This window comes from Anticarsia gemmatalis, chromosome 15 (assembly GCF_050436995.1).
Source record: "Anticarsia gemmatalis isolate Benzon Research Colony breed Stoneville strain chromosome 15, ilAntGemm2 primary, whole genome shotgun sequence".
Lineage (NCBI taxonomy): Eukaryota > Metazoa > Arthropoda > Insecta > Lepidoptera > Erebidae > Anticarsia > Anticarsia gemmatalis.
In genome coordinates this window covers 1,535,752-1,672,407 of record NC_134759.1, presented here as the reverse complement: position 1 = coordinate 1,672,407, position 136,656 = coordinate 1,535,752, and the positions used below count along the sequence as shown (strand labels likewise).

General features: G+C 34.3%; 1 protein-coding gene across 1 annotated transcript; it reads right to left on the bottom strand.

Annotated features, from left to right (window-relative positions):
• Positions 1-15,011: 15,011 nt before the first annotated feature.
• LOC142978832 (adipokinetic hormone/corazonin-related peptide receptor variant I-like) lies at positions 15,012-131,103 on the bottom strand. Its single transcript, XM_076123422.1, has 8 exons — positions 130,795-131,103; positions 74,802-74,923; positions 68,157-68,262; positions 56,145-56,349; positions 47,770-47,926; positions 43,459-43,649; positions 33,242-33,309; positions 15,012-15,145 (listed from the first exon to the last, which is right to left on the bottom strand). The coding sequence occupies exons 1-8, from the start codon at positions 131,101-131,103 to the stop codon at positions 15,041-15,043; spliced, it is 1,263 nt and encodes a 420-aa protein (XP_075979537.1). The 3' UTR covers positions 15,012-15,040.
• Between the last annotated feature and the right edge of the window lie 5,553 nt (positions 131,104-136,656).

Sequence of the window (136,656 nt, the reverse complement as noted above, 5' to 3'; positions counted from 1 at the left end):
TCAAAATTTATAACATTATCGAAATATTAAAATGTTTAGATAATAACATGACGTCACAAACGCCTCGGTAACCTACAAACCTAACCTACAGTAACTATTCGAAAACCTTTTCATATTTATCGTATATCGAAAACTACATACGACAAAGTTGGTAATACAAACAAACTTTGTATACCAGTAGCGATATGACATCGATTTTACTGAAAAGGGTTGTTTGGGGTGTTCAAGGACTTTCGAAATAGGTATTGGTTTAGATAAACTGGACCGTAACTAAGCTGTGAATGGATTATAAATGTTTGCTGTTAGTATATGTGTTGTTGGGCTTTTTTGTTGTTTTTTATAGTACAGTGGTATTTAAACGAGATGTATTATATTTGATTAATGTGTTGTAAATAAATATAAATGTAAGAAGGCTCCCATGTTACATAGAAACACCTATTACGAGAACTACGCACAAGTTTTATTTGTGGGGGAGCATTGATATGTATTATGTGCCCATGGCTTATGCTACTTTTAAATGATAAAACTTAATATCATCGTAACGTTATATAGCACAAGTTTCCAAAGCCGATACTATCACAAGCATTTGTCATTTAAAACTACAAAAAAAAACTTATATATAAGTTTAAATAGCGTTAGTTACTCGATACTCGGAAATCGTCTCTCTGGGCGTAATACGAAACATTTTAGTTAATAGAGCCACACATAAAGTAGTTTATTAGTTTATGTATGTGTCGGTCAGGGTTTATATAACTGTTCTAATTGCTTACTATTAGGTTAAGGGGACGCTTTTAGTGTGTTAGTTTTGTTCAATAATTTGATTAGGTGATAATTGTTATAACTTTTAGGAAGTTGAAAGACTTATATTTTCGTTCCTATAACTCGTTTCGTAAAACAACTATAGTAGTTTTTGTTTTAGTAAGGTTGGTAAGCCGTAGAAATAACTTGTCGTAAAATAACATGTATTATTTTAACAATTATATTTATATTTTTTTATTCCTGCGCTGGAATTCCGCTCAAATTGGGAATGCCATCAAAGTGAGCAAAAAATCTTTATAGATTAGATGATGTTAGATGATCTTTAAAATTGGTATAAGGTAAAAGCTGCGCCTTTACTTACTTCTATATTACTTTTAAAAATTTTAGTGAGTGACTATTAGTACCATTTTTTTTCAATATGAAAAATTGTTTTTATTAAATTAACTCGTTAAAACCCACGAAAATCTAGATAAAAAATTTAGATATAAAAACTACAAATAATCTGGACTGAAACATTTTTTTCGTAGTTCAGACATTTTTAATTAAAGTTGATTGCTAAAAGCTATAAGGCTTTCTTGTTTCAAAACGGTGCAATTTTCTTCAAATCCAAACATTGCTTAAGGCTATACAAAAAGGAAAAATAAAACGAGATTCCCTTTTTTCGAAAGCCACAAAAGGGCTTTGCTTTTATCTGTTTGGGCAGGGAAAATTAACAAACGGAGAGTGAAAAAATCAATTATTACCCCAAGCCCTTTGTATAGAAAATATTTATTTTATAAGCCCTTTATCTTTAATTTCTCTTTTAAGTAGCAATACTTAGAAGTTCTCTTTCGTTAATGCTGGCACGTTTTTTTGTTAGTACAGATTTCGTAACTCTTAATTCTAGATTAGAAATATAATTACCCGAGTTATAATTTACAAAGAGTACTATTTTTAGTTTTCTTCTAATTATTTCGAACTACAGTTTAATTGAATGCTAAAATATTTGATGAAAAAGGTAAGGGTGCTTTAAAATTTAGAATATTTATTTTAGATTTTGAACTTAAGCCACTTGTACTCATAATACATATAAGAGCTATTAGGCTTAGTTAATCGACAAATTGTGTATAAAAACTGATGAACGCTAGCGAATTCTACAAGAACTATTTTTTTTGGAATTTAAAATGTGAAATGCTGGTTACTCAACAGTTGATACCTTTTTATTTGTTCTATGTTCTCATCCGAGTAAAGGATACTGTGCTACAACACAGCTCATGTAATCAGTGGACTTTTTAGAAGATTTTTGGAAGGTTCCACACTAGGCGTGGTCACCACGGCCTGTGCAAACTGCGCTGGAACGTCAGACATTCTAAGGTAAAATGTGTGTTTGTATTAATTCCCGTTTCCTACATACGGAAATCTTCGAAAATCTTCGGTGGAGGTACAGCCTAACAGCGTTTGTCACCGAGAACAAGATTATTTCGCGCCGAGTTTAATATGACGTGACGGCAATCATTTGTCCACCGCCGCCGTCGCCGTCGCCGTCACACCGTACAAACTAAACCAGCGAAATCGGTCCGGTCCGGCGGCGGTGGACAAACGCCCTTAAGGTCCGAAGGCAGAAAACACATCCGTGCTTATTAGTATTTTGGTAGTGAACGTGATTGGACGGCTCTAATACGTAATGTTGGTCATTTTGGCGAAGACACGTACCAAGGTCTTCCCGCTGTTCACAAAATGAGAGTTATAGAACACGTGCGATATTAAGAAATGAATAAATAAGATGAAAATGTAGGAAAACGGGAAGAAATTATTACATAAAAAATGGAAACCACGATTTAATGTATTTTGAGTCGCTGGTTTCCTTTCCGTGTTTTTTCATGTACAAAATATATTATGTTATAGTAAACTAGCTGACCCGCGCAACTTCGCTTGCGTCCAATAAGAGAGAAGGGGTGAATTTTTTCCCCGTTTTTGTAACATTTATTACTGCACTACTATTCTGCTCCTTTTGGTCGTAGCGTGATGATATATAGCCTATGTCCTTTCTCGGGTATCAAAATATCTCCATACCAAATTTCATGCAAATTGGTTCAGTAGTTTAGGCGCGATTGAGTAGCAGACAGACAGACAGAGTTACTTTCTCATTTATAATAATAGTATTGATGTTTAATACACGTGTTACTTCAAACTTATTGACTCCTTCGAATGTTTATTATAAAGAACAATGTCGTTCAAGTAACTACTAGTGTTAACTCAAAGAAAACCATACCACTCGAGTTTAATCAGGCCAAAGTTTGCTTAACCCAGTGATAATAAACCATTGGTCAGCGCAACTGGATATAAACTGCTAAAATTTACAGGCATAATGTAACGTTGCTGCACAATTTCCGTAAAACATGTAGTTCACTAACAGTATGGTACATAATGCAGGTGTGCATAACATTTTCCGACCCATTTCCGTTTCAACTTTAAACTTTTACAAAAGACTTAAGTTGTAGCAACTAATCGGTTAGTACGATTACTTTATAGTAAGAAGTAGCGTTTCTTGGGAGTAGTTCGTAATGACGTCACTCGAAGCTTTTCAGTCCAGGAAGTCAAGTGTTGTGCAACACTTGCTTGTTAAAGAGTTCTTGAGTATATAGGGAGAAAGTAGTGTTTGCTAACGATTTGATGCTATTTATAAGATTTCCCGTGTTGACTGCACGTTTTGTCGTATTGAGTAACGTGGACACACCTTAGGTCGTATTTTTTGAGGATATCTTTCCAGCAATATTTTTGACGATTTGACAGATGTTTCATATTCTACATACATTTGTACATAGTAAAAACCCTTTTTCCCATTTGACGATTAAAAGAGTAGCCAGGAATCTCGTGCCAGCTCTTCTCTTTGGCCCTACCTTCCGAACTGGCGGTAAATTCACTCTCTGTATCATTAAGTGCCTTTACACACACGCTCTTTCGCAAAGGCACCTATTGACTATCATAAGTGTCAGCATTTGACCTAAACGAATAAATTATCTGATTTTGATATGATATGATTATGATAGATCCGGTAACATGTGCATACTTATTTACCTACCGCAAAAACTTCAAATAATAATACACGAAACCGCGATTTGATATCGAATTGGATGTTAATGTGACATTTCACAGTTGCAATATGATTTGCTTTGTACTGACAATGCGACTTGATTACCTCAATTTAGTATTTGCAGTATATTGTACTACGTTTAATAGATAAATTATGTATGAATTTTGTTTGCGTACACGCACTAATCTCAGGAACTATTGGTTCGAACTGATTTTTGTGTTAAATAGTTCATTTAATGAGAAAGACTGTAGGCTCTAATTATAAGGTCCCGCTATGAATGATAAGAGTCGAGCTGAAAACTAAAGTCAATGCGGACGTAGTCGCAGGCGGCTGTTAGTCTTAATATATAAATATAACTCAAAAGTGACTGATTGACATAGTGATCTATGAACGCACAGCCCAAACCACTGGACGGATCGACCTGAAATTTAGCATGCATGTAAATGTTATGACGTAGGCATTCACTATAAAAGGATTTTGATCAATTCTACCCCCAAAGGGATGAAAGTTTTTATGAAAATTCTGTCCTAAGTTACAGCCACGTGGGTGAAGTTGCGGGCAAAAGGTACACATAAAAGCGATCAATATCCTACATTAAATCAAAATTAATGGAGGCATTGTTTTCATAATGAATATAGAAGAGCGACTACTTAATAAATTACTAAAGGGTTCCTAATTGGTTAATTGAGTGTGCGTCAAAGTTGATTTTCATTAGCTTAGAGGAAATTTATACAGCGTTCGTGATAACGTTTGGTGAAAGGTTATTGTTGTCTATGAATATATTGGAAAATGTATACTTATTGGCTTTGTTTTCTTTCATTGATTGCTTTTCGAGAAAGAGAGAGTAGTTAGTAGATTTACCTCCGTTTTCTGAGGTACATGTAACGGTAGTTTATCTATTTAATAGCGTTAAATCTCATATAAAAAAACGCAATCCATACTAATAGTCTAAGATCCGACCGCGTGATTTATACGTTCACATGTTTGATTGATGAAATATAATTTTTATCGATATTTATAACTAAACCAATGCAGATCCGCAAAGGTGGCCATCCAAATTTGGCCGCAATTAATTTTAATTAAAATCTAATTAATTATTTATTGTTGAACAATTACGTTCACTTGTTATTGTTAAAAAATATATTTCATTAGAAAGAAATATACCTGAGATACCGAGAAAGGTCAAGGTGCCATCCCTCACTTGGCCGCAACCTAATGTCAGCCAGGTGTAAACGGGTATAATTTCGTTAAATATATACGTTCATAATGTATTATCATGTTATACATACCAAATTGAAGATTAATTCTTTCCCTACATGATGAGATATAGGTGCCTATGCAAAAATGCCCGCAAATAGTGACTGCCAACGATTATAAAAGCGAGAGAAACTTAAGATAAACACCGCATGTCGAATAAAGATAGAGCATGCCAGCTGCTTGTCGTTTTCATGCTACTGCGCATGCGTCCATAGATAAGACTAAATACCGTACTGAATATTGCAATCACGTGTTTTTGACAGTCTTATGCGCCACGTTGTGTTTTTTCAAGTCCAAAATTATAAAACTTTGTTATAATATTAATATTGATATATTTCATTCTTAACGTAATTAAAACGTAAGAATAAAATGAAGAAGTGTTTTATGTTGTGTTATGAAAAGCAAGAAGTGCTTAACTTTAGTGAAGTATCATTTAAAAAGTGTTTTTTAATGATATTGTTTGTTATTTGTGATTTAATTGAACAATCTTCAGAAGATACAAACGATAAAGATTCTGACGTTTCAACATAAATATGAGAGTGACAGTTCTGATGATTCAAGTGACGATAGTACGTAAATGAATTTTTTTTCGTTACAAGTACTCCGATATGTATTGATAATTATCTAACTGTAAAATCTTTTTTTCTCATTTTTGTAATTTTTATCATTAAATAATAATAAAGAAGTGATTGTATTTTTTATCATTTTTTATAATAAAAAAAAAGTTGCATTTTTACGCGAGCTACTAGTTGAGCACCTTATTTATGGACGCATGCGCAGTAGCATGAAAACGACAAGCAGCTGGCATGCTCTATCTTTATTCGACATGCGGTGTTTATCTTAAGTTTCTCTCGCTTTTATAATCGTTGGCAGTCACTATTTGCGGGCATTTTTGCATAGGCACCTATATCTCATCATGTAGGGAAAGAATTAATCTTCAATTTGGTATGTATAACATGATAATACATTATGAACGTATATATTTAACGAAATTATACCCGTTTACACCTGGCTGACATTAGGTTGCGGCCAAGTGAGGGATGGCACCTTGACCTTTCTCGGTATCTCAGGTATATTTCTTTCTAATGAAATATATTTTTTAACAATAACAAGTGAACGTAATTGTTCAGCAATAAATAATTAATTAGATTTTAATTAAAATTAATTGCGGCCAAATTTGGATGGCCACCTTTGCGGATCTGCATTGGTTTAGTTATAAATATCGATAAAAATTATATTTCATCAATCAAACATGTGAATGTATAAATCACGCGGTCGGATCTCGTACTATAATATTATAAATTCGAAAGTAACTGTGTCTGTCTGTCTGTTACTCAATCACGCCTAAACTACTAAACCAATTTGCATTAAAATTTGGTATGGAGATATTTTGATACCTGAGAACGGACATAGAAATGGACATTTTACCCCGGGAAAATGACGCATTCCCATGGGAAAATTTAGGTGGCGGACGAAGTCGCGGGTAAAAGCTAGTTGAATATATAAATTTCCGCTAAATGTACTCAGAAACCGGGCATTAGTCTTGTGAATACCGGTCAGGTTTAAAGGTTAGATCCGAAATTTATTGGATACTAGCGGACTGGCCCGATTTCGTCCAGGGGGGCTATCACGTATCTCAACTGACATTTACTTGAAAGCCACTACGCTGTACATTGTTTTCTCTCTTAGAATAGAGTGATTAACACATTACGTTAAAGCAGCAATGTACTGAATAGTGACCATAAATTTGACGTATACTAGCTGTCAAATGAGATACGTGATAAACCCTCAGGTATAGTACGATTTCATCACGTTGATTCCATTCCCGTAGGAATTTTGATCCCATCGATCCCAAACAATCCTTGTCCCGACAGTAACAGACATATTAAGAAATTAATTATTCAATTAAGTTTAGTTGACGGGCTGACTGCTAAGCGTCTTCTTCTTGTGGCGCGAGTTTCGATGCCTACCCACACTTAGTCTTCATAATTTTTTTGTATAAATATACGAAATTGTAAAATTGTAATCGCGTTGAAGACACTTTTGTATAAGTTAGTCAAATTTATATTGTTAAGTATTCTTCAAATAAAATAATAATTCTTACTTACATGAGCAGTAATAATATCTTCATTAGTTACACGATTCCTCACACATATATCTATCCTCTAGCCTCTCGTTAGATACGAGTACATAACGAGCGTGTGTAAAGACAGGGTAACGTGAGTGATGCGTGGATTCTATGGCTGACTATTAGGTATGGCTGGCTGTATTGCAAGAATATGTTGCATAACTATGAGAGTATTTGTATGTATGTATTGTCTTTAACATTTGTTGAACTACTTTAGAGATTTTTTACACTCGGTACTATAGAATAGCAAGCTGACATTTAAAATCAGTTTACAAGTTTAATTCCCTTGGAATGTGATATAGCTTAGTAGTGAGCTATGTATGCAAGGTTCACGGCTGCATACAAAATTTCTTGATAGCAACTCGGTTGTTATATATAGTTATACGAAAGGTATATTCTCAGTTGTCTCCCATAACGCTGTCCCCCGGGGTGACAACTGGGAATAAAAGAAGGAAGGAAATTCCCAGTTGTCACCCCGGGGTGACAGCGTAAAGGGGACAACTGGGAATATTCACTCCTCCGTATCTATCTCTCTCTTATCATAAGTTTGACACTAATTTGTTTTTTTTTAAATACCTTTATTTATATATCACTTTATAAAATACATACAAAATTTTCCAAACTGTGAACCAGTTTGTTGGTGATATTGAGTTGAAAACGTAGTTTCTTCGGTATATGCTAGAGGCACGGATAATATCATTGCGCTATTTAAAACAACACATGAGTTTTTCATTCACTTTATTTTGTACCATTTTCCATAAAATATGATAAACATTTATAACATATTTGGATTGTATGAAAAAGCCTTAAAATTAATAGATTACATTAAAAAAACTACACTTAAGAATATTTACTGGATATGAATTAAATAAATACACAGTATTACACACAGTGCCCTTCAGTAAATAGTTTATTCTATAAAATTAGGACGCATATGCATTGAGAGCTTATAATTTGCAGCACACACTCATATTATTTTGGTAACTATTTGACTAGAGTATGTTTCGACTAATTTGATAAAAAAGAGCGGCTCTTCCTTACGTTTTTATTTCATTCGGACAAGCAACAAGTCTGTTAAGATTTCATTATTATAGACATAGTTTGAAAAAAGTGAAAGAAGTGATTCAAATTTCTATGTAACATTTCTTCAACTTATAGTACACAGTGACTTGTTTCCTTTCATGTAATTGCGTCCTAACTTTCATTCGGAGTAGTTGTTTAAAAACAAAGATAAATATTTTCCATCGATTTGAGTTGACCAAATTATCTTACAAATATTTAAGTTAACATTAATATTACATTAAAATATCAAACTACCACTGCGGAATCGGCGTTATTCAGTCTTTTTCATTTCATTTCATTAATTGTTCATATACATTTAAACACTTGAAATAACACGGGATTCCCAAAACACCATCGTAATATAATTTACATTTAGATTTGTTAAGAGAGATGCAATTTTAAATAATAGCACATTAAGAGACTCACTTTTAAGCAATTAAGACAGAATTGACATTTAAAATATGCTTAAACATTAGTGCCTGCGGCTTCCGCTAGGGGCGCTGATCAGATTTTAAACAATATTTCTCGATAGCTGCTCGATAGTAGTAGAAAATCGAAGACCCGTCGTTATTATATATTATTATTATGTATAATATAAAATTCAAGAACTGTATTTTATGTCAAATAAATAGTGTGTGCATTTCGAAGACACAAAAATGTGAAATGCACATAAGAAAACATAATAACATGCCTGTTTTAAATTAAACAATAGCAGTTAAAATTGCTTATACTGTGCCTCGATTCTCTTCTACTATCGACTAACGACAACCGGCTAGCTATCGGCTTTTGACATTTAGAATGTACTGCCAAAATGTTTCCTACGACACCCGCCAGAGGCGCTGATCAGATTTACATACAAAATTTCTCGATGACAGGTCGGTTGTCGGTATTCTATAGTAGTAAAGAATCGAGCTACTGATAACGTAGTTACGGAAGCGAAAACTTAATGACATAAATAAAAAAACGTTTCGGAATTATATAAGTATGTATGTACAAGAATCGAATTTTCCGTGGATTAATGGTTAACAAAAACATCTTTGGGAAACCATACACGACAGAATCACTATTGAAATATTCGCGCCCATCAGTATATTAGTAAAAAATATTTGCCGACCTAAACTGCCGATATAAACCGACTTCAAAAAAAGGAGGAGGTTGTCAATCCGCCGCGATTTTACAGCGAAGATTCTTTCTTAGTCTAAAAACATTATTCGTGGAACAATTTTGCCGTTCTCCAACGATAATGTTTAAAGATTCTTTGCACGTAGGTGTCGGAAGCGTTTTCCTTGATGTTATAGCAACGCATTATAATAATATGCTTCATTTAGTGTTGATTCAAGTGAAACAAACGTGTAGTCGTGCGCTACCCACGTGATTTCACTCCGGGTCGTCTTAGGTCATGTTCCTACTATGTCGTAACGGTTAGTTATAAATTTGTCGTTCGATAACTATTGCGTACGTTTTTATATATATGTTAGCTTTTATTATAGCTAAGTTATTGGTTATATCGCACAGAGAGTTTTAGCAACTAACAGTACACAAATTACAACCTGCGACCATGGATGTGATTAATATTTGTTTTGAATTGAACCCATGATCTCGGCACGAGATGAGGTGTAGAAACAAGATGGTCTCCACCACAACGCTATGGAGGTGATCTTAGTAAGTATGCCAATTGCTATCATGGCTATACAGTAGTAACCACTAGATTTACCTTCATATTTATTTTGCTTGTCGTTCTCTTTGCCGTAAATATGTATGAGAACAAGAAAATATCAACTGTATGACCATTAATTATACCATCCTGTAGCATAATTATTTACCACTATCGACAATCGACTAGCTATGGAGACAATTTATATGAAAGTATCATCAGCTCCTCTCGCAGGCGTCGTAAGAACTACTTTTGCAGTACATTTTAAATGTCAAACTCCCGATAGTATCAACTGTAGAGAATCATGCTACTGTTCCCATTTACAATTCAATTCATCATCTCAGATGATACACTATACAAATACACAAGTCGCGATATTTTAAACCGTCTAACAAACTGTCGCCACGACAAAGTGAAAACAGGCTTAGACCGTGGGCGTGTACGTGACTGAGACATGTTGAAGAGTAATGGAGATGTCACAGGTTTTGTTCAAGAATATGTCGGGCTTAGAGAATAGAACGCTGACAGACGTTCTAGGCAAGATTGTATGTAGGAGTTTAATATTGATATGTATAATAGTGGGACGATCAAATGACTCACCCCAGCTTTCTGAGGTACATTTAGCGGTAGTTTATCTATTCAATACCGTTTAAGCTTATATAAAAATGACTGTTTGGATACATAAACTACCGCTAAGTGTGCCTCAGTAACTGGGCACGTATAGGGCCGTAATGTTGTAGGGTAGTAATGTTGTAGTGTAGTGATGTCTATTAAAAATCAAAACAAACTTGCTGTATTTTTATAAATTAATTCTTACTTGATTGATGTTAGGAAAACCAGGATATACATTTTTATAGCAGTCTTCTCCCACTCAAATATAAAAAAATAAAATTAATTAATAGGATTTTTAGCTCAGCATGACTTCATAACTATCCAGAGTTCTTGATTATATCTGAAAATTGCTATTATTTTCTGTTAGAAATTGGCATAAGTTTGCATTGCAAGATTTCTAATTGGGAAACCACGTAGTTCTGAATCAGGCAATACAGATTATTAACAGTAGACTGGGTACGGGTAAAACCTTGACCTAAAATGTTCATATGTGTGTTCCTCGACCTTAAACCCATCGAGGTATTACGTATCAGAATAATCTGTGGCGTAGTGTATCTGAATACTGATCATAGAGGTCTCGCGTTCAATTCCTCAGTCAAGCAAAGAACTTTTACCCCCCGGCTTCTAAGATACATTTAACGGTAGTCTATCTAGTCAATAGCGTCAAAACTCATACAAAAACAACGCTATTGAATACATAAACTACCGCTAAATGTACTCAGAAACCGGGGGTTAGTCTTTTATTTTATACTAGCTGACCCGGCAAACGTTGTTTTGCCATAAAAATTAAATAAAAAAACATAGTCCAGCGGACAAAATTGTGAATCTAAACCATTCTCAGATCCCCTTGAACACACACAAAAAATTTCATCAAAATCGGTCCAGTCGAAGAGAAGTTCAGTGACAATCACACTTACAGAAGAATTATATATATAAAGATTATTAAGATATTTTTTTAACCCGCAAACGAGGGAGAGGCCTTGAGTCCACTACGCTGGCCAAGTGCGGGTTGGGGACTGCATGCCCTCAATAAATGTATGTGTAATATATTTAATTCAGAATATTTCTCAATAATAACCAAGACTGAAAACGTGCCTCCTATTACATGGGACTATGATTGTTAATGGTGAAACGTGGAAACGTGGGTTTATTTCATTCACCTCTGCCTACGCCATCGGGTATAATAGGCGTGATATAATGTATGTGCGTATGTACGTTTGTATGTATAATAATAATGAACCTCTCTCAGTTGAGTGAGTGAAGTAAATTGATCGTTTAATCGAAGTGCATCTCGCGTAATATCCGTGTACATTTACCAGTATGTTATAATGCTCAGTTTGATGTTATTATTGAACAGGATATTGCATTTAATGGTAATACGATAGAAGATAAAATGTATTTTGTTTTAAATTATAAATTTATGTGTTAGTTTATTGGCTTAAAAAATAATGAATGAAATGCAAAATATCGCACTCGGCCAGCGTGGTGGACTCAAAGCCTAACCCCTCCTCCGTTCGGGAGAAGACCCTTGTCCAGAAATGGGACAGTTATGAGACAGTTATGAGATATCAGATATTATCCAGAGTTAGGAAGTTTAAGTCGTAGACCACCGTGCCTCAGAGAGCATGTTAAGCCTGTCCTAGGTCTGACCTCTCACTGCTAGTATCGGTTGAACCGTCTCACCGGACAATCAGATTAAGAAAATAGAGAGTGTACCTATGCATTGTGCACACTTGGACACTAAACAAAGAATTGCACAGTTGGCTGGTTTCAATGCAACTATTCGAATATACAGTCGAATATCTGCTAGGAGGACATTAAAATCCCAAGTATATAATATAGACTAGAAATATGAGCATGAGTATTGATACTATGCATATTGTATAGTGTTCATATTTCTAGTCTAGCTCACATAACCGAGACCTATTACACAATATGTTCAATAAGCCTTTGTTTGTGCATCGGCTTTCCTCACACGACTTAAGGCAGTGCCACATGTGTTGCGTAAAGCGAGCATTAAGTTAAGCCGATTAGTTGACATTTGCGATGGCTGACAGATGTTCTTTTGGTTAGGAAATATGTAGGAGAATATAGACTTTATGTGGACAATTCAAGGTTGGATTTTGATAAACAATGTTTGTTAATAAATTGGTTTGATGTAGGTCAATTCTGTGTTTAGTCTTTGTGTTATATAAGTGTTTGAAGGAATTGAAGTATGGATTTTTCTGTTATGAGTTTTGAAACTTTTTGATTTCTAGTGTTGACATAATAATATAACATTATTTGACAGATTCCGGCAGCATTTTGGGAATTGACGAAAAGAAAGAACTTTCTTAGATTTTTTCTTTCGACTTCTTGATTTCTTTTCTGCTTTGCTAGATTGCTACATTACTTTAAGCAGTAGCGTATTTGTAAGATCTCGATTATTGGATTATGTGAAATAAAGTCAGGCTCAAATAATAGGGTGAAATTAATTTTGTAGGTATCGCTTCTAAAAGGAAACATTTTGTACCAACAGTATATGCTATTTCGTCACAGGCAATAGACTTCTTTAGACCATAAATTGAGTATCATATCTAAAAATGGTATCTTTATCAAACATCTCGATATTAGTGCCTCGATTCTCTACTACTATCGACTACCGACAACCGAACTGTCATCGAGAAATTTTGTATGACAATCTGATCAGCGCCTCTGGCGGGTGATGTAGGAAACATTTTGGCAGTACATTCTAAATGTCAAAATTCGATAACTAGCCGGTTGTCGGTACTCGATAGTTGTACAGAATCGAGGTACAGGTTTCCGCTGTCAGATTTTCGTTGTCAATTTATTTCTATCAAACAAAGCTTTTTGTGAACGTATGTCTTGTAGGAGGTATTTCTTTTGCTTGTCCGATATAAGCAGCTTTGTTTCATCAATGTTCGAGAGATATTGCACTGCATTGCACAAAAGAGAATAGGTTATTGATTTCAGTTTTGGCGTATTTTTGAAATAATCATGTGAGAAGAAAAAGTGGGAGGTTTGAATTAGAAGAATAATATTTTTAAGTTGGTGGTAGACTTGAAATTTATTGATTGTTTGATTGATGAATTGATAGGATTGAAAACATTTTAATATTCGCTTGAATACAATTTATAATAACCGCATGAAAAGGAGAGACTAGCGCAAAATATCGTCGAATAAATAATGTAACTGAAAATGACTATCTCGTATAGAATATTTCTTATATTAGCTTTGAATCTAGGCGTGTTGTTATGTTTTGAACAGTTTTCAAAGAATTATAGATTTTTTAAATTTAATTTTGAAAGAATAATATAATTTGCAAAAGAAGACACCTATGTTACCATTTTCGTGCACATTAAAGTCTAACATCATCCTTTCATCAGCGATAAGTACAATTAGGCATAATAATACAGTACTACACTCTTCCCTGTAATATTTCGTAGCACGTAGTACTCGTAGCATTTATAACATTCGTAGCTTTCGTAGCACATTTTTACAATAATGTTTTATTACAATTTATTTACAGATTTTTTAAATAAGGCTGCGGTTACGCTGAAACATAATACCACGACATATATGATCTATAAAGAAAAGGTTAGGTCTTACTAAAATACTTTCATCAGTTATTTATTTTTACCAGTACAAAGTAGTAAGCAAATAAATACATAAATAAAGATTCAATAACATATTCAGTAGGTAATTCTCTGAAACCTCGGTTCGGTATAATGGCGGTCTTTTTGTGCGCCAGACAGAAATGACCACTTTCGTTGTAATCTACGATGAATAGCCGCGTCAATTTCTGATAATTCGTTCCGTCGATAACAGATAGCCAGTTAGTGATAGATAGGGAGGGTGAAGGTAAAAAGTCTCTGTATTCAATAGTGATCGTTGAAATTGGTAAATTAAGCTGGCTAGTAATTAGCGTAAGATTTATGTCACCACCCAGTGCTTTTCTTGCTGTCTGCAACTGTTAATTTCATACGCTTAATACATAAACGCTATTGCGGAGGCTTTCCGAGCTATCATATAAAATAGTCGTGAGCCAGGTACTTTTTGTACTTGGCTTCCATTTAAGACGGTGTATCTAACCTCTGCTCTCCATACTATACCCACTAAACTATGTTAGTTGATTAATATTTCAAAGCAAGTCGTCGTGAATACAATCTGCCCAGCATTCATCGATTGTAGTACATTGAACAATGATCTAAGCAAAACAAACAGTTTAAAATTCAATCAGAATCTCTCCAGTCCATTGTGTTGTTGCAGCAAAATGTTTAAAATTCTACAGTACTCACTTAAACCTTATATCACTCCATTTCATAGTTTCCTCAATCACATAGATTAGCTGTCACTATCAATTGACAAAGTTCGTTGCAATATTTCACAATTATTTCACAATTGTCTTTCACACAGTAACGATTTTTTCTCTATAATACTCGTGTAGCACGCGGCATCGCTCGTGTTTGGCGCAGAAGAGCCTGGGAGGTGGATGTCAGGCGGGACCGCGAGGCTTCTTGGGGACTTCTAAACGTTCAGGTACTGCTGTGAGAGACGTCTCAGCGAAGCGAACGCCGAGTCGGGGGCGAACTCGACCGTCCTGGGGACAAATGAGAAGAATTATATAAAGATTAAGGATTAGTAGATGTTTTTTTGTGTTATCTGTGAATTATCATACAAATTCTATTTCTTTCACTACTTATGAAACTACAAGACTGCTTCGTGACATTAAATCATGTGTCATTTCAGTAAAATGTACCAACAACGGGTATTAGGAAATAATAGTCCCAAAGACGGAAGTTATTAGTATGTGTGCTACTTTTATTTTCTTTTTTCGTTTGTACATATAAAATTATTATTTAAAGTTTTTATGTTAAGATTACAATAAATAAAAAAATAATATAAGTGTTAATAATATAACTTTACATTTTATGCTTTGTATTGGCATTCCATTAGTTAGTAATTTTGGAAATTAGATTGATTAAATATTCAACATTAATTTTTAGTCGTTTTGAAAAAGTAAAGCAATTTTTATTTTGATTTATCATTCTAAGTACAGTTCCAAAACTGTTTACCATGCGCAAAACGCTTGGTACCTCTCAATTTTTCTTATAATCGTATACAAAACAGAATTCACCGAACTCTTTTGTCTGAAACGTAAACAAGCGGAATTCTTGAGAACAATGTTGAAGGAAAACTCCCATTGTTTATGTTTTGCACAAAGCCTCTCGGATTACCGCAACTCAAATACTGGTGAATGCACTCGTATTACGCAGGATTTAGGAACATTTCAAGATATATAGGAACGTACAAACAATAGCTCTACTCTAATGTTCACTGAAAATCAACGAACAGTATTTGAGGCGCAGTTTCGTAAACCAACGAAGTTTGGCGTTTTTGACTGTACATTACTTTTTCATACACGTTGTAATAAATAAGTATACTTTATATTGATGTACCATAGTTTAAATATTATTTATGTGCTAATAGTTTTAATCAAAATATAATCCCAGTTATACCCGAGAGTATAGGCAAAGATAAATGTAGTACACCAGTGTATATTATAGTGATTAACACGTTACGTTAAAGTAGCAATGTAATTACATTAGTTGTCAACTGAGATACGTGATAAGCCCGCTGCAGTTGGAAATAACCAACCGTGTCATAAATTTAGATAAGTAAATAGAATTCTGTGTTTGTCTCATTCTGTGCATAAAAGACACATAATATCTCACCGGGCCTGTTTAAAGGCTTTTAAAATAATACACGAACAAGTTCTTAACAATACCAAGTAAATGACTTTGAAACAAACCTAAAATTAATGTCGCATAAAAACTTTGCTATCGTAAAGATTTTATGAATTATTCTGACACGTATTTGTTATTTATGGCTAACTAACTTTTGCACGTGACCCATACTGTGCTGGTTTAATAATTAAAATAATATATATATTTTTTATTTATTACATATCTCTTTACAAACATACAAACGTCATTTTATTAAAAACGTTTAACGTACAGTCAACTTGGGTAACTTTGAATCATTTGGGTAACATTGAACGTGGGAATTTGAAATAGTTTCGATTATTTTTTCATATGAAATCAACACAATGTTACCCAAATGATTCAAAGTTACCCAAGTTGACTGTAGTTTAACTTATTTATTATATAATGTAGAGAAAAAAAAGCATAATTAAATAGACACTAAGTAAGAAGAAGGAAGCAAAATCTTCGAGTATTTCTATATAACTAATAAAATGTGATAATCAAATCCAAGATGCTCGGCAAACTAGTATAAGCCCTTATTCGATTTGACCTCTTTTTGTATTTTTAGTGCTTATATAAAAACAAACGCCAAAAAATTACAGTTAATTAAATTAATTTTCTGAATAAAAAAAACAGGTTTTTCGTTTTAAAATAATTTAACAAAATAACACTAATAGTCTCGATATCTCCCTAATTAGGAGGTACATGAAACTAATGCCGTGTAATAGGCTAATTATAATTATTAACAAGCCACTGATTGTTCAAATTAGGTTAATTACTTAGTGTATGCAAGGCAGTGCCTATGTTAATTAACTTTTGAAACGCGGCCCTGACGGAAAATGACTTTGTAAATGTGAATAATGGCACTATCACAAACTAAATTAAAATGGATCAGAAAATTGATCAGCGCCCCTAGCGTATTCCGGGAGTACTAACGAACTTTAAACGTAAAATTGTGTTTATGAAATATTATGCATGTCACCACACATAGTATCGTAAATACGCAATTAGCCGAAAAGCTATAAAAAAAATTATGAAAAATTTACCAGCGCCCTCCGCGTATTCTGGCAAAATATATTTTTTTCTTTATTTCGTAAACTTTGCACAAAGTATTTGAAATCCATACTAACATTATAAATGCGAAAGTAACTCTGTCTGTCTGTCTGCCTGTTACTCAATCACGCCTAAACTACTTAATCAATTTGCATGAAATTTGGTATGGAGATATTTTGATACCAGAGAAAGGACATAGGCTACTTGTTACCCTGGGAAAATAACGCATTCCCATGGTAAAATCCAGGTTGCGGACAAAGTCGCGGGTAAAAGCTAGTAGTCATATAATTTTTCGACCGTATCGGAAAGCCTATTTTTGACAAGTCATTTCAAATATCGCATTCAATACTGCGTGTAGAAAACCGCGCTACAGTACAAGGTAGGTATAGGTCATTTATCAATGTATGTTGGTACCTACTAAACAACTCCAAAAAGGGCCTAACTGTTTACCTCGCAGGTAAACCGTCTGTTACAAATAGCCTCCTCATTGTGGTCATAAATTAACCAGCCTCTCGTAATATTCCGTTTATCGGTTCCCGTTATTGCATTAACAGATGTCGGCACAAAGAGTTACAAGGTTTCTCAAGTGTTTATATAAAAGTCACTGATATTTTCTATTGTGAAAACAATGTTTCTGTGGCGCATTCGGAACCATTTACGACTGCTAAACACGAGATTTGAGTTCGATCCCCGTATTGGGTAAAGTGCTATTGGCCCATTTTTTTATGTTATACAATTTCTCAATAGTAGTCCGGGGTTTGGTAACATGCCCGGTTAATGGCTCTAAGCTCGCTCCATGGAACTAACGTTGTCAGTTGCAAACGTGTGAGTATTTCATACACCAGTTCTGCCTTCACCTTCAAGTGTAAAATGCGTAATATTACGTATGTTGTAGCATTAATAGCTGTTGTTATAAAGAGTTACAAGGTTTCTTAAGTGTTTATAAAAGAGCGTAGTCAGACTCCGTCCTTGTTTGAAGCTGCTCTCAAAGTTTAGTGCTAAGCTCTTGCAAGGACTACTTTGTTGCGCTGGAGGTTTAGTGTCATATTTTATAAGACATGGTCAGCGGTTTTAACGGTTTTAAGTTAATCTGTAATCTTAGTTTGAAGTACAAAAATAATCAGAAGTCTTGCAGACGCAAGTTTGTGATAAAAACGAGTAAAAAATAAAGGAATATTTTTGGACTAAAGTGCGACAGTGGGACATTAAAATGTAAATAAATAGTATCGAAAACTTTAATTGCTTTCAAACTTTTGCGTTGCATGTTTTTATCAATATATATTTTATTTAATTCCCCTGTCTTAAATATACCAAAGCGAAGAGTCACTCACTCACTGACTCATTCATCACGAAATCTCAAAAATACAAGTGCTAGGAATTACAAATTTCGCAAATGGAATTTTTTAGGACGTAGGTGCTCAGTAAAGCTGGGTTTTACGGAATTCAACCTCTAGAGATTTGTTTTTGGAGTTCATTGTTTGTAATAAACAACACAACCTGGATTAACACATAGGATAGGTAAGGTACCTAATTTTTACCCAGGGAAATCTTTTCACGCGGACGAAGCTGCTAGCAGTAACTAGTTCTATTACATAAAAACGAAACTGTGTATCTGTCTTTTACGCTTTCACAGCATGGCAAATGGCCTGATTCAGTTGTTTAATGATAGAAGCTTAAGTTCTCGCCAAGAATTTATGCTTCATTTTAGCACAAACCGCACGTGGGCGAGCAACAACTACTGACAAAGAAAGGTTCATTAATAATAATTAACCTTTGAATACATAAGTTATTTTATTATTATTATTATTTATTATAAGTAAAGTTCTTTGCCCCGACACTATGATATTTTGGTAGACGGAAAATTTGGGAACAAAATTTCCTTTCCAACTTTAAAAAAATATTAGACAATAGTTGATGCAAACATGCGTTTATTCACATAAATGCGACCAGCAGTGCAATTTTCTATTACTGTCGACAACCGGTTAGCTAGCAAAAAATTTGTATAAAAATCTAATCAGCGCTTTAACGGGAGCCGTAGGAACTATTTTTGCAGTACATTTCAAATATCAAACTCTCAATACCTACTCGATAGTATAATCGCGTCACAGGACCAGAGTAATTTTCGGTGAGGCGCTAAGCAATATATGGTAAAGTGCATTTTTCGTCACTTTTTGTAAAGGATTTGAGAGAAAAAAGAAAATTGCTGCTAAATCATGTCCTCACAGCTATCAACTGCGTTTATAGCAAAACTTACGAACAAGCAGAATAAATAACTTTGATAAAGTTAGTAAATAATTTGTAGTGCGGTTGAAGCAACTCAAAAAAGATAGTAAATTATAAAGTTTCTACGTTCACGAATATTTAACGAAGGTTCAAACTTTGGTGGTTTGAACAAGAAAAATTAATGGCTTTGTAACAAATTGTTATCCTTATATATATAATTCTTCTGTAAGTGTGTATGTCACTGAACTTCTCTTAAACGACTGGACCGATTTTAATGATTTTTTTTGTGTGCGTTCAAGGGAATCTGAGAATGGTTTAGATTATTAAAAAAGTTTAAAATTTTCAAATTAAAGACGTTTAGACAGAACAACGTCTGTCGGGTCCGCTAGTAATAATATAAAGCTGAAGAGTGTTTATGTTTGGTTATTAATGTTACACGGAAATATTCGATGAAGGTTCAAGCGTAATTATTTAGATTTTTGATAGACGTTCCGACACAAATACCACCGGCTGTAGCTGCAACCGGATTGACAGTCTTTCTCATACGGATTGAATGTGCTTATTTCTGGAACTAATGTATGAAAGCGACAGTCACGAGGTACAGTATAATAACTGAGTAGTTGCAGTAAAGTAATTTTGTACCTGTATGGACAGTAAGTAATTGAAGATTGACAAATTTTGCGACAGTTGATCAGTGTCACCAGCCATTATGCAAAGTCTTCTTCAAGACATTTCCCAAAATTAAATGTCAAAATGCTCGCTATTCAGTAGTAATGACTGCAAAAAATTATTGATATGTATTTTTATGAATATGCAAGTGAAACTACAGAACATAGCTAGTATTAAGGTAAGTGAAGAAATATGACACTCAATTGTAAAGTTTCGAAGTTGTGGTCTCATTTAGTTAATAATTATAACTCGGTGTTTCGTTTGATGTTATGATGCGGTCACAGTCGAGATCTTATCAATGTGAATTTAATATTATATTATAGTGTATTGAACTAGCTTTAAAATGAAGTGTAGCAAGTGTATTTCTGTATATATTATTAAGCCTTATTTAAGTACTAGCTGACCCGCGCAACTTCGCTTGCGTCACCTAAGAGAATGGGGTCAAAATTTTCCCCGTTTTTGTAACATTTTTCGTTGCAACTCCGCTCCTAACGACCGTAGCGTGATGTTATATAGCCTATAGCCTTCCTCGTTAAATGGGCTATCTAACACTGAAAGAATTTTTCAAATCGGACCAGTAGTTCCTGAGATTAGCGCGTTCAAACAAACAAACAAACAAACTCTTCAGCTTTATTATATTAGTATAGATTTGTAAATACACACTCTGTAAACACACGTATAAACGATGTGCAAGGGGAAAGGAAAGACCACGCGCCGCACTCATCTGTCAAGCCCGCGAAGAAAATCGCGAGCGAAGACCGCGCTGCTTTGCCGCGCGTAATCCTGTACGCTCTTAAGAACGTGCGATAGTGTGTGTGTAAAGCTGGCTATTAGCAAAAATAATATGTTACGTAGGATTTCAAAGTAATAATATGTATTACTGGAGATTAAATAAAACAGTTTTATTTAGTCTAAATCCGATATATATTTATAACTACTACTATACGTGAATATATGAATAGGAAAACGTTTATTCTTACATTTTTTTATACCAGCTATTGAACATCATTATTGCGCAACGGCTTAGCAAAAGCAATCGGTATAGGATTACCGTTCACTGTTTAACACTGGCTCCCAAACTTTTCATATACAATTTTTCCGCACCCATTCCTTATTTCGTGAAATAACCTTTACTTATAAAGCAAATAATGAACATGAAAATGAAAAAAATAATGCTTAAAGGTGAAACCCTATGGTCTGTCATCCGTCTGTCTGTCTGTGTGTCTGTCCGTTTGTCGCCAGACTGTGCGCGAGACCGTCTCGTACATGACCGGTTTTTAATACGCTTTTGTATTAAACAAAAAATGCTCTTTATGTACCTTATTTATTAGTGGCTTAATTGTACAACGGCGTGTGTAGCTGTCGAATTATTTAAGTTTCTAGTTTCACCCACAAAACCAAAGTTAAGACAGAAAAGTAAAACAGAAAGTAACTAAAGTTTGAGAGCCACAGTTCTAGACGTTTCATTCAAGTCTCTGAAATTAAAGTACGGATTCATTCACCACTATCCACCCACGTTGAAACTTACACTCGAATATATCGAGTTATACTCGAACGATTTTAATCAAGATTATACCAGTATTTGAGTTACGTGTTCCTGAAATATGAATGGTTTTCCAGAAGTGTATTGGATATCGGTTTTCGTAAGGCTTTTGAGGTTTAAGGAAGTTGGTTTTATTATGTAACTCGTCTTTTAAGGCTGTATTTCAGTAATGATTTTCGTTCCTTAGCACAATAATATACATTAAAAAAAATAGTTTTAGATCAAACTGTGTGTTAACTGCATCCTTAGTTGGTAGTCTTAAAACTGACTTTTTCAAGGAGGTTGCTCCAAAACCTTCTAAAGTATGTACATATATTATGAAGAATTTTGAAGCAACCATCACTTTAACTCTCTTACGGCCGTTCGGCCACAAATGGATAAACAGACAAACTTGTTGATTATAAGGTTAAATCTAAAACACTAGATTAACTATGCAAAACTAAGTCTAAAAGACTACTTAATGTTAAGTCACAGACTAGAACAAAAGACTTTCCATTTGTAACACACCTAACCTATTCCATCCTCTTCTATTGCATAACATACAACTTTATATAACTCCATACAACTTACATACATAGTTTACAGTAACAACTTCATAACTGCAACCCTGCATGTTTCAAAGTCAAAGGTATATTGTTTGAGTTGCGTAGCAGCCGTAGCGGCTACGGTGCTACGGTGCTACGACGTAGCTTCAGTGGCAGTATTTATTGACTTGAGTCCCTTTGATCCGGTCGTAGTTTGTGTTTGTTCAATAATATTGGTTTTTGGTGTTTTTATATAACAGTTTATTTTACATTGTATATATTTTAAATTCATTGTCAGGGTTTCGTACCCAAAGTGTAAAACCCTGTAACTGAGACTACGCTGTATGTCTTTGCGCCTGTCAGGGGCTGTTTCTTATGAACCGTGATAGATATATAGTTATATAGATATAGGTGAAACTTTCACGGATGATATATTTCTGTTCTCGCTATAACAACAAATACAAAAAGAAACTAAATGAAATCACATTTATAAGGAGGCTCTCATTTTATCAATAACGGTATGGAAGTTTTTGTATTGTTTAGTTGTTAACCTATAAAAGGGTATTTTCATACTCAATGTGCTTAAAATTTATAATTATCATTATAGATGGCACATAATTCAATATTGAAACATTGAAATTTAATTATTCGTCCACTCTAACATAACGGCTACAGAAACACGATTGACTTGTAAATTGGTCTTAAGTTTGAAAAGAGCTTCTAGCGTAATTGTCAAAAGAAATGATTTAGTTAATACGTTCAAATGTCAAACAGAACAAAACTTAATTTATTACAATTATAATTAGATTTACTTATAGATTATGATTTCTATGCCTTTTTTATATTTTGACTGCCTCGGTGGCGCAGTGGTTTAGGTCACCACGCTGCAACCATTGCACCGGGTGATCGTGGGTTCGATTACCACACGGGACAATTATTTGTGCGATCCACAAATAATTGTTCCGGTCTGGTTGTGCTTTGTGTCCGTTGCTTGTATGTTTGTAAAAGTCGCCGCGGCACAAGAGCAATTCTTAGTGCGGGAGTTGTCTTTTTAAAAAATAAGAAAAAAATATTACGACTACCTTTGTGACGTGATTTCACGTATATCTAGCTGCTGATCTTGAGGTCTTGGGTTTGAATCCTGGATCAGGCGAAGTACTATTGGCCTTCTCACATGGGACTAACATTGTTAATGGCAAAATGTATATAAGTATTGTACACACCTCTGCCTACTTTATTCATAACATACCCTATGTAATCTATATATTTATAATGCGTTCTATGATTGTTACTCTATTATTCTGTCGATAAAAATCATGTGTAAAAGTGAAAAGAATTTGAGTACTATTTTTTCGCTATTTCATGCTACAATAGTTAGGCATAGTTTTCCTTTGAAACCTTTTGACTGTACACCAAAATATTTCACACCCACATATATTTTTCCGCTCTTTCAAATGTTTCACGCAAAAAATACAAAAAATGCTATTATTCCTAAATTTCTTTAAAATCCTACTCGTACTAACATTATAAATGCGAAAGTTTGTGAGTATGTATGTATACCATGTATGGATGTTTGTTACTCTTTCACGGAAATACTACTGAATCGATTACAATTGGTATTTAAGGTTGGTATGTAAGTAGCTGAAGATCCAAAATAACACATAGGCTACTTTTTATCCCGGAGTTTCCGAGGGATCGGGATATATACGCGGACGAAGTCGCGGGTGGCGTCTAGTATAAAATAATTCAGAAGCAAAAAATACATCAAAACATTCTTTATTTCCGAAAATAAATTGTATAAATCCATATTTCTTTTAATAACAGGTCCGCGAGGGAAGTCGCTGTAAATCTCTGAACATTATTTATGAAGCAGTCCTTCGGTTCAAAGTAATCTAGGTGTACATAAATATTACTGACGGTCCCTAAGGCTTAATGGCCAACTGCTGTATTTTTCAGTGTGTTTTTCGTGTTAATAGGGACAACTGGTGAGTATTTTAATTTTATTGCGTCTGAAAAGTGAACAGTATAGTGTCTAGGGTACAAATTAAGGTCAAAGCAAATGTTTTGGAAAGGGATTGTCACCGTATAAACTCCATTCAGTATTAATCCGATCATCATAAGGCTCTACCTCCTTTCCTTCCAAGCTGTTGACATATTTAGTAATTGTAACAACTATCATAAGTGTCAATATTTGACCCAAGGTGGATAACCCAAATAAGGCCTATGTTCTAGTAAGGCCTATTTTTTACGTTTCTCGTGTTCGGTTTCGAGTGGCCGACAATATGTTATTATGCAGAAGTGTGCGACTACATTAACTAACGCACACACTTACTTGCAGAATCAAAATCATTTAGGTCAAATGCTGACACTTATGATAGTCAATGATACAGAAAGTGAATATACCACCAGTTCGGAAGGTAGGGCCAATGAGAAGAGCTGGCAAAAAACTCCTGGCCACTCTTTTTAATCGCCGAATGGTTTTAACAATATTTCTATTAGGTATAAACAATTGATAATGTAGGGAGCTGCTACCAACTCTACCGAACACACATAGGTCATAAGAAAGTAAATCAATATATTAAAGTGGTAGTAAACAAGACGTCAAGTGTATTGGAAGCATGATGGGAGCATCAGGCTTTCATGGGAGCTTGTTCACGTACGTATACGCGTATTTGTTTTGAGTCGATGCTAGTATAAAGCAATTCATCGTATTGGTGATATTTTCGTTCCCGGTTGTTTATTAATATCCATTGAAATTTTCATCAAAATAGTTAAAACCACGAAATCATATCAAACGGACAGAGACATTTTATAATTAAAATAGCGTAAATTAAAAATAAGCATCTCATTATGAATAAAATTAATGAAAACCCCAAATATTTTACGTAATAATGCATCGGACTGCGGTTTCTCTCGGACTATTTATATTACATGGTTTCGGGTATCGCGGATTCGATTTCCGTTTATTTATGTTAATAGTTGATTGGCACGCCTACGTTGCTTCATTATAGAATAATGAATCTGTATAATAAATTAATGTTTCACACATCTACATATACAGGGTGTCCCAAAACTCAACGATAATTCGTGACAGGATGAAAGGCCAAGTCATACCGGTTCTAGGAAAAATAAAAAAAAAATTCCATATCACTTAGTTCAGCAATAATAGACACTTTTCAAAAAAGTTGAAATTCCACACCCTTGGTCGCATTTTCAAGTCCTGTGATCACCAATGTCACAATTTCGCTGTGCTTTTTTGAATTTCGTGATCTTCATTAAATATGCTATTAATCGTAAAACAAATTAATGCACAAAACATTGTTAATTTAATAAAAAAAGTTAAGTTTTAGTGAGTCATGGTTCACAAAAATATCGTTAGTTAACTTTGACGCTTCATATTGAAAAAAAAATGTACTACACTACCCTTGGCAAGTTATTTCAAAAGTTGGCGCATTTAATCAAGATTTCAAAACGGTGCAACACTTGTCACTTTTCTTGCCATTAAAAATGTTATTTTTATTTGAACGACGAGTATCCTCGAAAATGGATCGAACGCAGTGGTACAATTGTATGGCGTCCTCGTTCCCGCGATCTAAATCCAGTAGATATTTTTTACTGGGAATGCGTAAAAGAAAAAGTCTATTCGAAATCAATACAAAATCTATCAAAACTTCGCCAGAAAATTGACACAGCGTCAGAGGTAATAAATGCAAGGAATTTTGCTTGACTGGTGCAAAGGTCTTTTGTAAGGCGTTGCAGAGCCTGTATTCGTGCCAGAGGAAAACAATTCGGAATTACTTTAGTTTAAGGAGAATAATAAATAAGAACGATGGTTCGTTCATTCTTTTTTTTTATTACCATTACCTATTATGTATATTACATTAAATATTGGTTATGGACTGACTCAATTAGATCTTTACTAAAAATAATTGCTTTCCTCTGGCACGAATACAGGCTCTGCAACGCCTTACAAAAGACCTTTGCACCAGTCAAGCAAAATTCCTTGCATTTATTACCTCTGACGCTGTGTCAATTTTCTGGCGAAGTTTTGATAGATTTTGTATTGATTTCGAATAGACTTTTTCTTTTACGCATTCCCAGTAAAAAATATCTACTGGATTTAGATCGCGGGAACGAGGACGCCATACAATTGTACCACTGCGTTCGATCCATTTTCGAGGATACTCGTCGTTCAAATAAAAATAACATTTTTAATGGCAAGAAAAGTGACAAGTGTTGCACCGTTTTGAAATCTTGATTAAATGCGCCAACTTTTGAAATAACTTGCCAAGGGTAGTGTAGTACATTTTTTTTTCAATATGAAGCGTCAAAGTTAACTAACGATATTTTTGTGAACCATGACTCACTAAAACTTAACTTTTTTTATTAAATTAACAATGTTTTGTGCATTAATTTGTTTTACGATTAATAGCATATTTAATGAAGATCACGAAATTCAAAAAAGCACAGCGAAATTGTGACATTGGTGATCACAGGACTTGAAAATGCGACCAAGGGTGTGGAATTTCAACTTTTTTGAAAAGTGTCTATTATTGCTGAACTAAGTGATATGGAATTTTTTTTTTATTTTTCCTAGAACCGGTATGACTTGGCCTTTCATCCTGTCTCGGATTATCGTTGAGTTATGGGACACCCTGTATATGGATGTTAAAGAAAGTGGTTTTAGTTACCACTTATAACTTAACAACGACTGAATGGGTTCAGCTAAAATATGGTGGGGAGCTTAGAACCGGGAGACGGACATAGGATACATAGATGCTAAGCGCATAATTCAAGAATGGCTCAACCAGTCCGTCTTATTGTTTTGTTAAATTGTATTAAAGACACGGGAAAGGTTCTTATGGAGAGAAGAAAGCAAAAAATTACGTGATCGGAGCTTCGCGGGACAGGTAGTTTATTAAAAAATCACGCCACGTTTTTAATTATCTTTGTGACAAATTTCACGAAAATCGGTCCCGTGGTTTCGGCAGGGAACTAAACAGACGAACTTAAACATAATATTCGTTACCCTTTCATGCATAAATCTCTATCACAGAAATTTAAATGAAACCTGTACTGACAAAAAGTATTATTTTTAAACCTGAGAAATATTTCCATTTAGACCAAATTGCAGGCAGAAACTAGAAGTAAGTATATGCGTTTTTAACACACTTACAAAGCAGACATACCAATAGTCAAAAGCTAATCAAAATAAAACCATCCCACACCCATGGAATAGAAGTAAAAATAAACATATCAAGCAAAAGTCCTTGAATAATAAAGACAAGTGAAATGTTCCTAAGGCATCCATTAAGGAATTTTCCAAAAGAAGATACGCTTAAATAAATTTGTTTTCCTGGAATACTGACTTGTATGGGTGCTTGGTTATTTTTGGTATTTGACTTATGTATGTGGGTGGATGAGTGCGTATGATGGTTAAGTATTTAGGCATATGTTTATTGAAATTTGAAATGTGTGTGCAATGTAGAATGCCATTGTTAATATCACAGATAAAAACAGGGTTTTAAATCGCTACATAGTTTAGAGCAAAGCCCGCGTCTGTACCTACATATGTCTATATGTACATACGTATTTTTCCAATTATGCAACGGTTTTAATGCGGTGTTTTATAGAGTTTAGTTTGTATATTCATATGTAAAGGTTGCAAAGGTTTTTTTCCCTAAAATAACTGTTTAAACTGGGCGAAGCCGGGGGGCGAGCCACTAGTAATAATATAAATACGGGTTCACGTTAATTTACGTTTTTTGTTATATAATAAACATACAACGAGAAAGTATGATAAAAAGGTAACAAATGGTTTTCTACGGAATCGGCTTTTTCTCAAAAGAAAAGGATAATTGCCTCTTTCTCTTCATATTAGATTTATAAAGTGGCACACAATCATTTTATTCTTCTAAATACATACAAGCAATACATGAAGTACTTGGAGGCTTTAAGATTCCTTACTCAAACTGAAACACAATGAGGTCACGGTAAAACTTAAAAAAATGAGTTGTTTTATCAGAGTTTACTAAAGCTTAGTTTGTAAAATATTTGAAACTTTTTGTCAAAGCTAAAATCAGAGTTAAACCATCGTTTAAAGACGATCCTTTTTAAATATCCTGTATATAGTGCAGTCAATTAAGCTTAAATTAGGTGAGAATCTCGGAATTCGAGATACCCAGCTGTAAGTCTGTAAATACTTGTATATTGACACCCTAAAAGTTGTCTCAAAACCTACATATGGTAGGGTGTACGCAACTATAAAATTTCAAGGTCCAAAGTCCCAAAAACCGGTTTTTTGAGCTTTTTTTGTAAATATCTCATTTCCTATGGAATTTTTGCATTCGTATTCATTACCAATATTGTACAGTATAAAATTCTCTACAAATTTTGTCTGAATTTTTTTTTTTACGGTGAACCGTTTTCGAGATAGAGGGGGGAGAGCGCGCGGTCACAGGATCATTTCAAGTCAACCGGTGCCTCCGGTCGAAGATGCGCCATATATATTATAGTTGATGAACTATCGATAAATCAATGATAAATAAATATTTGACAATTTCTATTAACTATTACATTATTTTTTATCATTTTTTTCATAACCTATCCACTTTTTATTCAGTATTAATTAACTTATCAACACTTACCTGCCCATGTAATTGCAGAATTTTTCATGAAAATATAGGCACTATATTTGAATTTTAACCTAATTAATATTAATAACTTCTTACATGATGAAAAAAAAACAAATAAATCAGTATTATTGAAAAGATATAGATTTAATATAATTATGAAGAAAATGATGACACCAATGACTTTTCGAAGTTATGTGTGTATTAGAAATAATTGTCACATGCTCCAACGGTGAAGGAAAACATCGTGAGGAAACCTTGCTTGAATAAAATTAGTTAAATACATTTATTGAGGGCATGCAAAGTCCCCAACCCGCACTTGGCCAGCGTGGTGGACTCAAGGCCTAACCCCTCCCTCATTACGGGAGAAGACCCTTGCTCAGCAGTGGGACAGTAATGGGTTAAATTTATTTATTATTATAATCATTGATTTATCGATAGTTCATCAACTATATATGGCGCATCTTCGACCGGAGGCACCGGTTGACTTGAAATGATCCTGTGACCGCGCGCTCTCCGCCCTCTATCTCGGAAACGGTTCACCGTAAAAAAAAAATTCAAACAAAATTTGTAGAGAATTTTATACTGTACAATATTGGTAATGAATACGAATGCAAAAATTCCATAGGAAATGAGATATTTACAAAAAAAGCTCAAAAAACCGGTTTTTGGGACTTTGGACCTTGAAATTTTATAGTTGCGTACACCCTACCATATGTAGGTTTTGAGACAACTTTTAGGGTGTCAATATACAAGTATTTACAGACTTACAGCTGGGTATCTCGAATTCCGAGGTGAACTTACTATAATGACTGGACTAATACTCCACGATTCATAAATAAGTCTCAATTTGTTAACTCCTGAAAATCCATCTATAAACAGATGGTATTATAAGGAAAAGTTTTAACTGTAGTTTTAAGTGTCAACTGAATCAAATTATATTTGGACAGAGAACAGACGCGGCTCGGGAACTGACACAGATTTGTTCAGAATTATAAACACGTTTGTGAAGATATTATTTCGTTTGTTTTGTGCAGCCAAGAGCATTATTTAACGTTAATTTAGTTTAGTTAGTGGTCGAATTAGTGTCAAAGTTGTTCAAGCAAAGATACAAACAAAAATTGTTCCGTGTGAGAATCGACCTTACTTCCTCCCGATGCAATGGTATCGGCCTGGCGACCGTAACCACTGCTCCGCGGAGGCAGTAAAAAAATAGTATTACTACAAATCAATTATGCCTGAGTGAATTTTGAATAGCTGTCTTACCCCCGCGATTCCACTAGCTTACAAAATGTCTTTCAGAAATATTCTTAAATCTACTAATTTTAAACTTAACAAAAACGGGTTCAACTATTTAGTCATAACGTAACAGACAGACAAATTCTCGAATCTATAATATTAATATATTTTATTATTAAACAGTTTTGGAACGAGCTCGAACCCATATGTGACTGGTTTTGTGGATTAAAGCCTCATCTCTTACATACGGAGATGAGTTACGTGCCCCGCATATAGAATTGTAATACTACGTGTATGTACATAATAGCGAATAATATGTAGATAATTAAGATCATTAGACTTGTTGTCTTGTCTTTTTCTTTTCCAATTGTTCTACTGTACTATTGTAGTATTCTTTACAGATTCGAAATTCTGTAGCTTTTTTGCTCTTTATTATTATTATCAGCCCATATTGTCCCACTGCAGGGCAAAGGCCTCCCTTCCCTCTTTCCATCTCTCTGTTTAAAGCTATTTGGTGCCAATCTTTAGTATGAGAGTCCAACTCATCTCGCCATCTCTTTCTTTCCTCCTTTATTTTTATATCTATAGATATGTGAGTTCCAGTTACTTTTACATGTTTGAAGTACCTTATATTGACTAATTCTGTGGTGTAGGCGATAGTGTATTTAACTGTTGATCATGAGGTCTTGGAATTATTCCCGGGTTGGACGTAATGCTATTGGTCTTTACTTTTTTATATTAAACTAGGTTTCAATAATTCTATTCCTTAGTTTATATTTGGTATACGGCAATAGGCTTGCCCCATATTACATGAAACTAACACTGTATATGGTGAAACGTTGATGTGTTTTATACATTTTATGCCTATACGTTTGTATATAACAAGCTTGATAATACGCATAATAATATGCGTTTCTAAGTATATTTATTTTCTAAGTATATTTATATCTAAGGCGCCCATAGCCAGTTGTGCTCACCGGTCGGTAAACGATCTGTGGGTTAAGCAATCCTTGGCGCGGTCACTCAATAGATGGGTGACCGCATAGTGGTATTTCAACTGGTCATCTCTGTGCTTCGGAGGGCACGTTAAAAGTCGGTATCGGTCGTTAAGCCATGTCAAGGCCTTCGGGCGGCTTGAACAACTTTATTTGACACTAGGTTGACCAGTAACCATACAATAAGAAGAAGTATATTTATATTCATGTTCGTGACTATACGAGGTAAACATTATAAGAATTACTCGCATAATAATGAAATAATTATGTAGTCTGTGTTTATGTAAATTTTATGTGAGTATCGTTATAAATTATTGTGTTTTCATGACCTTAATGTGGTCAACCTTTTATCTACAGAAATTATAACCCGGTTTAATGTGCACATTATGTGTGTCGCATAATATAATAAACATATGACCCAAAATTTATGTTGTGAGAAGGCTACTGAATACATTTTTGTAACTTAAAAATATTATAATTAAACAAATCTATATTGTCTTACCATTTTTTTTAAATGGTGGCATTTAGGGGTTTGAAAAACAGATGTTGGCCAATTCTCAGATCTACTCAATATGCTCACAAAGTTTCATGAGAATCGGTCAAGCCGTTTCGGAGGAGTACGGTAACGAAAACTGTGACGCGAGAATTTTATACATTAGATGGTAACATTGTAGAGTTTGTTTTGAACATGTTTATCTCAGAAACTAGTCGTGCGAATTGAAAAATTATTTTACTGTTGGATAGCCTGTTTATTGAGGAAAGCTATAGGCTATAAAACATCACACTATGGCCTAAAAGAGCAGGGTGTAAGTAAAAAATGTTAGAAAACGGGGAAAATTAGTCTTATGTGACGCAGCCAGAGTTGCGCGGGTAAGCTAACTTTAAATTTTAATAAAGATAATCTCAAATACACTAATTAATTTTAACAATTTCCCTGTCCCCATACAACACATTTTGTGATAGCCCCACGTCCACTGGTTTTATGTTTTTTGTTTTGGTTTTTCCAGCCAAAAATCACGAAATTTTCATTTATTTCCTTGATGGGTAAAGGTTTTGCCACACGTCCACGACACATTTTAAAAAATATAGCGCTGCGTTCATATCATAAAATCTGCCCAAAAGTGCATAGGGAAATGAGTCACATGTGACTCATGAACTTATTTCAATACGCTCCAGTGAGTCATATAAGACTCACTGGACAGGGAAGTTGTTAAACTAAATTAAAATTAAACTTTAATACAACGGATTATGTATTATTTATTATAAACTCATCTACTGAACGAATAACCAACACCCCAGAGAGTTCCGTAATGAGATTTTCATGTTCAAAGTACTAAATGATAAAGGTCTTTTCATAGCAGACGTTTTTTTTTATTGCGCTTGTATACTCCGAGGTATAAGCAGTAATGTTATTTTTCATTATTTACACAAACATACATACATATTATTGTATAAAGCTACGCTTTCTTGACATAATGGTCGGCAGAGACCAGAGACCGCCCCTGGGTCCGATCTGTACAATTTTCCCTTGATTCATTCACATCTATACATCTTGTTATACAGGGCACAGTCATTAATTGCGTATATTATTGTTAGATTTTGGTTTCATGCACTGATCAATAGCGCGAATCACTAAAGCCGGTACTGTCGAGTATCGAAAGTTTGACATTTAAAATGTACTGCTAAAATAGTTTATACGACGCCCGTCAGAGGCGCTAATCAGATTTTCTACAACAGTTCTCGATAACTAGTCGGTTGTCGGTAGTCAATAGTAGTAAAAAATCGAGCTACAAATTTTGACACATTGCTTCTTATAACTAGCCAAGTATTGACAGACTTTGGAGGTAAAGAAATCAGTTACTAATCGGCAGTGGTTGAACCATTTTAACTTTAGAAACAGTCATCGTAATCAAAGTTTCCAAGTTGAATGAGCTACTAAAACGTACATTTTAAATGAGATTAAAATACTCGCTTGTATTATTTACTTGGCGGAACGTATTGGTACAACAGCCGGCGTGAAAACTGCCTTAAATAATAAAACATAATACTTTACCTTCAAAGTTTTCATCAGAGGCTTTTCCAAGTTCATGTTCTTTTTTGTTGAACTGGATCCGGAGTTACCTGCGAAAGAATAAGGTTTCAGTATTAAATAACAAACAATACGATGTGGCAAACATAAATCTATTCTAATATTATAAAGTTGAAGAGTTTGTTTGTTTGAATGCGCTAATCTCAAGAACTACTGTTGCGAATTGAAAAAATATTTTACTGTTGGATAGCCTATTTTTCGAGGAAGGCTATATAACATCACGCTAAGACCAACAGGAACAGAGTACTAGTAAAAAATGTTACAAAAACGGGGAAAAATATGACCCATTCTATCTTATATGACGCAAGCGAAGTTGCGCGGGTCAGCAAGTGCAGAATATAAGGCTGTTATACCCGGCGGTGGAGGCAGAGGAGTATGAAATACATCTACGTATTACTATTTACAAATTAAGTCCCATGTAATAAAATGCGCATGCAAAGGCTGGGGCATATTACGTCACTAATCGTGGATAGGTTATATATATATCCTACAAATATTATAAATGCGATAGTTTGTGATGTGAGTAGAGATTAAATACTACTGAACCGATTACGATGGGTATATAGGTAGCTGAAGGCCCAAAATAACACATAGGCCAATTTTTATCCCGTATTTTTAAGGTATCGGGATTTACATAACGGAACAACGAGACGTAACAAGGAATAACGAAAATTTCCACGCGAAAAGTGGCGGGCGGCCTCTAGTCTATATATCAGCCTAAACCTTCGGGTAAGACAGAGCGTGGAGTGTGTAAAATAGCTTAAAATCTACTTTTACTGTAACATTACTCAACTACTTAAAAAGATCAAAGTAAAGGCACTAGTCACAATGTTTATGGGTGCCAACAGTCTCTGTCAAATGTGTTCACGTTCGCGACAGACACGCTAAAAGGTTCTCGCTTTTAACCAAGCTTAGAGAAGTGCATTTTTTCTACTTTACTATAATTTCTTTGGATTTTATTAACCTTTTCTTTAGAAAGTAATTTATTGTAGTATAATTCATTCATTATTATAGTTCAGGTATTAGGTCCTATATGCCAGTAACGTATTTTTTATAGATGCAATTTATAATACCATGTTTTGTTACTTTCAATCAATTTTGAAACTGTTTATGAATGAAAAGGACAAGATATTGTATAACTAATCAGATCTTACACGACGGTAATTAGTCAGACAAAAAGATCCACAGACCTCTGTGGCTTTGCCTAAGTTATCTTTAGTTTTTTTGTACTTATACTGTTTTTATACTGTTTCCAAAGTACGGGCGCGTTCCCACTATGTCGTAACGATTAATTTATCGTTGGACGACTGTCGTCTCTAGCTCTTCCCATTAAACCGATTGTTTGTCGTCAGAAAATTTTATCGTTTAGTGACTGTCGTATCCTGCCCTCCCCATTGTCACGATAATCTGTCGTCACTGCAAAAAATGTCGTAGACAGTAAGTCGTGTCGTTCTATATGTGAACACCTCCATTTAAACATGCCACGACACTTAAAACTACACGATTATCTGACGTCACAACATAGTGGGAACGCGCCCCATCGATACACACTACATAAACACAAGCTTTTATAATTAGAAGCATCGATAAAAAGTTGTAAAAAGTGATGTTAAAAATAAATAAAGCCATTCGTTGTACTCAAACTATTTGTTACACCAAATAGTGTAAAAAAACTTTTTAGTTTATTCATTGTTAGAACATAATACGACGTTGATTTAGCAACACAGTTCCGCGAAAATAGTTTCCATACAAAATTGAATACATTCATTAATTCGACATCGCACGTTCGTTAAAAAATATTTTATTACAAAGCTCTGTTCGAACACCAATTATCTAATGCCGTGTTTGTTATTCATTTGTTTTATATTTTTTGTACCGGTCGCATATTTGAAGTATTTTTCTTTCAGCATCAATTTTTTTAGCGCTTTGGATATATTTCGCTCTGTACATCAGCTTTTAAATTAACTGCATTTCTCATTAACTACATTAGGATGAAAACGAATTAAATTTGGGTAATCTATTCAAAGGAATAGCGAATATAAAATCATGTTATGTAATAACATTCTTTGATTAAACATGCAACGCGAATGTTTAAAATATGTTACGTAATAATATTAATTTTCTATTTATATTGAAAAGTCGTCAACACGCGTCAATCAAAACCCATGGCTAATTTCGAAGGGAGACATTATTTTATTATTTGTTAATCTTTATTTAGGATTTGATTCATAAAGCCATCATTTACAAATAAACAAAAGAGAATTTGACTATTTTTAACACATTACTTTTATAAGTTAAAACAATTAAATTTGAAACACGTTGATGTCATATTCGGACTCAAATGTGTTCAACAGTACTTAAATGAACACAACAGCAATTCAACAATTTCGTAGAATTACTAAATTTGTATTCACATCACGACATGTTTCAAACTATGCGATATGCAGTCTTTGTTATGAAACCAGTAGCGCGATTGTCTACAGTCAGTATAAACTAATAACGAGAATTTGACATTTGAAATGTACTGAAAAATTGGTTCCTATGTCGCCCGCAAGAGGCGCTGGTCAGATTTTCATATAAAATTTTGTGTATTGTGTGTGAGTAGTCCAATGGTATTTATTTTTATTATACTTCTAAAAACCCCTTAAGGAAGTGAAAAGTCGCTTGGTTCCCACAACAATACTATTATATAATAAACATACAACGCAAAATTTTCAGTAACTCTACACGGAAGCCGCTGAATAGATATCACAAAAATTTCGCATACAGATAGTTTATAACCTGGATTACTACAAAGGATATTTATCATTTGATATCTAACTACCTGAACGAAACCGCAGCCAAATGCTGGTACTAAATTATACGGTGAAATCGGCTTAAACTATTGTGTTTCGAACACGCGGACCTGCAATGAATTACGGAGAACAGTGACTATTTATGTTACAATAACCTAATTTTGGAAATTAGGTTTAGAGTTTAATTTATTTTGCCAAGCACTTCTATAAAGTACAAAGTATAATATTTTGTTTTTGCAAGTCATTGACTCAAAATAATAATATTACCGCACGTGAAATGCACCATGGATTAACAACAGTATAATTGTTATGTACCTTACCATAAAGGGTTTTCATTGCGTTTAATGGTCGGTAAAGAATTTTTGGGTTCAGCAAACTTAGTGCGGATATTCTACTGATGGGCTTTATGCATAACTTTGATACTAGGTTGATCACTCACCATACAGGTTAACATTGCAGGTTGGCAACGATTTTCTTATACACGAAATAAATATTTCAATTTACATAAGCAAGCAACTCTAATCGCCTTTTCTATCCACGTGTCTGCTTGATTACTGTCCCACAGCTGGGCAAAATGTTCCTCCCGAACAACCTAGTGTCAAAGTTGTTCAAGCCGCCCGAAGGCCTTTGACGTGGCTTAACGACTGTTATCTTAATTGATAACATCCGAAAGGACTTTTTACGTGCCCTCCGAAGCACGGAGTCGCCCTGATCAAATACCACTATGCGGTCACCCATCTATAGGATGACCGCGCCAAGGTTTGCTTAGCCCACAGATCGTTTACCGACCGGTGAGCGTAACCGGCTACGGGCGCCTCCAACTAACCACTTTCCATTGATTTATATATTTTGTTTCTATACATTTCTTTACAAATAAATTATTTATAGTTTTAGTAGGTATTCTAAATCCCAGTGCCACAAGCTGTATCGTTTGAAGTGTTCATTTGTCCAATAGTCTGTTGTGAAATGTCATTTGTTTGAGATTTAGCAGTCTCTTTGTAGCTCGGGCTTTAAATATTTGCTTTGAGTTAAGACCTCAGCTAATGTTCATTGGGAAGGCACTTGTACATTTCAGTTGCTGAGTACATTATTCTTGTCTAAATTTAGCATAGTTAAAGAACAATGGCAAGTCTCCATACAAAGTTTTACCTGACATCGTTTTGGAGCGTCTATGAATGAAAAAATGTTAAAACTATAGAGTTTCTTTAACTTAAACAGAATCATTAAGATTTTTGGTTTGAGAGGGCCACAAGAAAAAAATATGATCAATTTTAAATTTTGAGGTTATATCATGAAAAAACTTATGTAAATTGCTGTTCTACATTATTTATGTCTAAAAAACAGATTTAGATTACGTGAGAGCAAAGACAATGCATTATTTTACAATTTTGTATAAAAATCTGATGTATATGCAGCAAACAAATGGTAAGTAATGTTAAAAATAGATAGGTACTATACCTACTTTACTAACGTCGATAGTCCATGAGAAAGCACAAGTAGTCGTGAGGGGCAGAGAATTGAGTCCGGGGGCAATGCAAGTCAAAACTGAAGATAAACCAAGAAAGCAATCCTAACACCAGTAGCAAGCAAAGCTAACTAACAAGTTCACAACAAAGTAAACAACTAGTGCTGCTGATAATCAATCATCAATTAATCGATTATTGAAATAATCCAATTAATTATTTTTTAAACGATATTATTAAGATTAAAAACCAAAAAAACTACTGTTATATTGCGACTTACTATTAAAAATATTTTTGATTAAGGAAGTTTTTGTGGATGCTGTAATGATAACGTCAGTGATTACTGTAATGCTATTTGAGGTTTTATTTTATATATTATTATTGCAAACAAATCAAATATGCTAATAAAATTGCTTAAAATAATAAGCTATTATAAATGGATTATTCTTTTCATATTATATATTTGTCATAATCGATCAATCGATTGTGAAAATAATTGATTATCAACATCACTCTAAACAACGGAAGGAAAAAAAAATTTTTTTTAGTGCTGCCATTACACTTTCATCTAATAATACCTGACTATTAATCACAACATTAATAATAAAATATGTAACTAAAACACCTATCAATTATATTTGTTATTTTTTTTTAGCAAAACCTATGTGATTTGTTTTTAACGTTCACTTAATAATCGTTTTTTGATATTTAAAAACAAAATAATAATTTTGAAACATTTTGTAAGTGGTAATACTGACTAAAAGATTATGTCCACTGGATGTGGACGTATTCAAGTAAAAGTTTATTTTGTAAATAATTTAAGCTAGGCTTTTACCGAAAAAGTTAATTTCATCATAAAAAAGGGCTAAATTAATTACTAACTTTTGCACGTGTCCCATTTGTAGACGCTTCATATAACACTTAGGTAAAAACTTGCCATTGTTCTTTGTCTGGTTGTTACATTTATATTTGTGACAAGTTTATGGTATCGCTCGTGTTTTGAAGAAAATAGATTCCAGGTCCAATATTTTGGTTTTTCACAAATTTATTTATTGAAATGAGCCAACGGCGCAGGCCTTTGCTTTGAAGTGTCCAAGTTGTGCATATTACACAGGTAAAGTCTATTCTTCCACACTAATAGTGCGGTGGGACGGATAACCAACACGACCATGTGAGATCAGATTCTGTACCGCTTCCTAACTCCAAGCAATCTTTGAGAATTTCTTAGCAAAATAACTCGACTTTCTGACTTTTTCGACTGATCCAGGATTCAAACCCGAGATCTCTGCGCGGCTTCTACCGCCCACGTTGCGGAGGCAGACAAACAGTAGCGCAATTCTCTACAGTGGGTACTGTCGAATATCGAGAGTTTGACATTTGAAATCTACTGACAAAATAGTTCTTACGGAGCCCGGTAGAGGCGCTAAACAGATGTTTGTAAAATATCGATAGCTAACCGGTTGTCGGTAGTCGATAGTATTAGAGAATTGAGCTCCTGAAGTTATAAAAGTATAGAAATGAATAATATTATAAATATACAGCAATGCATTTGACTCGCAATTTATTTTCTCGCACATTTTCAGTGAGTTAATATAATACGGTTCAAGGAAAATTGTGTAGCGAAACAGAATAGAAGTCATCGAACAACGCTTCAAGTTATAAGTGGAGCGTTACCTACTTTCAGAGTGTTATTCCGTGTTCCGATACTAAAATAAAATAGCTTTTGTGTACAAGTATTTCTTTATAATATTGTTTAGAATATTTTGTAGTTCATTTTATTTTTTACTTCACGCTTTTGATATAAGAAAGTTTAAGCAGAGGTGTACGGAGTTATCAGTCCAAATATGGACATTACCAAGCTCCGGGTTATTATTGAAAGAGACTATTGACATTCCCGTGTAATTTAGAGAACCTAAATTGATATACTTTTTGATAATTACTGTTACAAATATTCTTTTTTTTTAAAGACTACTCGCGCACATAGAATTGTTCCTGTGCCGCGGGGACTTTTATAAACATAAAAAATACTGACTCAAAGCACAACCAGACCCGAAACAATTATTTGTGGATCACACAGATACGTGCCGGAAACGAACCCACCAACCTCACAACGCAATGGTAATGGCGTGGCGACCTAAACCACTGCGCCACGGAGGCAGTGGAATTCAGAGATTAAAATCAAAACGAAAGGAATCGTAAAACCCTACAGTCAGCTTTCATAATATTTAGTATTGGTATAATAGCTACATTAAGGAAGGATTAAACTACACTGTTTGAGAGCGAAGTAATCACTATTAAAGCGAACGAAATTGCACGGCACAAATATTTATAACATTGGGTCAAACATTCTACTGAACCTTAATCCGTTAATCTCAATACTATTCAATTAATTCAAATCAAATAAACCCGAATCGATTTTAGTTTAAATTACATCGATTTAAATCGGTTCCACTCAAAGCAATTCAATTTGCTAAATAATTAAGCCATTTTCCCTTTAGGTACGGCTATCACGAGCCACTTGCGACTTAGTTATTGAAACGCTATCTACTACTTTTGGATGAAAAATTGGTCAATACCGATATTTTTTTTTTAACCTATACTCTTCCATATATACCTATAAATGGTAAAAGTATTTCTTTATAACACAAAAAAAATAAACACTCGATGAAAATATTAAAGGTATTCAAGGTTCAAAAATCTAAGATTCCTGTTTATTTTTTCTAATGCGTTCATAGTAGTCAATCTACGTCCTATGTATTCGGAATGAGAAGCAATTTTGAATAATTAATTACTCCACATGAAGCTACTGTCCATATTTTTTAATCAACACGTATTTATAAAACTCTTCCGTTACGAAACTACTGAGGATAGGAAGTTGAACTGTGATATGAAGATTCCTTAAGAAGTGTGGAGGAGCACTAAGAGAGGATTTTCGGAAATTCTCCCCAAATGGCAGTAAAAAGGGGGATTTACTTTTATCTAAAAGGACGTAAACGGAAAGTCCGAACGAAGTCGCGGGCGCCCGCTAGTTACTTATATGTTCTTAACAAGGCTTGATTAACCATCCCATTTAACTTAATTAATAACTAATAGGATAGATTAATGTGTCCTTGGACACAATCATCTATGGACTGTTCGCATCTGACTATCATCGCATCAATTTTATGCTAACAACTCTACAAAAAGGCCTTAATATTGCCTATAAAGTATACATACGTCCAAGGTCCGCCCTTCTCCATAATAAATGAGGGGTAGCAACCTGTTTCCACAAAAACACGATGATACATCGTAAGTATAAATCACACTAACTTAAATTGACTTTTTCCCTCAACTTTCACCGAAACTCTCAAGCTGACGGAAAAGGGATTTTATAATAACTAGTACTTGAAAAAATGCCAGTACATTTTTGAACTTGAAAACGTGGAGTGTGTTTGAAAATACTTGAAAAACTATTACATTTGCTACAAGAAAAGTTGCTGAACATTTTTACTTTAAAAGCGCTTACAAGTTCATGCCACTTACAGAAATCTTCGTGTATTCGTAAGAAATACTGGTGCAAGTAGTTATCGGCAATTTTCGTGTTGACCCTTTTGCTATTTTATATTCTTACTAGCTGACCCAGCAAACGTTGTTTTGCCATAAAAATTAAATAAAAAAAAACATTGTCCAGCGGAAAAAAATTTGAATCTAAACCATTCTCAGATCCCCTTGAACACACACAAAAAATTTCATCGTAATCAGTCCAGTCGTTTAAGAGAAGTTCAGTGACATACACACTTACAGAAGAATTATATATATAAAGATTATGCGAATTATAACTGTAACGATTGTAAAAAATATGTAGGAAATAGCAATTACTTAACAATTTTATTTTTTCTTTTTATTTAACTATACGGCCATGATTATGTGTATCGTGAACACACAATTTGGGGGTCTTATTTGTGATCACGACTGGTTAATCTCAGACGAAACGTCGGGCGACAAATAAGGTATATTAAGTCTTTATACATCAATTTCGTATAATATATTTTTTGCTAATGAAAGCAAAAATCATTTGCAATATGTTTTAATTTATTTTATTTTACTGATTTAAAGTTAATAGATATTTTATTTTTAAAAACCTACATATTATTTGCTGTAAAATTCTACTAATCTCCATTTAGCTATTTAACCCTTAACTGTAGTCGTGGGTCCAGTGGACCCATATTCAATCTTCAAACGCGTGTAAAAAATAAGGCTCGTGCCTTAGCGACTCCCACTTCTAGGTACCTTCCGCCAGCACGCCGGTGCGCGCAGGGGAGAACGGACGCGTTTCGCTCGCAACTGCTAAGGTGAGTTTTGATGAGCTCGTGGGTCCATGGGACCCACGACTATAGAAACGTAACTTTTTAGTTGTTACTCATTCATTTTACTATTTTATTTTTTTCGGTTATTTGTGATGTCAGACCAAAGAGATATGTCTACAAATATAGATAATATAATAGAGCAGTGGTTGAACACAGAATCGAATTATGATGAAGATGAAACTAGTGGAAATTCACCCATATGTCGAAATAATGCTCCAACGACTGTTTTGTTTAGAGTATTGGACATGAGTGCGGTGAATGCTTTTATCATCCAGCAAAGTCATGAAAGAGCTGCAAAGATGACAAGGATGTTTTCGAAAGGACTCGCAAAAATTTTGTGTGAGCTTACATGTAAGAAAAATGCTATACCTAACCAAAAACTTCCCACACAACTGAGGACAATTTGCTACAGCTCTCAATCTAAAACCAGCACCAACTTCGTCATCTGCAGATAAAGAAAGCCTGAAATTGGAGAGAAATAAAGGGAACAGGTGTTCTATCTGTCCACCCAACAAGAGAGCGAAGAGCCTACACTTATGTCCTAAGTGTAAACTACCTATTTGTATGACTTGTGCAAAGAATGTATGCAATTCATGCTTATAATTTGTTCTTCAGTTTGATATGTCAATTTCTTTTAGGAAGAAGATTTTTAGTTTTTATGATAACTTTTTTTAAATTTGTTATTTTTTGTACACGAAAAAAGTTGTATTTAGTTTTTTTATGTTACGTTTATATTTTTTACGATTTTTTAAAAAATATATGTTTTTAGGTTAATTGAATAACAACTGATTGTAAAAAAGAGCCATTTAAGGAGGGAATTAAAGTTCCTATTGTTGATTTTCTTTAAGATTCTGATTCTTAAAGTTTCAATGTAGAGTTTAATAAATATAAATGCGTAAAATATAAAATATTTTTTGTTTTATTACATCAAAAGTAGAATATGGGTCCCCTGGACCCACGACTATAGAAGTGTGATTATTTTTCACGACTTCAGTTAAGGGTTAATCATACAAAAGCATCTCATTATAAAATGAACATTGCAGAATTTGGTGCTAATTAGGCATACTAATTAATAATGTATTCTACGCTACGAGCAATCTAGTCAAATGAAAACCGTGGGTATATTTGCATATGTTTTAATTTATTATTGATGGTTATATATTTTTTTTAAATATAAATTAAAATATACATAAGATTTTTGCTGCCATAAATGTTTGACATCGTCGATGTCAGTCGATCAGTTTTTGTTTTTGTTTACTTTTTAGGGGTGGGGTTCATTACCAGGCCCTCAAAAAAAATGTTAAGAAATATGATTCCGAAAATATACAATTTGTTTCATTTTTTAACCCTTCTCCCGCACCATGGATTGTTCTGGAGTCGCTGGGACTTTTGTAAACATGCAAACAACGGTCACAAAGTACAACCACAAATATTTGTATAGTAATCAAACTGATGACCTCGCGACGCAATGGTAGTGGCGTGGCGCCACACCAAATTAATATAACTACACACTGAAAGACAACTATACATTTAAATTAATATAACTGACTAGAGCATTTCATCGAAATCCATCTCACCTATAGTATCAGAAGCAGCAGAAGAAGTGCAGCAGGTCTTCTTGAGAAGTCTTCGGATGACACCCTTCAGGTCCAGGGTGTAGGAGCCGTAGACCAGGGGGTTCATGCACGAGTTGGAGACAGCCATCACGAAGAGCAGGTCTTGGACTTTCGGAGACACTCGGGACGCTGATTGACGGTCTATCATGTACCTGAAAGGAGGAATAAGGTTTAAATCACGTTTTATTATTAGGTCGGGGAAATTATTTCTCTACACAAAAAAACTCGATATTTGGGTACCTCACGAGCTCACTCAAAAGAAACCTAATGAACCGTGTACTCATTTGTGATTCTTGAAGCCAAAGAGAATTTATTACAAGTTCATACATGCTGTATAGCGAAAAGACTTTTTCCCCGACCTAATATAATGGAATCAATTTGGAAGTACGAATTTAATAATGTTCTCCTAGCCGATAATCTGCTATGGTAACCAATTTCATTAAAAATGGCCAACACTGCAGGACTTTGTTTATAGTATACACCAGAGTGCACAATACACATGCACTCGCTATTCCTCCACTCTCATAGCCTCGTAAGACCGACGGCTTTGCGTACTTTCCGATGCATGGAAGTTTACGACCTCAACTTCCTAACTCCGGGCAATCTATAAGAAATTATAAACAGGAAAACTCAGAAAAGGGTTTCTGTCCCGACCCAGGACTCGATTCCTAGACCTCTTGCGCAGCAGTCGCTTATACTACCGACCGCGCCACAGAGGCCATGACCTTATAATAACATATATTGAAATGAATAATTAAATAAACTTATCACAGTATTTAGAAGAAATCTTTTTTTTTTCGATTTATATAAACTAAAATTACAGAGAACTAAGTTAAAGGTCGTTACCTAACCATGTGGTAAGTTGAATGACATAACTGTAGACCACGTTAGCAATTTAGCATGATATTAAAACAATAGTTTCACCGCGTTTCATACAGTATTATAATTACTAACCAACACGTGTCACTTGCGGTAAGCCGTAACGGATTACTGTCTCAGCTGTTGTCAAGTTAGTACCTACATACGTACGGCTTGTAATCAACGCGGGTTCCATACGGACTCTATACAACAAATAATCTTCAGATATAATATTATAGAAGCGACTTTAATTGTTGACGACCAGTGACGAAGCTGTAGCTCGATTCTCTACCACTATCGACTGTCTACAATCTGCTAGCTACCGAAAAGTTTTGTATGTCAATCGGCTCAGCGCCTCTAACAGGTATTGTAGAAAGTATTTTTGCATTTCATTATTAATGACAAACTCTCGAAGCTTGGTAGTACCGACTATACAGAATCGTGATACTGCTGTTGTTAAATTAGTATGTAATAATTATAATTAAAGCGGGTTCCATAATATATCGATTCTAAAGATACATAACAAACAATCTTCAGAGATTTAAATTCTTGACGACCAACAAATAAAAGTAGATTTTAATGTACAAGTTTAGCAAAAGTTAGTTTTAAATGTTAAAAAACTGTAGCGCAATTCTCTGACCTATCGACTACCAGAAGTTTTATTATGAAAATCTGGTTAGCGCTTAGTAACTTTTTTGTAGTAGATTTAAAATGTCAAACTCTCGATTCTATAGTACTGACTGTAAATTTTCTATCCCAATGTTTTATAGTTGAACTTATATTAAATATACTATCTTAATTTGTATGCCTATATTCGTAGCGTAAACCAACCTTTGAATTGATCTCTGGAGAGGTTTTTATTTTGTTTATGCTCTAAGAGGAAAACTTGAACCGTAAGTTTTCGATTAAAAAAGTATATTGTTTGAAACTACTTTGTCAAGAAGCCAAAGAAAGTCATAAAGCGCGGCAAAAACGTAAACAAAAATAAATAATTTCTTCAAAGCAAAGTTTATTGATGGCTGCTCTGGGAGCTTGGAAAACCTTCAATTTAAATAGAAAAGATTTCAGATGAAAGTTAGATATAAAGTTTGTGACAGTTTTTATAGCTATGAAGCGTAAAACGACGATGCAAACTTATCAAGTACTAGCTGACCCGCGCAACTTCGCTTGCGTCACATAACAGAGAATGGGTCATAACTTTCTACTCTCCCAATAGTGGTAGCGTGATGATATTTAGCCTATAGCCTTCCTCGATAAATTGGGCTATCTAACACTGAATTAATTTCTCAAATCGGACCAGTAGTTCCTAAGATTAGCGCGTTCAAACAAACAAACAATCTCTTCATCTTTATAATATTAGTATAGATATCACGCCTGTTATACCCGATGGTGTAGGCAGCGGTGTACGTAATACCCCTGAGTTTCGACATGATAGGAAGCGAGCCTATGCTAGTCGAGTATGTTACCAATCTCCGGACTACTATTGAGATCTAGTATAGAGACAAATATAAATTAGAAAAATACCAATACTTTGTCCTGTAACGTTACAATATAGTGAAAAATATCGCTCACCATAAATTAATATGAAATAATAAGTTCCTTTTTACCCAGCTTACAGTTCTCTATCGTCGGAACTGTTGAAAATCGTGAATTTGACATTTTAAATGCATTGCCAAAATAGTTCTTACGGAGCCTTTCGTGTAAAATTTTTCGATAGCTAGTCCGTGGTCGGTAGTCGATAGTAGTACAAACTTGTTCCATTAATGTAATTTTATGTTTGAGTTTTATATCAAAATCAAATATATAGTATGATGATCCAATGAAAAGTCTGTTTTCTGGTTTTTTATAAAGATGTCTATCAAGTAATAAGTTTAGTAGAAGTGTATTATGATGGAAGATTCTAGAAGTTTTCCACTAAGAACACTGGAAAGTTTGCGAAACTTGAGACTGCTTGGAGTTACACAATTCACTTCTTAGTATAGTGGTTAGCATTATTCCTTAATGGATATGATTTTAATTCTAAATGGAAACTTTACACAAAATTTTACAAAAATTAAAAAAACGTATTAACTAATTTGATTTAGAACATTAATTTCCATGATATTATCCAGTCACTATGTAATTAATAAGCCAAGCTAATATTTTATCACCAAAGAAATAATTGAGAATACAAAATAAACCAAAAAATATGTATTGTATAAGGTTTTCCTTCTAGAAAACGAATTGCATAGAGGTAGGTAGAGACCTAAAGAACGTCACTTGGTACGATCCTTGCAAACTTCTCTTGCATCATTCACATCCATACATCTTGTCATACAGGACCATCGGCTATTTGGTGAATCTTGTAGTCTTTGTAATTATTTTTGCCGTGCACATTCTACGTAAAGAATAACATTACCTATATTCCTGTTATTATTACAGCTTAGACAAAGAAAGTAATATATTATTTTCTCAATTACATCGTGAGTATTACAGAATACTATCTTACTAAGGCCTATAATTTATCCTTCTTGACATGAAACTAATTATAATTGCTAAGGTAATTTCCTCATATGATACGAATATGGGTGTGTTACGGAAAAGGCTCGTTGTGTTATGTATTAGATAATTTAAGGCGAAGAAAAAACAAGTAACTACTTGATACATTATAGTATTATGCTATTCATTTTTTTCTTAAATTCTAGGTGAAAATGGAAAATTTTAGGTCGGGGAAAATGTTTTTTCGCATTATAGTATGTATGAACTTGTAATAAAATCTTTTCTCTACACAAAAAGGCTCGATATTTGGGTACTCAACGAGCTCACTAAAAGAATCCCAATGAACCGTGTACTCATTTGTGATTCTTGAAGCCAAAGAGATTTTATTACAAATGCATACATACTATAATGCGAAAAGACTTTTTCCCCGACCTAATATCTTTAACGCCTCTAGCGGGTGTCGCAGAAACTATTTTGGCGGCACATTATAAATGTCAAACTCTCGATACTTGACAGTACCGACTGTTAATTCGCTACTGTGCCTCGATTCTCTACTACTATCGACTACCGACAACCGAACTGTCATCGAGAAATTTTGTATGAAAATCTGATCAGCGCACCTGGCGGGTGTCGTAGGAAACATTTTGGCAGTACATTCGAAATGTCAAAATTTCAATAGCTAGCCGGTTGTCGGTAGTCGATAGTGGTAGAGAATCGAGGTACTGGTATAAAGATAGAATAGTAAATGGCTTTTTACACGTTCATTTTGTACATACATAGCATCTAGTACATCCTACAAATAAAAGAGATACTTACCACATAGTAATAGTGACGTACGGTAGCCAGCACAGCGCGAATACAGACACGATAGCACGGTCATTAAAATTTGTAAATAGCATCTAGTATAATAGGTCCTACAATAAAAGAGAAACTCACCACATAGTAATAGTGACATAAGGTAGCCAGCACAGCGCGAACACGGACACGATAGTGACGGTCATGCGCAGTGTCCGACGTCGGGCGCGCTCCAACACGCGTCGGTCCGAGCGGCGCAGGCGCACCGGGCCCATGCTGTTGCGGTGCATGCACTTCTCTGAAACAAGGAGAAAAATATATTTAGATAATGTTGCAGATCAGTGATAGCCGAGTGGTATAAGTTGGTCGCAGGCAAACCCGAGGCAACACGCCAATGACTTTTCGAAGTTATGAGTGCATTAGAAATTATTATTATTATATAACGGTGAAGGAAAACATCGTGAGGAAACCTTGCATGCCTAAAAATTTGTTTATTACGGGCATGTAAAGTCCCAGCCCGCACTTGGCCAGCGTGGTGGACCCAAGGTCAAACCCCTCCCTCATAATGGGAGAAACTCTTGCCCAGCAGTGGGACTATGGCAAAATTATTAATTTATTTATGTTGTATATCGAAATATAAAGCCCATAGAGCAGCAACAGCGACACAGGAGTAATACTTAATGCGAGAGTTATCTTTTTTTTTTAAAACCTGTCACTAAACTAACGTTGCAGTGTTTTCAATAGTGGTTGTTGAATGTAATGACGAGTGCGTGCATTTAAAACGATTTTTAAATAGTTTTTAAACTTTACTATGACTTTAATCATTGGGGAACTGACCTCGTTCGAAAGTAAAAATAAGTTAAGTAGTAATAAGTTGTCAATCAAAATGGCTATAAGGCTTAGTTTCTCGAAACAATTGAACGTTCAGCCTGAATTTTAATGTATTCCGAGAATTCACTCTCATTACGTGATAAAAAAGATTTTTCAGTGGCCCAGATTCAATTTCCTTTCACAATAGCTTTGTATCTTTAGGTATTATTGTCAAGCTTTTCGGAGAATTGTTTACTTTTTGAGGCTTTTAGTAAATTTAGGAAACTAATAAAATATGGGCCGCTTTCCTCAACTTAAAGACTATTTATATAAATATCACTTGTAGCCATAATTTATTTTAAGAAATCGATGAACAAAAATACTACGTCTTATCTTACCGTCCTTTAATCACGAAGATGCTAGACTAAAATACCACTACGAGATCACCCATCTACATAATATAGATGCCAAAGGTTGCTTACCACTGAACGTTTAAAGTGAACTTAAGACTCTCCATGCCATTTAAGCTAAATATACATGTATGTTACTATTATAAATGCAAAAGTTGGGATGTTTGAAAGGATGTTTTCAAATCAATCACGCCAAAACTACTAAACGGATTTTAATTATAATTGGCACACAGATACTTTACTACCTGTATTAGTATACAGCATGTTATTTATACCAAGAAACCGTTTAACGGTCAAAGTCGCGGGCTAAACTAGTTCCTAATACTAATGTAGTACAGGCCTGTTACTCCAACGGTCACTACCCACGTCCAATACACGCAGGACACGACGACGTACATCAATTACCGCGTCACAAGGAACAAGCAACTCCACTTAGCGAAGTACCAGTGAGACACTCTGGACACGAGATAAGTTATTTATATGTATATTAAGCAGGCTTTAAATAAGGATATAAATAAATAATATATTTCAACAGATTTTTCAGTCGAAAACTGATTGATCACAGACTATAAAATACTTGAATATAGTTTGATGAAATTAATTCTATAGGTATCTATACTTAATATTATAAAGCTGATGAGTTTGTTTGTTTGTTTGTTTGAACGCGCTAATCTCAGGAAATACTGGTCCGATTTGAAAAATTCTTTCACTGTTAGATAGTCCATTTATCGAGGAAGGCTTATAGGCTATATCACGCTACGACCAATAGGAGCAGAGTACCGGTAAAAAATGTTATAAAAACGGGGAAAATGTTGACCCATTCTCTTTTACGTGACGCAAGCGAAGTTGCGCGGGTCAGCTAGTAGTTAATAACCCGGATTGACATAGTAGAAAGTTTATATTCTCGTAAATATTTTAACGTGACGAATTGCAAATGCGAAAATTTGTCTAAATGGGCAATCCATTGGTGTTTGTTACTTTTCAAAGCTAATCTACCGAATGGTATAAGACATAATTGACTTAGGCACAGTTTATCGTCACACACGTCCACGTTCCTGGATTAACACAGACAAAACTTTGTACTCCAGAGAACCTTTTCTCGCGGAAAGAGAGTCGTAAAAACAAGATGTTACAAGAAGACGATGTTAAACAGTCATCCGATTTGTTATCTGTACCTCGATTCTCTACCACTATCGACTACCGACAACCGGCTAGGTATCGACATTTGACATTTAGAATGTACTGCTAAAATGTTTCCTACGACACCCGTCAGAGGCGCTGATCAGATTTTCATACAAAATTTCTCGATGACAGGTCGGTTGTCGGTAGTCGATAGTACTAGAGAATCGAGCTACTGCTACACTCAGTTCCGTGAAAATGCACACGCATGGTTAGATGTAACCTTTTAGTAGTTGTAGCAAAGTTGTCATACCTCGAAATCACATGGTTCCATGGTTTGTAATTAAGACGTAGTCATATTTCCTTGCATAGAACTGAGTTTGTTAGTTAGACGTGTCGCAGTAATTTGCAAACTACGTCTATGTCTGTAGTTTAATTTATTGCTCTGTAGGTTTCTGCACTCAATTGAGAAAACTGGAGAGTGGTTTAAAACCTTCCTTATTAACTAGTACCAGGAATTGGATATCATATGCGGTTGCTATGATATTTTAGCTTGCATTTAACTATAAATGTTTTAGAGAGGCCAATATATACTAATATTATAAAGCTGAAGAGTTTGTTTGTTTGGTCGTTTGTTTGAACGCGTTAATCTCAGGAACTACAGGTCCGATTTGAAAAATTATTTCAGTGTCAGCTTGCACATTTATCAAGGAAGCCTATAGCTTATAGGCTTCCTTGATAACGCATTAATATATCATCACGCTACGACCAATAGGAGCCGAGTACCAGTGAAAAATGTTACAAAATCGGGGAAAATTTATGTGACGCAAGCGAAGTTGCGCAGGTAAGCTAGTTAACTATATCTACGTTTAATTTCATCAAAATCCAGTCAGCAGCTTTAGCAAGACAGCGTAACAGACATACATACATCAATCTTCAAACTTTCGAATTTCTAAGTAGGCAGAAGGATGCAATACATAATCCCATACAACGGAAAGAGATGAATATATTACTGTTGTTTACGTCCAAGTTTTGTTATTCTGACAGCAAGTAAAGCCTCTGGGGAACTTTCAAGTTTATAAGTATTATAAATGCTTTGTACTTTTTGTGAAATATGTTCTGTTTATAAGAAACTAGCTGACCCGCGCAACTTCGCTTGCGTCACATAAAAGAGAATGTATCAAAATGTTCCCCGTTTTTGTAACATTTTTCACCGCTGCTCTGCTCCTTTAGGTTGTAGCGTGATAATATATAGCCTATAGCCTTCCTCGATAAATGGACTATCTAACACCGAAAGAATTTTTCAAATCGGACCAGTAGTTCCTCAGATTAGTAGCGTTCAAACAAACAAACAATCTCTTCAGCTTTATAATATTAGTATAGATATCTACGTTTAATTACATCAAAATCCAGTCAGCAGCTTTAGCAAGACAGCGTAACAGACATACATACATCAATCTTCAAACTTTCGAATTTCTAGGTAGGAAGAAGGATGCAATACATAATCCCATACAACGGAAAGAGATGAATATATTACTGTTGTTTACGTCCAAGTTTTGTTATTCTGACAGCAAGTAAAGCCTCTGGGGAACTTTCAAGTTTATAAGTATTATAAATGCTTCATAAGTTTTGTAAAATATGTTCGGTTTAATGGAAATTAATGGATTTAATTCTGCTTTTCTGGAATGAAACAGCCTTTGAGATATTTGGGACTAGTCGACTGAATCTTTATCTACTGAACTATGTAATAGGTTCATTCAACTACAAGTTTTGTGTATTGAAAACCAAAAGGTATGGTCGTTTATTTTAAAAACTATAGAGATTTGATTGGCTTATTATGGATTTGACCCATAAAATATGTACTCAAGAGGCCCTATCAAAGTTTTCTGTACGAAGAAATCGGTATGACTCAATAGTACAAATTTCTAAGATTTTCAATTTGAATTTGGTAGTGTGGTCTATACTACTCAGCTATGGCTATGAAATTAAAAAAACGTTATTAAATATCTACGTTTGTATTTCGGGTCCAAGTTACTTGTGTTATATTTATTTAGTAACGTGGAATATGTTTTTCAGAATACCACGAATCGTGATCCTCTCCGTACTCTCATAATTATCGATCCTCAGTTTTAAAAATAACTAAGCACGACGTGCTGAAATCGTTAAGCAAATTCGATTTACAACGAACGAACACTTTTCCTATCCAATATCGAGAACTCGATTACTTTTACGTTACAAATGTTTATAAAATAAATCGAATTTTATCGTACCATAAATATTTTTAAATCTCGATTCAAATACTGGCCATTTCATTTTTCATATAGAATCCACCGATACCTTTTTATTTTTAACGAGTTCTCTTTTTAAATCTCGGGAGAACAGATTCAGTTTTTTTAATCTGGCTGCTATAGTAAGTTTTTTATTTGAAAGTAATTTAAATATTAATAACTAGCTGACCCGCGCAACTTCGCTTGCGTCACCTAAGAGTATGGGTCAAAATTTTCCCCGTTTTTGTAACATTTTTCGTTGCTACTCCGCTCCTAATGACCGTAGCGTGATGTTATATAGCCTATAGCCTTCCTCGATAAATGGGCTATCTAACACTGAAAGAATTTTTCAAATCGGACCCGTAGTTCCTGAGATTAGCGCGTTCAAACAAACAAACAAACAAACAAACTCTTCAGCTTTATTATATTATGACCGTAGCGTGATGTTATATAGCCTATAGCCTTCCTCGATAAATGGGCTATCTAACACTGAAAGAATTTTTCAAATCGGACCCGTAGTTCCTGAGATTAGCGCGTTCAAACAAACAAACAAACAAACAAACAAACAAACAAACAAACAAACTCTTCAGCTTTATTATATTAGTATTAGTATAGATTAGTATAGATTATATTAGTATAGATATTAGAAATGAATTCTCAATTTCTAATAACGATGTAGGTATATAATCTTTAGATACAAAACAGACAAACCCTTTTAATATTATAAACGCGAAAATCGTATGTATGGATGTATAGATGTTTGTTACGTTTTTACTTAAAAAAGTATTTAATGAATTTAAGAGAAATGTAACAAAAATAACATTTTATTATATTTTATAACTTAGATTGTTAAAGTCGCGGGCAGAAGACAGTAAATAAATTCAGAAATTTGTATACTTCAGCTAGCTGCGAACCTTGCATGGCTTTCTACCAAATCGTCGCACTATGACAGCCTACCTTAACTTCGATACGGGTGACGATAAACATGCCTATTGTTTCAAACCTTCGATTTGTACAGTTTTTATCTGTATTTCAGTCACGTAACGTCATGTTCAGGTGTACAACAAACTCGCCGAGTAGTGTAAATATTTGTTAGCTATCCAATGTGCGTACACGAGGAAAAACGGCCTAAAAATAAAACACGAAAATACAGCGGTACTGATAAAAGGAAATAGAAGGATATGAGAAGTCAATATAATGTGTAAAAATAGATGCCGTCTATTGCTAGTACTGGTATTATTACAGGTATGTGTGTTTGTCTGTTCTGTATTTGAGTTTAATCGGCTGAATTAGTAAAAAAAAAGTTGATTAGCAGAGGTAAGACGTAAGCTAATTTTTTTCAGTGAAGTAATCGCGGTTATAAGTAATTTTATGTCGTTAATTTTACATTTTCTTCAGGCCCGGTTTCACCACTTTTGAATTCCTATCTATATAATATATAAAGCTTATATGGAATTTTTAACCAACATCAAAAAAGTAGGAGGTTCTCAATTTGGCTGTATGTTTTTTTTACCAGTTATTTTTTATATATTAGCTGCCACTTAAGCTAGTTGTATATGTAGTATAGCTATCTAACAATTATTTCTAAGCTCAAAAACCGAACCATAGTATTTATGATGATTCAATCTATAATTTTAAAAGCATACATTATTTGTCAAAGAGAAATCAAGAGCCAGTTTTAAAAGTCTCTTAAGTTTTAAGACTTAAGAGCAAAGATTATTTTAGCTAGTTAATTTAGAATATGCACTTTGTCAGGGCGACGTGGAATTTGAGTCTCGTCATACAAGGCCAGTCATCTTCATTTACGTACGCTACGCTGAGAAATTCACTCTTATAATACTGTACAGTGAGCAACAACAGTGGTTGAAAATATTAAAAAGACTAAATTACCCGACCGTGTCGAAGGTCGGTGTAAAATTATCTAAACGTCGGGCAATATATTACTCCGAGGAAAAAGTATTTTCGCATTATAGTATGTATGAACTTGTAATAAAATCTTTTTTCTATATAAAACGGCTCCATATTTGGGTACCTCACGAGCTCACTGAAAGAAACCTAATAAAGCGTGTACTCATTTGTGATTCTTGAAGCCAAATAGATTTTATTACAAGTTCTTACATACTATAATGCGAAAAGACTTTTTCCCCGACCTAAAATATTATTAATATAACATAAGACATGTATCTTTTTGACAATAAATAAATAAAATTAATCCAAATATCGGGATTACGTCTCGAACAACACTGTTTTAAGTAGAATATTCGTTATTAATTAGGGCTTACAAAGTATGCATAACTCCTAAATAAATTAATCACATTTTCCTTAATCGAGATTGTTTACAGTTTGAAATACTTAAAAACATCAAAGTTAAAAATATGCCTAGGAGATAAATTCTCCTACTCATTTTTGCTTTTTTTCTTGTCAACTGTACAAAAATATTTTTATTCCAGATTTTATCAACAATTTGCACAACAGCTTTTGTACAGAATTCCCTCGTACAGTGAGAATGACATGCATTGGAGTCGAAAGGCATCTAAAATATCGATACAACCCACGTCAAGCCAATAGTGTTGTGCCTTTTATTGAAAACGGTTTTTATAAAAAGTGGTTGAAAAATATTTGACGTGATACTAAAATAACTGGACATCAAAAAGACAGACAGAACGGACAAACAAAGGTATTGTTTAGATATAAAGTCGCGTAGAATTTAACGTAAATATTTTTGTTACTTTTGTCTTTTGAATTGGTTTAGTTTTGCAACAATTTTTGTGTATTTTTTTCCGAAGAGTGAAGCGCTGGAATGACTAACATACATAAAATGGATGATAGGTATTGTATCCAATTCTTCGTTTATTGTGAGTGTGATGTATATTGGAATTGAAAGACATCTTAAATTTTACTACATATTATCGCAAAAATATTTTATTAATTTAGAGAAAAAAAAGGTTAAATATTTTTTACCGGTAAAAGAATCGTGTTAGAAACGATACATGGTTGCGTGCAATATTAAGCTGTATATTTTTATGACATTTGACTTGTGAATTCAATTTTTTTTTAAGTTAAACTTTAATGCGCCGACAAATACTTACCATAGGAAGCTATAATCAATAAACCCGTCTGAAACATCTGGATTGAATTATCAAGTAAATAATTGGACATCCATCTATGAAATGACCGCGCTAAGGATATCTTTACCCACATATGGTTTACCGACCGGTAAGTGCAACTGGCTATAGGCTTTCAAAAACAATGAAAACATTTAAATCATCGTTGTATAAAAATATCGATAGCAGGTTTTACCCGAGAAGTACATGGTTTCCTCTCTCAAGAGCGTTTTAGCGAGTATTTTACCGATAAAAGCCTCCGTTGCCGCCTTTTTTATGTATTTGCGACAATTTATTATCTTAAAGGCATTGTTTGGGAGTGTTAGCTCATAATTTGGTGAAGGAATATTTCTTTGAGTTAGTTGCTATGAAAATATTGTAAAAAATAATTTTTGGTGATATTTTTAGACAACTTTAACAAAAGTAAGTCACGATATTCGCCACAGACGAAAACAAAACTCGTAACTGTTTATTACAATCGTTGTAAAAGTAGGTAAAAGAACGCTGGCCCTCTTTGAAAGAAGATGAGATTATAGTCCTCTAACTTCTATCATCAATATTTCAATAGGAATTGAAAAAAAATAACACTTCGCCTGCCGAGAAATAACTCCGAAAGCTCCAACTGAGAAATTTCAACCCAAAAAATTGAAAATTGTATCTGAGACTCACGAATCGGCACCTGCAATACAACACATACTGCTAGTATAACTATGTTCACCAGATAGGCATTTTTAAAGAAAAGTTGATCAGCAATCCTACAATGTCCTGAAAGGTAGTTGAATAGTCTTCAAGACCGTTGTTCTTACCGTCTAGCTCCTTACTGCTCCTATGTATCTCGCAGAAGATGCACACATAGCAGACAGAGATGACGAGCAGCGGCAGGAAGTACATGGCGCTCAGACAGAACATGTTGTACACCACCTCCTGCTGCTCCGAGCTGAACGCGCCGAACGACACGCACTGCTCGAAGCCCGCCACGTGCGGGTGACGCTTCACGCGGAACACTATGCTCTGGGGACAAGAAAAAAGTAATTAAGTATTAATTCATTATATAAATTAAGATAATTTACTAATTATCTTTATATAATTTAATAAAATTTTTCGATGACAGGTCGGTTGTCGGTAGTCGATAGTAGTAGAGAATCGAGCTACTGTACTCAGTACCGACAACCGACCTGTCATCGAAAAGTTTTGTATGAAAATCAGTAGCTCAATTCTCTATTACTATCGACTACCGACAACCGACCTGTCATCGAAAAATTTTGTATGAAAATCTGATCAGCGCCTCTGACGGCCGTCGTAGGAAATGTTTTGGTCGTACATGCTAAATGTCAAACTTTCGATACTCGACAGTACCGATGGTACAGAATCACGCTACAGTTTTGTTGCATAAAAATGTAAAATAAATAAGTATAAACGAGAGAGGTGTAACTGTAGAGTTAAAAGGTATGTATTCAAACAAAGTCGTTTCTTGTTTGTTTATGTTTTAAGTTATCTGTGGAATGTGGATCTTGACTATTAATCTATACTAATATTATAAAGCTGAAGAGTTTGTTTGTTTGTTTGTTTGTTTGTTTGAACGCGCTAATCTCAGGAACTACTGGACCGATTTGAAAAATTCCTTCAGTGTTAGATAGCCCATTTATCGAGGAAGGCTATAGGCTATATATCATCACGCTACGACCAATAGGAGCAGAGTACCAATAAAAATGTTACCAAAACGGGGAGAATTTTGATCCATTCTCTCTTATGTGACGCAAGCGAAGTTGCGCGGGTCAGCTAGTAATAAAATATATTTGTAATACCATAATCAAAAATATTTCTATAGAAAACAAGAAATTTTATATACATTTTCTTTCCTTTTTTATCTATACTTTGTCCTTAATCCTGATCAACTTTATTGGAGTTTATACGAAACTTTCCTAAAGTAAGTATATAAATTTTCCGGTTTACAAAATGCAAAATAAGAAACTTACGAAGTTACTATGAAACAGAATACATTTTATGGAATATGATCACTAATTTTAGCCAACACACGTCGTTTTCATTCACCGACGCCAGCTGGTCATCATTATAAAAGCAGGCGTGGGTGCATGAAAGTAGGTCTAATTTAAAAAGTTCATGGAATTCCTGCGTAATATTCCCAGCAATAAATCATTCACGAACTTATATTACACGTTAAAAACTGGGTTAAAAATAGAAAAAGGTATTTTAAAATTAGCTTTTTTAAAACAAACTTTTGTACTGGGAAAAAAACGTGGGTCATAAGGGTGATTGAGGACCGAACAAAAAATAAATGAGTTTAAGCGCGCGTTCCCACTTTGTCGTGACGACAGATAATCGTGTAGTTTTAAGAGTCGTGGCTTATATGTTTAAATGGAGGTGTTCACATATAGAACGACACGATTTCGATCGGTACGACATAAGTAGTTTAGTGGGAACGCGCCCTAATTACTCATGAACTTTATTTACCATTTGTACTTAATTGGGACTCAAACTTTGGACAAATGGTGCATACACTGAAATATGAAGAATATGAACCCGCCATTTATCATATTATAAAAGGATTTTTTTATTGTTACACATTTAAGGCTAAATTGCAGAATCAAACTTTATGAAATTTAGAAAATAAAATGTCAAATATTAATATACCTAACGTAAACATCATGCCATACAAAAGTCTTAAAATTTTGTACATGGTTTTCTTGATGATGTTTTTGCACGATCAATGATCAAATGGTCACCAATTTCTTTTTTATCGGTCTTGTACAGACATTCTCTGCAAAGGCTTGATAAATAAAAAATAAGCCTCTTCCTATTTACGCCATTAAACCTTGTAACGCTTCGCACCACTTCCTATTTCTAAAAGACCTATATTTATTGATAAAAGTAGAAGAAAAAAATATCAGTTCAAATAACTTATTTATTAGAGCGTGAAATACAATGGAGCAAAGTCGCTACGACAGTGCTACGGATCGTAGAGGCTCTACGAAACCTCTACAATAACTGCTTTTATAACCTTACAATACACCTTCTGGGCGTAGTTTTCTTTTGATATTTCCTTGTTGATCCTTTAAAATGTGTACAAAAGAATCTAGGACAAATATTATAAAAGGTATTCGAAACATACATCGGAAGAATGCTGGCAAGAGAAAACTTGCCGTACACCATACAAACGTAATTACGTAAAATCACGCTTTTTGTCTCGTAGGGACAGGCAGAGACCACTTGCATGGTCCTTACAAACTTCTCTTGCTTTATTCACAACCATTCATCTTTTCATACAGTATCACCGGTTACAAGTACTACGCACCTAAAGTTCATAGTACTTCTTCAAGATGATATCTTAATACTTTCACACATACATTTTGACCAAACATTTTGAAAGAAAATTAAAGGCCTCATTAAAGATTAGTTAACAACAGCCGCGCGGATGGATCTCTGAGGTTAAGGTTGTTCTGTGGATGGGTGACCATCTTATACATATCGAGTTCCTCCGTGTTTCGGAAGGCAAGTTAAATTGTGGGTCCCGGCTGTCATTTTCGAAGATCTTTGACAGTCGTTAACAGTAGTCAGAAGCTTGAAAGTCTGACAACCAGTCTTACCGAAGGATATCGTGTTATAACCCAATTATTGGGTTGTGGAGGTCAGATAGGCAGTCGCTCCATGTAAAACAATGGTATCCAGCTGCAACCGGTGAGATTGGAAGCCGACTCCAACATAGTTTGGAACAAAGGCTCAGCCAATTATTAAAGATTCACGTAATAAAACATGCAATGCAAGCAATTACTTTCAATTCATTTACGAAGACAATTAAATAAAAATATACCTTAACACGTACTCATAAAGTTGACATTACTTTCCCACAGAGTATTATGGTTCAGTTACCTGTTATTTGTTTAAACCACACTAATTCCAAATGAGGTTTGTATTTCACAGTCGTTTGTTTTACTAGTATTAATTTTGAATGAAACTAGGTGTTGGAGTCTTGTCTAAACTAAGAATGCTTCATATAAGTTTTATTTGTAGGATTGTTTTTATGGCCTATTTTAGAGCCTATCTAAATATTTATTGTTTTAAAGCATTTATTTAACTCTTGTTAATTAAGTTCAACATATTTTTTAGAAGTATTTTGACACTGATACATACAAGTTTTTTTAATGACAGATAGTAAATAGCCTGAACAAATCTATAAAAGTTTGCACGCGCATGCGGGCCAACTGATAATAAATAAAGGAAAAAAGTAATTCACGTATTTTCACGTTTTTATTAGCTTACCATTGATTAATTTGAATATATAGCATTCAAGGATTCACAAAAAAGGGTTCTAATCAGTCCTCCACTTTATAATTGTAATTGTTTACTAAACCCAAATGGTAGTTTGGAAATTAATTCACGAACTATCTAGACATCGAATTGGTAAAGTGATCGAGTACTGTTTAAAGAGTTTTACTATTAATTATATTGATAGTGGAGATAATCGCCTGCGTATCAGATTCTGAAAATGTTTGATTATATTTTAAAGTTAGCATTGTTTTGGTAAGTTGTTATTAAGATAGCTGGGTCACCTAGTTTAATTTGCGTTTATGATCGCTACTCGATATTTGTTGGTCTCATATCATGCTATATAGCACCTGTATACTTCCTTTGTAACGTGGCTATCATATTGCTTCACATGTTTTCTTTTATATTCGATGTAGGTGCAATGATAAGCGTCTCAGCACAAACATTTTTCAGCTTTATTTTAGTAAAAGAGATATGCCCTTTATCAATCTGGCAGTCTAATCCCTAAATCTATTTATTTATTAATGAATAGTATTCAAAACAAAAATAAAACATTCTGCGAATAAAATATATAAATATTCAGTACAAATGAGCCGTGAAATTATTCTGTTTAAAATTTCTAAATTGCATGCTGCTAATGAATAATTTTGTTTGGTAACCGCGTTGATTGAAACTCTAATCATGAGTGAAATTTCCAGATAATTGAACATTATATTTTCTGTTAGAATAATTATATCGTTATTTGCAAATCATTTACTATGAAATGCATACATTAGCCATTCAATTTACTAATTTCGTAAAATATCACTGGTCTAAATGTTAATGATTCATTCTAGATTTCAACCAATTATTTTTGCATATTCTATTTCAAGATTTATAAACGTAATTTACGTTAAGTAAAATGTCTTCACCGAGCATGCTAGAATGTCAGTCTGCTAACGAGTAATTTGATCGCAATTGTTGTGTTTGGTACTACTTAGACGCAAAGATGGCCAAGCTGATCTTTAGACTGTCCGGGAGTCAAAAAGAAAAGTATTTTAGATAGCTATTCAAGGATAACGTACCCTGTATAACAAAGTTTTTTAAACACAATCTGCACTACTATATCGCTTCAAAGTTATAATTAAAAAGCCTTTCCACAATAAAACAAAAACTCATATTATGGAAAATGAGAGATTTCGCTTTTGAAGCCACACGTTTAAAACCTTAAAGTGAAAAAGACAGGTAAACAGTAAGATTGAGGTAAGGTTAAAGAAACAGCAGGTTTTTAAGCTTATTGAGGTCGGGAGTTCCCAGAACAGTGTGACGTTTAATTAAGAAATGTGTCGTTTGATACGTGAGTCAAGACTAAGTAATTAAAAGTAGGTACGTTAAAATGTCTGGTAGCAAAACTCAAATATTTTAGACTTTTGAACTTATTAGTAACTTGTGGTAGTAGTAGGAATTGGTTGCAATAGTTTAGACTTATTGATTTAAAACAAAAATTAAAGATGTGTAGTTATTAAATTGGTTGCGAATTCGAAGGCTCTTCAGATTTTGAACCTTTTTACTGTGTTAATATGTATGTGTATTGCCTCTGTCGTTTGATCGTCACCTAGTCCGACTGACAGCTTTTAATAATATTAGCTCTATCTTTCGAGCTAGCGGTAAAACTTATTGTAACGTTTCTGTCAAAATGCTATCAATAGTCGCCCAAGATTAATAGACAAATTTATAGACCTATAAATTTATTTATTCTTTTTTTTATTAGTAAAGTGTTTGAAACGATGATTCGTAAGTATCAAACCTTTTTGCCTGCGTTTACACTTACGAGTATAAAAGATAATATATCACATAATAAAAACATATACTACCATATTGTAAAGAATATTTAAGAATAAATCTCGCATTTTATACTGCGTAAAAGATTTGCACTTAGTACAAACGGTACGGTACAAATAAGTACCGTATATTTCGGGCTTTTATAAAATGCAATATAAAAACAGTATAAAAGTATCGTTGATACACATGTGACGGGCTATCAATCATTGCAACAAAACGATTAAAAGAACCGACTATAAATCAAACGGTTCGGCTTGTGTTCAACAAACGATTGGCATACAGCTGGCATTGATTGAGGCTTTTTTATAGCGAGGGCTTTTGATGAACATTTGGTTGACTGGCTTTTAATGCTGGACTGCTAAATACACTACGGACTTAAATCCTACTAATATTATAAAAGCGAAAGTTTTTGAGAATGTATGTATGTATGAATGTTTGTTACTATTTCACGCAAATACTACTGAACCGATTACGATGAAATTTCGTATGTAGGTCGCTGAAGACCCAGAATAACACATATGCTTTATTTTTATGCATACTTTTTACCTCAGAGTTCCCGAGGGATCGGGATTTACACGGGAAGGGTTTCCACGCGGACGAAGTCGCAGGCGGCCACTAGTTAATTACATTTAAAGATTTGTATTGCGTTTTCCGTTTTCCGTTGCTTTGAAACATAACTGAAAGCTAGGTAAAACTGTGGAAAATCACATTATTATACACAAAGGTCCACCTATCTGTCTATTATATAGTTTGCGGTTTAAGCGTTGAACCAATAGTAACAAAAATTAATGCTGAGATATTTGACAACAGCAGCCAAAATTTATGTGCTCTTTTAAAAAATCAACCCATGAATATAATTAAACAAATTGTAATACTCATATAAGCATGCAAAGGTTAGTTACATAGTATTTAACATGGAAATCTAACGAACATACATAATTTGTATCAGTTTGGGTGCCCATAAGCTTGAAACCACAGTGGTTGAACCCACAGATCTACATATTATTAATATTTAGATATCTTTGCAACCATCGCGTACCGAAATACATAATATATGTACGATCTTGATTGACTGCCTCCGTGGCGCAGTGGTTTAGGTCGCCACGCCGATACCACTGCAACGGGAGGTCGTGGGTTCGATTCCCACACGGGACAATTATTTGTGCGATCCACAAATAATTGTTTCGGGTCTGGTTGTGCTTTGTGTCCGTTGTTTGTATGTTTGTAAAAGTCCCCGCGACACAAGAGCAATTCTTAGTGCGGGAGTTGTCTTTTTAAAAGAAAACAAAAAGAAAGAAAACAAAAAGAAACAAAAAAGATCGTTTTAGTCCCCGTGTATTATTTATTGGATGGTAGATGTAGACGTATGGCCATAACCTTTGGACCTCACCGACTATAAAATAGATACATTCGGTCATTTGATCCCGACCTATTCTTCCCCAAATTGCCATTGTCCTACCTCTACTTATTATCCTAGAATCCTATACTATTTACGAGTATCCACCCCACTACCCTAATTTCTCCTCTTAATTATCTGTTAACGTAGGATTCCCAAGAGGGGTTGAGGTTATAGACGTTAGTTTTTAAGAAGAAAAATGCTTCACCCCCGGTTTCTGAGGTACATTTAACGGTAGTTTCTCTATTCAATAGCGTCATAACGCATACAAAAAACGCTATTGAATAGATAAACTACCGCTAAATGTACTCGGAAACCGGGAGTTAAAGGGGTGCCGACCCCGCATGACGTAGGATAAGGACAAAAGAAAACCTTCTTAAAGGGTTATTATTATTTAATCTATTAGCTTTAGATTCAGCCACTTATTTTCAATTTAGCATTGCATAAACGCTGCTCATTTCACAAATCAATTACCATTTTGCAATTACAAGCACTTTAGCCAGTGCTATAGCTTTCAAATGTCAAACGTTCCTAGTTCCGAATATGTTAATTCTTGGAATCCTCTCGCTCTAATAAGTGTTTTGTCTCTCTCGCACTATCATAATACCAGTAATAGTTGGTGTAACGAGCCGAGTGGACCGAGTATTAATTGGATTTGAAGGCCCTCAACCACGCTAGTGTGTGGAATAGTAATCTGGTAGACAGGGGTGCTGAAACTAGTGGTGAAGATATAAATATATATTTTTTTCTTGATTGGTTGATTTCTTGTGTCTTTTTACTTGGATATTTAAGCGGCATGCTATGTCAAACTGTTAAAGCAGCGGTAGTTATTTTACTATTGTTTTTATGTACGTATATTTGGATGTTTATTATTTAGTCACGCCAAAAGTACTGAACAGATTTTTACAAATTTGGTAAAATTACTAACATTGCTACTTAGTACTTTTACTCCGGAAAATATCTTCACATGAATAAAGTTAAAATTCTTTCTAAGCGGACCCGAGAATCGTTGATTATCATATAGTGAAAAGTATCGCTAAACAATTTGAACATTGTTTGGCGGCACCTATATTTAATGTTATACGGAATTAAGGTGACGTTACCGCGCTTACACTCGCTGTAGTCGCAAGGTAAAGCGATCTAAGGTAAAATGCTTATTCGTGTTAATTCCTTTCTTATATTAGACAATACTTGAAGTGATTGCCACAAATGTTGAGCAGCCCTGGCTTACGTCCAAGAATGTCTTCCCACAAGACAGGTAGACGCTGGATTGTGGTCGATTGTCAATGTTATTGGAAATCAACTATTTAGCTTCGAAGTGACGTGTTTACGTAACTTGTGGCAATAAATGTATTTCAGTGGTATTACAAAAAGTTTTTTTATTTTATTAGCCCATTATGTCTCCCACTGTGGGGCAAAGGGAGGAGACCCTCTTAAAAAGTAATATTATACAAAAAAAATATCAATTTTCAAAATCCATTATTTTTACCGTCGACAGTAGTATCGTTTTAAAAGTATTTTGAAAGTATTTAGAGTATATTTTGACTGACTAAAATGTTCTTTAAAAATACATTAGAGATCCTAATAGGCCTACTTGTAATATTAGTAGAGGTATATAACTGGATAGTTAGCTCGATAATAAAAGGCTTTCGTCCAATTATTAAAAGCATAGATAGACATAAATTAGTTATAACTTTTAAACTCTTGCGTTGCATGTTTAATATACATATAATAGGATACGGGAATTAACGTGAACACCCTTATTAAGGTAAAATGCCTGTTCACGTTAATTCCCGTATCCTATTATATAATAAACTAGTTAGTCAGTTAGCGGAAAAAAAGTGATCAATTATTCTGCGTGCTTCCGACAATAACCACCATTGTGCCACAATCAAATTGCGAGAAAAACTTTACCGACAGTTACTGAATCAAAAGCAAAACTCTTAATTATTCTACCACAATTTATTTAACTCAAGAAAAAAATATCTTGCAACAAAAAAGACCAACAATTCTACTAAATTTTCTTTTGTATAACAAGAATAATGTCCAAAAAAAGGCAAATTCATTAAATTCTTTGCAACCCCTATCACGTCGCTTGTCGAAAATACAATGCTCTTTTACTGGCTGTAATTTTTCGCTGAAAAGCCGCTTTCCAGTCACGAAAGGTGTCTTTAAATATTTTTACAACAGTTAAATTTATTTTTAGTATGTTAGTAGGTCATTTTGTTAACAAAATGGCTTGAAAAGCGTTATATTAGATATGCTTTTAGCAACTTTTTATTTTATTTTATAGAAGGCGTACTTTTTGAATTGATGTGCGTGTTATAAATAAAGATATATGAAATACTCTCACGTTTCATCGTTTACAATGCTGGTCCCATCGGCCCATATATCAGGGAACAAGCCTATTAATGCCATACACTAAGCACGCTACATAAAATCTGGACCAATTCATTATCAGTCTAACCTTTCTTCCAACTATGTTGGAGTTGACTTCCCGTTCCACTGGATGGAGCTGAATGTCATCATTTTACATGGAGCGACTGCCTATCTAGCCTCCATAACCCAGTTACCTAAGTAATAGGTTACCCACACACGGTACCACGTACACACGGTAAGACTGATCAGACTTTCAAGATTCCAACTGCTGGTAACGACTGTTAAAATTTAGAATAACTAAAGCAAAAGAAACGTATAATTCTTCACCAAACCCCATGATTTGTATAATCATTCACCAAAACCTGGAACCTCGTAATAAATTAGTATTTACTAGTCTCAAACACGAATACTCGGACACGGGTAGTCTACAAAGGCTTAGTATTTAACAACAAATTACCAAACAAGGGTCTCCACTCAAAATGAAAGTGGTTACCTTAGTTAAGCGCGCTGGACAAGTGCGGTTTAGGGACTTTGCGGGCCGCATGCCTTTTCACTTAGATAAGGTTCCTCATTGGTTTTCCTTTACCTTTATAGCAATTTATATTTATTTAGGTACTTACTACAGTCTATTCTTAAGGAAAAATAACTTAATGAGTGCCAAAATTCTGAGGTCCATTGCTTAAATAATAATTTGTATGATCTACATAATAAACTTGCCTTTCATCATTCATATTCATACATTTTGTCATACAAGACGGTTCCGAGTACTACCCATCTGACCATTTTTAATAAAGATTATTTCTATTGATATCATAAAAGTGAAAAGACTATTAAAATTTAATTATTTATGTTTACCCCTTTATTAGGCTGTCAAGATAATAAGTATTAAAGTCATTAGACTATTATTTGTGAAAATTTAAGATCACCTCATTTTATGTTTTAAACTTATTTAGTAGTACATCTATTGTAAAGCTGTGAACGTTCCTTTACATAAGAAAATAAAATAAGCTTCGCTCAACCGATTTTCCAATATTTTGGCACAAAATATTCATACATTAAATCATAATAATCATTGAGAAAAACCTACTTTTTCCACATATTATCTCACGCGTGGTTCATACATCAAGCTAGCTATATAAACGAAAAACACACGTAACTCATCCACGTGAATACGTGACACGGGTTTTTTACATACTTTCCTCATTTGATCTGTATGCTAACAAAATAACCGTACCAACTCGAGCACGTTCTGTAAGATAATAATAAAATATATTCACGCACAATATTGACAGAGTACGAGTAGAGCCGGTGTAGAGCCGTCTGATGGTATGTGCTCTATTTTTGCGTATGATTGTGTCTGTGTCAGATTTGAATTGAGTTTCGCAAATATGTTTTATTTAAAGTCTGTATAAATAAATAAATAAATATCATTGGACAACTCACACACGGTCATTTGATTCCAAACTAAGCAGAGCTTGTACTATGGTAACCAAATAACTGATAAACATACTTATATACTTCTAAATACATACTTATATAGATAAATTGACATCCAGGCTCAGAACAAATACTCGTGCTCATCACACAAAGATTTGTCCCGGGTGGGATTCGAACCCACCACACGCGGCGCTACGGTTGTTGCGGCGAGACTGGGATCAATTTGGAAGCACGTTTTTGTTGTTCCATACTTAAAAAGTAAAAACGAAACCCTACTACTAAGCTTCTGCTTCTTCTCTGCTTCTTCAGCTGTCTGCCTGTCAGGCTGTATCTCATAAACCGTAAAAGTTAGAAAGCTAAATTTTTCACATTTTCATTTTTCTTTGCCGCTATAACAACAAATACAAAAAATTAAAATATTAGGGGTACATACAACAAACGTGTTTTTTGTCTTATTTTTTAGTACGGAACCCTTCGTACGCGAGTCCGATTCGCACTTGGCGGGTTTTAAAAGTCGATAGTAGTCTAATGCGGACCTTAGTACTTGAACCGTAGTAAACGGCTAAATGTAGTATAGATCTCTAGGTATTTGTAGGGGTTCTTATTAATCATAAATTGGCAAAGGTATTCATCTATAGCCCGTGGGACTTCATTCGCGTTAAAATCAAATACAATTTGATTATAGCGAAACGAATGAAATTTGAAATCATTTTTACATGTGGCTTCAGTTTCCAATAAAAAACAATTTAAAGAGAAAAACAACACAACTCTTTATATTCATATAACAGGAAAAACTAAAAAAAGAAACTCAAAGTAAAGCGGATCAAAAAATATAATGTAACCACACTTTTTATTTAAAAACCGTTTTGTGAAAAACTTTTGGGCACGAGTTTTGAAACTCATTTCAAAGGGATGTGCCTGGCCACCGGATAACGGGATACAATGCAGAAGTATTACGTTTTTATTCCACTGTTATAAAAGTGAAAGAGGTTTTAGAACGAAATAAATTTATGGAAGTGAGCGTCGGAAACGCGGCTATGCAACCTTTGGCACGGATTTTTCATAGGTGAAATAGATTTTTTAGGTATCGGGCCTCAGTTGCTTGAAAGTTTATAAAAATCACTTCAAAAAAATATTAGTTTTCCTGCAAGAAACTTTTTCAACTACTAGTTTAAATACTGTATTAGTTTGTAAGGATCTTTCTAAGTGGCATTTATTGGTCTCTGCCTACCCCTATGAAAACAAGGCGTGATTTTATGTATGTATGTATAACTATATTAGGCAGTGGGTTTGCCTACATGGGTCTCACAGTGTAAATGGCGAAACGCGGATGTTTTTCAAAGATTTTTGTTTACATCTTTAGGTAATACAGATGTGATGTTATGTGTGTAGTTGTGTACGTATGTATGTATGTATTTATGTCAGTACGTATGTATGTATGTATTTATGTAAGTACGTATGTATGTATGTATGTATGTATGTATGTATGTATGTACAGTACCTGTGGTAAACTGCAGGCGAGTGCGACTATCCAGGCACAGTATAACATCTGCTTGCTCCGTCGTCGCGCGACTGGCAGTCGCAACGGATATATCACAGCGAAAAACCTGTAACAACAACGATTAATTAGTTGTTTATAAAATAATAATATTTTGAAAAAGGTTTATTTTTGTAGGATCACGGGTAGACCAGTTTAAAATTCGTGAAACATCTATACTAATATTAAAAAGCTGAAGAGTTTGTTAGTTTGAACGCGCTAATCTCAGGAACTACTGGTCCGATTTCAAAAAATCTTGCAGTGTTAGATAGCCCATTTATTGAGGAAGGCTATAGGCTATATCATTACGCTACGACTAATAGGAGCAGAGTAGCAACGAAAAATGTTACAAAAACGGGGAAAATTATGACCCATTAGTATTGATTCTCTCTTCGGTGACGCAAGCGAAGTTGCGCGGGTCAGCTAGTTTAAAAGAATAGAATAGAAAATGGCGTACCCTACAGATGGGCAAGGGCTTCTTCCAGGAATAAAGGAGGGAGATGCCTTGAGTCCAACACGGCAATTATGGATTAAATATGTACTTCGAATTCGTTCAAAAACAGTATCAAGGGCTCTAACGCAGTTCAGGTCTCATCGCGATGTTTCACTTGACTATCAGAGCATGTGACGATTACTTCTAATACACACATATCTTTGAAAAGGCACTGCTAATGATGCGAGCGCAATAAATAAACTTAAAAAACCATTAAAAAATAAATCTTATTTCTTCAACTGCAAACATTAATTTCGAATGGTTTTTGTTCACTCGGCAACTAACTCACTGAACATTTGGAACTTTCAAAACTCCTTATGTAGCACACACGAGAGTGGTATTAATCAGCAGAATAGTTCGGCGTAGTATCGAAACCCGATCATTCTCAACTATTTTTGCTGAGGTAATAACTTTTCTGTGCTGTAGAAAATAGGGGTTAAATTACTTTCCAACTTTTTAGTTTTTAATCGAGCATTTTGAGAGTTCTTGCGTGGTTAGGTTCAGCAAAATTTACTTTACTTATATTATTAACTAGCTGACCCGCGCAACTTCGCTTGCGTCACTTAAGAGAATAAGTCAACAATTTTCCCCGTTTTTGTAACATTTTTCAAAAAGTTATTGAAATATCTGCTATATAATAATATCGTCCGGGCCGATTTGGGCTACGGCGAGCAATTTCATTTAATCCAGCCAACTGTGCAGGACTCCAGACTCTGTTTATAGTGGCCAAGTGTGTGCACAATACACAGGTACACTCTCTATTCCTTTACTCTCATAGTCCGATGGGATAATGACACGACCAGGGAAAGGTTAAGGGCAGGGCTACTATATAACAATTATATTTAGGAGACCTTTGGCCACTTGTGGATCCATCGTGTTTTAAAAGAAAACTGTTTATATTAAATACTCTATACAAAAGTAATAAAATTATATTGAGCGGTTTATAGTAAAGTCATTTTCCATTCCACCAAACATTTTATTTCTAAAAAACTATTTTAATTACAGTGTATCGGTGTCAAAGGAAGGCCTTCGTATAATTAGTAGCTATCAAAGCCGAGGTCAAACGGGTGAAGTCGGATAAATAATATTATGAAGTTTTACTTATAAACGTTTAGTATTTTATCTAGATAACATATAGTAAAAGTCATGGTAAAGGAACATAGTGTTTGCTCATCTGACAGTTGAAATTGTCAAATTTTTTGCTCTTAATTGTAGGGACAAAAACCATAATAAAAGATAACCCCTGCTACTATTGTATAATATGTTTTAGTTTCACTCCAAAGGTTCAATTTTTCTGTCCCTAAATGCAATTCGATCCTGCATGAAAAATGAAAAATGCCTATTCCTCAGTTAAACTACAATGAGATTTTTTTAAAGACAACAACCACACTAAGAATTGCTCTTGTGTCGCGGGGACTTTCACAAACATACAAACAACTGACACAAAGTACAACCAGACCCGAAACAATGATTTGGGGATCACACCAATCACTGCCCCGTATGGGAATCGAACCCACGACTTCCCAACGGTAATTGTTAGCGGCGTGTAACCTAAACCACCGCGCTAAGGAGGCATTATTCTTTTATATGCGGAAATTCAAGGCAAACACAGTAATACTCTAGTTCAGAACATTTGTCCAATAGTTACTGGTGAAAGCGTTAACAAGGCCAATGTTCAACCAAAAGCCATTAACGTGTTCGCAGAAACTATTAACACCTAACAGTTTCCATTCACCTTTGAAATCGACTCAACACATATCTGAGTAATGAATCGATTCTCGAAATTCACTTTGCAGAACAACATATTTTTCTCAATGAAAACTGTTGACTGAAATAACGGGGTCGATTCTTGGGTGGTAATTAACCAACCCAAAAATCGATCCCGTTACTTACTTATAATACACTAAACTGCCGACTGCTGAGGTCACCGATTTGACTCTTGGGTCCCCGTGTGGAGATATCGCATTTTTTAAATATTAGTACCAATATTTTCAATAGCAGTCCTGTGTTAAGTGACATTTCCGATATTAATAATAATCTCGCCTCCTAATAAATGGTGCCGATCCTTTAAATGACAAAAGTGAGCAAATTTTTTTTAAATGCAGAATAAATTATAAACTAGCCAATTTAGTTTTGTAAAACTTTTTCAAAACTTGAAAAACCATTAACTGTGATATTTTTATATATAAAATATTGTGCACTATTACTGCTCATCTAGTAGCAGCTTAAGTTTAGTGTTTAGGATATAAAAATAAATCAAAGTATCTGCTCAATGCACTCATCCTATAATCCAATTATGCTATTTCAGAATGCACCAAACGTATACGGCGACTTAAACGTTTAATACTTTTATTGTTCTTTTATTTATTTTAAAATAGAATTAGCATTTAAATGATATGTTTGCGTGGGTCTGACATTATACGTATAAAGCACATCCCACTTATTCTATTCATAGCTTATTGTGCAAATTCACGCGAATAGATAAAAGGCTATAATGCGAAGAGTGGAAATTAAATGAAATGGAAAATATGATAATAATGTGTTCAAATATGTATTAAGGTTTCGTTTTGTTTTGGTTACATCTATACTTATATTATGGAGTTTGTTTGTTTGTTTGTTTGTTTGTTTGAACGCGCTAATCTCAGGAACTACTGGTCCGATTTGAAAAATTCTTGCGTGTCAATCAGTGTTAGATAGCCCATTTATCGAGGGAGATATATCATCACGCTACAACCAATAAGAGCAGAGTAGCAGTAAAAAATGTTACAAAAACGGGGAAAATTTTGACCCATTCTCTTATGTGACGCAAGCGAAGTTACGCGAGTCAGCCAGTTTATTATTAAGTTAAAATAAAACTGCGGTTAAAAAGTAATCAAGAAGAAGTATATAAAAACACATTTCGTACAGAAAGCTCGAGCTTTCCGGCAATTTCTTGGATCAAACAAAGGTATTATTCAAGGCATTGTATACCCTTTTAAGTATCTGTTGAAATATCTTTATAACCTGGTTTTTTCAAGGATTATCCTTTACAAATAAAAAATATTTGATCTTTTGCTTACCTACATACTTAGGTACTATGAAAACGTTTTGGAGAAGATTTTACTTGGAACCTAGTTCGCGCGAAATCTTAGGCTAAAAATAATCTTTTACGTTAATCTAGGTTATAAACTATCTGTGTACCCAATTTTTATAAAAACCATTCAGTAGTTTTTACGATAAGGCATAACAAACACATACTTCACATAATATCGCATTTCGTTGTTTAAGGTCTATTATCACGTAAGTAATTTTTAGCAACTTTTCGAGGCGCCCATAGCCAGTTGCGCAAACCTTGGCGCGGTCATTCTAGAGATTGGTGACCGCATAGTGGTATTTAAACTGGGCATCTCCATGCTTCGGAGGGTACGTAAAAAATCAGTCACGGTTGTTGTCAATCAAGATAACAGTCGTTAAGCCACGTCAAAGGCCTCTCGGGCGGCTTGAACAACTTTGACACTAGGTTGACCACTAACCATACGATAAGAAGAAGAAGCAGCTTTTCAGGAGAGACTAATTTCAATTTCGTCTTTCGATTCTCTAGCCAATGACATTAAGAATGTCAAAACTGCCAAAAAAATACATACGTGGCAATAGACCTTAAACAACGATTTACGATACATGCCAATATCATATTCCCATCAACACGTACACATAATAGTCAGTATACTATAATATAGTGACGTCATCAACACGCATGCATGATATACTATAAATTAACCACATGACGTCATCATCATGTCCATCCATGACATCACACCCACGCACCGTCCCATACATTTATATCACCACTAGCTGACCCGCGCAACTTCGCTTGCGTCACATAAGAGAATGGGTCAGAATTTTCCATGTTTTTGTAACACTTTTTACTGTTACCTACTCTGCTCCTATTGGTCGTAGCGTGATGATATAAAATATGCTTTTTTTTTCACGAAAAATATTCTCAAAATATTTATATCTCTTAGTATAACGAAGTCGCGCTAAGGCATATCCGCCATTAAAACAGTTGCCATGGCAACGGAATTTTGTTAATTCAATGTCATTATAATGTTGATGCTTCGCGACTTCGTTGAATTTTCTGAATTTTCCGGGAAATGCGTTATTTTCCCGGGGTAAAAAGTAGCCTATGTCCTTTCTCGGGTATCAAAATATCTCCATACCAAATTTCATGCAAATTGGTTCAGTAGTTTAGGCGTGATTGAGTAGCAGACAGACAGACAGACAGACAGACAGACAGACAGAGTTACTTTCGCATTTATAATATTAGTATGGATTCAATACAACTACGTGCGAAGAATGAACAAATATTTATATACTACTAGCTGACCCGCGCAACTTCGTTTGCGTCACATAAGAGAGAATGGGGCATAATTTTCCCCGTTTTTGTAAAATTTTTACTGGTACTCTGCTTCTATTGGTCGTAGCTTGATGATATATAGCCTATAGCCTTCCTCGATAAACGTGCTATCTAACATTAAAATAATTTTTCAAATCGAACCCTTAATTTTTAGCTTTATTATATAAGTATAGATTATTTGTGCGATCCACAAAGAATTGTTTTGTGTCTGGTTTTATAATATTAGTAGGATCTGTCTACCAAATTTCATCAAAGTTTTTCAATAGTTCTTGTGTGAAGGTAGTTTGGAAGAAACAATCATGAGGAATGACATGTCCGACAGTTGTTTAACACAGCTCGTTAAAGAATGTTGCATTTAAGTTAATAAAAACTTTGTATGATGGTTTTCTCTAAGACTACTGAATTATTTCACGATTTTTTTACTAATACAAAGCTTAATTATTCCTTAACTACAAAATATGCTTTTTTTCACGAAAAATATTCTCAAAATTATTTATATCTCTTATAACGAAGTCGCGCTAAGGCATATCCGCCATTAAAACAGTTGCCATGACAACGGATTTTTGTTATTTCATTGTCATGTCATTATAATATTGATTATTCGCGACTTCTTGACTTCACTTGAATTTTCCCGGGAAATGCGTCATTTTCACGGGGTAAAAAGTAGCCTATGTCCTTTCTCGGGTATCAAAATATCTCCATAGCAAATTTCATGCAAATTGGTTCGGTAGTTTAGGCGTGATTGAGTAGCAGACAGACAGACAGACAGACAGACAGACAGACAGACAGACAGAGTTACTTTCGAATTTATAATATTAGTATGGATTTGTAGCGACAAATTAATTTATTGAGATAAAAATAGCGAAGACTTATTATGCTCGCGACGCCAGATGACCTTTTAGGAGTCTATTTTTATATTCTTATATACTAAGATATTATGTAATCGGTCTTCTTCTACCTCAATTGAGTAAAAAACACTTCATGTACGCATGTTTGATTCACAGGACTTATTTATTAGGATATCCTTGCCAGGTTTACTCATCTTACCGAAATAATTAATAACCAATTACTAACAACAGCCGCGCGGATCGATCTCTGAGGTTAAGCCATACTTGCCGAGGTTGATTTGTGGATGGGTGACCATCTTATACATATCGAATTCCTCCGTGTTTCGTAAGGCACGTTAAATTGTGGGTCCCGGCTGTCATTTTCGAAGATCTTTGACAGTCGTAAACAGTAGTCAGAAGCTTGAAAGTCTGACAACCAGTCTTCCCGAAGGGTATCGTGTTATCCCAGGTAACTGGGTTGTGGAGGTCAGATAGGCAGTCGCTCCATGTAAAAAAATGTTATTCAGCTGCATCCGGTGAGACTGGAAGCCGACTCCAACATAGCTTGGAAGAAAGGCTAAGCTGATAAATATATATATGACAATGAAACCAGTTTATAGTGTACAAGTATATGTGCAATACACAGGTATTCTCTCTATTCCCTAACGATCATAGACCTGTGGGATGGCTAAACCGACACGACCAGCGAGAGTTTGGGCGCAGGACCGACGGCATGTGTGCTCTCCAAGGCACGGAAGTCAACGAACTCAACTTCGGGCAACTTTCACTAAGGATTTCTTGACAGAAAAACTCAAAAATCGTTTGCCCGACTTGGGATTTGAATCCGCGAGCTTTGCGCAGTCGCATACATTAGCTAATAACTGAAATAAACTTACCTATCAAGAGATATACAGACGAGCACATTGGAGGAGAGGTAGAGGCCGAAGGCTCTCATCACCAGCAGCGACTTGCACAGCAGGTTGCCCACCAGCCATGCGTTCGTGTACTTCCAACCGATCTGAGGACAAGGAGAATAAGAATTTACATTAACTATATTCATATATGCATGTATAAAATAACGCAAAACACGTTTTTTTCACATAAGGGAAGGCAGAAACCAAATAACTAGTAAGTAGGTGTATTTAAGTTCTTATAAAGATTTTGACAGTAACCATAAAATAACAGTCGATCTTCTTTTACGATCCAATGATCAGTGGTTCTGAGAGTTTGAGCAGAGCTGTGTGTGCTCTGCATCTTATTTCATAATCATCTATTGCTATGTATCGCGGACATACATATTACATAGGTATATTCGACGAAACTTCATGATTAGCAGTTACATTAATTAATTTAAGATCAGACCATATTATATAGACTCAGTTTCTTACGTTAAAATCTAATGAAACGATGCATTTTACAGAGGATGCAATTTTTTTTAATATGTAGGGCGCGTCCTCTGGCCCACCCTTTTTTCTGGGGAATAAGGCTGGCGACCCGAAAGCTAACCCGAAAAAATCTTAAACTTTTATGGACCTCACTTTCACAGAAAATTAAATTGCGTCCTCTAAACAACGGCCTAAAAAGTAACATTAAACAAACGTAAATTAACAGTAACAATGGACTATTATCCCCTTATAAATTATTATATTTTCTTTGAAAGAACAATAGTGTTAAACGAGGTAAGTCTTAATAAAAGAAGAAGAAAAATCTTTTGCAGGTGACAACGTAAGAAAAATCCCCGACGGAAAACTAGTGTTTAAATAGTCTTCGCATTTGTCACGGGATAGAAAATGGTGCTTAAGCCTTCCCGTTTGTCACCGGCTTTACTCACATTCAAAGTTTTTCTCTTGATCTTGCGTGCTCTAGATTTATTTTATGTCTCTAAGGTAAAGCTATCAGGCTTATCCGGGTAGTATGTACATTTTTTTTTCATTCCAAAGTTTGTGATGAAATAACTGCTTAGCTTGGTTTAAGCCGGTATGTCTAGCTTGCCCGCTGGGAGTCTATCTTACATCCCCGTCCCGGACAAAAGGAGGCATTTATACAAAAGTATAATAAAAGCAGTATTTTTTTCATTACCTTATTTTATCTTTAACACTACGGTTACCTCAAGATTACATTCATTTTTTCATATAACGATTCTCAAATTGCCTTTTCATTTTATTTTCTTGAACAAATCCAGACCTGAATCGAGGCCTTGGGTGGAATTCTCTCCGAAATTTCTAGATTAAAGGCAAAAGCGGCGTGCTAAAACCTTTCTACCTAAATTAATATTCTTAGCTCAAGATATTTATATTTGGGGGGAAAATATCAGTTTATTGTATAGGAAATGTTATTGTTAAATATTACACGTAGCCATCTACACTACATAATCAAGATTAGTAATAAAAATTTGCATAAATCGATATTTAAGTTTTCACAGATTTGTCACTGTATGGATTGTGATAAAATTTTGCATGACGAACGGAGCTAAAAACGTACGTTAGCAGAAATCCGCGGGTGGATCTGAACAAGGTTAGTTGGGAAGATATTGCAAGCTTACATAAATTTAATATTTACCTATAGAACAGAATTAGATCGTAAGTTTAACCTAAGATAAACGCACATATTAGAACAACTTTGTAAAGCGATCCGCATAAATTAATCGAACGTGTACGCTACATAGATTGATATTGATGGTTGTTGCGCGTGTAGCCTACTTACATGCGTATTTATATTGGCCTACTGATTGTATTAGATCGGGGAAAAAGTCTTTTCGCATTATAGTATGTATGAACTTGTAATAAAATCTCTTTGGCTTCAAGAATCACAAATGAGAGCTCGTGAGGTACCCAAATATCGACGGTTTTTTGTGTAGAGAAAAGATTATATTACAAGTAATATTTATTGTATAGAGGAGCTCGTGGCTTAGTTAACAACAGCCGCGCGGATCGATCTCTGAGGTTAAGCCATGCTTGCCGAGGTTGATTTGTGGATGGGTGACCATCTTATACATATCGAGTTCCTCCGTGTTTCGGAAGGCACGTTAAATTGTGGGTCCCGGCTGTCATTTTCGAAGATCTTCGACAGTCGTTCAGAAGCAGTCAGAAGCTTGAAAGTCTGACAACCAGTCTTACCGAAGGGTATCGTGTTATCCCAGGTAACTGGGTTGTGGAGGTCAGATAGGCAGTCGCATGTAAAACAATGGTATTCAACTGCATCCGGTGAGACTGGAAGCCGACTCCAACATAGCTTGGAACAAAGGCTAAGCTGATATATATATTTATTGTATGCAGATAGTTGTATCTGCATACAATAAATATTACTTGTATAGTTTTGAATTCCATTCTGGTGTCTTCATTTCTGGGTTGGGACAAGTTTGACTATTTCTAATTTGGCATTATTTTAATCGATAGCTCAACGTTTGGTAACTTTTCAGGTGACACAAATAAGTTCACCTCCTATTGCATGAAACTAATATCAATTGTAAATAGGTCCTAATATTTCGGGTTTAATAGACAGGCTGCAAATGTTTTTTTATTTTATTTACGTCTTTGTTCTATTTATCTACTTATGTGCATTAACGCATATTACAGATGAAGAAGCTTGGGAGAAATCTTTTAATAGAACAGGAAAAATAAAGGTATATTTGGTCTCTCCTTAAGAAACTCGTGTAAAACTAGAACGGTGAATCTTTTCAAACTTGGCTTCATCTTTACGAAGTAAAATGCCAATCACAGGATTCGTATAGTTCCTGTAAAACTTTAATTGTACCTTTGATCTTCTACACGAGTTCCCAACAAAATGTTGGCAAACAAGTCTGTTGGAAGTAGAACCACGTCATGTTCCTAGTATTTAAACATTCCGAAAGAAATTCTCAAATGTTTTTCTAAGATTTTTTCGCAGAACTCTTAGTCTTTATCTGTATTCCAGAAAGTCTTGGTTACTGACAGGGAATTGACTGGACTATACCTTTTGACCTGTCAAAAATATGGCAAGTTTCTAGTACAGTCAAAAAAATTCTGGAAATTATTATGAAAGTTTTTAAGATTCATTTTTAGCGTATCTTTCTGTACGGCGAAATTAATTGTAACTGTCTTAAACAAACATGCGATACTCATTGGTTTCTGAAAAATTCTAAAAAGTAGATATTATCTGAATTAATTATATCATATTGTCTTATTCAGCTACATTTATATACAAATCTGTATTATTTTGATCACACAAACATTTGCTTGTCACACCCAATTTCCAAAGAAACACCTTTATAATAATATTTATAAATTAATAAACAGCACTAAATGCACCCTACTGCGGAACAAAACAAAACATTTCACATGTAAAATTGTCATATAAATACATTAAAATACAAAAAATGTGACGGTAAAAATCTTTTTTTAATTGTTGTCAAACTCACTGACACAATAACAAGCATGGACGTAAACAAATTATCACAATGACATTTAATTATTCGTTCAAAAACAAAAAAATACAACGTTCTAAATTCAAATCATCAAACTGGATATATAGCTCTATTGATTCATCTGTCAGTCGTTTTTTTTTTCAATATCTGTCATTCGATGCGTTGGAGCCGTTCTTTATGTTGAAACCACATCCAATAACTTGCAACCGTGTGATGGACATCAATCTCGCACACGTCAAAGGGCTTTGATATCGAAATACTATTTTTAACGTAGATATTGAGTATACTGGATAGCGCAAATGTTACAATCATGAAGTGCAGAGGTTTCTATGGGGGATACCACATCTTAACGGGCAATGGGTTTAAAGGCATACGAAAAATAAGAAAAACATATTATCCTTACTTTATGCAAAGAGGATTTTTTTCCACGATAATCTTTACAGGGGTAAAAAAAACCTTCTTTGCATGAGAGATGGCAGTGATGCATAAAAAACTTGGGAAATTATGCTGTAGTAAATAGGGTGTGCCCTATAGTTGTAGTTGTTTTAATTTGCAAATAGTTCAAGAACTACTTAACAAATGTGTTTACAATGGAAAAAAATGACGTCATTGCTAGCAAAAAAACACGCTTACTACAAAATGCTTGGATTTTATTATTATTCTATTATGAACACAATTTTCCAACATCAGATAGCGTAACTAAATTCGAAGAACAATTTTGATGCTTTCACAGATTCTACCAAAAATCTATGAATACCTCAAAAAACATCATTTATAAAATTATCTGAATAAAAAATATGACTTGACCTTGCGTTATCCAGCACTATTCTATGTCTGTACTTTTAATAGTTTTACCACGAATATCCATTTCAAAAGCGTTGGTGTTTTGCCGAATAACAGTTGAAAAAACTCAGTTCGAGTGAAATATGGTAAAGTAAAAGTGTTATAGTGGGTTTGATTCCTATGAATTCGTTGTCCTTTTAGTTCCCTTGAATTTGAAAATGAATACCTTTTTCAAAGGCTTTTTTGACAACTTTCATGACTAATTTTCACATAATAACTAACTCAAGATGTGGGCGTGGCGCGCTTGCCATATGAAGTATGTCCCGCTATACCTACCCTAGTACTAACCTAAGAGATGACACTTAAACCACGTAGATATAATTCCGACGTAAAGCACTAAGTAATAGTGCAAAATACGACTCTAATGTCATTGAAGTATAGCTGGTCATTTTCATTTGTAATAGTCGTTTATTTCTTTTTATATTTCAGTGTGCGTTAAATGTCATCAACTGAGTCTCGCGACAGCCATCTTCAATGAATTTTTCCCTTTTTTTTGATAAAAACCCCCATATACTTTACTTAAAAATTGAGGCCAATTTTTTTATGAAACTTTCATGGCAAAGTTTTGTAAAACCTTCTGAATTTCTACCTTACTTATAACCCATGAAAAAATGTACCTACATAGCTACAAGTGGCAAAACACTCCAATAAAACAATTTGGTACTAGCTATAATAAACTCATCTGATAACACAATATCAGGTTAATTCCCGCGATCGGTCCAGTGTGTACCGCAGTTGTTAACACTGGATCGCTCGTAAAACAACAGTGAAACAGCCAATTAATACGTCTACACACTTTATCGTTCGCTAGAGCAATTAATTCGGCCTATGTTGCGTGTGGATTGATCGTTAATATAACTCCAATTTGATCTATGAGTCTCTGTGGACGTAAAAAATAATTGTTGTAAATATACATGCATACAAACAAACATATATCAATCACGCCTTTTCCCATAGGGGTACGCAAAGACCAAAATACGCTATTAGCTACCAGCCCTACAAATTTCGCTTGCTTCTTCGCATGCATACATATATTATTTGTGTAAATATAAGGTTTTTGAAAATTGGTTAGTTTTTTAAGTATTTTAATTCACAAAATATGTATTAAAATCGATAAATAAGTTGAAAAAAATGGTCCGCTAAGTAATGTTTTTTAAAGAGTAAAAATGAAATAATAAACAAGAACTGAAATAAGAACACAAGAAGATTTTTCAGAAGTAGGCTACTGGTATCCACAGGTAAAAAGTTTAAATTAATTCAATAATTAACTACTATTTACAATACACGTTTCGTAACGATCAAAGACAGTACACAATATACATATTAGGAGAATTTACAATTGTTTATAACAATAGACAGCCTGGAACAATCAAATTCCACGCAGACGGACTAACGCGACCACAATCCACAGGTTAATAAGCTCCTTGATGTATCGACTAATTATCGAGTAGACAATAGTAGCATATCATATCATTATATATAATATAACATATAATTGTATGTGAGCAGCTTTGATGACAGCGGACCTTTTGACCTAATAATATAAAGGCTCCTACACATTGTCACCGGCCATGCTGCAGTGCACTCGGCGGCAGTCACAGCCGCCGGCTTTGCTTCACAAGTCGGCATGGCCGCGCTGTGTGCCGGCGGCTTACGCGGCTTACGGCACACACCTATTTGACATTCAGGTTTAAGCCACTAATACTGTACTATCGACTATCTCATCCCGTCATGACGAAAATGGCGAAAATAAGGGTGTATTTTACTTCTAACATACCTCTGCCTACACCTTCGGGTAGGTATAACAAGGGTAATTTTATACATATATAGATCGATTTCGTATCAATGACTAAATATTCAACTTCATTACTATTCCACGTACCGATGAACAAACAATCGCGGTATTAAATAGTACTCGGTAAACAATTCGTTTCCATTGTACACATTTCCCGGAACAATTGCAACACTTTGTAAATATCTCATAAAGCTTTGATTGTAGTTCCGTTTGTTTCCATTAATCACGACTCGACGAGAACTGTTTGATCAAATGTTAAATTAAATACTTTTTGTTTTATTACTACTTTTTTTACCAGTGATGTGTCAAATGATTTATTTGCGTAAAAACGATAAATTGTTGCGTAGTTTGTATCGAATCGATTTTAAAGAGTTAATCGCTATTTATATTATGCTTTGCTGATGTATCGCCTGTGTGTGCATTAGAAAAAAATATCACTTGTTTTGGGAAGAGGAAAAAATTGAAACCGATGAGACCTTGCATGCCTGATTCTTTAAAATAGTACTTAAAGGGATGCAAAGTCCCCGACCCTGTGCATGCCCTCAATAAATGTATTAAACAAATTTTAGGAATGCAATGTTTCTTCACGATGTTTTCCTTCACCGTTAGAGCAAGTGATAATTATTTCTAATACACACATAACTTCGAAAAGTCATTGGTGTCACTCGGCTATCACTGCTCTTAATTGTTTTAAATTACTTGAAAAAGTTGCATCATAAAGTTCTTGATCATTGACCCTGTCTTAACTAAAAATAGCAACTCGCTATTTAGCTGTCTGTCGAACGAAATCAAGGCTGTCATAAACTTTTATAATGAGACGATTTTAAATTGTTCTAAGTCTCTGTAAAATGTCGGAAAATTAACCATTTTTCTAGTATGTTGGTATCGCTTGAAAAAAGGGCTGTACCGTTTGGGTTACTGTTTGGTATCACCTACATAATGAAGTTGTTTTTAGAAATTTAATTTTCTTATGTAACTTTAGAAAGTAAATAGCTTTTATTTATATGTTAGTTATATAAAACACGCTAGACAACTCTCCAAGCAATATACTAGTTGATTTTATGTTCCAAAATAAAGACTAAACAAAATCATGAATGAGTAAAACTCCCAAAGGGATATAGTTTGAAATTTAGATGTTATTCTACTTGCGTATTGATGAAAAAAGGCTTTAGTATCATAATTCACTGGGTAGTAGTAGAGAGCTACATATATCATGTATGTTTCAGGTCTATCTATACATCAGTAACATTTAATACCTATATGTTACATGTATATATAAGGCTTTCTCTATATACGCTGTGCGCGTTTCTCGAGCGTGTGATCAACGTGTAACTATACGAGCCATATGAACATAGCGTTTTGCCATCGCCAGAGCTGCATGCAAACAATGTACGCAGTGTTCGTGTCAATTTCGGGCTTAAAGTACGCGTACGCCCAATGTGGAGAAGGTCTTATATTTAATTTTTGACAATGCAAAGTCACTAATTAGAAAGCCTACCTTTTACAGACGCTATACTTCCATATTACTTCTATTTATTCCGTAAATTTTATCAGTCTCACTGCTAGGTACCAACAGCTTTCAATTCTGGGTCTCAATACCTGACACAGTCACAAAGGTAATGCTTTTGCTAGCTGTATTTTTCCGTTATTTTAGGTAGCAGTCAGTCCATTTAAAATAAAATATTCTGCTAATCCGATTTCTAGATACTAACTTATATGCACTATTTACCTGGAAGCTGTGAGAAAGAGACGTGGTTCTCAAAGCACAACAAGTGCAACGTTGTTCAAATACTTGTTATTACGGACAAATATATCCGACTGCAAGAGATATTTTAATCCATACGATTTATAAAAACATGCTTAAGTCTGTCTGCCTGTGTGTTATGCTTTCACTGATACCTTTCTGAACCAATTTGATGAAAGTTTGCAGATATGGTAAATGGCTGAACACCAATCAAACATAGGCATTATTGGAAAAATAACACCTTAGCGCTGAAATAGGGAATGTGTTGTAGGTGACCGAAACCGCATTGTCAGGCTAGTCTTAAATAAAGTCTTAATTTAAGCTCCGTCACGTTCATCTATATAAAATCTACTTCTACGATTAAACTCACGCTAATCGAATGCGAACGTATTAGGAATAAGTTAAATTAATTTATTCAACTGCGGTTTCATATGTATTTGAATTCCATTAACTGGTGCCTTACTATGACGTACTACAATATTTAATTAATTTAACCCAATAATATCCAACGGCTGGGCAAGAATCCACTCCCATAATGAGGCAGGGGTTAGGCCTTAAGTCCACCACGCTGGCCAAGTGCGGGTTGGGTCGTTGCTATCTTCAATAACTGTTTTTTAAGACCTCTCCGGCATTCAACGTTGCATCATGATGTTTCCATGCCCTGCGGCCAGCCGCCGGCACTTTGTGTAGGAGCCATTAGTGTATAACTACTGGCTGAAATTACTGAGCGTAGAAAGTTGAAATTTAGTATGAAGATTCCTAGGGAAGAGTAAGAAGCATTAAGAGAGTTGTTCTGCAAAGCCGTGGGCGTCAAAGTTAATAAATTATAATAGGAAAACAAGTCTGCAATAAAATTACATAGAAGTAATAAAACAATTTCTTTATCATGAAAACAAACGGAATGTAAAGTTCCCGACGATAACAATTACGTAACGTTGAAACTTTATGTTATTCTTCATCGTTCTTGTTAAATAATTATTTAGTTTAACTTTCACGTGTTTTGAGAGAATAAGTTCGCGAACTTCTACATTCTTGGTACGTTTAAAAAAAAACATTTCCTACGCTTGACATCGAGTGTTTGAAACTAAAAAAATAGCTGCCTCACCTTAGACGCATTTGCCTACTACTATCGACCACAGACAACCAGCTAGCTGTCAAAAATATTTGTATGAGAATCTGATCAGCGCCTCTAGAGGGTGCCCTAGAAACTATTTTGACAGTACATTTTAAATGTCAAACTCTCGATACTCAATAGAACCGACTGTAGAGAAATGCGTTATAGTCTACCTGCAACCTAGTCCGATGTAATTCGGTCGAAACTTCAGGCCATAAAAGAAGCCAAGAAACGTTTATTAAATAGCCCGGAGTTAGGAAGTTGAGGTTGTAGTCCGGATATCCTGACTTCTCCCGGGCGTTTTTGCTATAAATCCCTTTGGGCTAAGAAAGTGATGGTATAGTGTTATTGTGTATTTAACACACAATCGGACACTATAAACAAAGTTTTGTGCAGTTGGCAAGTTCCAATGAAACTGTCCGCATTAGTCGAATATCGGCTAGGAGGACATTCTTTGTAATCTATATACTTACATATACAACGTGTCCCAAAACTCAACGTCAAAACGAAAACCTGAGCTAGGCCAAGTGGTGTTGGCACTCAAAAAATATTTAAAAAAAATCTATCTCATGTAGTTTCAAAATGACAACCATTTAACTGGCCGCCGTATCCGAAATCGACCAAGACGACATCATCACAAAACGCTTAGATGACATTAGAATAATTTTAAGAAAGTTTTATGACGAACTAATAATAAGTTAAATACCGACTATCTTAAGATTTTTATTATTTTCTCATCGTGTATGCAATAGTTTAGTAAGTGTTATACCATTTTCGAAAGGCCATTAAATGCGCCAACTTTTAAGGGCACATGCCGAAAAAGCGTTGTACAATTATTTTTCAGGACAGACTGTCAAAGTTGAGTGATGAAATATTTTCAAGGCATAGTTCGCCATAAAAGGGATATTTTCAGAAATTCCAATGAAATTGTGTGCAAATAATGAATTAAAATTTGTAGTAGCGTTACTTAAGAATACTCCACACAAAAAAAGAAATAGAAAAGAAGTCATTTGTAGCCACAGTAGACGTAAACTTATCAGAGGGTGGCAATTTACAAAAATGGTTGTCATTTTGAAACTACATGAGATAGATTTTTTTAAATATTTTTTGAGAGCCAACACAACTCGGTCTAGCTCAGGTTTTCGTTTTGACGTTGAGTTTTGGGACACGTTGTATATAAACCCTTCAGTTAATGAGTGACTGACTGAAGGACAACGCTTCTTCTTTCTTTTTTCTTCTTTCTCATCGTATGGTGAGTGGTCAACCTAGTGTCAAAATTATTCAAGCCGCCCGAAAGGCCTTTGACATGGCTTAACGACTGTTATCTTAATTGACAACAACGGGGACCGATTTTTTACGTACCCTCCGAAGCACGAAGACGCCCAGTTCAAATACCACTATGCGGTCACCCATCTATGGAATGACCGTGCCGAAGTTTGCTTAATCCACCTTGGGAAGTGTAGAGGAACACTAAGAGAGGATGTGGTGAAATTTCAGGCGGGCAAATCTATAGGCTATACTATTGCAGATATAAAGTAAAATATCAAACAAATTACATTACAGTATCAATAAACGTGTTTGAATAAGCCCGCGGGACACTTTAAGCGCGGATTAAGCCGTTAATGGGCTCATGCTTTGTGCATACATGAACAGCTGAATATCGAATCATAAGGAATTATGAATGAGTAATTATTCATATATGATCTATTAAGCTCGTGGTTTAACGTGCCGGCAGTAATTAGTGCTCTACTTTCGGGCAAATATTTTCATACTATCAAACCTTTTCACTCGCGGAAAAGTAGACAGGTGGTGTATACGGAATAAGCCCGTGTTTCGCCATTTACTATGTTAGGCTCGTGTAACAGGATTGTTGCTATATACCGAGCATGTAACTAAACTCCGGGTTGTTATGGAGAAAATGAGGAAATACTCAATAAAATTTTGCTTGAACTCAATATCAAACTCAAGGCCTCGTTATCAGTAGTCTTATCTACTACAGCGGAGACTACAAAGATTTATCTTATACTAGAGGCCGACCGCGACTTCGTCCGCGTGGAAACCCTTCCCGTGTAATACCCGATTCCTAGAGAACTCCTGGATAAAAAGTAGCCTATGTCTTATTCGGAGTCTTCAGCTACCTTCATATACGAAATTTCATCGTAATCGGCTCAGTAGTATTTGCGTGAAAGAGTAACAAACATATGGATGTTTGTTACTCTTTCACGCAGATACTACACACTTCACTTCACATGCGAAAGTTTGTGAGAATGTATGGACATTCTCACAAACTTTCGCATTTATAATATTAGTAAGAAGTAGGAGTATAATGTTTAATTAGTGAACGAAATAAAAAATATTAGGTCTAAAATAGAATAATTTTGTATATTATTTTATAGTGAAGAAATACCCACCACTATAAATTCTCAAGAGTATTTGAATGAAGTAGAAATAATAAGACGTGTATTTTCTCTTAGTACTTAATTTCAATTAGCCTATCATTTAGGAAGAGCTCGTATTTAAAATGCCATTGAGTAAAAGCTGAAATACCTAATATAATTACCGTTTAAGAGAAGGTGAATTCAAATTAGGCCATTTATCTTTGAAAATAGGTTGGATAATTTAGGCTCTAGTTCATAAAGGAAATATCTTGCTTTGTTTACTTGTATATTCTAAATCTATACTAATATTATAAAGCTGAAGAGTTTGTTTGTTTATTTGTTTGTTTGAACGCGCTAATCTCAGGAACTGCTGGTCCGATTTGAAAAAATATTTCAGTATTAAATAACTCATTTATTGAGAAAGGCTATAGGCCATATATCATCACGCTACGACCAATAGGAGCAGAGTACCAGTAAAAAATGTTACAAAAACGGGGAAAAAACTTACCCATTCTCCCTAATGTGACGCAAGCGAAGTTGCGCGAGTCAGCCTGGTATATAATAGCATACGTTATCTGTCCTGGATTTCATACACCTACTTCTTTGCATTCCTCTTCCTAGGGTGAGTCAGTTAAACTAAATTTCGGTCTTCTTGACACAAGCTCGCCTAGTGAGAAGACCACCAAAAATTGCACCTACCGTTAATAATGTACCGGCGTTAGATATAGTAATAATTTTACGTATTTATATAAAAAACTTTTGTACGTCTAATTGCTGCAATAAATATTTTTTTTATCTTTTAGATTTGTTTCTGATATTTTGAGTCTGTACCTGACAATTATGCTAGAGTAGTATATTACGACACGACCAGTGAAAGGTCAAGCGCAGGACCGACGGCTTTACGTGCTCTCCGATGCACAGAGGTCTACGATTTCAACTTCAACTCCGGGCAATCTCTGTTTCATTCACAACAGTAAAACTCAGAAAAGACTCAGTTTCTGCTATGTACCTATTATTTTTTATTAAAAAGGATTTTTACTTTAAAGTTTTCAAAAACTACTTTTAAAAGACTGCGGTTAGATTCTCCTTAGTATACTACAACAATGAAGTACTTTAACTACTCCCGCTATTAGGAAAGTAGTGTTTTCTCTAGAACTTTACGAAGATACTTAGCTCCTAGTGTTACGGTCTTAATGTTCAGCTTCTGAGAAACCAGAACGCGACATACTACAGACGAGAATGTCAGGAAACTTTTAGGACAAAAGCGTATAAGTACAATGACTAGAAGCTTCAACTAGTAGGTACTACTAATTACAAGACGTAGGGATCGTAACAAATGGCACTCTTTGGTCTCTGCTTCCCCTTATGGGAAACGGACGAAATTTAGTGTTTAGACATGTTTGTTTATAATTTGAAATAATTATCACTTGTTTTAACGGTGAAGAAAAACATCGTGATCTAACCTTGCATGTCTGGGAGTTCTTTAGTTCTTGAAGGTATGCAAAGTCCCCAACCCGCACTTTGCCAGCGTGATGGACTCAAGTCCTAACCCCTCTCGTATTACGGGACCCTTGCTCAGCAATGGGACATTAATGGGTTAAATTTATTTATTATTCATATCTTTGTGACATACGGACCTTCAAAATCCCACCTATGGCGGACTTAAAAAAAAGCCTTATTTTGGGTAAGCAAATCAATTTTAAGGCTTTGCATTTGTTCTCATAGTAACACAAGTTTGGTAACAGGTAAAACCCAATAACTACTCTATCCTCAAACAATAAAAAGAATAACAACCACAAAAAAATAGTACATGAGTACTTAAGTAGTACAAATTTTCCCCTTAGAAATTTTTCAAGTTATTGACCCTTAAAATTCATATATGTAGGTACTTATAATGTTTTCTAGCCTCTGAACCGCTTACCATCTAGACTTAGCCTTAATATTTGACTGAGTAAAGACTCTCAAAGAGGTCGGAAATTTCTTCAGACTGAAACGAGCTGAGTGCTTGTGTGGAGTATTAACTTATCTACTTAGAGTATAAGTACGATCAAGTTGCCTAACTTTCACGTGACCTTGTACGTCCAATCAAAATGTAATCTTTTATACATTTATGTGAATTTTATTATGCTTATTATTGCTACAGTTTGGGGTAATAGGAACTGCAATTCGAGGTTAATCGCGAAATAATTTAGTATAGGTAGTGGTCAGTCGTTAAATGAGAAAGTAGAACCAAAATTGTTTGTGATTTCCCTTTTACAAATTTGAGGCACAAGAGTTGATTACCGTGTCCAAAAATATTGTTTAAATCTGTCTATTTTTATGACCTAGTGGACTTAAGGTAGGCTAGTAAGATGTACCTTAAGCACATGATCCTCAGCTTTCCATGCTTTCTGAAGCCAAGAGCCAAGCTAATAACTACCTGGATTCAAATACTCTGAGCAATTACTAACCCTCGTAGTCATAAAAATATATGAAGTTATGAAAGGCTTATAAAGAGTTTTGTTTCTTTCACTCCTTAGCGAAATGAAAAAGAGTAAATATAATTATTATAGTAGTTTTAAAACTAAAATAGGTTTATAGTGTGTTTATGAATAAGAAGGTAAGTATTTAATTATGTTTTTTTTTGTATATCGGTTCTGTCTCTCTGCTGGGCGGGTCTCCTCCCGAAAGAGGGAAGATGTAGTCCAAGCTACGTTTTTTTTATAGCTACCTGGAATTTGTTCACAATACATATATTCAGTAGCTCTTATTGTAAAGCTTCTGTTATTGTTTTATCATCATGCTAGTTATATAAATATTGGCACGTGTAGCAACAAACGAATACAATACAAAATGTTCGTAAATTCCATAAATAAAAAGTTACATTACAAAATTCACACGAACTCGTTACTCGTGTCAACAGTACGATAAATAAGTTTGAAACAAACTGTAGTGTCACTGCCCAGTTAGGAATATTCAAACAAAACATAAATGTTTTATGAGAGAGTGTAAAAATTATCTATAGAGAATATAGTCTGTTTGTTGTCGGATGCTATTGCGATGTAAACAAGACTAACAATACTTTAGGAACTATTTGGGAAATTACAAATTAGGCGCTTTTTCGGTGTGTTTCAATACAAAAAACTATTACGAGTATCTCTCGGGTATAGAGCAAAAGTCATGTTATTACTGTACTAATTTTTAATACGCAACACTTAAATTAAAAGGGGATTTTTTTTATCACTGATGATCAAAAATAGAGTAGCTACAAATAAATTTTGTAACGAAAACTGATGTGTTTCGAAAAAAAGGACTTTTAGAAAAGTTTACCTTTAAACTCTAAATGCCTATACACACTAGCGCTTAACCGCGGGACCGCTACAGTTCAACATGCGTACTATCACAGGTCCTGTGCCTCGATTCTCTACTACTATCGACTACCGACAACCGAACTGTCATCGAGAAATTTTATATGAAAATTTGATCAGCGCCTCTGACGGGTGTCGTAGGAGACATTTTGGCAGTACATTCTAAATGTCAAAATTTCGATAGCTAGCCGGTTGTCGGTAGTCGATAGTGGTAGAGAATCGAGGTACTGGTGGTTGCATATTAAACTGTGAAAACTGTTACCCTCGGTTTCTGAGTACTGTGCGGTAGTTTATCTATTCAATAGCGTTTTTTTTGTTGAGTTTTAACGCTGTTAAGTTTCGAAAACTGTGTTAGCCGCTCAGTAGTCGCTGTCACAGTTAACCGCTAATGCGTTAGGGAGCTTAATAACAAAAAGTTACAATAATATAATCAATTTTAGCAAATCGCACTAAGGCTAATAAAATCTTTGACGTTGTACAGTTTTGTACAAAATTAACTGTATCAAAGCTACCCCGATTTGAGCGACATTTTGATAAGTTTGCTAACTATTCGAATATTTTTTTCGACTAAAGTAAGTATAAATCTTTTCTAAGAAATAAATGAGCTCCTCAATGTATTCGTCAATTATAATAGACATAAAACCAATCACGAATTGAACTCAGTTCGGAGAAATTCGATTGAGTTCTTCAGAAACATTCCAATGTTGGATTGTTCTCAGAAATTACACGAAAGACTCTTTCTAACTGCCTTAGATTAGTACACTCGTAATGTAATTTCAAACTTTAGTAAGCCTTCGTAATGTTTTTGAAATAGAGACTTCAAACTTTGCGGAATTCCTTACTACTATCGACTATGGACAACGGGCTAGGTTGGAACGTTTTGTATGACAACCTGTACCTCGATTCTGTACCAGTATCGACTACCGACAACCGGCTAGCTATCGAAATTTTGACATTTAGAATGTACTGCCAAAATAGTTCCTACGACGCCCGTCAGGGGCGCTGATCAGATTTTCATACAAATTTACTCAATGACTAGACGGTTAGTCGATAGTAATAGAAAATCAAGCTACAGGTTGCATAATTGTTACAGTTTAATTATTACAAAGGCATGAAAGCTATCGAGCTTATAAAATCCACATTCTTGCTTGACGTTTAGTCAGATTTTTTAGCTTAGGTCTCAAGCCGAGTCATTAACATTAAGCACAAACGTAGAGTTCTTAATAACTATAGTAGATTATAAAAACTCGTTTTTGAAAACAGTAACATAAATTATTTAATCAATAAACTTCCGAGACCCATGTAATATCTCGATCACTCTTTTTAATGGATGAAAAACAGCGAGTGATAATAAACTACGTTATGGCTGTTCTGATATTTATGATAGCACATAAAAATATCTAAAAATCTATCCCCTTTTCCAATAAAGACATATTTCCTTCAATATCTTACAAAGTAACATAAAACTACATAATTTTCGAGCCATAAAAAGGCTTTGTGAAAAAGGAAGCCCCGAAATAGTAAGCTTTTACGGCTTTCGAGGTCATTCCGGTGATTTTCTTTTAACAAAAGTTCTTAACTGTTTATCGTTCATAAATATTTATAACAAAACTGTAAGAGTGGGAGAACTAGTCCTACAACTCAGTAGAGAGCCTTAACATATTAGGCCGGGGAAAAAGTCTTTTCGCATTATAGTATGTATGAACTTGTAATAAAATCTTTTCTCTACACAAAAAAGCTCAATATTTGGGTACCTCACGAGCTCACTGAAAGAAACCTAAAGAACCGTGTACTCATTTGTGATTCTTGAAGCCAAAGATATTTTATTCCAAGTTCATACATACTATAATGCGAAAAGACTTTTTCCGCGACCTAATACATAACACATTATAATAACTGCACGTTTGGCGCAGTGATTAATATGGTCACCTCGCCGCAATAACAGTAGCGCGGCATATGTGTTTGTATCCCACCCAGGACAAATTCTTGTGTGATGAGCACAAGTACGAGTATCTGTTCTAAGCCTTATCGTTAATGTTTCTATATAAGTATGTATTAAAAGTATGTAAGTACATATATTTACCAGTTGTTATGGTTACCATAGGACGGGTTCTGCTCGGTTTCGAAGCCTCTTTGTATACCCCCGCCAGCCGCGAACCTTGCTTACAAGGCTATGCACTAAGTTGTTGAATTATAGTATTTTGTTAGCTTCTGTTTATAAAGGATCGTTTTAGTTATAGTGTAATGGATTATGTACAAAGGAAGCAAAAATAGCCGGAGAAAAGAAAACATACGGAAACAAACAGGATTTTTTTGTCCGCCCACTGTGATATAATAAAAATAAAGCGATTTGTGTTCCCGGTTCTTAGCAGGAATTTTAAAGTATTAGAGTGTGAGCTGCCTTTATGCTTGGTTTTTACTTATTTTTTTGTTTTAAAGTCCAGTAGCCATTGAGAAATTTTCCTGCTGTGGAATGCTAGATGTTTCAATACTTTTACCTTCACTTTGTTTATCTATACTAATCTATACTAATATTATAAAGCTGAAGAGTTTGTTTGTTTGAACGCGCTAATATCAGGAACTTCTAGTCCGATTTGAAAAATTATTTCAGTGTTAGATAGTCCATTTATCGAGGAAGGCTATAGGCTATATATCATCACGTTACGACCTATAAGAGCGGAGTAGCAATAAAAAATGTTACAAAAATAGGGAAAATTTTGACCCATTCTCTCTTAAGTGACGCAAGCGAAGTTGCGCGCGTCAGCCAGTTGGATATACGACACTTATCCATAAGTGACACTAGCCTTAAATGTCAAATTTGCCATGCGAAGGCAATACAATAGCACTGAGTATAGGAACTGGCTTTAGAAATTGTATGTCGTAGCTAGTTGCGCTTACTGGCTAGTAAACGATCTGTGGTTGAGCAAACCTTGGCGCGGTTATTCAAAAGTCGGCCTCGGTTTTTGTCAATTAAGATAACTTTAGATAACAGAACTGTACCTCAATTCCCTACCACTATCAACTACCGGCAACCGGCTAGCTATCGAAATTTTGACATTTAGAATGTACTGCCAAAATGTTTTCTACGACACCCGTCAGAGGCGCTAATCAGATTTTCATACAAAATTTCTCGATGACAGTTCGGTTGTCGGTAGTCAAGAATCGAGCTACTGCTTAAACAACTTTGACACTAGATGGACCAATAACCATACGATATGAAGAAAATTACTTCAATGATGTTTATACTTTAATAAAATTCAACTTATGTTATAAAATAAGCCATACGTGAAAGTAATAACAGAAGTTGTTAACGACAGTTTGTCTTTTCACCGATTGTTTAAATGTCACTTGGAAAAAGTTGTATTTTTGTAACAACTTTGATTTTATTGGTCATACTTTTATAGATATTATACAATATTGTTACACGTTTGTGAAAAAGTTCCGTATTAAATATACTTTTGTATTTTCTTATGAATGAAACAGCTGACGATAGGAAGATTACTTTTATTAGACTTTTCTTTTTATATTAAACTTTACTATATTATAACTAAATTTAATTTGATTTTTGTTCTTTTATGTTATAACTTTTCGGAAGTGCCCGCACTTGGCCTGCGTGGTGGACTCAAGGCCTGACCCCTCCCCCTCGTTTGGGAGGAGACCTTTGCCCTGCAGTGGGACTGTAATGGTTTAAAAATAACTTTTCGGATTATAAACTTTACTATGTTATATCTAGATTTAATTTGAGTTTTGTTTTTTTATGTTATAACTTTTCGGAAGTGCCCAACCCGCACTTGGCCTGCGTGGTGGACTCAAGGCTTAACCGTGGGAGGAGACCCTTGCCTTGCAGTGGGACAGTAATGGGTTAAAAAGAACTTTTCGGAATATATAATCGAACATGTACTTTCATATTTTTTATAATATTGTTTGAGCTATGGTAAATGTGTGCTAAATACAGTTTTGCATTACAAGCACTCACCGTATAAATAAGAACTTTAAATACTTATTGATCCTAAGTAAATCTACGTAGTAATGATTGTAACTAATCATATCTTCTTTAAAAGTCTTAAGTAAAATAATAACGAAATATGATTCATTTAAAATACAGAAAATCTTTATTTATTTTTGTTCTAATTGAGCTGTTTTAACTAAATAATATTTACGAGATGTAAAAATCATTTTTGTGAATACAAGATTTTTTGTTTTGTAAAATTCTTTACGAAGTTTTTTGAAATCTTGTCTTGTTTCAAAGTTTTGGCTATGAAAGCGTTTTGTTTTACATTATTTTTAGTTTTATCTCAACTGAAAGATCACAGTACTAAATAATGCTTTCAGAATTTCATAGTAAAAATACTAATGTTATTCTTACAAACGTCTACAAAAATATAATAAGGTAATGTAAATTTTTCTCTAAAATTATTTCAGCAAGATATTTTTTCGTACCCATTTAAGCTTTATGTATTATTCACTATAGAATAAGTTTACCTTATCCTTTCATTATACCTGAAACGTAGAAGTTTCACTTACTTATTTGTATACCAAAGTACGCTTAGCATAATACAAAAATATGTATAAATGTGGATTTGTATAACAAATAGACTACGCCTGTAGCTCGATTCTCTATTACTGTCGACTACCGACAACTGACCTGTCATCTAGAAATTTTGTAAAATCTGATCAGCGGCAGCGCCTCTGACGGGCGTCGTAGAAACTTTTTTGATAGTACATCCCAAATGTCAAAATTTCGATAGCTAGCCAGTTGTCAGTAGTCGATAGTGGTAGAGAATCGAGGTACTGATCAGCGCCTCTGACGGGTGTCGCAGGAAATATTTTGGCAGTACATTCTATGTGTCAAAATTTTGATACACAATTTTTTGTACCGACTGTACAGAATCGCGCTACTGATCCCGGATCCTTTACCATATACCCAAAGGCTTTAAGCAGAAATATTGTTCCACGTTTCGCCGTTGATAATGAATTTATCAGTCCCATGTAATAGAGCCTATTGCCATTTACCGCGCACGTTACTAAACTGCGGACTACAATTGGAAATAAACTTTGGTATTTTTCAAAAGTTGTTAATTAAAAAAAAATTGAAGACAGACTTACTTTTGAATTAGATTATATAGCTCATGATTTTGAAGGCCTATTTATTACTTTAATAAAGGCCTATTTCGACTCACAAACTGAAATTTGACACAAGATAATAAAATCAATATAGTGTCAAATTTTACATCTGCAGAAATGTACGAATAAAATATTAAATAAAGCCGATGAATAAAATTCAATTCGTCAAAAGTAATTGAAAATATTAAAGTATCAAAATCTCTCAAGCGCATTCTTTTTTATATTTTTATTTATTTCACTAAAGTATTAAAAAGTATTTTACTACCACTCGTATGCGAACAATGATTTCATATTCATGCATTATTCGATGCTAAAGTATAACAGATTCGTGAAACATCATGCACTGTTGACGAATAAAGTATTTTCTTAAAATATTTCAGACCAGCTGAACCGAATCAGTATATTATAATTATTATGTTCATTTTTATACTACAAGCATCTGCTCGCGAATTTGTCATCACAGAACGATTTTACAGAATAGAAACTAATTTATATCTTAATTCGGGTCAAACAGTGCACAGATATATTAGGTCGGGGAAAAAGTCTTTTCGCATTATAGTATGTATGAACTTGTAATAAAATCTTTTCTCTACACAAAAACGCTCGATATTTGGGTACCTCACGAGCTCACTGAAAGAAACCTAATGAAAATATCCGTTCAGTACTCTTTGCACGAAAAAGTAAGAAATATTTAAATAATAAATGAACTGCAGGCCTTAGTTCATGAAGTTAATCAAACAATATTAGATTATAAATCCTCCTATAATCTTTATAAATCACAATCCAATTCTTTGAGAACTCCAAAGAATTCTCTGTTACAATTGTTTTAACAAAAGCATTTGTTCAACCCTTAGCAAGTTTTCTTTAAGACGAGGCTTCAATAAGTTAGCAGAACAAAGAACAATTAATTATTCTTTGTACTCATTGTTGCCAGGTGAAACAATTATTTTCAATTTCAAATCAACCAGTTTATTGCCAAGCGAATCGTGAAAATGCAGTCTTTGGTCGCGAATAAGAACGAATTTCTAAATATTACAGAAATGTTATTTTTCATCTTCTTCTGCGGGATTCATGACAGTAAATAAATCATGTCTTGGATTCGGACAAACACATTAAAATACCTCTTATCCTTAAATATGAATACTTATTGATCAATAATAATTCACCAATCCTTATAGCTAATGGTGAACAAATGCATTTGTTAAAACTATTGTCACCTTTTTATTAACTACTGACACCAATTTGAAACCTTATCATAATTATATTCAAGTGGTATATATTAACTTCGTTCAAACAATATTTAGAATTGAAAATGCGAAAGTCTGTCTGCCAAGCTTTTCCGGCAATATCTATTTGATTTGTCAGTATCTTGAACTAATTTTATAAAATGTTTACACAACCTTTACGAATTTAAAAGTACTGTTTTTCTATCCAATAAAATATCAAATTTCATAATCGCGCTATGGAACTTGTTTTCGTGAAAAACCAAAATCGTTAAAACATTTTCAAGTGTTTTCGTTCACAAAGAATGAATCCTGCTTATAGAAGTATATGTACTTAGGTTTAAAAGTCTTCTTAGACCAGGCTCTCAGCCTCTCACGAGTGAACCGAACAAAGAACAAAATACTTCTCGGTATTGTAAAGGTAATGTTCTATTAAATATGGACGCGTGTATATTCTACCAATATTATAATAATCGTTAAGGTAGTATGCTTTATACCTATAACTAATTGGTTGGGCTAAGCAAGGCTCTCATTTTGGTAGATAATAGTTTTTTTTTAAATGTGCATCAATGGGTACTTACAACACAATTATAATATAGTACGGTACAGAAACGCTAATCGGTATTAATTAGATACATAGCCTTGTAATTTAGGTACTTATATTCTTTTTTGTCGATTTTCTTTCAATTTTCTACTATAACACTTGAAAATATAATAATATTCGCGTTCATCGGCCTCTGCGCTATGGGAAAAAGGCACAATTTTATGTATAAAATTATTGTACTCGTGTATGAAATGTTAAAAGTTATTTATAGTTTGGTTTTGTATAATGTTAAAAGTACTTATGTAAATAGGAATAATGACTTAATAGAAAATAAGTCGTGTATACGAATTTGTATATTAAACACTGTTGCCAAAACTGCGGTCGCGGCTGTCACTCCCGCATAGGTCTTTTAAGCCACGAAAGAAGATGTTACCTTGTAACAAATATTCCTCTGTCTGACGCCACCTGAATCATCTGCAATAGATGGACACAGGCCAATGATGATGATGATATTAAACACAGGGTGACTTTTCAACAATGTTACATTTGATATTTATATTGCTTCTTTTCTTTTCTGCACATAGCCTCGCTTCGCTATATCACACATTTCTGATGGAAACGCAGGCTTAAAATAAAAGTTCCGCTTTGTTTTCCTTGAAGAGCGGATCGCCAGCGTGGCTCTGACGTCCCAGATGAATCGTTCACGTTTGTGTAGTTTATTATTATTATGAAGTAAACAACTTGTTCCAGATCGAATTATAATAGATGTTGTTTGTTCCTTTTTTTATAGGAAAGTTTGAAAGTCTAGTTGGAAAATTACGTAAATGGACTGACGATAAAATCTGTTTTGAATTTACTATGATGTTAAATTTGTAAATTACTGATTCTGAGGCTTGAACTTTTAGTTCATAGGCAAAGTGCTACTTTTGTCTTAAAAAGGTCGTTCTTTAGTCACTATAATCCATTCATAAATTTTTGTTATATCAAATTAAAAAATAAGGATGCCCGTGCAACATTTTACGATTGTTTGTTTAAACGTCTTAATATCTCGACTAAAATAATCAGAAAAGAAACCATAGTCTTATAACACATCAGAGCAAATTTGGTTTCATTCAATACATAAGTGTAGTTGCAGAAAAATACACATTCCCTCCACTTTGTTAACTACACAAGAAAAACTCAATTAAATAATCTAAAGAGCCTTAATTAGTCCCTTTTCCTATCCCTTGCTTACAGAGGGTATTAGGGCACCGGGTATTAGGGTCTAAGGTCCCTGGGGTCAAAGAATAATTGACATCATTACGCTTTAAGAGTTCAGTGTTTAATCTTCATCATACGTTTTCCCATGGGTGGTGTTTCGTCGCCGAATTACAGGTTATGTGAGGGTATATTGTGGCGTTATGTTTGTTAATTATTGTTTTACTTTTTATAGGTATGTGGTGATAGGTGGTTTTGTGGGAAAAATTATGTGAAGAGGTCGTGAGTTCGATTTCCATATGAAATAATTTGTTAATGTGATCCGGAAATACCTGTTTCGAGTATGGTTGTACAGTGTATAGTGTGTTGTATTGGTTGCCGGTTTGCTATGTATTCTTTATCTGATAAGGATTTCCAGAACTCCAAACTTTATGTTTATTGTAAAGCTAGGTGAGAAAGATTCAACATATTTTGTTAGCAACAAAGTCTTGCAAATACTTTAAACTGTTCAGTTCATCTACTGCCTTATTTTATAGACGACAGCCAAAGAAGCTGTAGTTACAATATTCTTAATTGAATAAAGAAAATGTACCCGAGTCCCGAAAATGTCGATCCGAGTGTGATCCGCAATTTGAGCAGCTGACTCTATTGAGCCCTGATTGACCTATACACTAAGTATAGCCACGTAGTATTAATGGAAAAGGAAAATTTTCGGTAAGGAAAATGAGCAGCGAAATAAAGACTACTGGTTGGAATAAAACACGTACCTACTCATAGATAAAGTTTTACATCGTCGTTTAATTTACACTCGAACTAAAACACTATTGTAAGACATTTTCTCAAAAGAATTGCAAAATATGTTTGTTTATCAAAAAGACAAAGCCCTGATACTAAGAAACGTAAAGTATGAATTGACAACTAAGAATTCCTCAAAAAGTTTAAAAAAACTAATTCATGTGAAGTTTTGCTTCTAAACATTCGAATAATAGCAAACCTACAAATAAACTTAAAATTTATCGTTTTAATATAAACGCAATAATGATATATTATACACTTTTGGGTCGGATCTTATACGATTTCCGTGTAAATTCCAAGATTTTGAAGCTTAACATCAAAGATTATAACCCACTAGTGAAATTAATCCATGTTCCGTAGAAACGGTAACGCAATACTTAGAATTCATTAATTGAACATCTCATTATAAACGGATGTTGTGTTTGAAAACCACTGTGTAAATAAATGGCTTACAGTTGAAGATATTCAATTCAAAATGAGACTTTAACAACAGTATTACTTTACATATCATCACGACTGTTATACCCGAGAGTGTAGGCAGAGATATACCCACGTTTCGTTAGTAGCAACGATAGCCCAATGTTATAAGGCGGGCCTATAGATGAAGCCTAAAGGTAGCCTAAGAGTTAATATTGTGTTGTCTTTGTATAAACAAAACTGACCTTTACTTAAATCACACAAACTTCCTTCCTTTAATACAAGAATCAAACCTCTGACCCCTGCTCGAAATAGAAGTAATGATTGCAACCACTTTACCATGCACAGTCGTCAATTTTTGTATTTCTCAATTACTGAATAATATATACAGTAGATTTGAAGTACTATAAACAGAATACGCGCATTACGAGGTCATATAATCCCCCTCAAGATACCTCTTTATTACGTTTTTATTTGTCTTTTTATTGACAGAGGATATCTTCAAGTTACCCAGTTTCCAATTATTCTTGATAATTTGTTTTCCTCTCAAATACGTTGCAAATCTGTTTGTTATTTTTATTTTGTCTTAAATCTATACTAATCTATACTAATATTATAAAGCTGAAGAGTTTGTTTGTTTGTTTGTTTGTTTGTTTGAACGCGCTAATCTCAGGAACTACTGGTCCGATTTGAAAAATTCTTTCAGTGTTAGATAGTCCATTTATCGAGGAAGGTTATAGGCTATATATTATTATCATCACGCTACTACCAATAGGAACAGAGTACCAGTGAAAAATGTTACGGATACGGGGAAAATTTTGACCCATTCTCTCTTATGTGACGCAAGCGAAGTTGCGCGGGTCAGCTAGTTATAATATACTAGAGACCACCCACAACTTCGTCCGCGTGGTAAACCTTTCCGTGTAAATCACGATCCCTCGGGAACTCCGGGATAAAAAGTAACCTCTGTCTTATTCTGGGTCTTCAGCTACCTATTTACAAAATTGCATCGTAAACGGTTCAGTAGTATTTGCGTGAAACAGTAACAAACATCCATACATACATACATATATTCTCACAAACTTTCGCAATTTTAATATTAGTAGGATTTGTGTTTACTCAATTTACTTCGTTTTGAAACATTGGGTGTTCTTTAGATAGTAACAACAGTATTTTTTAAATCGTCATGAAAGGGAGTCATAAAACCATTAAGTAATCAATTAATTACTCGTAAACTATAGCAAAGTAAACACTTATTGTAAATTAGTTTTTGGAAACGGCTGTAAATCGAAGTCTTGCGCACTCAATAGACCGTATCATCCTTATTTTTACTATAAACACTGCACATCACAAAACACACTATCTTTGCCGCGTCTGTCTATCCGTCTCTTCGCGATAAACTCAAAATCTACTCAATAGATTATAATACGATATTCACAAATAAAGTGGTTCGCGGTTAAAGCCTAAATATTGTTCAGGTTAACCTGAGCAAAGCTGGGGCAGGCAGCTAGTAACAAATAATTACTTCAATATATTTCTAGAAAGGCGTCGTTTCTTCCGCCCTGTCAAGTAAATGGTGCAATAAAAGTTCTTTTTATTTCGTTTAAAAGAGGTTTTAGATTAAAATGCTATTCGATCTTCCGCTTCGTAGGTATCAACGGAAATTAGATCTAGAGATTTACTCCACTAACCCCCGGTTTCTGAGTACTTTTAGCGGTAGTTTATCTATTCAATAGCGTCAAAACTCATACAAAAAAAACGCTATTGAATAGATAAACTACCGCTAAAAGTACTAAAAAACCGGGGGTTAGTTATATTGTGTTGCATATTTACATTTGAAACGTAACCTATGTTTCTTTTGTTTTCGTTTCTTCGCGAGACTTCAAGATCCTTTGATCGCTTGTTTTGCCAACCTTCTAGGAATTGGTTCAGTAGGGCTATAATGTATGAAACACATTTGGCAACTGTACATTATTTGTATTCTAAAATGATGCTATTTTTACCGAAAAAACTTGGAAGATCAAACAAAACACTACGTAAACAAAAAGTTTCTAGTTCACAATTACAAAATGCTATAGCCACATGAATATCACTGTTGTACAAACGTTTACTAAGTGATGCTGTATTTAGCATACATAGTTTGTTATTTGTACTTTCGAGTGACTAAAAAGCCTATTGTCTTTAATAGAACTGATCTAATACTAAAAGTGTACGTAAGTCTGCACTAATTAGTTAACTTGCTTACTACAACAGTTAAGACGCGATACACTGGTTTGATCGACAATATTACTATGTATGTACATCCTTTAGTAGTGATCATAACTTTTAAACTCTCGCGTTGCATGTTTAATATAATATAATAGGATACGGGAATTAATACGAACACGCATTTAACCTTAAAATGCCTAACGTTTCGGCGCAGGTTGCACTCGTCGTGGAGTCAGCCTGCGACCAATTCCCGTATCCTATTCTTTAGTAGTGACTTATTATATGATAATTACTGGCCTAATTATTTGTAAATTTCAAAAGTAATAATACTCTTTTCTTCATGTTTGTGTACACTAATCACTGATAGTTTAATCGTTGAGTATGAATTGTTTTGACTGATCATTCATTGAAGAATATAAGAAGAAAAAGGGTTTAAAGCTATCCTTTTTCGAAGCTGTCAACTTAAGCATATAATCGAAGTTAATATTTTTATATGTATATTTTTTACAGTAGTTATAAAATCGGACGTTGTAACAGAAACTTATTTACGAATGCCTTAAGACGATCGATCGCATCGATTTATAAATTATAACCGTTAATCGCAGAGGTATAACAGCACCTTTATCTAATTATGTCATATTATTTTGATGAGACATTCTCTACCAAACATCATTACAAAATTTTATAAATACACAACACAAACAGTTTGCCTTCATTAGCTTAGTATAATTCAATCAAGAAGGTAGCTTCTTCAAAAAGATAACTCCGAAAATACATTAAACTTTTTAAAATATCTATAATGAAATTATTTTCATTTGTGATCATTTTTTCTTTGTGTATTTCTCTTGATCTGTGCTCGAAAATGGCTAGTAAGTATTCAAATTATATTTTTTGAATTTTTTGGTTCGGGCTTTGCATTACAGCAGAAACTGTTTTAAAAAAACTCTCAGACTTACAAGGTTATATTATTAGGTCGGGGAAAAAGTCTTTTCGTAGTTATGTATGAACTTGTAATAAAATTTCTTTGGCTTCAAGAATCACAAATGAGTACATGGTTCATCAGGTTTCTTTCAATGACCTCGTGAGGTACCCAAATATCGAGCTTTTTTGTGTAAAGAAAAGATTTTATTACAAATTCACACATACTATGATGCGAAAATACTTTTTACCTAATATTTTCCCGCATTTTAAGAACAAGTGGTAATTATTTCTAATGCAATAACCTGCGAAGATCAATTGCTGTATTACTTTAGTGTTGAGCCCAGGAGCACTTCCACGCGGAACATATGCTTTTCGGCAATCAAGTTCACCGAAAGGGACTGGTTACTCTGGGATAGAGCGCGGTCGGTAGTGTATCCAAATGCTAATCAGGAACTCTTGGGTTCGTTTTCTGAGTCGGGCAGAGTACGGTCTCAAAAATTTCTCAATAGTAACGTGGAGTTTGGTAACGTGCCCGGTTTCTGGAAATAGGCTCACTCCCTTCCACATGGCGAAACGTGACAGTTTTTTTTACACCTCAACCTACACCTTCGGGTATGACAAGATATAAGAAGTTGTACTTTTGCTACAGATCCAGGCATGGCGCTAATATCCCGCTCCGGTCGCAACAACTGGCTGATCAGAAACGTGTACGACCCTCATCGCCTGAAGCAGCTCTTAGACGAGAACTCTACTCCGAGCATGAAGATCAACTCATACAGCAACTTGTATAGGAAGCTGACAAGGAACCAGACCAAGCTGGGGCTGTTTGAGTAGCTATAAATAATGTCAAACTTAATATTAAGTTGTTATTGTAAAGATCCTTTGACTGTCATTTACTATACTTTTTTTTTTTGTTTTATCTATGCTTTATAAAACTTTGACTTAATTATAATATATGTTATACGAAATAAACTATTTCTATCTATTAACACAACTGTACTTCTTTATGAGTATTCTGATTAAACTACGATCCAAACCCGAGGCATGTCAAGTTTTACCTACAATATTTTTCGTGCTGAAAGTCACGTGCAAAAGTAAGTAATTAGAAAATTAATGTCAAAGTTAAATCTTTATGACTTTATACCAGGGAAATTGTTTTATATAAATTATAATAAATAAATAAATCACTGCTCAAATAAATTTACGTGAAAAAAATACTAGCATAACCAGAACGAGTTGAGTTTTTATCCCCTTTGCTACAGATCCAGGCATGGCGCTCATCTCCCGCTCCGGTCGCAACAACTGGCTGATCAGAAACGTGTACGACCCTCATCGCCTGAAGCAGCTCTTAGACGAGAACTCTACTCCGAGCATGAAGATCAACTCGTACAGCAACTTGTATAGGAAGCTGACAAGAAATCAGACCAAGCTGGGGCTGTTTGAGTAGCAATAAAGAATGTAAAACTTAATATTAATGTTGTTATTGTAAAGATTCTTTGACTGTCGTTTTTATACTTACTTATTTTGTTCTACCTATACTTTATAGAACTTAACTCCAATATTATGTTTTACGAAATAAACTATTTCTATCTATTAACACAACTGTCTTTCTCTATGAGTATTCTGATTAAACTACGAACCCAATTAGAGGCATGCTGACTAGCTTTATTAAATCTCAGGTAACAATCGCCCCGAAATAAACAAAATATAGGAATTATTTGTCGTAGTCAAAGTCACGTGCAAAAGTAAGTAATTAGAAAATTTATATCAAAATAAAATCATAATTACCAAGGCTTTATAAAATTTAACGAAAAACACATTTCATGATAATTTAAGTACTTAAAGGTTTTCCATTCCTACAACACACTTTGAAATTAGCAGTATTTAGTATTACTCAAATAGAAATACGATAGATTACAAATTAATTACCAAAATATTCCTACAAATCTATCTTTAATTAAGACGCCTAATCGCTTTAATCTAGCCCAAATTCAGGACAATAGTTATTTACATACCTACCTACATACATACGTCTTTATAAGTCAAGTTAATATTCTAATATTAGCCTCGACTCACGTTTACTTGGTATATTTTAATCTCCTATAAATAATCCGCTTAGTCTTGATCTAGGAGATGATAATACATTGTTCTCTATATATAGGTACGACTCAATAAAATGAGGTCTTAATATATAGATTTTATTCGAGCTTCCCCGCAATTCAGAATAAAAATAGGTTATCTTATAGTACATCTTAATCTTTCTAAGAATAATATTCTAAAAAGAACATACTAGTTTCAATGAAAAATAATCTCACTATGATCATCATGAAAGATATGTCTGCGACTAGAATACAAATATATTATTAGGTTTGGGAATCGAAATACAAATACGTGACTATTTCAAATACTTTGTAAAAAGTTTACGAAATAAAGGATATTTTGAATTTGAACCCACTAGGATTAGTATAACAAAATGTATATTGCTACCAGGTAGTTACATTCATTTTAGTGGATTCGACATAAAGCGTCAATTACTACGAACAAAAACTACACATACATTTTTTCACTGATGGTAGCAAAAAGACACAAAACGCACCAAACACACTATCACATAAGACTTTATTCCACAAACTTGCTACACAAGCAATTACCTTCGGAAGAAAAACATCACGCAATCGAATTAAGATACCACTTTCATCAAATTATGATAGCACTTTCCTGCATTTGCGTCAACAGAAGCACTCACGAATAAGCGCAAATACGCAATAATAATACATTATGTCGGTTCGTATATAAATGTATCCTTATTTCCCTCAAGCCCCTCGAGGACAGAGACATGCCAGGAGCCAAATTGCACACGAGCCATGCGGCCAGTATTCTGTTTTATTCATGTCATATTTTTGCTGCTGGATCTTTTATTTATCACCACTGCAGGAAGGGAGCGAGAATTATATTAAGACTACTACAGTGGCCAGTTTTATTATATGGAAACCATACCCGCTAATTGTGCCGGACTTTGTTTAAATATTGTGTCCGAGTGCATGCACAATACGCAGATACACTCTCGATTCCATCACTCTACTAGCTTGGAACTTCTGATACTGATAAGAGGTCAGGCGCAGAACCAAATACTTTGGCGCATAGGTCACCAAATTTCTAACTCCGGACAAGCACAAAAAAAATCTTAACATAAAAACTTTAGAACAACTTTTTGGCTCGACCAATTTCAAATCCGTGACCTTTCTGCTTCAGTCCTATATACTACCTGCCGTGCCTTAAAAGCAGTCAACGCACTGTAATATGCTTAATCTGAAGGCTTTTAATATTTCTTCCAAAATCCCTTTAAACATTGCCTTTTGACGTCGCGGCTCAATCGGCTTAAGGCTTCATCCAATCTGATGCTAAAGTAAAACCTCTTTGTAAACCGATTTATCTCATTCCACAATCAAGTCCAATTTGTTCAGGTGTTTAGTTGTATTGTTCGCAATTTCAACTTTTATCGCTTAGCTTTTTAGATTGTATCGCAATTTGTAAGTTAAAGCAATTTGCAGTTTTAGTACAAAAGTCGATAGTGGACTTTGTTTTTCCGTTTTACTTTTGAAGCTAAAATTTTTCACTTGTAAGGAGCGATAATAATCGCGATTGTATTGTATTGATCGATTTTTTTGCCACTGATAAACACTATTTTTGCACCGTGGTAACACTCTTTATTCTTGTTTTGTTAAAGATCCCTTTATATTACCTACAGCAATTATTTTAAATGCGGGAGAGTCTTTGAAAAATAATTATAATCATTTGAACGGACTCAAAATATAAGAAATCAGGATCAGGGAAGGGAAGATCAGGGACTTTGTTTCGTTTGGAAATCGACCTTACTCTACGTTTTATGTTATTGACCTTATTTTAGAACAATAAACTAGTGGTAAAATACGCCCGCTGTGCATAGTGGTGGTGCTCAAAATTAATACGTAATTAAATATTACATCACAATAAACTATCAAACAAAACTAAATTTTAATAACGTCTGTACATACCCACATCACCTACACGTCTTCATAACTGGTATAATACATGTAAACTTAAGTAACTTTGCTATTAGTTAGCGAACAGAACGCCACCACGCCGGCCGAGTGACTTGAAGCGGTAGAAAGTTAAAGTTTCCTCATAGGGTTGCCACTTTAGATTTATATATGAAACTTATAGTTACTTGAAGTAACTACAAAATGAGTTTGTAATAATGAGGTTTTATTCTATGGTGTAATATATCATTTATAGTCCCCAGCCCGCAATTGGCCGGCGTGGTGGACTCAAGACCTAACCCCTACCACATTACGGCAGGAGACCCTTTCCCAGCAGTGGGATATTAATGAGTTAATTTTTTTTAGTACATATATACATAATATCAACCCGAAAGTATAGGCAGAAATAAACCCGGAAGTATACACCGACGTTTCTCCATTAACAATGATATTCCCATGCTATAAATATGGAGGGCCAGCCTATAGGTACACTGGACTTGTTACGAACGTCCAGGCTACTATTGGGACATATTCTGACACTCTAATCAGTAAAGACCAAATAGCTCTTTGTTCGACCAGAGAATCGAACCCAGGATCTCATGATCACGGTTTCACAGCTGATCGCGCCACCGAAGCACGTATATAATATCGCTAGAGGCCGCCCGCGACTTCGTCCGCGTGGAAACCCTTCCCGTGTAAATCCCGATCCCTCGAGAACACCGGGATAAAAAGTAGCCTATGTGTTATTCCAAGTCTTCAGCTACCTACATACTAAATTTTATCCTAATCGATTCAGTAGTATTTGTGTGAAAGAGTAACAAACATACATACATTCTCACAAACTTTCGCATTTACAATATTAGTAGGATTATATGTAGTATTATTTTGATGATACATTCTCTATATCATAATCTTTCCATTACCAAAATCGTGACCACAAGCTCATATTAAATGGAATTGGTTTTCGACAGTATTTTGATGTTTCGTAGTTAAATTGGCAATGTAGTTGTGTACCAGTTCGCAATAATTTGCTCACTTAATTGCATGCTTAACAAACCGGCCGGATTAAATGACCACATTGTTTGAATATCCGACCGTAGTTAGTCGAATACCGTGATGATTAAAACTAGATCGTTGTGTTTGTTATATACGTACATAACCCCAAGCCTGGTATACCCGAAGGTATAGACAGTGGTGTGTGAATACATCCACGTTTTGCCATTTACAATCTCATGTTATAATCCCATGTAATAAGATATTACCATATTGTCATTTACTGGGCACATTACCAAACTCTGGGCTATTATAAGGAAATATTTTGAAGTTAATTATTAAATTCCAATAGCACTTTCCCCGACTAGGAAATCGAACTCATGGTCAGCAATCACATTCATTACCGAACACACCACAAGGGCAGCATACTCCTGCCAAAAACTTCCTATATCAAAACCGAATATATTTCCCTTGAAACCTGCGCATAATAATTAATAACTTTTAAAATAATCCACAATCCTACGACATATTATAAATGCAAAAGTTTGTGAGAATGTTATAAAACTCTGCCGTTACTGAGTGACTGACTGATGATCCCCTATATAATTGAAACCCACGCATAAAAATTAATAACTTTTAAAATAATCCACAATCCTACGACATATTATAAATGCAATAGTTTTTGAGACTGGTATAAAACTCTTCCGCTACTGAGTGACTGACTGATGAATAACGCACAGCCGAAACTACTGAGCATAGAAAATTGTTTGGTATAAAGATTCCTTGGGAAGTGTAGAGGAGCACTAAGAGAGGATTTTAAAAAAATCCTCCTGAAGTTAGTAAAATAAAGTGGAAAGTGAAAGGTGAAATATAATTGTGGAAAGTTAATTTAATATACGTATGTACTTATAAATGATCTAATATATGGTCAGTTTCCCAGAACACTTCTCGTGTCAGGCTTTACCTATTCGCGTCGGAATATTGCCTGCATATTTCAAATTTCTCCGTCTATTTCTGTACCCTTGCAATACGGTCAGATATCTGGCAACAGGTATGCATGAAAATTTGGGGAAAATTAATGCAAATTCTTTCGTTAAATTGAGTCTAATACCTGCTAACTCGGGTTGAGTACTTTACATCTATTTAAGTACTTTTTAAAGAACTTTTAGGCATACGCAATAATAATTTATGAAGTCATAGGGTGATAATTATTAATGTATACCCAACACTCAGGAACGAAGTACTAATAATTGGTATTTTTAAATTTATATTTCAACCAGCTGAACCGATGAACGTTGTTATGCCATATAAATTTCAAATAAATAGTGTCGCTTACTGAATATGCTCAAATTTCATGAGAATCGGTCAAGCCATTTCGGGGGAGTACGGTAACTAACATTGTGACATGGAAATTTTATGAATAAGATATTTCCTAGTTAGAGTTTGGAAACGTGCCCAGTAAATAGCAATAGGCTCACCTTCTATTACATAGAACTAACATTATTTATCGAAACGTAAGTGTATTTTATACATCTCCGCCTGCCCCGCCGAAAAAAGGCGTTATATTATGAATGTATGATATTCTATACCTCTAATTATGTTCTATAAATGTCTGGCGTTTAAAAATAAGTCAGTCTATGTAACAATGAAATCAATTTAGCGAAGTATCCCATTGGTCGTAGATCCGTACAAAATTGGAAAAGTTACTCGACTATCTGACGACGATTCTGAACGGAATGCGAGCGTTAAAGACAATTCGATTTACAGTGTTTGGATTTTATTTGAGAGCTAGATTCTGTGACGAAATATTCGTTTTATTGTCGAATCAGCTTTTGATTTAAAAAGTTTTTTGTTCAGCTGTAATTTACACTTGATTTTTAGTAGAACGCTGTATCATGCAATTTCATTCTTTGGAAAAATGCTTTGCCGAGATCGTGATCATTTTGATTTGACTTTAAAATTACTTTGTGGAGTACTACAAGAATCCATGTTTTCAAAACAGTATCCCGAATCAATGAATATGAAAGTAGGAAAATTTGAAAATGCTTTACAAAGAGCGTTTGTTGGCATGCTCACAATATTGGGGAAGCCGGACAATAGAAAAAATAATACAGAAGCAGTCTTTGACTTGGCTTCATGACTGATTCTAAATGACAATAGTCGGGACTAACCCCCGGTTCCTGAGGTATGTTTAGCGGCATACTTACCCCCGGTTTCCAAGTACATTTAGCGGTAGTTTATCTATTCAATTGAGTTTTTTTTTTGTATGGGTTTTAACGCTATTGAATAGATAAACTACCGCTAAATGCACTCGGAAACCGGGGGTAAGTTAAGGTAAAGAAACGTTCATATACTCTACTCATATAGGTATTAGGTACCTACCACTAAACAGACACCGAATAAAAGAGTGACTTAACTAAAATAATAAGGAAAAGATCAAGTACTTCCTATGTACACAGATCTGCGACCACCACTTTCTAACTCCAGAAAAAGAGTATTAATTTCTAGACAATTTTTTTGCCCAACAGTTAGGCTTTCAACTTAGGTCTCTGGTAGTCGCATACAACACTTGCACCAGAAAAACAGTCAGTAAAAAGGTTTTGAAAGACTTAAAAACGGTTGAAAACAAGCTTTTAGCATCTAACCAACTAAAAATAAAGGCCCCAATTTAAAAAATAAAGTTGAAAAACAATACACTTATAAAATCTCGTTTTCCTCAATCTCTAAAGTGGTATTTATTTAAAGCGAGGCTTTGTAAACAACCTTCAAACAATTGCCTCATTTATTGTAAACAAAAGACTCCATTGAAAAGGGCTTCAATGGTATTTTTATAAGCTTTTATTAGATTTATTAATAGTCTGCTTCTATATAATAGCATTCATAAACAAATAAACCAGTTATTAGCTAGTGTTCTCATAAATTCCTGTGCTTTCAACTTCAGTAACATGCATACACTTTATATAATAAATATGAAGCTAGGAAAATATTATAAACGTATTCTAATTCTATACATCTGGCTGTCCAACCCCCGGTTTCTGAGTCACATTTAACGATAGTTTATCTATTAAATAGCGTAAATTCCGATAAAGATAAACTACCGCTAAATGTACCTCAGAAACCGGGGGTAAAATCTGGTATGGATATTGTTAGGATATTGAGCATGTTAAAGTCGGATACAATACTCAATCATAAATAGTTTTCCAATGCCTTCCTCCCTGCACAATACTGATTGAAATGACAGAACCACCAAGACAATTAAGAGTTACTTAAACTCGAATAACACAGTCAACCTGCTCATTTACCAGACGGGGAGCACAACAAGCAGACCACTCAAAGCCCTATAATTGGATAACCGATGAAAATTATGCCGTAACTTGCTTGTAGATGAAAATAGACCCATAAACTCAATGGGCACTTGAGACTAAAATATAGCAGAACGAGAAACGAAAGTAATCAACAGCAAATACGTGAAGGAAATAAAATAAATTGCTAGTACCCTGTTTATCTCGATGAGGGGAAACTTGTGAAGGTCAGATGTTCGGATAGATTTTCGTGAAACAAAATTATCAAAGTTAGGACGCGTTTATAGAGATATGGCCGTTAACGCAATGTTTTTATACAATATCTTCACTTGAAACTTTGGGATTATATCGATAAATTATTGGATGTATAAAAATCAGAGGGATAAATTTCTTCTGCTATTGACTACCGCCAACCGGCTAGTATTTAACACATAATGTATGGAAATTGGATCAGCGCCTCTAACGGATGCCGTAGGAACTATTTTTGAAGTACATTTTAAATGTCAAACTCTCGATACTCATTCGTACCAACAATAGAGAATTGTGTTACAGAAGAAAACTCCTTACCGCTATAGAATATCGAAAAACTCTGTAAAAAAAACCTGATCACGCCTCTAGCGGACGCAGTAGGAACTATTTTTGGAGTAAATTATAAATTTCAAACTCTCGATACACGACAGTCTCAAGCGCGGCAAATCTCGTTACTATATAGTAACGAGTGCACATATTCGCACTACCAGTGTCTTAAAGATTGCTGTTCGGTAATCACGTCCTAAGAAACGAAGAAGAACTTTATCTTGAATATTTGATGACTAAAGTTATCTCCGCTTTACAGCTCAACTGGTTTATGACTCTATATAGGTAGCATATTTAAAGACAATTGATTTAAGTTTCAGATTCGATTCCTGTCACCGAGATATTGTTTACTGCTAACACGAGAGATGGAATATATATAAGGATAAGGATAAGAAGAATAGGTATATGTAAGGTGCAATTAATTTTGAAATACTGCAGTTATCATTTATTTTAAATACTGTTTTATTTTATTTTACATTAACGTTTGATCTAAATTCCCACAATAAGTGGTAACCAATTATATACTCATGTTTGAGGCATATTATCAAAATTCAGATTGCTATTGAAGATATTTTCACCTTCGACAAAATTAAAAAATATATACCCATGTACATATTCCTGCTTTTTCTCGCGGTCAGCAAATTTACCGTACCAAAAAGAATTTGTAAGATTTTCTTCTTAAAGAAAAGTTTCGGGAAACGTCTCAGAAATGTAAATTTTGTCTCAACATCTTCCTTCACTGTCCAAACGAATGATAATTAATTAAAATCGTGTCTCGAGTACGAATTCTGCTTACCTTATAAATTATTCCGTTTTCTGTGACTGATTGCACAGCGGTATTTAGTTACTGTCGAGGGTGACCGACTTATTTATAATAATCACGATTGTTATTTCTCTAGGGGTTCTCTTACTGCTATCAGGCGAACCCATCGCCCAAAGTCTTTGTTGCCAATGTTCCAGACGAAGTTTTTAACAGATGGAAGTCTGTCTTAATAATAAACATAGTATTTTGTCACTGTACAAAGTGAATTCAAATTATGTCACTTTTTTATAAGACAACACCCGCTCTAAGAATTTCTCTTCTGTCGCGAGGACTTTTACAAACATCCAAAAAATAAACAGAAAGTACAACCAGATCCGGAACAATTATCAGTGGATCGCACAAATAAATTGTTCCGTGTGGGAATTGAATCCACGACATCTTGACGCACTGGTAGCGGCGTGGTGACCACCTTAACCACTACGCCACGTAGGCCGTCTAATTCTAGCCGTCTACATTTATCGAGTATCGATAATTTTACATTTAGAATGTACCTACTATAAAAGTAGTTCTTAATACACCCGCTAGAGGCGCTGATCAGATTTTCATATAACATTTCTCGATAGCTAGCCGGTTGATAGTCAATAATAGTAGAGAATCGTACTTCAGTAAGCAGACGAATAAGCGCAACGTAACTTCAGAAAATATGGATAAAGTACTAAAAATCTTGGCGCTCAGAAGCGATGCATTGTTAGCAAAAGTTTCTCGAGATTAACGTTCAAAAGCTTTTGAGTTTCATACTCTTATAATAACTTATGGTTTATTTTCAAAGCCCGATCGCATTTCAATACATTCTAAATATAGTATTTTTGCTCATTCACTGGTGTTATCTTTCAAAGACGTCGAGATAATAATATGAAGTCCTCGCTCGATAAATTGCGATGCTGTTGAACCGCATTGAAAATAAATACGTATTAAAGCCTTTTCATCATATTAAATACCCGTAAACACTATAAAGCATAGAAATGTTATAAATTTAACTGTTTTTTTTAAGTTTGTTAAGGCTGTGTGTTTTAAGGCTTGTTAGCTTTTCAAACAGTTTTTGTTGAATAGATATTTATGACAATTTCAAAAGAGAAATTCGGAGTCCCGGTCAAATACAAGATACATTTTTTAAACTCATTTTTATTTCACTCGAATCACACAAATTGCCAAGGTTACCTTGTGTATTTATATATGAAAAGCAAATAGAACCTTTATATTTTTACTATTGATATTAATCATTTCATTCATATGATTACTCGTGTATAATGAATTAATATGAATGTAACGTGTTAACACACGTATATTCTTCAAATGATTAATAATGTCCTATCATATAATGTCATACATGATATCGAATCACTCAATCGTAATTATTAACATGACGGGAAAGTAAATCTTTATACTCGTATATATAATTCTTCTGTAAGTGTGTATGTCACTGAACTTCTCTTAAACGACTGGACCGATTTTGATGAAATTTTTTGTGTGTGTTAAAGGGGATCTGAGAATGGTTTAGATTCACAATTTTGTCCGCTGGACAATTTTTTTTAAATAAATTTTTAATTTATTAGTAACGTGTAGACAGGACAACGTCTGTCGGGTCCGCTAGTACACTATAATATAATTGACTATATTTCTTAGCAGGGGTTTATGTTTTTGTATTTGTTATATGTGTTGTGTATATTGTGTTGTTCAATGTATTGTGTTCTTCTCAGAATTTTCTACGATAATAAATACTGTTGATTATGTTAGAGCGATTAATTAGATCAGTAATAATAAAAAATGTTGTAGAATAAATCATTTTAATATTAACAATTTAATATTATTGTGATATGAAAAGGCAGAGTGTAAGACAGTAGCGCAATTCTCCACAGTTGGTACTGCCGAGTATTGAGGTTTGACATTTGAAATGTACTGCCAAAATAGTTCTTACGGAGCCCGCTAGAGGCGTTGATTTTGGTGCAAAAATTTTCCGATAGCTAGCCGGTTGTCGGTAATCGATAGTAGTAGAAAATCGAGCTACAAGATGTATAATTGAAGGAGAATGGATGGGAAATGTTATGTTTATTAAAAACTAGCTGACCCGCGCAACTTCGCTTGCGTCACATAAGAGAGGATGGGTCAAAATTTTCCCCGTTTTTGTAACATTTTTCACTGGTTCTCTGCTCCTATTGGCAGTAACCTATGACCTTCCTCGATAAATGGACTATCTAACACTGAAAGAATTTTTCAAATCGGACCAGTAGTTCCTGAGATTAGCGCGTTCAAACAAACAAACAAACAAACAATTAAACAAACAAACTCTTCAGCTTTATAATATTCTTAGTATATTAGTATTAGTATATTAGTATTAGTATAGATTGTTTCAGTGGTTAAATTGTGAAAATGTTACAGACAAATAGATAGACTCTTGCTTTTACAATATAGTCTAGTATAAATAAAACTCATAACAGACCGTTGAAGCAAATAACTGTAATCGTTTCATTTTCATTCAGAAACAGGCTTCTTGGAAAATGGTCGATTAAGAAAGTGGTTACAATCTGTGACACAATAAAACGCGATTTGCAAAGGAAAATACAGCGAATCCATATCTATGGCTTTTCACAATAATACTAGGAAACCAAGTGTTTATCTTGACTTGAATGAAACAGCCATATCACGCTTTGCAGGCTGTCTTTACAGAGAATATTGAATATTGACTGCCTCCGTGGCGCAGTGATTGAGGTAGCTACCATTGCGTCGGGAGGTCGTCGGCTCGATTCCCACACGGGACAATTATTTGTGCGATCCACAAATAATTGTTTCGGGTCTGGGTGTACTTTGTGTCCTTTGTTTGTATGTTTGTAAAAGTCCCCGCAACACAAGAGCAGTTCTAAATGCGGGAGTTGTCTTTTTTTAAATAAAAAGACAACTCCCGCACTAATAATGGTTTTAAAGATAAAGACAGAAGATATATGGTGTCGTCAGATGCATACTGCATTTTAAATGTCCGCTGTTTACTGATAACTAAAATATATGTACGTATTGATAGTACTAGCTAAAGTTAATGGCATAAGAGTTGTTGAATCGCTTTGAACCACGTTATACGAGTTTGAAGATAGACACTTTCAATAAAGGCCCATAATTCATAATATCCTTTTACATACTTTGTTTTTGTACGTTTAATGCATAACACGGGATCGTTGTATTTTTTCGATCGAAAAAAGCAGTTCTCAGAGCAGCTGGATATATTTTTTTATAACTCAGAAGTCATAGTATCCGACAATTTCACAAGCCTTCTACAAACTCCATCAGCCTTCATCAACTATTTACGACACTTTATTAAAACTTAATTAAGTTGACTAAAGCAAGCAATTACTTGTTCAATCTGCACTCTATTCCCTTCGTTACGCACCCTTCTTCTTTGAAATATCTATTGTCATAGTCTAGACGTCGCCGCGTTGTCGATGAAGTACTTTTTGAGGAATAAAACCTTACTTCTAATGAGATTCTTGGTGTTCTATTTTGGTTAAACCTTATGTCTGAGAGACTAGATTACTTAAAGTACTTAAACTACTTAATATACTTCGCTTAACCTTCCATTATACTTGTATATTAACTATGTAATGAATGGGTTTGGCCTTAGGAGGTTGTGAGTTCGATCACATACGGAATAATATTAATTGCGATCCACAATTAGTTGTTTGTAATTAGTGTCTGTTCTTTGAAAGAGTCACTGCGACATAAGAGCAATTCTAAGCACGCGAATTGTCTTTAAAAATTCCTTATGTATAGTTCCCGTGCCACGCGGGACAAATATTTGGGTGATAAGCATGAGTTCTGAGCCTGGTTGTTAATGTATCTAAATAAGTGAGTTTGTATTTAGAAGTATATAATATAATATGTTTATCAGTTGTCTAGTTACCATCGTACAAGCTCTGCTTAGTTTGAATCAGATAACCGTGTGTGAGCTGTAGTCCAATGATATTTATTGATATTTTTAGAATAATTTGTTCCAGATATAATTATTATTTATAATACTCTTTGTTGTTTCACCTACACACCGAACAACAGATATTATAAAAATATTTCCATTGTTCCATAATTAATTATTTACTTTTATTTATCAGTAACCCAAAAGGTTTTTTAACACGAGTTAGATATCGGCAAACAAAACACTACCGCCCGACGTCAAAAGAATACAATTCAATTGTTATTTTTACCCTATTATAAGAACGTTTATATTGAACCAATAAAGGAGAATGGGCACTCCTGGGCGGTCGGCGGCCATTAATGAAAGTAGTGTCAAATTAAAGTAATGATAACTAGGAACAACTTTTACTAAGAACGTTTCGCTGCAATCCTTTCAGGAAACAATATATTGACATGTAAATATAATGGAATTTCATAGAACAAATACAATTATTTCGTGTCTGTAATGCATTTAATGTTGTGTAATAACGTTACATCTATATATAACGATTGCAATGCCATCAAAATGAACAATAATCGTAACTCGTATCTATCTATAATAATATATGGTTCACCTAGTTTCAAAGTTGTTCAAGCCGCCCGAATGTTATCTTAGTTGACAACAACCGGGACCGACTTTTTACGTGCCTTCGGAAGCACGGAGAAGCTCAGTTCAAATACCACAATGCGGTCACCCATCTATAGAATGACCGCGCCAACGGTTGCTTAACCAACAGATCGTTTACCGACAAGTGAGCGCAACTGGCTATGAACGCCTCGTTTTTAAGCTGAGCATTCAAGACAGAAAAGTCGTCTCAGTGAATATATTATAGAAGAGCAAGATGTTTACTTGTTACGATATTTATATATTTACTTGTTAAGATTGTTCGAATATTAATAATGTCTACATTTGTATGCAATAATATAAATAGTACTTTTTATTTAATCTCCGAATATAAGCCAAAAATATGTTTTTATACTATTAAAAGTGCTCAAAAACAAAAATGTATTTTGTTCGTCATATAAGTGCGTCGCGGCAATAAAACTTCTACACGGTAATTATAGGACTAAACTACATTAAAAAAACAAAAAATCAAGTTTGGCCGCGGATCGCCCAGGCTCCATACTATTTTGCCCATTCTCCTTTGGTATATAAAAATGATTGGGTCAGAAATTCTACGAAATGGTGTGTTTGGCTGCTTGCTGAAGATCTTTTTGAATGTTTCTTTAAAAGGCCCTCAATTCCTATTAGCGATAATGTTTTGGTAGAACTGAACGGTGGAAGCACTTAGGTATAATATTTGAAAACGTGAACTTTTATTTGAGACAAGCCTCTTTCCGTGTCGTTGTCCGTATGGTTACTACATATATTGTTTTTATTTAACTAATAGACTCCTAACTTATACACAAAACAGAAGGAAAGTGACTAAACACTGTAGTCAGACCACAATGTTTTAATAGTAAAATAGTTAAAGGGTCTTCTGCGTTTCATGTCAGCTATACAACTTCATAAAAACGCTGTTTGACAACATCATGAAAATAATTTCAGTACTTTTACGTGAAAAGGTAACAAACACTGATCAGCTTATTAGATTCACGCATTATAGTGATCTAAAACCAGAGACTTTCTCATTGGCGCGCTCGCGCTGTTTAAAGGCGCCATGCCGCTTCCATTGCGTCGGGAGGTCATGGGTTTGATTCCTACCCGGAAGAATTATGTGTGCGATCCACAAATAGTTGATTTTCTGGTGGAATCGTAAATTGTGAACGTTGTTTGTATGTTGGCAATTCTTAGGGCCCGGATGATATTTTTAGAAAAAATGTATTCCACTTGGGTCGGAAAACACGGTTAGAAGAAAGATAGAACCATACTGTATTGAATAGACTTCTGTTTTCTGGTACACCTTACCTGTATTTTACATGTATTTTTGAAATGTTTGGTATATTACTTGTTGTAAAGAACGTTAACCTTTTAGATACATACATTGTTGGTTCAACGGTTAAGTGTAGTCGTTGTCGATCAAGGAAACGTCCGTATGCTTATTTAATAGGTTTCAGACTTACTGGAAATTCGGTAGACCTACTCCCATTTCTCGAAACTAATTTTACAAGTGGACGGATTTTTTTATAAACGACTTTATAAGTAGATTTATTATTTTGTGGCCTTGTAAGTACATTTATACAGATCGTAGTAGGTATTAATTTATTCTTTTATCCAACTAATATTATGAATGGGAAAAGATTTTTCATAAATCCTGAGCTTATTTTTTTTAATTCGGCACTTTGGAGATGCACATCTTTAAACTGAAATTCTATGCTGTTTGTATAGAACTCTAATTAACACGAAGCAAGTCAAACGAAAAAACAATATCCACGTAGGAAGAAGTGTTGGTAGAAGATAGCTACTTATTTATATTGTCGTACCATGTTTCAAATTACTCTCAAAGTGATTAAAAATGTACTAAGAAACAACACAATTTATTTATTTCTTTATTTTTTAAACACCACTCCCGCATTAAGGATTACTCTTGTGCTGCGGGGACTTTTACAAATATACAAACAACGGACACAAAACACAACCAGACACGAATCAATTATTTGTGAATCGCACAAATAATTGTTCCGTGTGGGAATCGAACCCTCTATCTCTTGACGCAATGGTGTGGCGACTTAAATCACGCCACGGAGGCAGTTTCTTTCAAATATTCGTATTCAAAGGACTGAAATATATCTCTACTTAACTACTTCATATTCATTCAAATAGTTTTACTGCCTCCGTGGCGCAGTGGTTTAGGTCACCACGCCTATACCACTGCATCGGGAGATCGTGGGTTCGATACCCACACGGAGCAATTATTTGTGCGATCCACAAATAATTGTTTCGGGTCTGGTGGTGCTTGGTGTCCGTTGTTTGTATGTTTGTAAAAGTCCCCGCGACACAGGAGCAATTCTTAGTGCGGGAGTTGTCTATTAAAATAATAAATAGAATAAAGTTTATTTTTACAACATCGACATTCATTTGTACAGCAGCTGTATCTGCTCGCCTCAGGCTTCAATTAAGCTCATTGTGTGGCTAATAAAGTACTCGTCCATTGATAAATGTAATTATGTTTTTAATTAAATTCATTCATTAAATTTCATTCATTCGATAGTTAATTAAATTCGTACTGTCATTCATAGTTGTGTTAAGGTCATTCATGACGTTCTGCTTTACTACTTCTGAATAAGCTCCGGATAAGATTCGATTAGCTTATCAGATGAAATTATGTTGTCACGCTATTCATCGGATATGATATCTGACACTTTTCTACATCTATACTAGTTACTATACTCAGGAACCACTGGTCCGACATGAAAAATTATTTTTGTGTTTGATAGACCATTTATCGAGGAAGTCTATAAGCTATATATCATCACGCCACGACCAATAGGAGCACAGTAGCATTAAAACATGTTACAAAAACGAGGAAAATTTTGACCCATTCTCTCTTATGTGACGTTATGAAGTTTCGCGGGTCAGCTAGTAATATATAACGTGAACATATCAAACGAGCAAACGATGTCTTAGTTTTGTATTATTCATTAAATTCTAATTCTTATCTTAATCATTAATAATCTTAATTATAAAGTTAATGACATTATATCAATTCCTCTCGTATGTTTAACTATTTTTAATTTGCCATCAAAATATGTATGTTTATTTCGTACCTACTTAATTTTACTTATCCACTATACGTGTTTTCCCCACACAATTTGGTCACTCTAATTTAAGGTAAACAACACTGTGTTTCAAACATAGCTCAGAGCTATGAAATGTTTTGGTTACTAGAGTGTAACACAATATTGTATAACACATATTATGTTATGTATATTATTAACAACGGCCACGTGCATTATACAGTCATCTATACCACTAACATAGCCAGTTGCGCACACCAGTCGGTAAACGATCTGTGGGTTAAGCAAACCTTGGCGCGGTCATTCCATAGATGGGGGACGGATGGTATTTGAACTGGGCGTCTCCGTGCTTCGAAGGGCACGTAAAAAGTCGGTGCCGGTTGTTGTCTATTAAGATAACAGTCGTTAGGCCACGTCAAAGGCCTTCTGGCGGCTTGAACAACTTTGATACCAGGTTGACCACTAACCATACGATAAGAAGAAGAAAAAGAATATAAAGCTGAATTCTCTTCCATTATCGACTATGGCAACCGGCTAGCCATCGAGAATTTTTTTACAAAAATCTATTAAGCGCCTCTACCGGGGTCCGTAAGAACTATTTTGACAGTAGTATTTAAAATGCAAAACTCTCGATACTCGACAGTACCGACTGTAGAGAATTACGCCACTGAAGAGTTTGTTTTTCTTGTTTGAACGCGCTAATCTCAGGAACGACTTACTTAAATTAAAGGGTATTTTTCGTGTTAAATAGTCAAATTATTATAGAATCCTAAAGCCTATATAACATCAATCTATGACTTATAGGAGTGAAACTGAAAACTAAAGTTCATGCGGAAAAACTCCCGAGCGAATTTTCAGTTTTTTTTTTATATAAGTACATTTTAACACTAACTTGCGTTTATGCGATTACTTCACTTTCTAAAGATTAAACATGATAACAACAGCTTTGCTTGAACGTGGCTATTTCACAGAGAAAATTCTTACAAACCCGTCAAGTAGTTTCAGAGGAAATCTCGTTCAAACATACAAAAAATCCGCTTATCAACGGTTGTGAAAGATACCAAGTAGTTCAATTTACAACATCATATTCCGAAACAGCATGGAGTTTTATTCCGGAACAACAATGGGAGGAAAACCTACATATCTATACTAATATTATAAAGCTGAAGAGTTTGTTTGTTTGTTTGAACGCGCTAATCTCAGGAACTACTGAACCGATTTGAAAAATTCTTTCAGTGTTAGATAGCCTATTTATTGAGGATGGCTATAGGCTATATATCATCACGCTACGACAAATAGGAGCGGAGTAGCAACGAGAAATGTTACAAAAACAGGGAAAATTACGACGCATTCTCTCTTATGTGACGCAAGCGAAGTTGCGCGGGTCAGCTAGATATGTTATAAATTATGCGTTAATATACCCGTGAAGAGAAATACTCGGTTGATATAAAATTCTTTGGCTTCGAAACGTAATAATAGCCCGTTCTCGATGGTATATCATTTTGAATGGGAGATTTTATTTGTGGGCGGTTTGTATCTGTGTCAAATGTGTTGGCAATCGTTATGGAATTATCTTCCAAATAAAGTGGCGTTGGAAAGGAGCCCTATGGGAAGAAGGTTTGGTTTTATGTATGTATGTACATATGTATGTATGTATGTATGCATGTATGTATGTATGCATGTATGTATTCATGTATGTATGTATGTATGTATTTATTTATGAATTGATGTATTTATGAATGTAAAGTGTCAAGATTTAACCTAGCTGCTGTATTGCATTCTATAGTGATTAACGCGCTTCTGTATGTAACATGACATTAAATAACTTTCCTTCCGCGTAAATAGAGCGATCTTTTAGCAAATATGCAAGGAAAATCCTTTGACGAAAGCCTGTGTAATATATAGTCTCGTTCATATTTAGTTACTTACCAATTATGGCACAGTGAATACGATGCTCAATATGCAGCTACTATTCTACACAAAGGGTTGTTTTTACTCTCTAAACATAAAAAAAAACAAGATTTTTTAAAGGGTAACTTTGGATTAAATTGTATAGCTTCGAAAGTCAAAATTGTTGTTGAAATTTGTTCAAAAATCATTATTATAACAACAGCTTACCTTATGAAGGAAGTAATACTTTAATTGCTTCAATAAGACGTTAAATTCCTTCCAACTTTGAAGAACTAAGTATTTTACTCATAAATTATTGTAAGTATTTCATAAATCTTCTCTCTAAGTATTTAATCTTTGATGTAATTAACCGTTGTTAGCAATCAGTTGAAAGATTTTCTATCTTAAATTGTTAAGTTGCGTGAATAAGTGTTCAGTTTGTATTTCGCATGAGTGAAAATAAGAATATTGTGGTCACAAGATGTAAATTAATTAACAAGACTATTATTAGGTGTATATTTATGTAACATGATATCAAATAATAAAGTCGTCCTGGCCGATTTCGGCTACGACTTTGTTTATTGTGGCCAAATGTGTGCACAGTATACAGGTACACTCTCTATTCTTTTATATTAACGACTTCGGAAGTAATAAGACATTTTATTTTAGTTCAAATGGAAAAATCGCTCTCGATTTTTTCTTAGTTATATTAAGACTTCACTTTTAACAAGAGTTTTTCAGTATAAAGAAAATTTTCCTTTGATTGATCACAAAACAGACTTAGCTTCCGACACCAATTTACACGAAAATTAAGTCACGAACAGTTTTTAATGAAACAATTAATAAGACGTTTTTGAAGTTCAAACAGTCAACCCATTAATTTCCATTATCGTAGATGTCGAGGCATCGGTCATCCGAGGCACGGCTAAGTGCTTTTATTGTTTCATTAATATGACAGTTTCTACTTTGATATAAATCAAATATAACTTTATTTGAAGGGAACATTGTTAATGGCGGGGGTATATACCCCTCTGCCTACACTTTTATAACAGGCGTGATGAAAGTAGTGAAGGCAAATTCGCTTACTTTTGAAATGAGTTATGTTTGGCTTTTTTGTTTAGAATGTACGTAAAAATACTTTGTATATACGATAACTTAATATAACATTCTTTAATTATCATAATTATTACGACAATGGAAGGATTTAAAGCCTCTGTGACATTGTTTTAGTCATATTGTCGAGTAATTTCTATGACATTTGTTATAATAAAAAATACCCATGCTAAGAAGTCAGACTGTAAGGGTAACTGTAAGGTAATTCATTTTAATTCAAATAATTGGTAATCTGTTTCTTTATTTTTGTAGGAAATTTTCTATATCTCATTATTATACCCAAGTAAATAATATCTTTTTCAAAGAAGTTCAAATTGGATTGCGATTAAAAAATATTTTTGACATGTCTTAGTGTCCACAACAAAAATTATGGTTGAGCTACGGTTTGCATCGAGTGAATTTATTTCGAAATATTTCTAAATGCCGAGAATATAAAAAGCTATCTAAAATTCACAAGCCTACCTTTACTAAATGTTAGAGTCAATCAAAAATATTTGCACTAAAATATCAAAGTTATTTTCTGCCCAATTTTAGAACGAATTGCGTGTACATATTTATTTTGAACGCTGCTCGTAATTTAATCAAGGGAAAATCAAAAGGAATGTTCATATTTTTAAGGCTACAGATTAAATAAAGTACTAATGAAAAGGCTAAATAAATAAGCTTTCTAATAGTTATAACAAATCTAGTCTGGGTTTAACTTTCTTAAACTAAATGGTACATAATAATTTTGATGAAAAGTATACAGTACCATAGAAAGATATTTACGTAAGATGATTTTCATACTGTGCAGGGGTTAGTGGATTCGATTACCTTATAAAAAATGTTTTGAGACTGTTTTTAGTTTGTTAGTATCTTTACAAAGTCCCTTATGCAAAATAAAGTTCTTGGTGCAGGAGATAATCTAAAAAATAGGTAGATACATATAACATTTATAATATTTTCCAATAACACCAAACACTATCAATTTTATAATAATAGCAATTTAAAACACTATGAATAAATTTTCAATATCTATAAATCAATTTAACGTTTTCAAAAGATATTTATAATTGCAAAACATTCAAGTATCTGGTTTCAATTAAATAATTTCATTCAAACTATTTCAGATAGGGTTGTTCAACCGCCCGCGCCTGTCTCATCAAACATTTTTTTTCTTTATTAGTGATGTTATACTCAAAGGTAAAGATATAATTTTGCGAAATATAAAAATTCTTCGCCATTAGTAGCAGTCACATGCAAAAGCAGGTGGGCATTTATTCATATACTGGGCACATCACCAAACTCCGGACTACTAATAAATATATTCTAAAAGATATTAAAAATACATAACAAATTTTCGCGGTAGCCGAGAGGTTTGAGCATTCGTTCTCCCTCCAAATAAGAGAGGACGCGAACATAATACAACACACTCACTTGTTATAACGATAAAGAGAAACATAGTCAACCTATGCCTAAGAGTTCCATTAAATTTCTCGAAAGTATTCAAATTATCAATCCGCATTTGGTAAACTCTAAAACGCTCTCTCGTTCTCAGAAAACCTCCTACTTAACGGTAAAACAGTTATATTTAGGTTGAAATGTAATGTAATTAATATTGAAAACTCCAATTAAATATAACCACAGGCCCTACCAGTTATATCTTGGTAACTTTAAACTAAGTTTGAGTGACGTCTAAAAGAGAAACTTACTTGTGGTCTCGCATGTCACTTTATTCGAGTTAAGTTTGTGAATAATTGTGTAAGGTTTCTGCTTGTAGCTCAACTATTTTGTAATTATAGCTTTTGAACGTACCTATCCAGATATCTAAATAGATAACTTGAAGCGAAAATTTCTATAGTCTAGAAGCGTTTGACAGTTAAAATATTTTTTTAAATTAGTTCCGACAAAACACCCTAGAGGCGCTGATCAGTTTTTCATGCTTTTTGGTATGTAGGCCCACTATACTGTGTAGCTATTTATTTAATTCAAAATACACTTGTAAAAAAACTTCTAACATTTTATTTATAAACTAGAGAGCCCAAAGGATTGCTATCGTAATTGAATTCATTGGAATGTGAAAAATAAATGAAACATAAATATTTGTATAGCTTGTATACATGTGACACGTGGATGATGTAAAGTTGATTGATAGCTAACGATCGTGGGTTCAATGCCCGGTGGGAGTACTGAATATTTGTTCTGAATAACCTTATATATACAGTATATAAAGTAGGTTACCACGCAGGACTGTCAAAGAAGTAAATAAAAATAACTATCTTGAAAATACTTTGTACATTATTGAAGTGATTTTATTTACGTGATGACTATCTAAGCAGCATTCGATTTTGTATATCAGTTGACAACTAGTGTCAATTTAATAGCCTCTGCCGCTGTTGACTACCGGCAACCGGCTAGCTAGCGAAAAATTTTGTATGAAAGTCCGAGCAGCGCCTCTCACGGGCGTTGTAGAAACTATTTTGGCAGTACATTTTAAATGTCGAACTTTCGATAGCCAACTGTACCGATTTTAGAGAATCTCGCTACAGAAGATTGATTCTCTACAGTCAGTACTATCTAGTTACAAGATCTTTACATTAAAATGTATTGCTAAAATAGTTACTACGACAGCCTGGAAAGGCGCTGATTAAATTTTTTAGCCCGTATTCGCACGTGCAGCGAAAATATTCCTTTTTAGTTTTATTTTTAAAGACAACTCCCGCTCTATGTCGCTCTTGTGTCGCGGGGACTTTTACAAACAACGGACACAAAGTTGAACCAGACCCAAAACAATTATTTGTGGGTCGCACAAAAATAATAATTGTTCCGTGTGGGAATCGAACCCACGACCCGACGCAATGGTAGCTCCAGGTGACCTTAACCTCTGCGCCACGGAGGCAGTCAATAGTTCGAAAATAACTACCTAAAAATAAATATCCTAAATTTATCGCGAATAAGAGTGTGTGTTTTCCATTACTCGTGGTATAATTGTATATAAATCAGCTTCCTACTAGACAGGTGTTACTTTCCCATTTCATTCATATTTAAAAGGTCGTTTATCTCATCGGTTTACTTGTTTCTCACAAGTTATGTTTATCATTGTACTTGTTGATACGAAACGTTTGTGGGTGGAGGTACAGTCACGATCATTATGCTGTTCCTGCCTGTTATAATTATTTATTTTCCTAATGATAATGGAGTTCTAGCAATTGCAAGTACTGCAATCAAATAACTTAGTTGAGAGCTTTATATGCATTATTGTATATGTACGACTGGCGAGGGTACACACAATATTAAATTTGAAACATCAATGGCACACAGGTTTATACGGCTGACGGACTATTTCATACAACTAGGTACTTTATTTTGAACGTACACAGAATTATTAATTATATAGAGATAATCGGGATAAATCCTGCGTGCCTAAAGTTGTCGGTCTATACTACCAGCTAGTATGTATGTCAATTTTCATAAACATTTTTGTTAATTGAAAGTACATCAAAGTTTTATTTAAACCTTATCAGCCTCGTTTAATCTGTAAGACATCAAGATTTAAAAATTTTGAAATAACACAAATTATTTTACGTTTATTGCGATTGGTATAACATAAATAATTTTGTTTCTTCAAACATTAAATTGAATGCTTTTTAAATAATTTTTCTGTAAACACTTTATGTTCGCAACTGTACTTTATCCTGTACAAGTCTTATTACATGTATACCGGGAATTTACTCTGTTTAATATTTATTTGTTCTCAAAATATAATTATAAGTAATGTGTGAAAGACATAGATAACCTATATAAATAAAAATGAATCACCGTAATGTCTGTACGCGCTTAACTATGGAACAACTAAACTAATTAGTAATTTGGATAATTATTTTTTTTATTTTTTTTTACTGTCGGGACAAGGTTTGTATGGGATCGATGAGATCAAAAATCCCATGGAATTAGAATCACGGAATAAAATTGTACTATACCCGGACGAAGTCGGGCCAGTTTGCTACTAATTTATAAATAAATAAAAGGCCACGTTATTTATGAATGAGTTTCTGAGAAAGATTGTGATGATTTAAATAGGAACGCGTCGGCGTTTCTGAAGACATTCATAATTAATTCAGAAAATATCCATAAATATTAAGAAATTAATATACATACATCTGATGATACTTATTTCGTCAAATCGATTAGCATTATGATTTACATTTTTTTTATATCCCCACTGCTGGTCGTATTATTTTGAGTTCGATTGCCGAGGCGGGTAGAGTACTTTTTTAGAGAGAGACTTTTCTAAGTTATATCAGAATATTTCTTAACAGTAGCCCGGATTTGGTAACGTGCCCGGTAAATGGCAACAGGCTTGCCTCTTATTACAGTATTAATAGCGAATTGTAGGTGTATTTCATACACTTCTGCCTACCCCTACGGGTATAACAGATGTCACTTTATTTAGCATAACATAGGTTTTCTGAGACATAACTCATCATGGCTTAGCCTTTCTTCCAAACTATATTGAAGTCGGCTTTCGGTCTCACTGAATGCAGCTGAATACCAGTGTTTTACATGGAGTGACTGCCTATCTGACCTCCACAACCTGGATAATAACACGATACCCATCGGTAAGACTGGTTGTCAGACTTTCAAGCTTCTGACTACTGTTAACGACTGTCAAAGATTTTCGAAATTGACAGCCGGGACCCACGATTTTAAGTGCCTTCCGAAACACGGAGGAACTCGATATGTATAAGATGGTCACACATCCACAGAACAACCTCGGCAAGCGTAGCTTAACATCAGAGATCGATCCGTGCGGCTGTTGTTAACTAAGGTACGAGCTCCTCTCTCTCGAGCTCTGAGTCATAACTATAAACTTTAATCCGGTCCTTACTTATGGTATTTTAAGAAAATTCCCAAGTCATACTAAAAATTAACTTGATTACTCTAAAGCCTATTTTTCTTCGTCTACTTAACATAATAAGTTAAAATGTATGGTAAACAGACTGTTGGAGTCCGCGGTTAGAAACGTGAGCTGAATTCTAAAGCGAGGCTTAGTTTAGGCTTATTTTCAGAGTGAAATAGGAAACGAAATATAATGGGTTTTCTAAATATAAGAGGATATATCGGGTCGCATGTTTTGTGTACATAATAAATGTGTGAGTACGTACTACATCCATATTTAATATATAGCTTTGTAAAATTTTTGTTCATTTATCGTTCCAATATTTATGGTTGAAAACATATGTAGAAGATTATGTAGTTTGTTATTAATATTTTTTTTGAAAAAAGTAGCGTAAAATTATTTTCCAGTAATATATAAGTTTAGCAGTTTAGTCGTAAAATCGTAAATTACATACAAAATAATTTTAAATCAAAGATGAAGCATTAAGTAATTTAATTCACTTGAAATATTCTTTCAATAATGGATTAGGTCCTTTGTTACAATGAACAAAAGATTATACAACATTGTAAAGCATATCATATTTAAAAATACGCTTAGAATATTACAAGCAAAATTTATTCACATGCCGCAAGAAATTCCTAAACCGATCGTGTTATTATTCTTTAAAATAATGGATGATGTATTGCCGATCTGAAAATAATATATTATTTACGGTGTCAACTGCAGCAACGAATATATCAAATTATATTATGTTTGGTATTCTCCAAAATTCTATCTAAAAATGTTTAACAAATGCTACCCACAGTTAAAAGCAGTTATTTTACATAAAAACCTATACAACTTTTACACACCGTTAAATTTCCCCTTTATATAACGCTATCTATTAAAACAACCGCATCAAAATCCGTTGCGTAATTTTTAGACGTAAGCATACAGACAGACAGACATAGGAACAGACGTGGGAAGCGACTTACCATTATACTATGAAGTGATTCATGTAATATTCAAATGTCATTACATCAATTCAATTTATAATCATTCCTCGTTTATGAACGAGCTCAAATAACAAACTATTTTCTACCTCAGGTCACACCCATAAATTCCCATAGTTATCGCAGCAAAAAGGTTTCAGTATCCGTTGTTAAAAGCCACCGCTTAAACAGTGTCTTACGAATACCAATTAGGAAGGTCAGCTAGTAAATTATGGACGGTTTCGCTCGTAATAGCCGCGTAATTTTAGCGGAAAATTTTGTGAGAAAATCTGTACTGCCGGGTTAATTGAATAAAGGGTTGAAAGTGTTATTAAAAATTATGCCTGTCGTAGTTCATATGAGCAAAATAACGGTGGATTTCAGCAATGATAATACAAAATACAACCAGCATCGCGATTCTCTTCAGTCGGTGCTAACGAGTATCGTAAGTTTAACATTAAATATACCTATGTATATTTCAAAAATAGTTCCTACGAGCTAGAGGCACTGACGGGAAGTTTCATACAAAATATAATCGAAAATTTTGCCAGTTGTCGATAGTGATGGAGAATCGTGCTTACAGCATGCGTGTAGCTCATTTTACGACCGTGCGTCAGTTTGAAAGTTACTTTAAGAGTACAATATGCTTTATATAAAGCATAAAACACGATCGTTTCAATAAAAAGTCTATGTACTGCGTAGTTTTTTTAAATACCTAGTCATCTACGCCACGTGATCCGAAACAATTTGCATTTAGACCTATTGATATTTTCCTAATTAGGGTTATTAAATTATATAAATAGTGGCCAGGAATTTCTTAAATTGCTCGGCATATGGCAATACGCTCGCCCCTAATACATGGGACTAACAATGTAAATAGCGAAACACATGTGTATTTCACACACCTCTACCTACATCTTAGGATATAACAGGTGTAATATGTATATCCTCAAATCTCATTTACATACGTAACTAACTATTGACATTGCCTTTAATATTCTATGTTGAAACCTCCGTGGTACTTAGTCAAGGACAACCGAGGCATAATTAATTGTAAGCCGACGAATATCTTGACTTATTACATTTTTGTTTACACATTCCACTACTATATTGCGAAAATATTGAAGATATTTAAGATATATGAATGGCATGAAATGTATATTGAAAAGTGAGACAGTTTTAACGATAAAATAACGTAATATAAGACATATGGCGTTATTTAGTCTCTGCCTTTCTATGGGAAAAGGGCGTGATTTTATGTAAGTAGGTATGTATTCATTTATTTCTGTCATAAAATTATCTGATATTAAAGAAATCATTCTAAGACCAAATTGCCCGGCTTAGGCAGTAATGGAGGATAACCTCTTCTATAAAATAAGATTAAACAACTGTCAGTATTCTCTCTGATATACACATTACTCAAAACACCTTTAACTTCAATAGTAGTCAAACTTAAGAGTACGTTTCCCCCAACGATGCGTTGACCATATATTATACTTGAGCTTTTTCAAAACAATTTACAGGACAGATTGAAGCGTAATTTCATAAAAAATTAAATGGCTGCAAAAGGAAATGTCAACTGCCTGAGGTAGTGTTTTAGCGTTAAGTTTAAATTGCACTCTGAGCTAAATTGCATGCCGCCGCGTCCGTCCACCGACACTAGTACTCTCGAGGCATTTTAATTTCTAACTAGCTTTCCGCCCACGGCTTTGTCCGCGTTGAATTTCACCCACTTGGGACAGGAATTTTCGAAAATCATCTCTTAGTGCTCCTCTACACTTGCTAAGGACTCTTCATATAAAATTTTAACTTTCTATAATTAGTAGTTTCGGCTGTGCGTTGTCCATTAGTCAGTCAGTCACTCAGTAACGGAAGAGTATTAATAATATATAAAGAAGATAAAACATGTAATTAAGTTGATATAGTTTTGAGTTTATTTATTAGAATAATGTAATAATCTTCCTAATCATCAAATTAATTTTAGTTTAGTAGTTCGAGCTTGCGACCACTTTTTCTGGGAGGTGCCAACTTTAACCACTCGGCTATCACTGCCTCCAAAATAAATATACGAAAAAAAACCTTCTTTAATAAAAAAAAAAAAAAAATTATCTACAGTAGATAATTAAAACTAACTATTAATAAATAGTCCCACGTCACATCGCTTGTCCAAACAATCGGGTGCACGTCAAACTTAAGCTTTGAAATTAAACCTTTCACTAAGAGGCTTACGATTGTCCTTTTTTCAAGAATTAAATAAAATGACAATTGAGAATTTTTCATTAGAATGAAATTAAAATTGATAAGGTTCTTGAAACCAAGAAAAATCTAATTTTAAAACCGTTGCGTGCATTAATATTAAAAGTATTGAAAAAATATTCGGACGTTGATTGCAAATAAATTAAAGCAACGTGTTAGAACCAACAATAATTGATCGACGTTAAAGGTTTATTTGTAGGTTATTATGGTTATTTACCTAAAATTGCTTCACACCAATTAGATTGCATTAAAAATAACTGCTATATGTAACTTAAACATTGAAATTATGTTTACGTACTCACGGTTCCAATTCCATTATTCTACTCACAACTTATCATGAAAGTACAGATTTCTTGGTAATAATTACATCACACTGATTAAAAATTAACCAATCATAGTCTTACCTCCAAAGGAATAACACCACAAGTAACACAGACATCAGCCAACGCTAGATGTGTCATCAGCAAGTCCACTCTCGACTTCCTACGCCTCGACCGTGCCAGTGCGACCAACACAGCCACATTGCCAACACCACCAACAGCCAACAACACACTATACGTCACTAGCACCGGGCTCTGATCTCGAAGAACTGATTCCGTGATGTTGGTAGCACTGGTCGTTGCAACGTCGAAGTAATCCCAGAACTGTTTGTCGATAGCTGATGTTGTCACTTCTAGCACCTCATCTTCATAGTCGTAGTTGTTTAGTATCATTTTTGAAATTTATTTTTACATGTTAAAAAGGGAAATGTGGGTAGTTAAATTTAAAAATATTTTTTGATTAATTATGACACATTATTTTAGATGATATAAGATTGGATTATATTTATTTTAAAACTATGGTTATAGGTTATTTATGTATTTAAATATCACTACTAATCATAAGATTAAATTCACGACATTAACTACTTTATTAAACTTCGAAACTTATACAAAACTTCCAAAACAGTAATTACTTCCACTAAATAAACCATTCACTTTCAAATAAATGATTCACTAAAATTATCTTCGTCATTAAAAGTTCAAACTCGATCGTAACTCGACTCGTAGACTCTAGGCCGGCGTAGAACACGTCAGTGCTACGCGGCTACGCAGCTACGACTGCCGCTACGAGCTACGCAAAGGAACAAGGCAACTGGCTTGATAAACTTTAATTTATATTTATATTGCATTTCAGACATTTCTGAGCTCACATATTTTTATATATGAAGGAGAAAACTGACTGGATTATAAATTAAAAGTTGAAACCTTGGAATTTGATTTATTAAATGAAGTTGATGTGTAGTAAGAAATGCTTTTTCATATCTCCTAATTATATATATATAAGAAAATATACTAACAGAAAAGCTGGGTTAATTCTAAACACCCGAAAAGCCAAAACCTCGGTCCTTGAGATTTTTTCATGAAAAGGGTAAGGAAGCATTGAAAACGAAATTTATAAAATGTACCTCTTAGAACCTCGAAAGTTGTGTGGGGGTATTTTTAATACAAATTAAAGACGGTCACAGCCGCTAGCAAAAGGTAGTTTCTCCGTTTATAATATGTGCTTTGAATTCATTTCGCAATGAGGATTTCATTTTAATTATTATATTTATTTTTGCTGCCATGTTGTTTGTTAAGCTATATAGTTTCTAGGTTTAATTTTCATACACAAAGTGGATGCTGCTGTTTGTTTCTCTTTTGAATATTAAAACTAGTGAAAGATTTAAGATAAAAATCAAGGCAAGCCGGCTTTCTTCAGTATATTTCTGCATCTCTAGATGATTATCTAATATGCAGACACTGCAATTAGGAAGCGGAAACCAAGAAACATATATTGTGTGGATGCAACGCTTTAGGAAGAAAAATAGTGGATGTAAGTCTAAGTCCTAAGTATTTTCTTTATAGACAGTGATTTACTAAGCGACTACATTAATAAACTTAAAAACCTCATACAATTAGAAATTCTTATCTAGTCTTCTTAAAATGTACGTGTCAGGGGTACTAAACCTTTTGAAACCAAGAACATTTGAAACAGTCAATAAACAGTCTATTCTAAACTTCACCTTGTTTGTTATTTACTGGATATTATTTATACTTTATGAATATCTAGTTAATTTTATTGATATTTCAATACACTAATAAGGGCTAAGTTGATTATTTTGTTTACGAGAACTGATTTCGTCTTATACAAGAACTTATAACAGGATTATTTTGAAAAAGGTCTGTTAATTAGGCCGTCTAGTAGCGTATAGTATATTTTCTTTAATTATTTAAAAGAAAAATAGTTCTAGCGAATCACACTAGGGGCGTTGATCAGTTTTAATATAATTCAATAATCTTAATGAATACGGGATACTTTACATACCCGGGATTTTCCTATAATATATCCTTCCTATAAATAAAAAATTATAAATGCGAAAGTTTGTGTGGATGGATGTATGCTTGTTACTCTTTATCGAAAAAACTACGGCACGGATAGTAATAAAACTGGGTTCACTGTTAGTTTTAATCTGGATTAACACATAGGATACTTTATATCCCAGGAAATATTTTCACACTGACAATGTCGCAGGTAGAAGCTAGTTTTTTATAAAGCAAGGTTTTATTTTTATTTAGCATCGTGGCGATCCTGGCTTTATGCCTAATTCCGCTGCTAACACAGAATTCAAAAAACATATCAAAAAATATTTTAAGGTATAACTACTGTATTTTTTCGACTGCTCAACAACCACGTTGAAACAAAAGTCATATTTAAAGCTAGGTTTAAAAATCCCTCTCTCAACACTGACCTTTGTCAACTACATTTGACCTCTACCAGCCATATCAAGGGTGTTCACCACATTTCTCCATAATTCACATCAGACTTACTCTCTTACAATACAAACATTCCTTTTTACGCAATAACCTTGGGCAAAAACTTATTTTGCGTTATAAAACGCACTTGAACGCGTCTCAATAGATACCAATTTTATTTTTAATAACGGCTCCCTCTCATCGCTTTTTCTCGAACTATTAAACTACAAATCTACGATGTTTTTTTTATTAAAATAGCCTATATTTTTGTTAAAGACTTTGTTAATATAAACACGAAATTTGAAATTTTGCTTTCACGGCTAGAATTTTACTATCAATTAGTATACACCTCGCTCTCAAAATAAATATAAAATCACAATGAGGGCTATAAAATTTGTAATAACTAATATATTTTTGTAACTTCTTATTCTTCTTATCGTGTGGTTAGTGGTCAAACTAGTGTCCAATTGGTCCATGCCGCCCGAAAGGCCTTTCACATGACTTAACGACTGTTATCATAATAGCCAACAACCGGGACCGACTTTTAACTTGTCCTCCGAAGCACAGAGACGAAATACCATCGTGCGGTCACCCATCTATGGAATGACTGCGCCTGGGGTTGCTCAACCCTCAAATCGTTTACCGACCAGTGATCGCAGCTGGCTACGAGCGTCTCTATTTTCATATTAAGCTTCGCACTATTCCACACTTCTTTGCGTATAAAACGAACGCTATATAGTATCGACTGCGCTAGAAGGGCAGCCACGAACCGTTTGGTATAATTTTCTTTTAACATTTTACTTAAAAATAAGTGTATTATTTTCTCTATTTGTAAGGTATCTACGAAAAGGTAAAGAAGCCTGATTTTCACATAATTTATTATGTAAATATATTTAGACGTAGGAAACAAATTCTAGGAAATGTTTACTAGTTAAATTATAAGCAAATACATTGATTATCAAAAGGCTTCGGGATATTCTTGAAAGCCTCCATTCTAGCTCTACTAAGAATTGAGAGTTTCCATACTGATAGTTAAGCATATAACATATTGTATGGGTATAATTTACATTATGTATAAGTACAAGAAAATGACTTTAATAAATTATACATTGAAATCTTCCTCAAAAACCGCTCTATCTATTGGTGAAAGCTGGATGTATCGTTCCATAGGTATTCAGTAAATTGCAAATAGACAAACAGCCGCGGCTTGTCTGTTTTTGCTAATGTTTATTTATTTAGAATAGATGTGCAATAATTTGAGATATTTATAAAAAGGAAAGTTATTAGTAAATCACACTCTGCCTTTACCTAGAGTATATACAATTAACGACATATTATTATAATTTAATATATCTTCACAATTGAAGAAAAAATAAGTTGGAGGTATAACTTGATTTTCTAGAATGTTTGGATATTAGAAATGGATCCGATAAAATTATGAGACAATCAAAACAACCACGCATAAACTAAAATAACAAGTTTACACGTGTTTCACTTGAAGAATCATCCTAATTTATATTGACAGAAAATAAATACGTCTGACATATGTACGAACAAGTACCAATAATACATTACTATGTTAACGAAATTAGCTATTATTGAGAATTAATACCGAGAATTTCTAGCCAAAAAACAAATAGGTTTATTTTCTACAATAACCGAGACACGTGTAAACAAAATAATTCATCACTATACTTATTATTAAATATTTTCGACCGCTATGTCTGTCTGTCTGTTCGCAAAAAATTTAAAATCTACTGAACGGATTTTCATTTGATTTTCACCAATAAATCGAGCAATTCCTGCGTAAGATTTAAATAAATATTTATTAATCGTAGCCCGGGTGAAACCGGGACGGGACGTAAGTAAAACTAAACTCATAGCCAGTATCACTCGCCGATCGCTGAACGAATAAAATAACTCTTAATGTTAATTGTTCTTTGGCACCTACTGGGCACGTTAGCAACCTCCAGAGTACTATACAAATATATACAAAGAAATAATGTAACATAAACGAAAAAGACTACTCTGCCCAACCCACGATTCGAACCGGACACCTGTTGTTGGTGACTGCTTCAGCGGCGCAGTGGTTTAGGTCACCACGCCAATACCACTGCGGCGTGAGGTCGTGGGTTCGATTCCCACACGGAGCAATTATTTATGCGGTCCACGAATAATGTTTCGGGTCTGGTTGTGCTTTGTGTCCGTTGTTTGTATGTTTGTAAAAGTCCTCGCGACACGAGAGCCATTCTTAGTGCGGGAGTTGGCTTTAAAAAAGAAAACAATTTACCAGTTAGATGCAGTCAGCAACCACGCCACAGAGGCAGTCTTAAAATTTGGATCAATATATTTACACCAATTTAACAAAAAAACATACATTTCATTTTCTCTACAACCAATTAACTTAAATTCAAACCTCTAAAAGGCACTCTCTATAGCAATTTTATCAAAATAATTAATTGCTAAACCTTCGGCGAACATTTTGATGTTAATTATTAGATTTAGTTATGAGTTTCAATTTGTGTCGGTAACAAGCCTGTAATAATTGTAATATGTTATATTAACCCAATATTAAACAGGTAGTATAATCACGCTTAGCTTTGGAAAACGTCATATAATATATACATAATATATATAATATTCATGTAAGTAATTGTAAGTGCTCGTAATTATTCAAATGAGTAAAATAGATTTGTCCTAAACATTCTCGCCGTGTTTAAGAACCGTTGAGCAATTAAGTATAGAGTGTACGAACCGAGATAGGTTAAAAGCTTTAAGATAACATTACGCTTGTTACACCCGAAGGTGTAGGCGTAGTATGAAATACACCCACGTTGGCTATCAACAATGTTAATCTCATGTAATAAGGGGCGAGCCTGTTGCCTTAATATACACGTTACTGCAACTACTAGCTACTATTGAGATTTATTCTAATTTGAACAAGAACTGCCTAATAGCACTTTACCCCGGGAATTGAACCCGAGACCTCACAATCAGCAGTTGTATACACCACCGCCCAGTCCACAAAGAAAATTTTGTGTAAAAATGGATGAAAAGAATTTTGTAGAGCAAGTGCTTCGGGTCTTCCGTTAATTGGTTTTTTGTAAGCAACAAGGATCATTCTTACTTAGAGAAAGAAAACAAAAAGTAATCATTATCTCTCCATAGAAAAGGCAAGATTAATGATTTATTTTTGCCTTTGCTCTTTTTATCGAGGTCGAAGAGGAAGGATCTTCTATTCTATCGCGTTTAGTACTACAAAAATACACCTTTACGTTGTTTAGGAACTAAGATACCAACATACAGATCTTTCAATGATTCATTAGATACTGTCCCACTGCTGGGCAAAGTATTCCTCCTGAATTGACTGAGGGGCTAGACCTTAGGTCAACCACGCTGGACATGTGCGTGTTAGAGACTTTGCATGCCCTCAAGAAATGTGTTAGAGAACTTTCAAGCAATCCATTCATCGCGATGTTTTCATTCATCATT

Excerpts from the sequence above, each read along its gene's own strand:
- LOC142978832 (XM_076123422.1), bottom strand. The coding sequence starts at position 131,103 with ATGATACTAAACAACTACGACTATGAAGATGAGGTGCTAGAAGTGACA. Across the intron at positions 43,650-47,769 it reads TATGTCACTATTACTATGTG|GTACATGATAGACCGTCAAT; the intron begins GTGAGTTTCTCT and ends TCCTCCTTTCAG. Across the intron at positions 33,310-43,458 it reads TGCTGCTTCTGATACTATAG|GTAACTCCGGATCCAGTTCA; the intron begins GTGAGATGGATT and ends ATTCTTTCGCAG.